Source organism: Macaca nemestrina, chromosome 9 (genome assembly GCF_043159975.1).
Source record: "Macaca nemestrina isolate mMacNem1 chromosome 9, mMacNem.hap1, whole genome shotgun sequence".
Lineage (NCBI taxonomy): Eukaryota > Metazoa > Chordata > Mammalia > Primates > Cercopithecidae > Macaca > Macaca nemestrina.
Window position 1 is genome coordinate 46,184,821 of NC_092133.1, and position 144,179 is coordinate 46,328,999.

Below are 144,179 nucleotides of genomic sequence, written 5' to 3' on the forward strand. Positions count from 1 at the left end.
TGCAGTCTCAGTACCATGTGGAAGCTGCTAAGGCTTGGGGCTTGCACCCATGGCCCGAGCTGTACCTTGGCCCTTTTGAGCCACATGTGGAGCAGCTGGGACACAGGGCACCAAGTCCCTAGGCTGCACACAGCAGAGGGGTCCTGGGCCTGGTCCACGAAACCATTTTTTCCTCCTAGGCCTCTGGACCTGTGATGGGAGGGGCTGCCGCAAAGGTCTCTGACATGCCCTGGAGGCATTTTCCCCATTGTCTTGGTGCTTAACATCTGGCTCCTTGTTACTCATGCAAATTTTTGCTGCTAGCTTTAATTTCTCCTTAGAAAATGGGTTTTTCTTTTCTGTCACATTGTCAGGCTACAAATTTTCTAAACTTTTATGCTCTGTTTCCCTTTTAAAACTGAATGCTTTAAACAGCACCCAGGGCACCTCCTGAATGCTTTGCTGCTGAGAAATTTCTTCTGCCAGATACCCTAAATCATCTTCCTCAAGTTCAAAATTCCACAAATCTCTAGGACAGGGGCAAAATGCTGCCAGTCTCTTTGCTAAAACATAGCAAGAGTGACATTTACTCCAGTTCCCAACAAGTTCCTCATCTCCATCTGAGACCACCTCAGCTTAGATTTCATTGTCCATATCATTATCAGCATTTTGTTTAAAACCATTCAACAAGTTTCTAGAAGTTCCAAACTTTCCCATATTTTCCTGTCTTCTTCTGAGCCCTCCAAAGTGTTCCAACCTCTGCCTGTTACCCAGTTCCAAAGTTACCTCCACATTTTCAGTTATCTTTACAGCAGCACCCCACCTTACTGGTACCAATTTACTGTATTAGTCTGTTTTCATGCTGCTGATAAAGATATACCCAAGACTGGGTAATTTATAAAGAAAAAGAGGTTTAATGGACTCACAGTTCCATGTGGCTGAGGAGGCCTCACAATCATAGCAGAAGACAAAGGAAGAGCTAAGGGACATGTTACGTGGCAGCAGACAGAGAATAAGGATCAAGTGAAAGGGGTTTCCCCTTATAAAACCATCAGATCTTGTGAGACTTTTTCACTACCATGAGAACAGTATGGGGAAAACTGTCCCTATGATTCAATTATCTCCTACAGGGTCCCTCCCATAACATGTGGAAATTATGGGAGCTATAATTCAAGATGAGATTTGGGTGGGTACACAGTCAAACCATATCATATACCAAACTACCTTTTTCTTTTTTAGATGGTGTCTTGCTCTGTCACCCAGGATGGAGTGCAGTGACACGATCTTGGCTCACTGCAACCTCCACCTCCTTGGTTGAAGTGAGCCTACTGCCTCAGCCTCCCAAGTAGCTGGTATTACAGGTGTGCACCACCAGGCCTAATTTTTGTATTTTTAGTAGAGATGGCGTTTTGCCATGTTGGCCAGGCTGCTCTTGAACTACTGACCTCAGGTGATCTGCCTGTCTCTGCCTCCAAAAGTGTTGGGATTACAGGCATGAGCCACTGTGGCCGAGCCAAACTACCTTTTTCATATTACATAAGATACAGTCTCAGATCTGACTATTCATCAGGCATAATGCCTAGAACAGTAGTCCCCAACCTTTTTGGCACCAGGGACTGGTTTCATGGAGGACAATTTTTCCATGGATCAGGGTGGGGGATGGTTTTGGGATGATTAAAGCACATTACATTTATTGTGCACTTTTATTTCTATTACATTGTAATATATAATAAAATTATACAACTCATGATAATGTAGAATCAGTAGGAGCCCTGAGTTTGTCTTCCTGTAACTAGACAGTCCCTTCTGGAGATGATGGGAGATAGTGACAGATCATCAGGCATCAGATTCTCTAAGGAGCACACAACATAGATCCCTCACATGTGCAGTTCACAGTAGGGTTTATGCTCCTATGAGAATCTAATGCCGCCCCTGATCTGACTGGAGGCGGAGCTCAGGTGGTAATGTGAGCGATGGGGAGTGGCTGTAAATACAGACAAAGCTTCGCTCACTCGCCCACCACTCACCTCTTGCTGTGTGACCCAGTTCCTAACAGGCTGATACTGTTCCATGGCCTGGGGGTTAAGGACCCCTGGCCTAGAACTCCACAATACTTTTAGGGGCCCACCAAAATGTTTTAATTTCTTTTAAAATCAAAACTTAAAAGTGAACTTAGGATTAAAGAAAATGTTTTTTTTTTTCTTCACACCAGAAAAAAAAAAAACCATTCAGAGCCAATGAAAATGGATGATGGGGTATGTCAGGTCTCTGAGCCCAAGTTAAGCCATCATATCCCCAGTAACCTGCACATCTACATCCAGATGGCCTGAAGCAACTGAAGATCCACAGAAGTGAAAATAGCTTAACTGATGGCATTCCACCATTGTGATTTGTTTCTGCCCCACCCTAACTGATCAATGTTCTTTGTAATCTCCCCCACCCTTAAGAAGCTTCTTTATAATTCTCTCCACCCTTGAGAATGAACTCTGTAAGATCCATCCCTGCCCACACATTGCTCTTAACTTCACCACCTATCCCAAACCCTATAAGAACCACCGATAATCCCACCACCCTTTGCTGACTCCTTTTTTGGACTCAGCCTGCCTGCACCCAGGTGAAATAAACAGCCATGTTGCTCACACAAAGCCTGTTTGGTGATCTCTTCACACGGACACATGAAACATTTGGTGCCGCAGACCCGGGTCAGCAGGACTCCTTTGGGAGACCAGTCCGCTGTCCTCATTCTCACTCCATGAAGAGATCCACCTACGACCTCGGGTCCTCAGACCAACCAGCCCAAGGAACATCTCACTAATTTTAAATCAGGTAAGCAGTCTCTTTTTTACTCTCTTCTCCAACCTCTCTATCTCTCAACCTCTTTCTCCTTTGTGCCACCCTTCAATCTCTCCCTTCTCTTAATTTCAATTCCTTTCATTTTCTGGTAGAGACAAAGGAGACACGTTTTATCCATGGACCCAAAACTCCGGGGCCGGTCACGGACTAGGGAAGGCAGGCTTCCCTTGGTGTTCAATCATTGTGGGGACGCCTCTCGGATTATTCACCCGTTTTCCATTGGTATCTGATCTCTGCGGGGATGCCTGCCTTGATCATTCACCCACGTTCCCTTGGCGGCAAGTCAATTACGGGGACGCTGGCTTTGGCTGCTCACCCACGCTGCAGTCCAGGACTGCACCCCACCCCCTTCTCCGGGTCCGTGTCTCTACCCTTCTCTTTAAACTTGCCTCCTTCACTATGGGCAACCTTCCACCCTCCATTCCTCTTTCTTCTCCCTTAGCCTGTGTTCCTAAGAACTTCAAACCTCTTCAACTCTCGCCTGACCTAAAATCTAAGCGTCTTATTTTCTTCTGCAACACCGCTTGGCCCCAATACAAACTTGACAGTAGTTTCAAGTGGCCGGAGAATGGCACTTTCAATTTGTCTATACTACAAGATCTAGATAACTTTTGTCGAAAAATGGGCAAATGGTCTGAGGTGCCTGACGTCCTGGCATTCTTTTACACATTGGTCCCTCCCTAGTCTCTGCTCCCAATGAGACTTGTCCCAAATCTTTCTTCTTTCTCTCCTGTCTGTTCCTTCAGTCTCCACCCCAAGCTCTGAGTCCTTTGAATCCTTTTCTATGGACTCATCTGATCTCTCCCCTTCTCCCCAGGCTGCTCCTCACCAGGCCAAGCCAGGTCCCGATTCTTCCTCAGCCTCTGCTGCCCCCACCCTATAATCCTTCTATCAACTCCCCTCCTCACACCCGGTCTGGCTTACAGTTTCATTCTGTGACTAGACTAGCTCTTCCCCACTTGCCCAACAATTTCCTCTTAGAGAGGTGGCTGGAGCTGAAGGCATAGTCAGGGTACATGTGCCTTTTTCTCTATCAGACCTCTCCCAAATCAGCCAGCGTTTAGGCTCTTTCTCATCAGACCCCACTAAATATATACAGGAATTCTGATATCTAACTCTGTCCTAAAATTTAACCTGGAGTGACTTAAATGTCATCCTAACTTCTACCCTCTCTCCAGATGAACGGGAGTTTTTTCTCTAGCCCAATCTCACGCTGATAACCGCTGGCTTCATGAGTCAGACCTCCAGGAAGGCGTTAGAGCAGTTCCCTGAGAAGATCCCCAATGGAACTATGAGGCAGATTCCCCAGGTATAGCTAGGCGAGATTACATGGTTTCCTGCCTAGTTTAAGGGCTTAAAAAGGCAGCTTACAAAGCTGTTAATTACAACTAACTTAAAGAAACTACCCAAGGAAGGTAAAGCCGAAAACCCAGGCCAGTTCATAGCACGCTTAGCAGCAACCCTTAGATGCTTCACCGCCTTAGACCCAGAGGGGCCAGAAGGCCATCTTAATTTTTTTTTTTTTTTTTTTTTTGAGACGGAGTCTGGCTTTGTCGTCCAGGCTGGAGTGCAGTGGTGCGATCTCAGCTTACTGAAAGCTCCGCCTCTCAGGGGTCACACCATTCTCCTGCCTCAGCCTCCGAGTAACTGGGACTACAGGCGCGCACCACCACGCCCAGCTAATTTTTTGTATTTTTAGTAGAGACGGGGTTTCACCGTGTTAGCCAGGATGGTCTCCATCTCCTAACCTCGTGATCCGCCTGCTTCAGCCTCCCAAAGTGCTGGGATTACAGGCATGAGCCCTCGTGCCCGGCCCCGGCCATCTTATTCTTAATATGCATTTTATCACCCAGTCAGCTCCCGACATTAGGAAAAGCTCCAAAAATTACATTCCAGCCCTCAAACCCCACAACAGGACTTAATTAACCTCACCTTCAAGGTGTACAACAACAGAGAAGAGTTGCAATTACTTGCCTCTGCTGTGAGAGAAACCCCAGCCACATCTCCAGTGCACAAAAACTTCAAAATGCCTAAGCCACAGCAGTCAGGTGTTCCTTCAGGACTTCCTCCCCTAGGATCTTGCTTCAAGTGCTGGAAATCTGGCCACTGGGCCAAGGAATGCCCGTAGCCCAGGATTCCTCTTAAGCTGTGTCCCATCTCTGTTGGACCCCGCTGGAAATTGGACTGTCCAACTGGCCCAAGACTCTGATTGACTCCTTCCCAGATCTTCTCAGCTTAGCGGCTGAAGACTGACATTGCCCAATCGCCTGGGAAGCCTACAGGACCATCACAGACGCTTTTGGTAACTCTTACAGTGGAGGGTAAGTCCGTCCCCTTCTTAATCAATATGGAGGCTACCCACTCCACATTACCTTCTTTTCAAGGGCCTGTTTCCCTTGCCTCCACAACTGTTGTGGGTATTGACGGCCAGGCTTCTAAACCTCTTAAAACTCCCCCACTCTGGTGCCAACTTAGACAACATTCTTTTATGCGCTCTTTTTTAGTTATCTCCACTTGCCCAGTTCCCTTATTAGGCTGAGACATTTTAACCAAATTATCTGCTTCCCTAACTATTCCTGGGCTACAGCCACACCTCATTGCCGCCTTTTCCCCAGTTCAAAGCCTCCTTCGCATCCTCCCCTTATATCTCCCCACCTTAATCCACAAGTATAGGATACCTCTACTCCCTCCCTCCTTGGTGACAAATGATGCACCTCTTACCATCCCATTAAAACCTAATCACTCTTACCCCGCTTAACGCCAATATCCCATCCCATAGTACACTTTAAAAGGATTAAAGCCTGTTATCACTTGCCTGTTACAGCATGGCCTTTTTAAAGCCTATAAACTCTCCTTGCACTTCCCCCATTTTACCTGTCCAAAAACTGTACAAGTCTTACAGATTAGTTCAGGATCTGCGCCTTATCAACCAAACTGTTTTGTGTATCCACCCTGTGGTGCCCAACCCATACACTCTTTTGTCCTCAATACCTTCTTCCACAACTCATATTCCATTCTTGATCTTTTGATGCTTTTTTCACTATTTCCCTGCACCCTTCATCCCAGCCTTTCTTTGCTTTCACTTGGACTGACCCTGACACCCATCAGGCTCAGCAAATTACCTGGGCTGTACCGCTGCAAGGCTTCATGGACAGCCCCCATTACTTCAGTCAAGCCCAGATTTCTTCCTCATCTATTACCTATCTTGACATAATTCTCCATGAAAACACACGTGCTCTCCCTGCTGATCGTGTCCGGCTAATCTCCCAAACCTGAACCCCTTCTACAAAACAACAGGATTTAAATCTTAATTACCATACAAGGTTGACCAGACCTAGGAGGAACTCCCTTCAGGACAGGACTACAGATGGTTCCTCCCAGGTGACTGAGAAAAAAGCCCAATGGGTATTCAGTAATTGATACGGAGACTCTTGTGGAAGCAGAGTCAAAAAATTGCCTAATAATTGGTCTCCTCAAACATGCGAGCTGTTTGCACTTAGCCAAGCCTTAAAGTACTTACAGAATCAAAAGACTATCTCAGTCCTGACTCAAAAGGTTGGCTACACCCTCTCTGAAATGAATTTACATAAGAAGTGTTTATAGGAATGCATCTTGATGGGGCAGCTGGGTTGTTATGAAATACGAACCCAGTCCAGCTCTAGGACCCACCCCTGAGCGCACAGGCAATATTGGGCATGCTGGTAAAGGACCACTAGAATCCAGCAGCCAGGACCCCTTTCTTTGTGGTCAAGAAAGGCGGGAAAACAGGTGCAGGACTGCTACATAGGTGAGCATAACTAATCTGATAAGCAGAGGTCCGTGGGTGGTTATGCACCCTGGAAAGGAACTCACCCCTGAGCACAAAGGCAATGTTGGGCATGCTGGTAAAGGACCACTAGAATCCAGCAGCCTGGACCCCTTTCTCTGTGGTCAAGAGAGGTGGGAAAACAGGTGCAGGACTGCTACATCGGTGAGTATAACTAATCCGATAAGCAGAGGTCCATCGGTGGTTACGCACCCTGGAAAGGAATAAGCATTATGACCATAGAGGACGCTCTAGGACTAATGCTCATCGGAAAATGACTAGGGGTGCTGGCATCCCTGTGTTCTTTTTTCAGATGAGAAATGTTCTCCCAAGACAAAAATGCCCCTAAGAGGCATTCTGGAGAATTAGGACCAATTCAACCCTCAGACACTGAGAAAGAAATGACTTATATTCTTCTGCAGTACCGCCTGGCCACGATATCCTCTTCAAGGGGGAGAAACCTGGCCTCCTGAGGGAAGTACAAATTACAACACCATCTTACAGCTAGACCTCTTTTGCAGAAAAGAAGCCAAATGGAGTGAAGTGCCATAAGTACAAACTTTCTTTTCATTAAGAGACAACTCACAATTATGTAAAAAGTGTGATTTATGCCCTACAGGAAGCCCTCAGAGTCTTCCTCCCTACCCCAGTGCCCCCCTGACTCCTTCCCCAACTAATAAGGACCCCCCTTCAACCCATTCGGTCCAAAAGAAGACAGACAAAGGGGTAAACAATGAACCAAAGAGTGCCAATATTCCCCAATTATGCCCCCTCCAAGCAGTGGAAGGAGGAGAATTCGGCCCAGCCAGAGTGCATGTACCATTTTCTCTCTCAGACTTAAAACAAATTAAAATAGACCTAGGTAAATTCTCATATAACCCTGATGGACTCCTTTCCTTCCTAGGCGTGGTTAGGTACTTCTGCCTTTGGATACCTAGTTTTCCATCCTGACTAAACCATGATGTAAACTCACAAAAGCAAACCTAGCTGACCCCATAGATTCTAAATCCTTTCCCCAGTCCTCTTTCCATTCCTTAAAAACAGCCCTAGAAGCTGCCCCCACACTAGTTCTCCCTAACTCATCCCAACCCTTTTCATTACACACAGCCAAAGTGCAGGGCTGTGCGGTTGGAGTTCTTACACAAGAGCCAGGACTGCGCCCTGTAGCCTTTCTGTCCAAACAACTTGACTTTACTGTTTTAGCCTAGCCCTCATGTCTGCGTGTGGTGGCTGCTGCTGCCCTAATACTTTTAGAGGCCCTCAAGATCACAAACTATGCTCAACTCACTCTCTACAGTTTTCATAACTTCCAAAATCTATTTTCTTCCTCACACCTGACACATACACTTTCTGCTCCCCGGCTCCTTCGGCTATACTCACTCTTTGTTGAGTCTCCCACAATTACCATTGTTCCTGGCCCAGACTTCAATCCGGCCTCCCACATTATTCCTGATACCACACCTGACCCCCGTGACTGTATCTCTCTGATCCACCTGACGTTCACTCCATTTCCCCATATTTCCTTCTTTCCTGTTCCTCACCCTTTTCACACTTGGTTTATTGATGGCAGTTCTACCAGGCCTAATCGCCACACACCAGCAAAGGCAGGCTATGCTATAGTATCTTCCACATCTATCATTCAGGTTACTGCTCTGCCCCCCTCCACTACCTCTCAGCAAGCTGAACTCATTGCCTTAATTTGGGCCCTCACTCTTGTAAAGGGACTGCATGTCAATATTTATACTGACCCCATATCCTGCCCCACCATAAGCTGAAAGGTTTCCTCACTACACAAGGGTCCTCCATCATTAATGCCTCATTAATAAAAACTCTTCGCAAGGCCACTTTACTTCCAAAGGAAGCTGGAGTCATTCACTGCAAGGGCCATCAAAAAAGGCATCAGATCCCATCACTCAGGGCAACGCTTATGCTGATAAGGTAGCTAAAAAAGCAGCTAGCTTCCAACCTCTGTCCCTCATGGCAGTTTTTCTCCTTCTCATCTGGTCACTCCCACCTACTCACCCGCTGAAACTTCCACCTATCTCTTCTCACACAAGGCAAATGGTTATTGGACCAAAGAAAATATCTCCTTCCATTCTATTCTATTGTCATTTCATAACCTCTTCCATGTAGGTTACAAGCCGTTAGCCTGCCTCTTAGAACCTCTCATTTCCTTTCCATCGTGGAAATCTATCCTTAAGAAAATAACTTCTCAGTGTTCCATCTGCTATTCTACTACTCCTCAGGGATTATTCAGGCCCCCTCCTTTCCCTACACATCAAGCTCAGGGATTTGCCCCGGCCCAGGATTGGCAAATTGACTTTACTTACATGCCTCAAGTCAGGAAACATGTCTGGGTAGACACTTTCACTGGATGGGTAGAGGCCTTTCCCACAGGGTCTGAAAAGGCCACCGTGGTCATTTCTTCCCTTTTGTCAGACATAATTCCTCAGTTTGGCCTCCCGCCTCTACACAGTCCAATAATGGACCAGCCTTTATTAGCCAAATCACCCAAGCAGTTTCTCAGGCTCTTGGTATTTAGTGGCTCCTGGTTTTACCTCAAACTGCCACCCTTAAGTCTCTCTTTAAGTGGATAGAAGATCTTCAGTGACAAAGTACACTCCAATACTTTCACCCTGATGAAGTCTTATTCTTTACTTTTATACTCTTGTTCTCGTTCCCATTCTTATGCCGCCTACTACCTCTCCCCAGCTATCTCCTCCACACTATCAATCTCACTCTCTCCTAGCCGTTTCTAATCCTTCTTCAACAAACAATTGCTGGCTTTGCATTTCTCTTTCCTCCAAATTCCATGAGGCCCTGACATACTCACTGCTAAAAAAATGGGGGGAGGGTGGACTCTGTATTTTTTTAAATGAAGAATGTTGTTTTTACCTAAATCAATCTGGCCTGGTATATGACAACATAAAAAAACCTCAAGGATAGAGTCCAAAAACTCGCCAACCAAGCAAATAATTACACTGAACTCCCTTTGACACTCTGTAATTGGATGTCCTGGGTACTCCCAATTCTTAGTCCTTTAATACCTGTTTTTCTCCCTCTCTTATTCAGACCTTGTGTCTTTCGTTTAGTTTCTCAATTCATACAAAACCGCATCCAGGCCATCACCAATAATTCTATATGACAAATGCTCCTTATAACAACCCCACAATATCACCCCTTACCCCAAAATCTGTCTTTAGTTTCATCCCTCCCACTCTAGGTTCCCACGCCACCCCTAATCCAGCTTGAAGCATCCCTGAGAAACATCGCCCATTATCTCTCCATACCACCCCCAAAATTGTTCACCTCCCCAACACTTTACCACTATTTTATTTTATTTTTTTAATTAATGTAATAAGACAGGAATGTCAAGGCTCTGAGCCCAAGCTAAGCCATCATATCCCCAGTAACCTGCACGTATACATCCAGATGGCATGAAGCAACTGAAGATCCACAGAAGTGAAAATAGCCTTAACTGATCACATTCCACCATAGAGATCTGTTTCTGCCCCACCCTAACTGACAAATGTTCTTTGTAATCTCCCCCACCCTTAAGAAGGGTTTTTATAATTCTCTCCACTCTTGAATGTACTTTGTGAGATCCACCCCTGCCCCCAAAACATTGCTCTTAACTTCACCGCCTATCCCAAAACCTATAAGAACCAACGATAATCCCACCATCCTTTGCTGACTCCTTTTTTGGACTCAGCCCGCCTGCACCCAGGTGAAATAAACAGCCATGTTGCTGACATAAAGCCTGTTTGGTGATCCCTTCACGCGGACGCGTGAAACAGGGTGCAGGGGCCTACAAAGGCAAAGTACATAAGGCCCATGAAACTCAGTATGTGGCCCTGACAGTTTTACCTGCAGTGAATTTTGAAACACATTTCTTGGAGTGTTTTAAGCCGGACTTGCCATCAAGCTGGTGCTCTCATCTGTGGTGGTGACACGGGGGAAAGGGAGTGCTGAAGAGGGTAACTCCGGTGCAGGCAAGGACATTATGAAAGGTATGGAGGCTGGCAACCCAGCGTGCATGTGGGGAGCAGATGAGTGTGGCAGGTCAGAAATGATTTACTCAGCTTCCTCACTGGAAGCATTGGACCTCTAGAGAATCGTTGGGGAAAGGCAGTTTGAGTTAGGGCAAAAGAGTACAAAATCCATTTTGTACTGGAGAAAACAATCTTGTCTGGAAAGGGAAATAATTTCCATAGAGTCTGGTAAACAGAGCCTGAGGGGTTGGAAGCTATCCAAATTGTTTGTCAGGAAAATCACATTCACGCTGGGCTGGTAGGTGAGAAGCGGTGGCTGCTATTTTGCAATGCAGATGTAAAACACTTCCTGGAAATGGAAATAAAGCAAGCAAGGAAGCATATCTTCTAGGGAAATTTGATCTGTTTCATGTGTAAAAGACTCTAGAAAAAGGATTTGCAGACGTGGAAGGCCCTAGAGCATACAAATGTGAGTTTGAAAGTTGTCTAGAGGTTAACAACTCAAAGGATCAGGGTACATGAAGATTTTATAGCCCAGATTTAAAATCGCTTTCTATTTCTGCTCTATTCCGTTTCCCAGTTCAATAAGTGTGCATTTATAGACATTCCACAGGAGAGGAATGACATCATTAGAGTTCAATTAACACTAACGGCAAGCATTTTGGAAAGAAACATTTTATTTGTAGTGATACCTGCCCTTACAGCAGGGCATGAGGGGCCTGTGTCCCAGCCTTTCCTCTCCAGCCTCCCCACCCTCTCCACTTTGAAGCACCTTCCTTGAAATTTTCTTTTTCTTTTTTTTTTTCCTAACATATTCAATTTATCCAACTGATCCTTGAAATTTTCTAAGTCCCCTTCAGTCTGTAATTCAGACTGGAACCCACTTGGCCACATCTCCATTTTCTCTGCTGTGGAATCTCACAAAGTACATTCAAGAGTGGGGAGAATTATAAAAACCCTTCTTAAGGGTGGGGGAGATTACAAAGAACACTTATCAGTTAGGGTGGGGCAGAAACAAATCTCTATGGTGGAATGTCCTGATGCCCCAGGAGCTCTGGGGCTTAACAACTATGAAGCTTTCCTAGGGCCCTGTGGCCTGGGCCCCAATTTCAGAGAGGCGGCCTGAATCACTCCTGCCTGGGTTCTTTCATGAAATCATGCCAGAAGGGACCCAGAATTGCCAGAATAGTACTGGGGAACTAAAAAGACAACCAAAAACCCACAAGTGTTTTTAACAGTCTCATTGGAATATAATTCAGATAGCATACAATTCATCCATTTAAAGTGTACATCAAATAGTTTATATCAAAAATATTTGCTGGGCCTTGCATCTTCCAGAGGTGTCCTTGCTTATAGATGAGAAATGTTGAAATGAGATGAGAAATGTTGAAATGAGTGCATGAGTCAAGGCAAAACTACTTTTTCCAGAAGGAGTAAGAAAGAGAAGTTGGGTGAGAGGAAGGAGAAGATTTTAAAACTACCTATCAGATACTATGCTTATTACCTGGGTGATAAAATAATCACACCAAACCGAAAATAAAAGTTGGAAAGAAAAAAATAAAGAGAAGTCAACTGAACCTCTACCAGACAAGACAGAATCTGTATCTACAGACAGGAATTACATTACATTGTTATCAATCATCTACAAATTACAAAGTTGTTAAAATTGCTCCCATACATTCCAAATCAGACAACCTAGAGGGGTTACCCTTTAGATGGTAGAACACTTTCAGCACACTTTGATTCTTTGTCAGTCTTTGCTTGCCATATTGATGATAGTAATTACAACTGAGTGGCTGCTATGTACAGGCAATGTACTAAATGCTTCAAAACATTTTTTCATGTAATTCTTACAAGGGCTTTATGAAGTAATTATAATCATCCTCATTTTACAGATGATAAAACTATGTTCTCACATGTGACAATGATGGGAGTGTTGCCTTCTCTCTTTGAGAACATAAGGCCCAGATGAGAGCACCAGCTTGATGGCAAGGCCAGCTTAAAACACCCCAAGAAATGTGTTTCAAAGTTCACTGCAGGTAAAACTGTCAGGGCCACATATTGAGTTTCATGGGCCTTATGTTCTCAAAGAGAGAAGGCAACACTCCCATCATTGTCAATCCAGCAAGTGGCACAGAATTCATAGCCAGGTCGAATGCCAAAGCCCTTGCTCTTATCCTCGGATCTTCTTCTCCTTGGGCTACTTTGTCCCTCTAAGTAAGTCTGCTATTGGGGGGTTCAGCTTTACTCAAAATCATGACTACAGGCCGGGCATGGTGGCTCATGCCTATAATCCCAGCACTTTGGGAGGCCAAAGCAGGAAGATCGCTTGAACCCAGAAGATCAAGACCAGCCCGAACAACATAGGAAGACCTTGTCTCTACAAAATATTTAAAAATTGGCTGGGTATGGTGATATGTGCCTGTAGTCCCAGTTACTCAGGAGGCTGAGGTGGGAGAATCACTTGAGCCCAGGAGGTCCAGGTTGCAATGAACTGTGATAACCACTGTACTCTAGCCTGAGTAACAGAGCAAGACTCTGTCTCAAAAAAAAAAAAAAAAAAAAAAAAAAAAAAAAAAAAAGTTAGTGACTACAGGATATTCTAGAGCCCTAAGCCAGTCCCACCATCTCCAGCCATTCATGCCTGTCTTGGTAACTGGGCTCCTGGCTTATTGCCTATGATCATATCATGGCCTTGTGCCCACTTTTAGGCAAGGCACCCTATGTAGTTCCCCACTCACTCCTGTTGTTGTCCCACCCATACCTCTGTTCCTGCTTCAGGGACATCAGCTGGTATATCAGCCCTTTTAGAACTTAGGGGGCTCATTCTTTCTATCTTCAATTTTTCAGGGGATCAAGTTTTGTCCATTTGCCTTCTCCTGCACTTGCCTGCTGGCCTGAGCTTCCTCCTTACATGTAGTATGGGATTGTGCTCTAGGCATGTGCTTGTTCCAGGCCTGGCCACTCCTTCCAAAAAAGCCCTTCTTCTCAGACTCTCTAGTATTAAAATTCAAATGTAGATATTTCTTAGTTATTATCCTTCTCTCTTCAAAAGCACAGTAATCTCAGGTATCTGCTTCTACCGTCTCTCCTATTGCTGCCAGCCAAGACTTGTAGGCAGAGGAAAGGGAAGGGGCAGGAAGTAACAATGCCCTTTATCCTCTGTTCTGCTGACTTGTTCTCCTCAGCAGGAGGCCCCGGTGGTAACACATGGTTAGATCCATTGCCTTGAGTGATATTGTATTACAGGAAGGAATGGTTATCTGTGTACAAAACATGGGCAGGTATGTGATTTCATGTCCTGTGAAACAATAGGAACAGAGCTTAAGAGTAACTCTTGGAATTTACTCAGTTCTGGAAACTTCCATTTAGCCAAATGAATCCAGCCAAAGCTTTCCTGGCTCAGGTCCCACTCACCCAGTGGGTGAAAAGTCTTTTGAATTCCTAACTACTTCTCAGCTCACAGGCAGAACTCTTTTGTAGGCCTGATCCATAGGGAAACCACATCTTTGTCAGGAAAGCCAGCCCCTGTCAAATTCTTCTTAGCTTTCTAGCTGGGTGAGAAACGATCCTTTCCAGGACCCTCAGTATGAATGGTTCCTCCTCCTTTTATGCTTCATACAACTTTGTTGCTGGGCTATAACACTGTTAAAGTCTGTTTTCCTTCACGGTTGTTTATTTACTCTTCACTAGATTGTGAGCTCCTGCCTTACTCATTTTTATATTTCTGGGAAGCCTAATCCAGCGTAAGAACTAGGGTCATGAATGAACTGGAGCTCTGAAATGTGGAATGCTGGCAAGAATACGAAAAAGGCAAGGTCAATACAGACCACCATTTAGACCTAGTCACTGGCGTTTCTATAAGAATTATGGATTCTGAGATAACACAGGAAATCTGTGATACAGTTTAAAGAATTGTTTTGGAAGAGGCAGAAAACAGTTCAAATTCTTGGAGCTCAACGCATGATTTCCGCAATCCATGTCTTTTTTTAAAAGTAATTTTACAATTAGGGAAGAATATGGAGTCACTTAGATTTGCTTTCTGTATGCAAAAGAAGGACAATAAATACTATAGTGTTTGTTAAAACATTTTTTCTTATATCTGAATCACCTATTTCATATTAAGGGTATTTTTTTAAAGTTCCCATTTAGGAATTCAGAAGGATCTAATAGTCAATGTCTATCTACATACTCAGTTGGAACCCATCATTATTAATACACATGGTCACCAGGCCATGACAAAAGATCTCACTTGCATGCGGTGTCCTCCAAAGGGTAGTAGATGCACATTTTACAATGTAGATTAAAAAAACTCCCAAGGAAAACTTCATCTAAAGTAACTTTTCATGCCCGCAGGTGCCCAGGAGAAGCAAATGCAAATTTTTCCTAGACAGTGTGCCCTCAGGTGAGGCCTCAGGCAACTCCCAAAGAAAGCATGACAAATCTGGGCTCACAATTTTGAAAAAAGTAATCAAAGAACATTCAAGAAAAATCAGCTACCATAATGAAAGACTGCAGAAAGAACAAGTGATAAAAACACCCCCATAAGGACAACACATATTAGAATCATTGGGGAAAATATTTAATATCCTAGCATAAATAGAAGTGACGACAAAAGAACAAGAAGTGATACAAATGATCAGTTTTGAAAAAGAATCAAATGGAACTTCTAAAACTGAAAAATACAGAGGTTGAGCTAAAAAACGGAGTAGAAGCATCAAAGAGCAGAATAGCCCTAACTGGTGCTGAAACAGACCACCCAAATGAAAACAGAGCCCGTGTATGTATTTGGAGCTTGCTATAGAACAAAGGAGTCAGCCACCACCACTTGAGTTTGATAAGCAAAGTCTAAGGCTGGCAGGGGAGTGGAAATGCTTTCCACTGACAAAAAGTGAAGGCTGCGGGCGTCCTCTGATTGGAGGTTTTGGTGTTGGGGCAGTTAGAGGTGGGCTAACTAGAAGTGAGCATTTCATGTCATGGGTTTGGAGTAGATATCTGGACTTCTCTGGTTGGTGATCATTTGGAGACCAGAGCAAAAAAATAGGAAAATTCGGTCTGATCATGGTAGCTCAAACCTGTAATCCCAGCACTTTGGGAGTCCGAGGCAAGAGGATTGCTTGAACCCAGGGGTTCATGACCAGCCCAGGCAACATTGCAAGACCGTCTTAAAAAACAAAACACTAAAAAATAAAAAATAAAAAAGGAAAGTTGGCTGTTGCTGATTAAGTCTTTCTTGTTCTGAACAGATTGCTATAGAGGTTGTGGTTTGGCTGCTGGGGCTTCTCGTGTGGATCAGTATCCTATTTTGTGTGGTCTGGCCATTGGCCTTTGTACATTCAGTCTCTTCCTGGCGAAGAAATGCTGAGCTAGAAGACTGATCTGAAAAAAATACTCAGAACGCAGCTAAGAGAGAAAACGTGATAACATAGAAAAGAAACAGTGAGATGGGGAGGGTAGCAAGCGAAGGGCCAAGTTATATTTTATCAGATTTCTAGAATGAAATAAAGGAGAGAATGAATGACACGAAATATTCAAAGAGATAAAGGCTGAAAGTTCATCAGGATTAATGAATGATTCAGGTTTAGAAGGCCCAATAAATCCCAAGCAGCAGTAATACATGTAGATAAATATAAACATTGCCCATGGTAAATATAAATTAATGTTTCATTTTAGGGGTAAAAAGAGTAAGAAAGAAATAAAGGCTGAAAGTTCATCAGGATTAATGAATGATTCAGGTTTAGAAGGCCCAATAAATCCCAAGCAGCAGTAATACATGTAGATAAATATAAACATTGCCCATGGTAAATATAAATTAATGTTTCATTTTAGGGGTAAAAAGAGTAAGAAAGAAATAAAAGGCTGGACAGTAATAGTATGTATCCTAGAGGTGGCTGTTTTGAGAGTCAGGCATTCTAAGGGGTTTTTTTTTGTTGTTTTTCGTGTTTTGAGTCAGGGTCTTGCTATGTACCCCAGGCTGGAGTGCAGTGTCATGAACATGGCTCACTGTAGCCTTGAATTCCTGGGTTCAAGTGATCCTCTCAGTTCATCCTCCAGAGTAGCTGTGACTACAGGTGCATGCTACCACACCCAGTGAATTTTTAAACATTTTGTAGAGATGGGTCTTGCCTTCTTGCCCAGGCTGTTCTCAAACTGCTGGGCTCAAGCCATCCTCCCAACTGGTCCTCCCAAAGTGCTGGGATTACAGGTATGAACCACTGCACCAGGCAAAGTACTTTTAAAAAGAGAAATGTATTCACCAAATTTATACTTTAAGTATATACGTTAAATTCCGAGAATAACCACCAAAATGATAAAGGGGAGTTTATTAAGTATTAACTCACATGATCACAAAGTCCCACAACAGGACATCTGCAAGCTGAGGAACAAGGAGAGCCAGTCCAGGTTCCAAAACTGAAGACTTTGGAGTCCAATGCTCAAGGGCAGGTAGCATCCAGCAGGAAAGAAAGATGTAGGCTGGGAAGGTAGGCCAGTCTAGTCTTTTCATGTTTTTCTGTCTGCTTTATATTCTAGCTGCCCTGGCAGCTGATTAGATGATGCCCACCCAGATTAAGGGTGGATCTGCCTTTCCCAGCCCACTGACTCAGATGTTAATCTCCTTTGACAGCACCCTCACAGACACACCTAGAATCAACACTTTGCATCCTTCAATCCAATCAAGTTGACATTATTTACCATCACAACCAATAAAACTGAAGAGCTGACATTTCTAATACTTTCTAGTATAAGCTTTTCAGAAAAAAAATTAAGTCCTCTTGAAACAAACAAACTTAAGCTATGAGAAGATTATTTTCTAAATTTGTGTTTAGAAATGTTTTCATTGTCCTGTAGTCTTTATTGTTAAAATTACAAACGTGTAACACCTTTTAAAAACTCTCATAGTTGCACTTTTGAAAACTTGACAAAAAAGAATTTGCTGATTTGTTTCAAAAATCTTCTAAAGGAAAAGCTTTAGTGGGTTTTGTATATGTGTTACGAAGAAAAAAATGCAATACCTTATACTATTGGTTTGCAAGAACAATTCACAGACAACATAGAAGATGGAAACTCACCAGCCAGATATTTCCAGAATTGATGGATGTGACAGAAAATGATTAGTAAAGCTAGGCAATGATTCACTTTTGTATTTGATCTATGAATCTTTGTAAGTTATCTTTTCAGCTGTGACATATATTAAAAACCAAGTATTAGGACATATAGACCCATGGAATTGAAGTGAAAGTCCAAAAATAAACGTGTATTTATTGTCAGTTGATTTTTGACAAGGGTAATATAAAAATTCAATGGGGGAAAGAATAGTATTTTCAACAAATGTGCTAGGACAACTGCCTATCCACACTCAAAGAATAAATTTGAACCCCTGCTACATATCACATACAAAAATTAATTCAAAATAGATAGGGATCTAAATGTAAGAGCTAAAGCTATAAAACTCTTAAGAGAAAGTATAGATATGAATCTTCCTGACCTTGAATTAGGCACTGTTTTTTTAGATACGATACGAGTAGCACAAGCAACCAAAGAAACATAGATAAATTGGACTTCATCAAAATGAAAGCTTTTGTGCTTCAAAGGCCACTGTCAAGAAAGTGAAAATAACCCATAGAATGGGAAAAATGTTTACAAATCATATATCTGACAAGGTCTAGAAGCCAGAATACATAAAGAACTCATATTACTCAATAATTTAAAGACAAATAACAATTTAAAAATAGACAATTTGAATAGACGTTTCTTTCAAGAAGATATATGAATGTTCAATAAGCCTATGAAAAGATGCGCAACATCATTAGTGATTAGGGAAACATAAATCAAGCCACAATGAGATACTACTCATATCCACTAAGATAGCTATAATCAAACAGACCGACAATGACAAGCCATGGCAAGGATATGGAGAAATTAGAACCCTCGTCTATTGCTGTTGGAATTGTAAAATGGTGCAGCCACTTTCTAAAACAGTCTGGCAGTTCCTAGAGTTAGCATATGACCCAGTAATTCCCCTCCTAGGTATATTCTCAAGAGAAATCAAAACAAATGCCCACACAAGAATTGTACATAAATGTTCACAGCAGCATTATTCACAATAGCCAAAAAGTAGAAACAACCTAAATGTCTATTAACTGAAAGTACTGATATATGCCACAACAGGGATGAATCTCAAAAACTTTGTTACATGAAAGAAGTCAGGCACAAAAAGCCACATATTGTATGATTTATGAGAAATCTCCACCATAGGACAACCCACAGATACAGAAAATAGATTAGTAGTTGCCAGGGGTTAGGGGTAGAGAGGAATAGCAGTGACCATTAATGAATATGTGTTTCTTTTGGGGGTAATGAAAATATTATAAAATCAGATAGTGTGATATTTACATAACTTTGTGAATATGCTAAAAACACTGAAATGAAGCCTCAATTAAAAAACGCTTTAAGAGTATTGTAATAAAATGAACTGGTCCAAAATTTTGAATCAATGTATCACAGAGTGATGAATCATGGTTTGTTTTTTTTTTAAAGAGAGAAGTGTATTTAATCAAATTACTCATTAGCAAAAGCAGGGGCTTTTGCACTGTTACTAGTTTGTATGTAATTTTAAGATAGTTTAATCTTTATCTTACCCTTTGAAATTTAATTCTGGCTTTTTATTGTGCATAAATATTAATGTAGCAGTACAGAGAGACAACTTGTAAATATATAAATATATATTGGAGATTCATGCACAAAGTTTTCATTGATGGGGGATGCAACCAACAAAGGTTTCAGACCATTTCTTGTTAGGTATCTTTACATGACAGTCAGGGAAATTAATGTAAGAAAATCAGCAAGAGGTGGGGATATCCCAGATTTTATCTTATATTAAGAATACTGAGGCCAGGTGTGGTGCACCATGCCTATAATCCCAGCACCTTGGGAGGCTGAGGCAGGAAGATCACTTGAGCCCAGGAATTCGAGAGCAGTCTGGGCAACATAGCAAGATCTCCCCGCTACAAAAAATAAGAAATTAGCTGGATTTGGTGGTGCACACCTTATAGTCCCAGCTACTCAGGAGGCTGAGGCAAAAGGATTGCTTGAGCCCAGGAGGTCAAGGCTGCAGTGAGCATAATCAAACCATTGCTCTCCAGCTTGGGCAACAGAGTGAGCCCCTGCTAAAAAAAAAAAAAAGAATACTGACACCAGGCATGGAGTCCAGGCATGGTGGCTCATGCCTGTAATCTTAGCACTTAGGGAGGCCAAGGCAAGCAGATTGCTTGGGTCCATGAGTTTGAGACCAGCCTGGGAAACACGGTGAAACCCTGTGTCTGCAAAAAATACAGAAAACTAGCCATGCATGGTGGCATGTGTCTGTAGGCCCAGCTACTCAGGAGGCTCAGGTGGGGAAAATCATCTGAGCCTAGGAAGTTGAGGCTGCAGTGAGCCGTGATTGCACCACTGCACTCCAACCCTGGGAAATAGGAGTGAGACTCTATCTCAAAAAAAAAAAAATGAAGGTAATTTGTGTACATGATTAAAATAAAGAAGAGCTGGGTGTGGTGGTATATGCCTGTAGTCCCAGCTACTCAGGAGGCTGAGGTGGAAGGATCACTTCAGCCCAGGAGTTGGAGGCTGCAGTGAGCCATGATCACATCCTTGTACTCCAGCGTGGGTGACAGACCTAAGACTTTCTCTCTAAAAAAGAAAAAAATAAATCTGAGGGCACTTACTGGAAGATTCTCTAAAGTTATATATATAATTTACAGATTTTTAACTCACTTTAATTTTTCATCGTGTGGTGGCAACTTGGTACCAAGCACACTTCCGTTCTGTGTTGCTCCACAGAAGAGGGTTATACTTTATTATATACTACGTGCCAGAAACACCACCTTTTGAGAATAATATTACAGTTCTTTCTTCAGTCATGTCCCCGACTGCCAGCTAGGCATTGGCACCCTTTCCCAATTCTGCTAATACTACAACGTCGTCTGGACTAGTGTCCAATTTCTTTTCCCAGCTTGCCCTGGAAAAAAACAGTAGTGTCCCTGTAGTCTGCGATCTGTTTCTTCAAATGTTTGCCTGACCTCATTATCCAGAACACTCTGTAAATGCAGTCTGCTACACAGCCCCGAGTCTGTGAAGGGGCAGGATACTCCCTGGAATGCAACAAAGCAGAATAGAATGATCTGTCTCGCCAGGCTTGGAAAATAGAGTTGCCAGGTTGCTACTAGTTTAAAGAAAACACATGAGAACTGTGCTAGCCACAACCCTCCGCTCCTGAAACCCTGCTGTGAAAACTGCAATACAGGGACCAAAAAAGCCTAGAGGAAAGTTTTGCTGGCATACCTGCCTGATCTCTAGCTGTTCTTTTTTGAGACAGGGTCTCACTGTATTGCCCAGGCTGTAGCGTAATGGCACAATCATGGCTCACTGCAGCCTCAACTTTGTAAGTGATCCTCCTACCTGAGCCTCCCAAGTAGCTGGGACTAGAGGCACATGGCCAACACAACTGGCTAATTTTGCTATTTTTTTGTAGAGATGGGGTTTCACCATGATGTTGCCCAGACTGGTCTCAAACTCACGGACTCAAGCCATCTGCCCGCCTTGGCCTCCCAAAATGCTGGTGTTACAAGCATGAGCCCCCAGTCTGTTTTTTCTGCTTAGGAAGTGCTTTATATTTTTTGAAAAGCCACAAAGCCCAAAGCCAAGCTGCACCCACTTCCCCAAAGGGCCAGCTAGTTGGCCTATAGGCCAAATGTATTTCCTTTTAGAAGGGTGATGGTGTGGGAAGAATACCCAAATAACTGTTTAAATTCCTAGTCTTCTACTTCCTGGCTTTGGGGAAGTCACCAACTTCTCTGATCCCTGGTATTCTCATCAGTAACATGGAGATAATAATAACTACTGCAAGTGGCTGTTGTACAGGTGAAATAAGAAAATATACCTGGAAATAACCACTGTGTCTGGTACACAGTATGTATGTTAGAGTTCTATTTTGGGAGTCAGGGAAACAGGATCTGGGATGGCTTCTTTATGAACCCACAAGCACTATGGCTGACACTGTTGATGTGGCTTATCCAATCGGCAAATAACCATGCACCTTTCTTCTTGGAAGAAACACTGATTTCATTTGGATGGTGTTTGAACCTGGCTTCGCCTGAAGGCAAAGCCTGAGACAAGGCAAGTATATGGGTGTTTATTTGGAAGATGATCCAGGGATGAAGAATGAGGGACCAGGGAGACAGGTCAGAGAAGGAAGAAAAGCCAACAGAAGGGTGTGTTATCAAGGTCACGGCTGTGGACAATGGAGCTCAATACCACCAGGACCTTCCAAGAATCATGTGGCATGCCCTTAAAGGATGGGCCCCAGTAGCACTCCTCCATCAGTTCCCAGGTTGACTGGTCAAAGTTTCCCTTCCAAACTGTCCATGTCTACCAGCTGATTGACTGCTCAGTGGTGCCTGTAGCTTCTGGGAAGCCCAGGAGAGAAAGCAAGAGGTTACCAGGGAGAAGCGAGACAAAGCCCACATGAGACTGTCTTCTCAAACCAGGACTGGCTAGATAATTTGCAGGACCCAGTGTACAATGAAAAGGTAGGGCTCTTTGTTAAAAAAAAAAAAAAAAAATTTCTAAGCAGCACGAGCAGAGTATTAAACCAAGCCCAGAGCCCTTCTAAATGAGAGGCCCTGTGAAACCTCACAGGCCCCATTCCCCAAGAAGCCAACCCTGACTCCAGCTGGGGCTGGAATCAGAGACAAGGCCAAGAAAACGTGAGTGAAGGTGCCAGGGACGTAGACACAAGTAGCAATGTGCCTAGCATGAGAAGATGAACTAAAATCGGAATAAGCCCAAATGGCAGTCTCATTTCCCTTCTACAGTGATTGGGTTAAGATGCTCATGTTCTGGCTAATAAGATATCATGGAAAGTCTACTGAAGGGTAGTAGCCATAGAAAGGCAAGAAAAGCAAACACTTTTTTTGCTCCCTTTTCTCTCCTTCCTGCTAGAAATGCCGTTCTGTGCGGACATAATGCTGGGAGCAGCAGCAGCCATCTTGTAGCCATGAGGAGAGACGCTCCTGCCACACTGAGATAGTAGAGTGGACAGAAAGGAGAAACTGAGGTCCTTGAGGACTTTGGTTAGCTGCTGGGCTCACCCTGGGATCACTACTTAGGGAATTCCTGCTTAGTAACACCAACTGTTCTATGAGTAAAGCCACCAGCAGCCAGAAGCGCTTTTAACTTATATAACTCTTAAGAAACATATCCACTGTCTTTGGCATTACAATTACATTGATCTTTGAAGCAAAGCAAGGACTGCTGTCTATAAGCATGCTTTGACTAGGTCAGGGCAAACAAAGAATTAAATTAAGGAAGTAAATGGTCTCTGCTACTGACTGGTAGAGGAAAACCCCATCTAATTTACCTTCCTTCTCTGCATAATCCGTATCCTTTGCCTCTAGTTACTTTCCAACTGGGAGACGTGTAAGGAGGGAAATGGCAGTTGGGGCCTCCATGCCCACACCACTAGGGGACTTGAGCCACTGATTGACTGATCTTATTTTCTAAGATTAAGCTGTTTAAATTCTGTAGAGGACATTGTTGTATTTGACTGTCCTGAATTGTCTTCATCTGGCAGTGCCTTTCATTTTACTTTCAAAAACTGTTCAGCTGCTTTGCAGGTAGTCTTAGTGAGACTTTAGAGTCAAGGTGCCTAGTCCTCCCTTGCCAAAATCAGAGTACCTAACTCAGAGGCCAACTGGACTCTCTCTCCAGGAAATTTGAATCTCAGTGGCACTGCCTTAAGTGGACTATGAGTTCCTGCTGTCTAGATTCTGGATGGTTCAGAGTTCCTGTCCTTGCAGAAGCTAATTCTTAGGTTCTCTGAGCTATCTCACATCCCTGTTTTATACATATATGTGATATTTGCCTGTTAGCCACAATTTCTACTGCATGCCATTGAATAAAAGAACAAACTTTAAGCCTAAAATTTAAAGGAAATAGAAACTTCAAATAAAATAATTATTTAGCTGCTTATAAATCAACTCTCTTACTTTCACATATCCTGTCATATTAATTGAAGACATAGTAGTAGATTGTAAAGCTGGCCCCAACCATACAAACTTCCCTGTATGCAAGCACTTTGTGACTTTGTAGCTCCTCCCATGAAGAGGTGGAGTCTGTTTCCCCACTCTCTTGAATATAGGTTGGCCTCATGATTTGCTCTGGATAAGATGTTGTAGAAGCAACCATGTATATTTCCAAGCTTAGGCTTTGGGAGGCTTTGTCTGCTTCTGGTCTATCTATTGGAACCCTGAGACTGCCATGTGAATAACCCCAGACTGGTCAAGAGACCACATGGAGCAGAGCTGATTCATTCTATCCATGGCCATCCTAGAATAGCCATCTTGCTGACTCCCAAACCTGTGAGGGAGCCCACCCCAAAATCAGAAGAACTGCCTACAAATATACTACAGTTGACTGCACTTATATGAGTGAGTCCAGCCACAATTAGAACCATTTGTTTAATTAATAGACTCTTGAGCCACCATAAATGATTGTTTTAATGCTTAGTTTTGAGATAGTTTTTATTATACAGCAATAGCTAATGACTAGCCTCTAAAGCATAAAAGGCACTGAACTAGTATTCAATCATTATTATTATATGCTTATTATATGCCTTACACTATGTTCATATACAATTGCTCATTGAAATTCTCATGGAAACCCATAGGGTATGCATTTGTTTTTAAAGTAATGCAGTTCCTCTCTACTTGCACGTAGTTGGGAAATTTATGTAATACAAGAATATTTGTTTTTGCCTGCAATTAGCCCAGTCTTTCATGTTGCCAAAACCAGGGGAAGACTATTTTAAACAGAGTGTTGAGAGAGGTTATTGTGGACTTTGGGCAAGGACTGTTCCTACCATCTCTCTTACTTAGCACAGTGTCTGGGGCATGTTTGATACATTGAATGGAATATTTAAGTCTTCTAGTGCAAGCCTGGTGGTTCTATTCAAGACCAGACTAATCCTAGGTTTGTGAGTCAAATCAAAAGACATCCAAAGTACTCAGAAAGCTTGAGGCACTTCTATGATCACTTGGAAAATTCTAAAACTGACTAACCATTTAGAACAAATGTGTAATAAGGGGATCTGTTCAAAACATTCAGGTTTCAAGGAAGCAGTTTACTTCACAGACTAGAAGGGGAAAGTTGGCTAATGGGTATGTTTGATTCACCCAGGCTTTAAAATAAACCTTTGCAAAGCTGTGTTCTAAGCTGGTGCCTAAGTCCAGTGGTTTGGATAGTACAGTTGTTCACTTAAATAGATGAAAAGTATAAATACATTGAACATATATCCATCATTTTTACTGCACAAGAAATTTTCTAACAAAATGTATTTTTGAAATATCACTAGAAACTTCAATTGTGGTTTCAACAGGATTTAGAAAATATTTTTGCATATTCATTTGACATAAAAAAATTTCCCCCAAACACAATGAAAATCTACTCGTAACACAGGTTTTCCAGTGAACAAACATATTCTGATGGTGCCTCTGGTTACCATGTGAAGCAGGCTCCCTATTTCTTAAGTTTGTTTTCTCTGGAAATCTTGACAGAGCAATTCTTCCAAAAGATCCATAAGGAGGAAAACAAAACAAAAAACAACTACTTAAGCTCGTCAGTTAACACTGCCAATTTATCACTAGCAAAACTCATTACTCTTACAGTAATTCAGGACATAGGTTACTCAAACAGCCAAAAGCTAAGAAAGTCCTGGGAATTAAACAGTTCTGTGGTTTCCCCTCCATGCTATTTCAACAGTGTCAGATTAAAGTCTCATTTATCGATGATTATTCCAAAATGTTCCATCTCTGAAAGAACAAAGCAAATCATAAGAAAAACTTTATGGAGTAAAATACCATGTCAGGGGGCATAAGGAGAAATGGGAAATAGAGTTAGCAAGGATGAAATTATCAAAGCAACAGTACATCTGCTTTTCTCTGAAATTGGCCTGTAATGGAATGTTACCACATTAGCAGGACTCACTGTTCATTCCACCTAATCAGAACCAGTTGTTTCATGTTATGTTTTATTCCATATTGAGCAACAACAAAGCAAAACTTGAGGCTCCTCAGTGCAGCCTTGAGAAACTGTCCCAGTGAGGCTTGGGTAGCAAACTAGAACTATTAAAAGGAAAATGCTAATTAAATCTCTTCCACATTCAAAGTAAAATTCTCTGATTACTGACCTCAGATTTCAGCTGTTAAAGACAGTCTTCTCTTATGTATAGTAATTGGTTTTGCATCACAGATTTAAGCTTCAGATTAAACTACTGGATGTAGTTTTGTATGTTTCTGTAAGTTTTTGTGTCAGTCTGCTTTGTTATAATATTTCATCTATAAACTTTTGAGCACAACAAACAGTTCTTCGTTTATGTGTCCTTTGGGCTTTTAAATCACAGTTTGAAGGGAGAAAAAGGAAAATAACTTCCTAGTTCTTCTCTAGAGGAATATAATTTCTCACAACTATTTTCTGAGTAAAATGCATTTTAGAAACTGCTCTGTGTCACCCCCATGTGCTATCCTTTGAAAAGATGGAAACAGAAAAAGAGCAGGCTGGATGGTGGCTCACGGTTGTAATCCCAGCACTTTGGGAGGCCAAGGTAGGTGGATCACATGAGACCAGGAGCTAGAGACTCAAGACGGTGAAACCCCATCTCTACCAAAAATACAATAATTAGTCGGGTGTGGTGGTACATGCCTGTTAATCCCAGCTACTTGGGAGGCTGAGGCAGGAGGATCGCTGGAACCTGGGAGGTGGAGGTTGCAGTGAGCTGAGATCGCACCACTACTCTGGCCTGGGCCACACAGCAAGACCATGTCTCAAAAAAATAAAAGAAAAAGAGGAGAGCATTTTTGCTTCTCCCTCCCCTAGAAGCATCTAGCTCTTAGGATATTTATTTTGATTTAATCCATTCATAAACTTTTATTTTTTGGTAGCTATGAATACTGGGCTGGAGGGCAAGCTCCCCAGTAAGGATGTTTTAAAAATCCTAACAGAAATAAATTTAGGTGAGAATAAAAGCATGAAACAAGAGGAGGAAGTTTGAAAGCAGAACATGCATTATGACACTAGCACCAACTAGAAATGTTAAAATGAAAAAAAGTTATTAAAATTAACAAATGCGCTCTTAATAGCAGCTCTTAATAGTTCTTAATAGCAGTTTCTTTACTGCCACAGAGTGGATGAGTAAATTAGAAGGTCAAACAGTTTATCAACCAGAATGTAGCTCAAAGACAAAGAGAATGAAAATACTAATGAAAAGTTCAAAGAGAAAAGGACACATCCAGACACTTCAATATGTACTTAATAGAGTGCCCGAAGCAGAGAACAGAAAAACTAGTGAAGAGGTAACGTTGAAGAGATACTAGCAGATAATGCTTTCAAGGTTGATGATAACGCTTTCAAGGTTGATCTACATTGTAGAGCATGTATGAGTACTTATTCCTTTTATTGCTGAATAATACTCCATTGTATGAATTTACTGCATTATATTTGTCCATTCACCAGCAGATAAACATTTCGGTTTTTTCCACTTTGGGGCTATTATGAGTAATGCTACTGTGAAACACTCATGTACAAGTTTTAAATATCCATGTTTCCAATTTGCATGGGTACACACACACACACACACACACACACCCATGAGTGGAGTTGCTGTGTCATACAGTAACTCTGTGCTTAACTTTGAGGAATTTCCAAACTGTTTTCCAAAGTGGCTGCAACCATCCTACAACCTCACAAGCAATGTGGGTTCTGATTTCTCCATACTCTCATCTCTTTAAAAAAAGACAATAGTCTTTTTTTAAAATAAATTATAGCCACCTGAATGTTTGTGAATTGTATCCCATTGTGGTTTTGATTCGTATTTCATTAATGACTAAGATATTGAGCATCTTTTCCTAAACAACCACACCAAAGTTAGGGCAGGGATACAGCAAGGCCTTGGAAATAACCATTCTACTAGCTGCAGGTGAGTTAAGCTTTTTTTCTTTCATTGCAGACTAATTTCTTGCACATAGCTGCTGCCAGGTCCTACCACCAGAGAGGGACTGCCTCCCTTTCCCAAGGAGTTCTGTTTTGTGTGCCTTGGGTCAGGCACCAAGGACCAGACCAGCCAATAGTGAACAGGAAATCAAGGTAAAGTAAAAACCTGGCAGCTCCCAATGGAATTATATGAATGGAGAGAAGGAAGAGTAATTCCCTAAAACAAAGAGGTGTTATTTCTCATAGAAAGAGGATACTGGTAATATGTAATTACGTATGTGTCCATATCATTTAACTGACTTTGAGGATCAGACAGCATTAGATTTTTGGTCTCTAAATGTTTTATAACGGCCTTTAGTTTAAAGCCTTAAGGTTTTTTGCTGACCTGGACAATTGGTAAATATAAAGAAATACATGGTTATGATCCTTATAATGCATATTGAGGATATTCTTGGTGTTGGCTATTTAAACAATCCACTGTTGCAATAAACGTCAGCATCATTCTGTTTATACATTAACTCTGATGAACTTTGCCAAAAAGGTTTCTGATGAAACCTTGACTCAGAGGTCACAATCTGGTAACCCATAGGCCTGATATTACCTTAAGAAATTTATTGTTTGGTTCATATAGTGTTGTCATTTTCTGAAATCTGAACTGGTTTCCTGTACTAAAAAAAATCTGTGAATTTCATATAGAAATCTGGATTCCCAGCTTTTCTTAAAAAAATGATTTATGCTATCAAGACACATATGCACACATGTTTATTGCAGCACTATTCACAATAGCAAAGGCATAGAACCAACCCAAATACCCATCAACGATAGACTGGATAAAAAAAATGTGGCACATATACACCATGGAATACTATACAGTCATAAAAACGAATGAGTTCACGTCCTTTGCAGGGACATGGATGAAACTGGAAATCATCATCCTCAGCAAATTAACACAGGAACAGAAAACCAAACACCACATGTTCTCACTCGTAAGTGGGAGTTGAACAATGAGAACATATGGGCACAGGGAGGGGGACATCACACACTAGGGTCTGTTTGGGATGTGGGGGTCTGGGGGAGGGATAGCATTGGGAGCAATACCTAATATAGATGAAGAGTTGATGGGTGCAGCAAACCAGCATGGCCCATGTATACTGATGTAACACACCTGCACATTCTGCACACGTATCCCAGAACTTAAAGTATAATAAAAAAATTTTTTTAATGATTTGGTGGCATGTCCTCAAAACCAATGATCAGGCAGGTGTTCCCACATCAACACAGTGGGGAACTGATGCTGGGGAGGGACCACACCTTAATGAGAGTGTTCATGTTGTAGTTCACCACAGACTCTGGCTGTTCTGCTCCGTACGTGGCTCCTTGACCTCTGCAGGTGTATGAGTTTGTAACCCCTGATTTGAATTGTTTCAGTCACTAGTCATTAATTGTCCTATTAATGACTATTATCAAGCACTAAATCACAGTTTCCCTTTGTTGTGGCCTTGCTGATCATAGAGTGACAGTACATAAATGGAGGATTCACTCACAGCTGAATGAAATACAAATCTAGTTCATAGGCACTTAGAGTTTGTGATCATTTCACTTTCAGACCCTGAAAGTGTAACAGGTCGGGAGATTACTGAGACAACACAAATTCTCCCTGCAAATCCAGGAGACTGTATTAGTTCTTACTGTCTCAAAACAGGTGACTTCTAATTAGCCTTAACCACTTCCTGCTGGAGGATATTTATCTAGTGGTAAACTATAATTCCTTCACCAATTGTCATCAAAAATGTTTTTAGCCTAAAGTACTCTAAACAGTTCCGGTTCTAATGTAAGTCCACAGGGTTATTATGTTACTCTAATCTATTGTGAGAAGTTTAGAATATTGCCCTTGTACCTTCATGAGGGGTTATTCATGAAATAACCTCCGTGTTATTTCAACTCAGTTCCTGAAGACCCCAGAGGCCAAAGTATTGGGCTGTCTTAGCCAGTGACTGCCTTATGTAAACATTGTGCTATATCACCCCATCCCCCTTCAGGAATCAAGGATTTATTCCCTCAGCTGCTGGGAGTGCTGCTGGAGGACAATCCTTAGCCCAGTTTAAACTGCCTCACCCAAGGTCATGCCGCCTCCAAGGCAACCCACATCCAAAGAAGGATCCCTTGAGGATATAAAGTCCTGGCTCCTCTTCCAGGTCCAGTTTAGGACATTTAAATGGCCATCCCAGCCCCAGAGGTCCTTATGGGGTTGCCTGAGGCCTTCCTTGGGACTGTATCTCAGTTGACTTCTGCCTAATCTTGCTTCCTGTCTTCCCTTCCACAGGTGTTGAGTCTAAGCACTCCCTAGCAACCCTAGTCTCCATCTCACAGTCAGCTTTGCAGGAGCCCAAACTGTGAAACTTCTACGAAGAACGTGCTATGGAATGAGGGTGCCACTTCAAAGGGAAAAGGAAGAAACCAGGATCACTGGGCAGAAGGTTCACTATTTTGGAGTTGAGGCAAGTAAGAAAGTAGGGGAACTTTCTAAAAGCCCAGCAGAAAAGCAACTGTTGATTCTCAGCCAAAGCTTTGACAGGGCAGAAGCCAAGCAATATTGATTTCCCTTCCTCCCCTTGTGATTAAAATACTCAAGGACCCAAATAAAAGAGATGAAAAAGTTATAATGGCATTAGAAACTAGAAATACTGCTCAGGTCATCTGCTAGATAGCAGGAAGAATGTCCATGTACCAAAGCCTGGATTGAGAAGCCCAGAGACATAACCAAGGGGCTCTAAGTGAGGGAGAGGTGAAAATGGGTTGAACCGCAGATTGCCAGCAATTAGTCTCCCCTAGGGAGTGGGGGGAAGTTCATTTTGAAGCTCAGAAGCCCAGTCTCCAAAGTTCCAGGGATTGATCTCTTCCAGTGAAAAGACGAATACGCAAAAAGCAACAAGTTATCAGAATGATGGGCTTGCTGCTTTGCATCTCCAGTAGTCCTCTCTAGTATGGAAATGGAAGGCTCAAACACTGACCATTTCCCCAAGATCACAGGCATGGACCAGAGCTGAATACAGCTCTCCCTTTTCAAAGATACTATTTAAAAAGTGGTGAGGGAAGCCTATGAAACATTACAAAATACAAATAGAAAATCTGGTACCCAAGAACACATGTCTGGAAAATACTTCTACAGGAAACCTAATTAATTTTAAAGAACAACATGTCTACACTCTCAAAGGTTTAGGAAGATGTGGATCTTTTGAAATAAAAGAAGAAATATGGAGAAGACTACAAACAAGAAAAAGGAGCTAAGATGGCATCAGAAATCAAAAGAACTGTATGAGATAACGGAGCTGTTGCAAGACCACTATAAATACAATCACACAATTAAGTCATCACACTGATGGAAGAAAACTGAAGCAGTGATTCACAGACTACCTTGAGAAGACCTCCCAATAAGCATTCACAAAGCTGGAAGGCAAAAATATAAATATGTAGGGCAGACACTAGAGAGTCAACAAAAAGACAATAGTTATTCCTAAAACACAGATCAGAACAAAAGCAATAAATTAACAATAAGAGAAAACTTTCCTGGTATGAAGATGTACCACAGAGTGCAGAATTCAAGAGCCCATCATATACCCAGCAAATTAAAAGTCATAGGAAAACTATCAACACCTAGACATATCTTGTTGAACCTTTTTTTTAAAGTTCATTTTTTAAAGTGTTCTATATAAAGAACATTTGACCCACAAAAGAAAAAAATGTAACATTCTTCACCTTTCATTTAGGGGCTGGGATCATGGATTGGAAGGAGGATTATAGAAATAACATGAGTGTCAGTTTGGTCTACTATAGTAACTCTTTGTCAAAGCATGTCCTGGTTTTAGGACTCAGGAGTTGCACCCGATGTCCCCAGTAACTTTTTAGACTTCTCTGACCTGCTCATCCCTTCCCTTTATGCCCTGTAAAGGATGGCTTCCCACCAAGCCATCCTTGTCAGTTGTCAGTCCCATTAAATCTTTACATCGTTTTGGGTTCAGTACAATGGGCCACCATTGAATTGAACTCCACTGTCCACACCTGTGAGGCATCAAATTTACTGGATCATCTGTGGAGTATTTTTCTTTCAATTTGTAGCCGTACCCAGAGGCACTAATTTTCTATTACTAGTCTAACAAATTAGCACAAACTTGCTGGCTTAAAACGATTTACATTTACTCTCTTACAGTTTTGGAGGCCAGAAGTCTGAAACGGGTCTCACTAGATTAACATGAAGGTGTCGGCAGGGCTGTACCTCTTATGGGAGCTCTAGAGAGGAATCTGTTTTCTTCTTTCTTGCTTCCAGAAGCCATGCACATCCCTGGAACGTGGCCCTCTGCCATCTTCAAAGCTGGCGACTGCTGGTAGAGTTTTTATCCCAACACATCACGCTGGCCTTTCCTTCTACCTCCCCTTCCACATTTAAGGACTTTTGTGATTACATCAGGCCCACCTGGATAATCCAGGCTAATCTACCCCTCTCAAAGTCAGTTGATTGGCAAGCTTAATTCCATTTGCTACCTTAATTCTCCTGTGCCAAGTAACCTTTCAGGGCCGTAGACGTTGCTGGGGATCCACAACAGCCTTCTCCAATGTGGCTTCTGGCTACTTTACTTTTCATTAGCACTTCCAGAGAAGGGTGGTGATTGGAAAAAAAAAAAAAAAAAAAAGGCAAAATGAATGGTAATCCCAGCACTCTGGGTGGCTGAGGTGGGAGAATTGCTTGAGCCCAGGAGTTTAAGACCAGCCTGGGCAACATAGTGTCATTAGAGACCCCATCTCTAATGACAACAATAAAAAAGGTAAAATGTCAACATCTCATTTATAATTAATAAAAGTTTGATGAAGGAAGGAAAAACACATGGCAAAAAATAGAGACCTGAGATCAAATCAGTGGTGATTAAATCAGAAAATGTATGGGAAATCCTTTAGACCATCCTTGACTAAGTATTAGTTGATTATGAATCTGAAGTTGATACCCCTGTTCTTTTTATACCATGGCTACGAGAGTGTGGACTTTCATCCATTTTTGCTCAAATGTCACTATTTCACAAAATTCCCATCATCTTCCTCTTTTCCTCCCCACCATCCTTAAAATATTGTTTATATCTTTCAATATGGGAAGGCTGCCATGGAAAACTGTACTTAATTCTTGTGAACCAGGAATCTGCCTTCTGAGCTGAAATTATGAGACCCTGATTCATAATTATTATTTCAATAAGGGGGATTGAAAGAAGGCAAGAAACTACACAGTGAGCAAAGGGTGAAGGGATTCTAGCTATTTGGGAAAATAACCTATATGTAGCATTTGGCAGGCTGCCAAATTAACTACCTCAGGAAGGTCTTAAGACTCATGGCTACATTCTGTCTTTCACTAAAGAATCTTATTGTAAGTTACTCAGATCTTATCATGAGTTCCTCAAAGTGTTGACTTACTGATTAATACATAACCTGCTGATATTGTAAAGACATTGATTTGTTTCTGAATCATTCAGTTTTACTGGTAACCTTGTGCATAAAACACTCTAGCCTATGATGCTGTCACCTGTAGCCAACGGTTGTAATGTCTGCATTGTACCCCCCAGTGAAAAGGACAACTCCAAAATGAGGAGTCTTCCTTTAACAGTTTCTGATAAAAGCATTCTAACTTGTAATGGACTTCGGAACACACCCAACTTCGTTGGTGTGTCTTCCCAGGTCAATCATCAAATTTGGCTTCCAATAAATCTTTATCAAGTTATTTCTGTCTCAACAGCCTTCATTTCAATTGGCAGTGAAGAAAGCAACCTAATTTCTTAAGAAAATAGAGAGTTCCATTTCTACATGTTGCATCAGTTACAATTAGGTTCCGTTGTATATAACAGAAACCCCAATAAAGAGACTTGAACACCTAGTGTTTCTCTTGCATGTAAAATATTTTTAAAATTGGGCAGTTCCAGATTTGTGTGGCAGCTCCACAAATAAAACTATAGTGGTGCCAAGCAAGGTAAATGTTTAATTATTTCCTTTTAATGGTCAATTTTCAAAGTAGGCTGTTAGAGCACTAGCTACCTCTGATGGTGAATAGTTTGTTTTAAATATGTATATTTTCAGTATTATTTTGAACTCACAAATAGTATTACTCAGTATTCAGTATTATTTTGAACTCATAGATTTTTCTATGTTCAATGAGTTTCCACCAATTTTGATGCTTAATTTGTCACATCTATGGCCAGTTAGAAGTCCCTCCAGATTGGCTCCAGTCCTTTTGACATGACCCCATCAGACTGTGAGCATTTTCTTGCTTTCAGCACAAAAATGTGCCAGGGTCATCTTGTACACTCCTGCCCCATACCAGGAGTCAGCCATTTCTTCAAGGTGTCTTGGTTCCTTCTAGTGGGAATGGTATTTAGAGAACATCATCCGGAAACTGCTACTGGGTTATCATTGTTCTTAAACCTTTTCAGTGGGCAGAGCTATGAAATATGTATTTTTTAGAGAGGAAAAAAAATCACAAGTTTATACTAGTATTTCCAATTTAAGTTTAAGATTATAAAGGTTTTACTTAATATCTTTGATTTCAAGTTTCCAGCTAAAAAAAATTGGATACTAACAACATATTTTATGTAAATAGTACCAAAATATAAAACAGTATAACCACCAATAATAAGACTACTGATTTTGCTATGTTTGGAGGTTCAGAAAAAATAAGACTATTAAATATGTTTCACTTCTTTTTGCTTAGTATATACCCTAACCTCCGGTGCTTTAATGTGAAATAATTCTTTTCAGTGTAGTTATGTCATCAACCTGATATACAGGTTATTTTGTTTGTGTTTGCTTTTTTCATCTTAGTGGTTACTTCTTTTCTTTTTGACTTATTTTTGTTTTTTAATTATATAAAGCATTTTCCTAGTCACCAAATGAAAATTTTAAAATGAAGTATATTTAGGAAAGATGGCCAGGCATGGTGGCTCATGCTTATAATCCTAGCACTCTGGGAGGCCGAGGTGAGTGGATCACTTGAGCCCGGGAGTCCAAGACCAGCCTGTGCAACATAGTGAGACCCTGTCTCTACAAAAATTAGAAAAAAATACCCAGCGTTGGCAGTGTGACTTGTAGTCCCAGCTACCAAGGTAGGCTGGGGTGGGAGGATCACCAGAGCCAGGGAGGTTGAGGCTGCAGTGAGTTATGATGGCACCACTGTACCCAAGCCTGGGCAACAGAGTGAGACTCTGTTTCAAAAAATAAATAAACTACTGGGTATATACCCAAAGGAATATAAATAATTGTATTACAAATATTCATGCATGCATATGTTCATTGCAGCACTATTCACAATAGTAAAGACATGGAATCAACACAAATGCCCATCAATGATAGACTGGATAAATAAAATGTGTTACATATACACCACTGAATACTATGCAGCCATAAAAAGAAACGAGATCATGTCTTTTGTAGGGAGATGGATAGAGTTGGAAGCCGTTATCCTCAGCAAACTAATGCAGTAACAGAAAACCAAACACCACATGTCCTGACTTATAAGTGGGAGCTACATCATGAGAACACATGGACACATGGAGGGGAGCAATACACACTGGGGCCTGCTGGGGGTGATGGGGGGAGGCAGAGCATTGGAAAGAATAGCTGATGGATGCTGGGATTAATACCTGGGTGCTGGGTTAATCTGCGCAGCAAACCACCATGACATGCACACCTTCACCTGTGTAATAAACCTGCACATTCTGCACATGAACCCTGGAACTTAAAAGTTGAAGAAAAATAATTAATTAAATAAAAAATAATTTTTAAACAGTCTAATTTTTTCCTTTTGCTCCCTTATATATTTTATTTTTTACTTATCCTTTTATTATTTTTAAAAACATAGACAAATGTTTATATATATATTCAGATTTCCCTCCATTTTTGACACAAAGAATAGCATGTTCTAAATACTGTTCTGCACCTTGCTTTCTTCACTTAAAAATATATTCTAGAGATTACTCCATACCAGTAGATAGAAGTCTTCCTCATTTTTGTGTAAGAGGGGGGTGCTGCCTAGACCATCATATGTTTGTACCATAGTTTATTCAACCAATTCCTTACTTATAGACATTTGTGTTTTTCTTTTGTTATTATAAATAATACTATAATGAAAATCTTGAGTGTATGCTATTATGTCAGTGCACCTTTGGGATAGATTTCTAGAAGTAGGATTGCCGGGACAAAAGATATATACATATATAATATTGCCAGAAATGAACAAATTTCCCTCCATTTGGTTTATTTTTGCATTCTCACCAGCAATGTAGTAGAGAAGCTGTTTTCCTGTAGTACTGCAAATAAAATATGTTGTCATCCTTTTGCATTTTTGCCATTTGACAGATAAGAAGTGATATCTCAGTATAGTTATAGTTTCCATGTCTCTTATTTTGAATGAGGTTGAGCATCTCTTCATATGTTTAAAGGTCACAGGCAACAAATTTTAATTCAAGTGTTTGCTGCTGATGCTGGTATTTTCTTACTTTTAAAGTTAGAGAGAACAGGATGAGTATGATTAGGTACGAAACAAGTTTACATTGAGGCAAAGGTCATGGCCAATGTGTTTCTTAGAGAAAGTTCTATGAAGCTTTCTTTGAAAGATTGCATAGACAAAAAATTTATCCATCAGATTTTAATGTGTATCCATATAGTTTCCTTACAGTGGCATCCACTCATTGAAATTCTTGTCTTTGGCTATGGATTAGATTTACTTGCAGAATTTTAAAAGAAAAAAAGAAAAAAGATGCCTGGGCTTCAAATATCTACCTTTGAATATCTCTGGGATAAGAGCTTGATGGTTATATTTTTTGGTTTTCCATTTTTTTTGTTTAAGCTGAGATGATTCTGTGCAGACAGGCCTGAAAACCAAAAGCATTTGTTCAATAAATATTTATAGGATGCCTACTAAGTGTCAGGGAATGAGCTGGCAGATGGGTGCTGAAGACACAGTAGTAATAAGGCAGACATACTCCTTGCCCTCATGGACTATAGAGACAGCCAAAAAACACTGAATAAACTCACACTAAGTTGTCCTAAATACTATGAAAGCACAGTGGGTTGAGATAGAGAATAGCAAGAAGAAATGCTTTTTGATAGGATGGTCAGAGAATGTTTCCCTGAGATGATATTAAAGCTGATTTGCAGAAGCAAAATAGGCTTTGGGCCAGATAGACCTAAATGTTTAAGGGCTATTAGAACATGTATAGAATTATTATAAAGTACTGTGCTCAGAACCTGGTTCACAGTAAATAGCAGCTACAATGATGATAATGATAATGATGATACTTTCTGTTCATCCAGATCTTTAAGTCCCATTTCAGTCCAAACTGCTTTATTAAGCCTGCCTTGGTGAATGCAGCCGACACTGATTTATTCATTCATCAAACGTTTATGGGGCACTCACTGTTTGCAAGGTACTCTTCTATGCACTGGGGATACAGTGGTGAAACCAACCAAGACTTCATAGAACATATATTCCATGAAGTGACTCAATTTGACAATTATCTATCATCTTTTCTCCAGACTTTTCCAATAGGATTACAAACTCTTGAAGGTCAGACATGTTTGCTTTTGAACACCTCCCCATAGTTTCAGGCATAGACTGTGTTCTGTAGAGTGGTAGACTCAGCGACCTTTCAGCTGGTCCAGTATGTACCATTCACCCACCAGCAAAAGAATCTTAGACCTGGCAGTGCTATTAGGAGAGAAGAGAATAGATTCAGAGTCTGACATATTAAGGGCCTGAAAGCAAGATTTATACTTTGAAAAGAGGCCAAGAACCATACCATTTCAGTCTGCTGAAAAGTTGTAACATGCCTGCTATGGTCTGAATGTCCCTTCCAAAACTCATGTTGAAATTTCATTCCCAATGGGGCAGTATTGACAGGTGAAGCCTTTAAGAGGTGATTGGGGCTAGGTGAGGTGGCTCATGCCTATAATCCCAGCACTCTGGGAGGCTGAGGTGGGCAGATCACTTGAGCCCAGGAGTTTGAGACCAGTGTGGGCAACATGGTAAAACCCCATCTCTACAAAAAATATAAAAATTAGCTGGGCATGGTGGTACACACCTGTGGTTCCAGCTATTTGGGAGGCTGAGGTGGGAGGATCACCTGAGGCCAAGGAGGTCAGAGCTGCAGTGAGCTGTGATCGTGCCACTGCACTTTAGCTGACAGAATGAGACACTGTCTCAAAAAAAAAAAAAAAAAAAAAAAAGAGGTGATTGGGTCATGAGGCTCTGCCCTCATGAATGGATTAATCCGTAATAACCCATTAATCCACGAATCCATTCATCTATTCATGCTTAATGAGTTGATGGGTTAATGGGTTATCATGAGCATGAGACTAGTGGCCTTATAAGCAGAGAAAGAGAAACCTGAGCTAGCAAGCTCAGCCCCTAGCCATGTGATGTCCTGTGCCTCCTCTGGATTCTGCAGAGGATCCCTACCAGCAAGAAAAGAAAGCTCTCATTGGTTGCACCCTCTTGACCTTGGACTTCCCAGCCTCCAGAACTGTAAGAAATAAATTTCATTTCTTATGAACTGCTCCATTTCAGGTATTCTGATATAAACAGAAAATGGACTAAGACAGTACCAAACTCAGATCCTGTTGGTACAGGCTTCAAGCAATTGGTTCTTACAAACTTGTTGATTTTGTTTTTGTTAACCAACCTCATGAAAATTCTTTTTAAGAGAATATATTAATCAATCCTGGATAAGCTTCTGGATTTCTAAAATTAACTAATTTTCTTCGCCTTTCCTACCATTCCCCCCTGCCCCCACATATGTACATCCACAGCCACATACTTTGTAGAGTTTATTCTTTTGTTTCAAAACTCCAATTTCTTCCAAGCCAGTGCTTCTCCAGCATAAAAATCACTGATCATACCAATAATTTATCGAGTTACAGTTCACCCAACTTATTAAGTATGTCCTATGTAATATTTGGGACATACTTAGACTTAAAAAGTAAAAAGTTATTTGTTATGCAAAGTCAAACCACAGTGAGATACCATCTCATACCAATCAGAATGGCTATTGTGAAAAAGTCAAAAACAACAGATGCTGAAAAGGCTGCAGTGAAAAGGGAATGCGTTATACACTGTTGGTGGGAGTGTAAATTACTTCAGCCACTGTGAAAAACAGTTTGGACATTTCTCAAAGAAATTAAAACAGAACTACCATTTGATCCAGCAATCCCATTACTGGGTATGTATTCCAAGGAAAAGAAATCATTCTACCAAAAAGACATGTGTACTCATATGTTTATTGCAGTACTATTCACAATAGCAAAGACATGGAACCAACCTAGGTGCCCATCAATGGTGGAGCATAAAGAAACTGTTGTATGTGTATACCATGGAATACTACACTGCCATAAAAAAAAAATTATGTCTTTTGCAGCGACATGGATGCAGCCAGAAGTCATTATTTAATTTGTAAACACCCTACCAATTATTTTCTTTATGATCCCAGTTTGCTGTGACCTTTGACATAGTTGTAGCTCGTATTATTGCCCAATTATCTTGAATGGAGCATCTGAGAACGAATCAGTTTCAGAAAACATTCATAAATGTCTGGAAGGCAAGGAGGGAGATGTGAAGAAAATCTGAGCCTCCCTTTTCTAGTTCAACAAAGTTAAAACCAGTTCTTTTGAGAAGCCAAATTTGTGTGAAAAATAAAGTCATTTTATTTGCTAAAGATGTGTTTGGCATATAAGGTTGTTATTCCTTAAAATGTTTCCTTAAATATACTCTAGAGACTTTTTTTAAAAATCATCTAAAAGTTCATTACAATTCTGACAAATACAGAGCTTCTCTCTGTCTTTTCCTCCTTCACAGACAGACACTAGTGATTTCCAAGGGCACCCAATTAGATTACTGAAAAGAAATATGGTATTCTTGTCCTTTGGCTGACCCACTCATTATTTTGGCTGGAAACTTGTTTTTAGTGCCAGCAAACCATGATTTCACTGAGAACAAATATACTATTCCCTCTGGCTATGAGTTGTCCCACCACGTTCACTTTCTTCAGCTCTCTTGCTGAAACTTTCTAGATTAAAATAATTATTGGGTCAATAGGTTGTTTCCAAAATTATCCATAAATGCTACAAAAGGTTGCTATTTACACTGGTCAGTAAATGTTTTAGAAACAACTGGCAAACTGGGAAACTCAGATATGGATAAATCTATGAAGACAAATAACAATTAAACCCAAATGGCAACTCTCTAGGCAGAAGTACTAAAATATAAACACTCCACCCAGGAAAATATCGAATTTATTCTTTCATGCTGAAGAAATGACTGATGTGATTTGGTGTGTGACTTGATGACAACGTGAACAAGCTTTAAGTCAAAAGGAAAGCTGATGGTGGCATCCTAGCCCTGCTGTGTGGGTGTGTTCTTCAAGGTTGATGAACTTCCTTCCACCCTCAGGAGCAAATTCCTTGTACGTAGCAGTCAGGTTGAACCGCAGTAAGCAGCTGTTGGCTTTTCCTTAGTATGCATGTGAGGAGGAGAGAGACAAACATGATGGGTAGGAACACTGGCTCCAGAGTCAGACTGCTGAACTTGTCTCCTAGAATTTGGGCAGATTCGGACTTTGGACAAGGTACTTCTTGATGAGCCTCATTTCCTCATCTGTAAATAGAAATCATAATAGTATGGACCTTGGGGGTTACTGCGAGAATCTGAGACTGTAAGTGAAAGACGTAGACCAGGGCCAAGCACAGAGTAAGCACATGATCTGTTAGCTTCTCCTGCTGTTCTTTCTTGCCTGTCAGCGCAACTGAAATGAATGGGACAGTAAGCCGGCATGCGGATGGACTATCTTCCAGTTTCTGACCACAGCCTTCCCTCAGACAGATTTTCATGAATAAGTAAGTCATAGTGTAAAGGAGCAGAGATTTACATAGAGAGGGAGGGATGGCAAGGACTCAGGATTTCAAACACCTCTCTCCTTTTCCTTCCCTTCCCTGGGACCCCTTCCCTCCTTAGGTTCTTGAGAGAAACAAAAACAACAGCACAAAGGCCAAAGCCAAGAAAATACATGTGATAAGACTTTGACCTGAACTCCCGTGCAGACCATGGTGAGCTGAACAGGACCATGTGGAAGATCCCTTTCACATGGCTGAAGGCAGGGCTAGGACCTAGGAAAAAAGCAGTTCTTCCAGCCCCTTCCTCCCAAAGCCCAAATCCTGGTTCCCTGGATCTGACTACTCTCACAGTAAGAAAAAAGGGACTCTAGAAATAACTGGCACGTTAGCAAAGGGGTGACATGTTCTAGAGAGCAGGCGTGCCTCACCTACAGCCCCACTGGTCTAGGCATTCTCAGGAGGTGAGTGAGAGCCTTGGGACTCCTGGCCTGGATACACCCACCATAGGGAGAGGAAAAGCCAGAAGACAGAGTTGGGAGCAGCCATCTTACCAGGCTCAGAACTTTACCTCCTTCAATTCATTCAACACATATGTTGTCCCTTCATATCCATGGGGGATTGCTTCCAGGACCTCCCATGGCTAACAAAATCCAGATGCTCAAGTCTCTGATATAAGATGCTGCCATATTTGCATATAACCTATGTACATCCTCCCATATCCTCTAAATCATCTCTAGATTACTTATACCTAATAAAATGTAACTGCTATGTAAATATTGTTACACTGTATTGTTTAGGGAATAATGACAAGAAAACAAAGTCTGTACATATTCAGTATAAATGCACTTTTTTTTTTTTTTGAGACAGGGTCACACCCCATCGCCCAGGATGGAGTGCAGCGACATGATTGCAGCTCACTGCAGTCTCATTCTCCCCAGCTCAAGCAATTCTCCTGCCTCAGCCTTCTGAGTAGCTGGGCTATAAGCATGCACCACCATGTCTGGCTGATTTTTTAAATTTAATTTTTAGTAGAGACAGGGTCTTGCGATGTTGCCCAGGCTGGACTCAAACTCCTGAGCTCAAGCTATCCTCCTGCCTCAGCATCTCGAAGTGTTGAGATTACAGGTGTGAGCCACCGTGCCCAGTCCCGACTATATTTTATTGAGCCCCTATTATGTGCTAGGCACTGGTTGTAAATGCTGAAACCCCAAGGGTGACCCCAATTGAAGTAAATTCACTACAACCACAAAGAGGATTCAAGTCCTTGACTCCTTGCACCTCAAACCTGCCCCCTACTCAGTCAGAGCTTAACTCCATCTGTCTTCATGTTAATGCCTTTGTCTTTGACCCTGACCCACCCCCAGGCAGGGTATCAAAGAGAGGAGAAGAGGAAGCAAAAGGGAAGTTTAAGCATCCACGGCCAGCAAATAAAAGAGGGCACCAACAGAGGATGTGTTCTCCATGGTTTCAGTTTTGTCACAGCTAGGGTCAGGAGGCTCTGACCCAAGTGAGTATTGCTCTCACAAGGCCACTCTAGATTTTGACTCAAGGAATAAAATCCTCAGCCCCTGCCCCTCAGTTCCAAGTCATTATAAAGCAGGAAATTTCCCCTGACCCCTTCGTGGGTGGAAACTGGAGTGTGGGTGGAAACTGGAGTGTGGGTGCTGGGGATAGCTGGCTATTTAGGTGCCAGTTGGGGCAAACTCCACTCACTCGAATCCACTGCACTGAACCCCTCACAGGAGGGAGCATGCAGGTGAGTAGGTACAGGAGCTGGGTGAGTGCTTTTGGGCAACAGCAGGAGCAAAACTCCACGCAGGCCCTGTGGCAGCATCTAGAGGGAGGGACCCATGACCCCCGAAGTCCCAGAGAGCATGTGTTACATTGCTCTTTTAGTTTTGCTGTTTTTGGACAGCTTACGTGTTAAATAGCTCAGTGGACCCTCTGTCTTTTTGCATGTGGTGGTTGCTCTCCACCAGTGAGGGCAGAGGGTCAGTGTGACGGCCTTTAGCATCCACACCTGTGGCACCCAAGCTCTTGTTTGGCATCCAGGAAAAATCAGGTCACATGCATGAATTCAAGGGTGGTAAATATGGAGGATTTTATTGCTGATGAAAGTGGCTCTCAGTGGAAAGGGAATGGAGCAGGAAGGTGATCTTCCCCCAGAGTCTGGATGGCCAGACTCCTCTCCGAAGCAACGTGGTCAAGCCATCCCTCTGAAGTCAAGCTGCCTCTCTCCAACATCCAACTGTAGTCTCTTACATCCAGCTGCTTCTCCTCTTCTCTGCTTTGTCAGTGGAGCCTGGAGTTTTTATGGGCATAGCATGGGGGGTGGGGTGGGCCATAAGTGGTTTTGGAAAAGGTAACATTCACAAGAGAAAACAGGAATGCATGTTCTCACTTTGGGCTACAGTTCCAGGCTTGAGGGTGGGACCCTCACCGGGGACCTGCCCTCTTCTGCCTAGAATTTCCTTGCCTTCTGTCCCTATCAATTACAAACTCTACACTCTGACACTGGGCTGTCATCTGGTCCAAGATAGAAAATTAGCAGCTGATCTCAATTGGGGGAAAAGTGATTGATACAAGACAGAAGAAATTCAGGTATATAGCCTGCATTTGTTTGCTTTAGGAAATGATTTGCATGATTTACAGCACAAGCAGGAAAATTTTAACATAGGATTAGACAGAAGCAGTAATAATCAACTCAGTGCCTCAAGGCACAGTACAGGGCAAGTGCGAGGGACAAAAGATGTCCCACTGGAAGCTGCTGAGACAAATTCAAAAATCATCTCTTTGATGATCTCAATAGATGCAGAAGTGGTCTTCAATAAAATTCAACACCCCTTCCTACTAAAAACACTCAATATACTAGGTATTGATGGAACATATCTCAAAATAGTAAGAGCTATTTATGACAGACCCACAGCCAGTATCATACTGAATGGGCAAAAGCTGGAAGCATTCCCTTTGAAAACTGGCACAAGACACGGATGCCCTCTCTCACCACTCCTATTCAACACAGTATTGGAAGTTCTGGCCAAAGGAATCAGACAAGATAAATAAATAAAGTGTATTCAAATAGGAAGAGAGGAAGTCAAATTATCTCTGTTTGCAGATGACATGATTATATATTTAGAAAACCCCATCATCTCAGCCCAAAAACTCCTTCAGCTGATAAGCAACTCCAGCAAAGTCTCAGGATACAAAATCAATGTGCAAAAATTGCAAGCATTCCTATACATCAATAATAGAGAGCCAAATCATAAGTGAACTCCCATTCACAATTACTACAAAGAGAAGAAAATACCTAGGAATACAACTTATAAGGGGTGTGAAGGACCTCTTCAAGGAGAAAGAACTACAAACCACTGCTCAACGAAATAAAAGAGGACACAAACAAATGGAAGAACATCCCATGCTCATGGATACAAAGAATCAATATTGTGAAAATGGCCAAACTGCCCAAAGTAATTTATATATTCTATGCTATTCCCATCAAGCTACCATTGACTTTCTTCACAGAATTAGAAAAAACTACTTTAAATTTCATATGGAACCAAAAAAGAGCCCATATAGCCAAGAAAATCCTAAGCAAAAAGAACAAAGCTGGAGGCATCACACTGCCTGACTTCAAACTATACTACAAGGTTACAGTAATCAAAACAGCATGGTACTAGTACCAAAACAGAGATATAGACCAATGGAATAGAACAGAGGCCTCAGAAATAACACCACACATCTACAACCATCTGATCTTTGACAAACCTGACAAAAACAAGCAACAGGGAAAGGATTCCCTATTTAATAAATGGTGTCCAGAAAACTGGGTAGCCATATGCCAAAAACTGAAACTGGATCCCTTCTTTATACTTTATACAAAAATTAATTCAAGATGGATTAAAGAGTTAAATGTAAGACCTAAAACCATAAAAACCCTACAAGAAAACCTAGGCAATACCATTCAGGACCTAGGCATAGGCAAAGACTTCATGAATAAAACACCAAAAGCAATGGCAACAAAAGCCTAAGTTGACAAATGGCATCTAATTAAACTAAAGAGTTTCTGCACAGCAAAAGAAACTATCATCAGAGTGAACAGGCAACCTACAGAATGGAAGAAAATTTTTGCAATCTATCCATCTGACAAAGGGCTAATATCCAGAATCCACAAGAAACTTAAATAAATTTACAAGAAAAAAACAAACAACCCCATCAAAAAGTGGGCAAAGGATATGAACAGATACTTTTCAAAAGTGCGGTCAACAAACAAGAAAAAAAGCTCATCATCACTGGCCATTAGAGAAATGCAAATCAAAACCTCAATGAGATACCATCTCAGGCCAGTTAGAATGGTAATCATTCAAAAGTCAGGAAACAACAGATAGTGGAGGGGATGTGAAGAAATAGGAAGGCTTTTACACTGTTGGTGGGAGTGCAAATTAGTTCAACCATTGTGGAAGACAGTGTGGAGATTCCTCAAGGATCTAGAATTAGAAATACCATTTGACCCAGCAATCCCATTACTGGGTATATACCCAAAGAATTATATATCATTCTACTATAAAGAACATGCATACTTACATTTTTTGCAGTACTATTGACAATAGTAAAGACTTGGAATCAACCGAAATGCCCATCAATGATAGACTGGAGAAAGAAAACACAGCACACATACACCACAGAATACTATGCAGTCATAAAAAAGAATGAGTTCCTGTCCTTTGCAGGGACATGGATGAAGCTGGACACCATCATTCTCAGCAAACTAACACAGAAACAGAAAACCAAACACCGTATATTCTCACTTATAAGTAGGAGTTGAACAATGAGAACATATGGGCACAGGCAGGGGAACATCACATACCTCCCTGTCAGGGGGTGGGGAGCAAGGGGAGGGATAGCATTAGGAGAAATACCTAATGTAGATGATGGGTTGATGGGTGCAGCAAACCACCATGGCACATGTATACGTATGTAACAAAGGTGCATGTTCTGCATACGTGTATCCCAGAACTTAAAGTATAATAAAAAATAATAATAATCTCTCTGGTTTAATTAGTAAATAGCATACAACAGATTTTCTTTCCCCCAAGTCCTTCTTTGATGATGTGGTAATGTTACAGGTAGTTAGGCATGAGCGGGTCAGGAGAGGACTCTCCCCACCACCCACTGAAATGTTGGGTGATGGTTCGGCAATTATTGCATTGACTCTCTAAATGTGATAAATTGGCCGCCAGTACTAGGAAGAGGCTAGTTCCTGACAGTCCACACCTATTAACATTAAAGTGTTAATTAAAGGCAGACTCCAGGGAGAAGAAATTTCCTGGGCATGCACATTAAGAGACAAAAATGGCAAAGTATGATCTTCTGGGTACACTCCACCAGAAAAAGGAAGAAGGCCTCAGATGGGCATGTGTACAACTTCCTAAACACATTGTGTGTTCCCACTTCCCTAGGGTAAGGAGAGCTCTGCACATGCGGGCGGGCAGCCCACCCTAAAAGGAGAATCACCGGAAAGAGGCGATCCTGTAAAAGTCCTAGGATCATGGTTAAAGGGGGGGCACTTGACCTCTCTCTCTTTAACCTTCACGTGCCCTCTTGGATCTCTTCCAAGTGAACTTTCCTTTTTTTTTCCTGTTCTAAGACCTTTTAAATAAACTTCCATTCCTGTTCTGAAACTTGCCGAGGTCTCTTTTTCTGCTTTATGCCCCTCAGTCGAATTCTTTCTTCTGAAGAGGCAAGAATTGAAGTTGCTGCAGATGCATACAGATTTCCCACCAGTAACTCAGGGTAATTCTGATCTCTGCCACTGCTCACGGTAATTGTAATTGTTTTTCTGATCCAAGACCCATCCCCTAATGCTCATCTTTTCCAGTTCTACATCAGGCATGTTGTTTGCATTGATTATTTATTGTCCGTTTTCAGAGATAATCTGTGCTAAAAAGCTTTCTGCCCTTTGTTGTTTGCATAAGAACTAATTTTTCTGTCCAAGGGGTTCTATTTTCAAAACCTTATCCAATCTTGTGTTTGGAATTCCAGAAAGTAGTATAAGAGCTAGCTCTGCCTGCAAGAAACATTAGCGAAATCCCCAACTTTCTAGTTAGAGGAATAAAATAGGCAGATATGGCATGCCATGGATTGGGTTTCTTGATTCTGCGCTGTGTTCGCGATGAGGATAGTTATGACATATGGCAGAACCAGCCCTTGTGTCAGAAAACAGAAAACGTGGGTTCCTGAAGGAGTGGCCTGCCCCTCCACACCTGTGGGCATTTTTCGTCAGGTGGAACGAGAGACTTGAGAAAAGAAAGAGACACAGAGACAAAGTATAGAGAAAGAAAAGTGGGCCCAGGGGACCAGCGCTCAGCATAGGGAGGACCTGCACCGGAACTGTGTCTCTGAGTTCCCTCAGTATTTATTGATCATTATTTTTACCGTCTCAGAGAGGGGGATGTGGCAGGACAATAGGGTAATAGTGGGGAGAGGGTCAGCAGGAAAACATGTGAACAAAGATCTCTGTGTCATAAATAAGTTTAAGGAAAGGTGCTGTGCCTTGATGTGCATGTATACAAACATCACAAACATTTTAGTGCATTAAAGAGCAGCACTGCCGCTAGCACATCTCACCTCCAGTCTCACCTCCAGTCTCACCTCCAGCCCTACCGTTTTCTCCTGTCTCAGTAAATACAACATACAATCAGGTTTTACACCGAGACATTCCATTGCCCAGGGAGGAGCAGGAGACAGATGCCTTCCTCTAACTCAACTGCAAACAGGCCTTCCTCTTTTACTAATCCTTCTCAGCCCAGACCCTTTACGGATGTCGGGCTATGGGACGGTCAGGTCTTTCCCTTCCCACGAAGCCATATTTCAGACTATCACATAGGGAGAAACCTTGGACAATACCTGGCTTTCCTGGGCAGAGGTCCCTGCGGCCTTCACGCAGTGTTTGTGTCCCTGGGTACTTGAGATTAGAGAATGGTGATGACTTTCAACAAGCATACTGCCTGCAAGCACTTGTTTAACAAAGCACATCCTGCACAGCCCTGAATCCATTAAACCTTGAATAAACACAGCACATGTCTCTGCAAGCACAGGGTTGGGGCTAGGGTTACAAATTAACAGCATCTCAAGGCAGAAGAATCTTTCTTAGTACAGAACAAAATGGAGTCTCTATGTCTACTTCTTCCTACATAGACACAGTAACAGTCTGATCTCTCTTTCTTTTCCCCACAGGTTCCAAGTCCCCTATACTACAAATTATCTGAGTAAACCTGAATATAGTCATAGGTTGTAGGCTACATAAACCTATGGAATTTACAGTTGGAATGGACCTTAATGAACTTGGTCAAATAGCCTTGTTTTAGATGTATTTAGGCTCAGAGAAATTATATAACTTGACCCAAATGTGTAAGTAGGTACAAAAGTTTAAGATGCAAATTGGATTTCTAGTCAAGATGACTCAGTAAGTCCACAATTTGACATACCCTCTCTGCTCAAATAGTAGTAATAAAATATTAAAATCAAAATTTAAAGACATAGAGGACATAAAAAATGGGCCGTACACTCCACACACCAGAAACAAAGAGTAACATAAAGCAGCAAGAGGGGCTAGCTTTGCTGGCCATGATGCAGGCAGAGGAGGCTGGACTCATAACTTCTGAAATTTAATGGGGACTAAGAATTTCTCGAATTAAATGGGAAACGAATGACTTACTCCTTGAAACCATAGTCTGGTGACTCAAAGGATGAAAAAGAACTGATTCCTGACCACCCCCAGGAACTTTGGCTTAAGAGAAAGCAGAAGGCATCGGGAGGCAGGGGAAGAAGAAGCAATCGGCCTCAGCAATTAGGAGGACAAAGCCAGTGACTAGGAATGGCCTGATGATACAGGAGACCCTCAAATGTCCTGATAAGACATTTTAGAATAGGCATCTAGGTTGTGGCAACTGTAAAACCACTAGACAGGTAGAGGGTGCGGACAGAAAGATTGAAAAGAGGAGAAAGAAGAAAGTGAGAAAAAGAAGACATAAATAAACACAACTTCTATGCTAAGAAAGCATACCAAAGACATTCCAAATAAAAATAAATCACAAGCTGAGAAAAACATAAAACAGTGAGATCATGAATTCATTCAGGACGAAATTAAAATTAATTTTATGGATTACCAGGAGGAGGCAGAGCAAGATGGGAGAATAGAAGACTCCACCAATTGCACTCTGCCCCCCACTAAGGAGACCAATTTAACAACTACACACAAAAAAGCACCTTCAGAAGAACCAAATATTAGGTGAGCACTCACAGTACCTGGTTTTCACTTTGTATTGCTGCTGAAAGAGGCATTGAACAGGTAGAAAAAAACATTCTTGAGTCACCAGTGTAACCCCTCCCGCAACCCCCTGCAGTGGCTGCATGGTACTGCAAGTTCTTATGTGTTGGGGGAAGGAAAGCACAGCAATTGTGAGTTACTGAACTCAGTGCTGTCCTGTTAGAGCAGAAAGGAAAACTGGACCAAACTCAACTGACGCCTGCCCACAGAGGGTACATTGAAACCAGCCCTAGTCAGAGAGGAATTGTTGATCTCATTAGGCACATGACCTACTGAGACATCACCTGGGGCTGCTAAGGGAGTGCTAGCATTGTCCCTTCACTAACCCCAGGCTGCACGGCTCACAGCTCCAAAAGAGACCCCTTCGTTCTATTTGAGGCAAGGAGAAAGAAGAGTGGAGAGGACTTTGTCTTGCATCATAGATACCAGCTCAGCCACAAGAGGATAGGGCATGGGTCAGAGATATGAGGCCCCTTTCCTTCGGGCCTGGGGTATGTCTAGAAATGTCAACTGGAGCTAGACACAACCTGGGCCAAAAGAGAACCTGCTGCTTTGAAGGGAAGGACCCAGTCCTGGCATTCATCACTGCTAATTGAAGAGCCCCTGGGCCCTGAATAACCAGCAGTGATACCTAGGTACTATGTTGAGGTCCTTGGGTGAGACCCTGAGACTTGCTGGCTTCAGGAACCAGCTCAGTCACAGAAGGGTAGAGCATCAAGTGGGCTCTTGGGGTCCCTGATTCCAGGAGTTGGCTCTTGGACAGCATTTCTGGACCTGTCCTGGGCCGGAGGAGAGCCCACTGTCCTGAAGGGTCAGTTGCAGGCCAGGCAGTATTCACCACAAACTGACTGAAGAGACTTCAAGCCTTAAGGGAACATTGGGGGTAGTCCAATGAAGGATTTCATCAACATCAGACCTGTCCTGCTAGAAATGCTAAAGGGAGTACTTCAATCAGAAAGAAAAGGATATTAATGAGCAACAAGTAATCACCTGAAGGTATAAAACTCACTGGTAATAGTAAGTACACAGAAAAACACAGAATATTATGACACTGTAACTGTGGTGTGTAAACTACTCTTAAGTAGGAAAACTAAACAATGAAGCAATCAATAATAATAACAACAACTTTTCAAGATATAGGCAGTACAATAAGATATAAATAGAAACAAGAGAAAATTAAAAAGCAAGGGGATGAAGTTAAGGCATAGCATAGAGTTTTTATTAGTTTTCTTATAGCTTGTTTGTTTATGCAAACAGAACTAAGTTGTTATCAGTTTAAAATAATGGGTTATAAGATAGTATCTGCAAGCCTCATGGTAACCTCAAACCAAAAAATATGCAATGGATACACAAAAAGTAAGAAACTAAATCATATCACCAGAGAAAATCACTTTCACTAAAAGGAAGACAGAAAGGAAAGGAGGAAGGAAGAAAAGACCTTAAAACAACCAGAAAACAAATAACAAAATGGCAAGAGTAAGTCTTTACTTATCAATAATAACATTGAATGTAAATAGACTAAACTCTCCAGTTAAAAGACATAAGAGTGACTGAATGGATAAAAATACAAGATCCACTGATCTGTCGTCTGCAGGAAACACCCTTAACCTATAAAGACACACACAGTCTGAAAATAAAGGGATAGAAAAAGATATTACATGCCAACGGAAACCAAAGAAGAGCAGGAGTAGCCATACTTACACAAGACAAAATAGATTTCAAGACAAAAACTATAAGAAGAGACAAAGAGATCAGTATATCGTGATATAGGATCAATCCAGGAAGAAGAATTTTTTGAAGAATATTTGCATCTATATTCATCAGGAATTTTAATCTATAGTTTTCTTTTTTGTTGTTGCATCCTTTTCTGGTTTGGGTGTCAGGATAATGCTGGCCTCATGGAATGAGTTAGGGAGAACTCCCTCCTCTTCAAGCCTCAGTAACAGTTTTAGTATAATTGATATTAGTCCTTCTTTGAAAGTTTGGTAGAATTCATCAGTGAACCCAGCTAGTCTTGGAGTTTTCTTTGTTGGGGAACTTCTTATTACTGCTTTAATTTCATTGTTTGTTATTGATCTGTTTAGGTTTTTTATTTCTTCCTAATTCAATTGTGGGACATTATATAAATACAGGAATATATCCACTTCAGTTTGTTGGTGTATAGTTGTTCATAATAGTCTCTAATGATCTATTAGACCTCTATTTCTTGCTAGTCTTGAGAAGTTTTTCGCTATTATTTTGTTAAATAGGTTTTCTAACATTTTTGTTTTCTCTTTTCCTTCTGGAACTCCAAAAGTTTAAATATTTGGTTGCTTTATAGTGTCCCATATGTCATACAGGCTTTTCTCTCTCTCTTTTTTTTTTTTTTTTTGGCTTTATTTTTGTCTGACTGGGTTATTTCAAAAGACTTGTATCTTCAAATTCTGAGGTTCTTTCTTCTGCTTAACCTAGGCTATTATTGAAGCTTTTGAATGCATTTTGTATTTCATTCACTGAATTCCTCAGTTCCAGATTTTATTAGGTTCTTTTTTATGGCATGTCTCTTTGTTGAATTTTTCATTCATATCCTGAAATTTTTCTGATTTCTTTGTTTTTCAGTATTCTCTTGTATCTCACTGAGTTTCTTTAAAATCAATATTTTGAATTCTTTTTCCAGGATTGTGTAAATTTGTTTTTGATTGGGATCTGTTCCTGGAGAACTATTGTTTCTTTGAAGATGTAATATTTTCTTGCATTTTCAATGTTTCCTGTGTTCTTACATTGGTAACTGTACATGTTGTATAACAGTCATTTCTTTCAATTTTATGAGTTTGCTTTGGTATGGGAGGACTTTTTCCTGAAGATGTGTCTATGGTTTTGGTTGGGTAGTGCACATTGACTTTAATTCTAGGTGCATGGAGTAGAATAGTCTCTGTATGATTTCTTTGGCAACAAGCAGCATCAGTGGTATCTATGATTTCCTTGATGGCTTAGGGTACAGTTATTAGTGGAGACTGTGGTGAAGTTTTGCTGGGGACTGAGAACCCTCATGGTCCAGTCTTCAGACCCCAGTGGGCTGAGCCTGCTTGTCCTTGGGTCCCAAGGTGGCATATGCTGGCACCAGTGTCAGCAAGTCCAGGCAGGCCAGTTCTTGAGCCTCCAGGTGGCTTGTCTGAATGCCAGTAGTGGCAGCAATGGTAGCTGTGAGGGTGAGCATGTTCTCAGGCCTCTGGGCAGTTGGCATGTTCTAGGCAATGGCAATAGCAGTACTGAGATGACTATCTGGGTCCCAAGAGGTATGTGCCACTATTGGTGGTGGCTGTGATAGCCTGGGTGGGCTAGTCTCCAGCCCCCCAGGTAGCATGTGCAGGTAGATGCCAGCTGTGGTGGTAGCAGCAGGTTGGGTAGGCTCAATCTCAGGACCCCTAGAGGAGTGCTCAGGTGCCAATGGTGGTGGGCTGGGCTTGGCAATCCCTAAGCCCCTAGATTACATGCGCTGACATGAGGTGGGGGCCAAGCCAGTTTGAGCAGACTTGTTCTCAGGCCACCTGATGGTGTGTGCAAGTGCCTGCCAGGGTGGACAGTGGTGGGGCAATCTCAAGGTCCCTGGTAGAATGCTTGGGTGAGGTGGCAGCAGTCATGCTGTGGCCCTGTCACTGGGGAGGGGAGGGCACAATCACCCTGCTTGTGCTTCAGCCCTGAGGACAGCAGTCCATGCTTCATTTGTGCGCTAGCCCTGGAGCTGCTGAGCCCCAGGGCAATGTGTAGCCTGTTGGGGGCTGGGCTCTCAAAATGGTGCCTTGCTGTAGCTGCTTATGGTTTGGTGGAGGGGGTATGTGGGACCCAATGCAACCTCCATCCTTGCAGCTGTGCCATTGCATGGTCTCCAGGTAGCTCCCTCTGTTAGTTACAGGGCCTGGGAGGGCTCAAGAGCCCTCCTGTGGCTAAGATAGCAGAATACCATGGAGGGAATGTGCTCTACTGGGGGTTTCTCACTTACCCTTTCTCCACATTGGAGAGTGTCTCCTGGTTCCCAGCTGATCCCAGCCAAGCAGCTTGCCTTACTTTCCTCTCCTTCCTTGCCTTAAGTGTTTCCTGTCACTTTTCTGTTGACTTCCAGTGTTCTCTCAGATGATCTATTTAAAGTGTGATTTATTTACTCACTATTTTGGTTTCTCATAGTGGAGAAGGCAAGTACAAAATGCATCTAGTCAGCCATCCTTCCTTATACAACACACTTTTAAAATGGGCAAAATATTTGAACAGGCACTTTACCGAAGAAGATATATGAATGATGAATAAGTACATATAAGTACATTAAAATATATTCAATATGCAATTCTCTAAAAGACGTAGGAAAATTCTCATATGATGGTAATCACATGATTTTAAAAATCTTTCCAATCCATCACCTCCATCCCACATAAAAACAGCAACAAAAGTGGCAAATGGGTACAGCAATATATGCCTGTAATCACAGCTCCTGGGGAGGCTGAGGCAGGAAGATCACTTGAACCCAGGAGTTTGAGATGAGTGGGAGCGACACAGAGGGACTCCATCTCAAAAAATAATAATAATAATAAAAATAAAATAAAAAAGAGAAAATAGAAAAAAAAGGCTGGTATGAAGGGAGCTGTTTGAATTGATCATTCAGTCACAGATCAAACTCCTTGTTTCTACTTCTTCCCTTTTCTCACTACTACACTTGACTAGTCTTAAATAAAATGAAAAAAACAAAAACCCACAGACAACATCTACAACAAAACCATGTGATAAATTATCCCCAATGTTAGTAACAAGTGCTTGGTGCCGCAGTGAGAAACCAGCACTTAGACAGAAAATTTTTTAACAAGGCAAATTTACTTTTGCAGAAGGGTGCTGCCTGCATCTGTCTGATTGCAAGAGCACACTGAACAAAGGAGAGAAGGGTTTTTATTCCTAACGCAGCTTGTCTCTACTACTGTGTCCTGTCTCCGTTGGCTGAAGTTGGACTGCACAATCGAAACTGAACACGATTGGCTAACTTGAAAGACAGCTTTGGGGGGAAAAGCCGTCACAGTGGGAGGGGTAAATTAGAATAGTAGATGTGGGCTCTGTAGATTAAGGACTGGCAGGAGAGTTGTTTACTGGAACTAGGAGCAGGGAGGCACAAAGGATAAGGAAGTTGGACCTTGAAAGCAGAGAACAAAGAAACTAAACAAACTAAACTTTTGAAGAGGAAGTTCTCTTGGATCTGACACCCAAGAATTTCCAAATCTGAGAGTGTGTGATAAGCCACTGATGGCTATAAGACTCCCACCGCATAAACATCATCTTTGTAGGAAGCAGCAGAAGGAAGCTTTGGGTAGCTAATAGGCCTAAGAACTGAGGAACTCCCAAGTCACCCAAAGGTACTCACTGAAAATGCAGAGGACCACAGACAACAGCAGACAAACTGCTGTTGTACAAAAAGTTTACCTTAAGTGATGAAGGGATTTCAGCAGGTGGGCCCTATGAGTTCTCAAACTTCACCAGCTGAAGTTCCCTTCCAGGATACATCTCTGCTTTGAGGAGACTCCCTTGGGAATAAAAATCCATATTAAACAGGACAGGGACAAAAAGGGTAAAGGAAAGGGAAGATCCAGATACAAATGGGGTGGGAACTGAATCAGATCATAGAAAGGACAAGAAACAGCCCTCCTGACCAACTCCCTACTGCCACACCCCCCAAACCAAGGTTCAGAAAAATCAATTAGAAGTAGATACATAGGCAAAGCTCACATATCGGCTCCCAAGTCCCCAGGTGATGCCACATTTGTGGCAAGGTCATCACTGGGAGATCAAATTTTATAGTCAGTCCTCAGATTGGGAAATATTTTCTAGCAATGTCTGTACGTAATAATATTTTACTGATATAAAACACCTGGTGGTCATGTGGTGTTTGCTGTCACACAAATTGTTGTGATGACAGTCAAAGTGGTATACTCAGTTTCTAAGATGCAGTAGGACAGAGATCATTGTCATGGGCAATGTATGCAACTTGCCTCTGACAAGTCTGCAGCAAATTCTTGACTTCTTCATCCCCCATAAAATTCTGCATCATAGATATCTGGTAAACACCTGTCAGCTGCCACTGCTGTGTTTGCAATGAGCCTGGTTTTATGGACTCTACAGTTGAGTTACAGGAGTGAGGCTATGAGGGCTGGCATACGTAGATTACAACTACTTCACTAAATAGAGATGGGGTGGAGGGTAGATAGGGCATAAAATTGTAATTCAAGAACAGAAACCATCCTTCTTTTGGGAATCCTCCTAAGATGGAGGACTTCCTAAGGGGCATTGTTTCTAAAACAGGACTAACAATTAACACATACACTCTATGTATGTACATAAAATATTTGAGGGCACAGAATATTTTATCTTCAGTGCCTAATCCCATGCCTGTTAGGTAGTTATTGCTTAAAAGGGTTACAAAAGCAATGAAAGAGAAAATAAACAATGTAACTATAGTTCCCATTATTCTGAAATCCAAACAACTTTGAATTTCCAACAAGGTCTGAGATGTGCTTTGCTTTAAAATTCTACAAATACATTTCTAAGGGACAGCAGAAGAATCAATTAACTCGTCCCACCCTCCTGGTTAACTCAGAAAGCGTTCTAGACCAGGTGCATAATATAGTCAGCAGAGCCTGGAGAAATAGAAACAATTGATTTGTCTTAGAAAAGGTCATAGAAGAGGCTGACACTTTCTTTTCCTTTCCATTTCCTGCTAAGCATGCAACTTCTCAGCCTCAGCAATTATGGAGGCCAATAATTATAGAGGCCAATGGCTACAGAAAAGGCCAAAGGGTAGCATCATATTCAAAACATTTTTATTGCAGTGGTGTGCATAATCAAGAATTAGTTGCAATCATTGTGTTACTGAAACAATCTGCAAATCAAAACACCCCAAATAAACTAGGTCCAAATTCCACTTCAACCACTGATATTGCTGTAACAAATTTGAATAGTGCTTATCATGCGGAAAAAAAAAAAAGGTACCTTCTTCTTTTCTTCTTTCATATATCCTATCCTTGTATAAACAGGTCAAAGATGGAAGATCAGTCAAACTCAACATTGTCATAATATGTACCTGCTGACACCAGTTCTCTGCACTTTGGGCTCTTCCCTTATGAGGTTTAAATATATGCCCAGGCTAGGCGTGGTGTGTCTCATGCCTGTAATACCACGCTTTGGGAGACTGAGGCAGCAGGTGGATCACTGGAGGTCAGGAGTTCAAGACCAGCCTGGCCAACATGGTGAAATCCCATCTCTACCTAAAAATACAAAAATTCGCCAGGTATAGTGGCACATGCCTGTAATCCCAGCTACACGGGAGGCTGAGGCAGGAGAATCGCTTAAACCCGGGAGGTGGAGGTTGCAGTGAGCTGAGATTGCCCCACTGCACTCCAGCCTGACAGACAGAGCTAGCCTCCATCTAAAAAAAAAAAAAAAAAAAAAAAAAAGGGCCAGAGGCAGCAGCTACCAAGGGTCTTCTGGCGTTTTCTGGCATTTCTTGGATTCATCAATTATTCTGTTTACTACAGGATCTTCAACACAAAGTTGAAATGCCTCAATTTCCTCATCTGCAAAATGGGTTTTATACTAGCAACTTCACAGTGCTATAAAGAGGATTATGTAGAATAACAAAGTACCATTTATAGTGCTTGCTAAGTGTAGATATTTCTCTTACCTAATGGCAACTATTATTAATACATGATTTATTTTACAGATTAATTAACATCAGGTACGCTGCTGAGTACTGAGAATTACAAAGTACTTTGATGCATTATGCTCTGTAACATGAGATGATTTTCTCTTAAGACTGGACTTTACTCACCTGTGTTTGCACAAATACCAACAAATACATGTACCTAGGTCTATAATGGGGCTTACAAAATAGTTTGTAATTCAAACCAAAAAGTACCTGAGACAGAAGTCAATCGATTTAGGCTTATTTTGCCAAGGTTAAGGACCCCGCCCATAACACAGCCTCAAGAGGTCTTGAGAACATGCGGCCAACGTGTTTGGGTTATAGCTCTTGGTTTTATACATTTTAGGAAGACAGAAGTTACAAGCAAAGGCATAAATTGATACATGTAAGGTATACATTGGTTCAGCCCAGAAAGGCAGGACATCTTGATGTGGGAGGGCTTCCAGGTCATAGGTAGATTCCAAGACTTCCCTTGGTTGAAAGAGTTGAGCTTTGCCTGAAGAGCTGAAGTCAGCATAAAGAAATGTTAAAGCTGGGGAAGGTTGTGGAAGCCAAGATTCTTATGTAGATGAAGCCTCCACGTAGTAGGCTTCAGACAGAATAGATGGTAAATATCTTGTGTCGAAACTTAAAAGGTATCAGACTCTGGAAAAGACCTAGGAAGGGAAGGAGGTTCTCTACAGAATGCAGATTTCATCCACAAAAGACAGCTTTGCAGGGCCATTTCAAAATACGTCAAAGAAATTTGTTTTGGGGTAAAATACTTTGATTTACTTCAGAGCCTGCTGTTATGTGATCCTGTACCAGAGTCACGTTGGAATTTGGTATCTTATTGCTAAAGTCTGTTTTGTCATTGTTACCATCTCTATTTTCACATTAATGCTGGTGAGTTGTTCCTGAACTTCAAAGGGAGGATGTAACAAGGTACGTCCAACCCCTTCTTTCTTTGATGGCTTGAACTAGTTGTTCAGGTTTCTTGGAATTCCTTAGCCAAGAAGGGGTCCATTCAGTCAGTTGGGGGGCTTAGAATTTTATTTTTCGTTTACATCATCAGTTTTTAGACCTGTTAAAGAAAACAGTCCTTTGAAACATCATGTAGGCCACAGGGCTGCAGGAAAGTCTTCTAGCCATGCTTCCAGCTATTTTTCAAGAGCTAGGCTGATAGCAACTAGACTTGAAAAGCGAGTATTACTGACTTTCCTACCTCCAGCAGGTGACTGAGGCAAAAATTAGCAGTCTATTTGAAAAGTTCCACAGTGTTGGCTGGTCTACCCTTATTTTCCTAACTAGAAAAACCTCAAGTCTTGCAACCAGAGTAATAGGGATGTATTAATAGAATCCTAGCTGCTTCTGGAACCTATGTCTAAATCTGGGAGTTTTGTGTATTACCTCTCAGCAAGGAAAATGCAGAGAAGGCTGTGGTTTCTATTTTATTTTTTTTATGTCCTGCCCCAAGGATCTCAATTTCTCTGAGAAGAGTCTTTTCAGTCTCATAGCACTGAAGTAGGAAGAAAAGCTGAGACAGTTGTTTTTTCCCACTATAAATGGCACTTGCATGGTATGACTATCTAAAAGAGACTAATTAGAAAACCAGGCCCTTAACCTAATTTTCATAATGCAAATACTGACAGAAAGCTTCAGGGAGCAAAGCTGCACAGACAGAAGAGAAAAAAACACTATCCTGTCTCCCCAAAACTAGGCTTCTCATCTCATGAAGGCAAAAGACAGAAAAATATCTAAGAGAAAGAATCCGACAGGCATGGTGGCTCACACTTGCAATCCCAGCACTTTGGGAGGTTGTGGTGAGAGGATTGCTTGAGTCTAGGAGTTCAAGACCAGCCTGGGCAACATATTGAGACCCTGTCTCTACAAAAGATAAAAATAAAAATAAAAAAAAAACATTAGCAGGGCATGGTGTGACACATCTGTAGTCCCAGCTACTTGGGAGGCTGATGTGGGAGGATCACTTGAGACCAGGAAGTCAAGATTGCAGTAAGCCATGATTGTGCCATTGCACTCCAGCCTGGGTGACAAAGTGAGACTGTATCTCGAAAAACAGTAATTAAAAAAAAAAAAACATAAAAAATAGGAAAAAGAGGGCCGGGCGCGGTGGCTCAGGCCTGTAATCCCAGCACTTTGGGAGGCCGAGGCAGGCGGATCACGAGGTCAGGAGATCGAGACCATCCTGGCCAACATGGTGAAACCCCGTCTCTACTAAAAAAAAAAAAAAAAAAAAAAAAAAATTAGCCAGGCGTGGTGGCGGGTGCCTGTAGTCTCAGCTTCTAGGGAGGCTGAGGCAGGAGAATGGCATGAACTCGGGAGGCGGTGGAGCTTGCAGTGAGCGGAGATTGCACCACTGCACTCCAGCCTGGGCGACAGAGACTCCGTCTCAAAAAAAGAAAAAAAAATATATATATATATATATAGGAAAAAGAAAAAGAAACTAATGGTCTCTCGAAGAGCAACTATGGCTGGAGCAAAATTAGCGTTTCCAATTAAGAACCTTTTTTATCAATGAAACAGATTTTCTTATCTGTATGTATCCAAGGATATATTTCACCAGCATATACTTAAGTAATTTATATCAAAATTGTATTTTTTTCCATAATATTTGTTGAAAAAGTTTCCCAAAGCACCCAAATTGTTAATGCAGAGAAAAATCTACAGACTTTCATTCCAACTTAATTTTCCACATTAGCCATCTTAGAAATAATGTAAAATAAATATCTGAATTCAACTTTATTTTACCAGTAGTATTACCCAATTCTGAAGGCTGTCATTTTAATGAACAAATATTTATTCTCCCAGTACAACAAACAAAAGTGTGAACATGGATTGCTTGGGTCTAAATGGTATTTAAAATCTGGGAATGGGCCAGATGCAGTGACTCATGCTTGTAATCCCAGCACTTTGGGAGACCGACGTGGGAGGACTACTTGAGCCCAGGAGTTCAAAATCAGCCTGGGTAACACAGTGAGATCCCATCTTTACAATAAACTTAAAAATTAGCCGGGCATGGTAGAGTGTGTCTGTAGTCCCAGACACTTGGGAGGTTGAGGTAGGAGGAACACTTGAGCTGAGTTTGAGGCTGCAGTGAGCTATGATGGCACTACTGCACTCCAGGCTAGGCCACAGAGTGAGAATCTGTCTCTAAAAATAAGAATAAAATAAAATCTGAGAATGTAGCACACGGAAGATGTTGAATTGAGGCTAGTTTAAAGAATAATAAAATTAAGAATCCTTCTATCGTAAAAAAATTTCAGTAATGACAAAATAGTTTTTAAAATTAACCTCTTCCCAAGGTGTCCAGTATGGGACTCAAACTATAAATCTTTAACTGGAAGAATATGACATCTCTTTTCCTGATGTGGAGTTCTGTCAAAAATACTATTATTCTCACACATACACAGAACAAAGCATAGCTAAATACACTGAAAAGAGGCTGCCACGTGAATGGAAAGAAACAAATGAATATGAAAAAAGAACAGTTAACAGAGAGTTGGGTGATCTTTGATCTAAGTTCAGGGTAATAGTTAGATATAAGCAAACTGTACATGCAAGTAATGCAAATATTTTCAGCTTACATTTGGCAAAAGACAGTCCAAATTCCCACTATCATCAATGAACCACATGAAATACCATCTCAGAAAACTGTGTTCCAAAACTGTACAGTTTATATTCTGGTCAGGCTGTATGTAACCCTTACATCTCTAAGAGCATGCATTGGTAGTTCTGCAGTTTACAAAAGGAAGGTATTCCAATAAAGGTATCATAACAGTGGAATATGCCTGGAAAAAATGAACTACTTTTTCCCTTACACATTGAGTTTTGATTTCAGTGTTAAAATTAAGATCAAGATCATCCACAAAAGCAGTATCAAGTAAGTGTGTGTTGGATAGCAGGAACTTCAAAATGACGACATGACCACAAGAAAACAGTAAGTACAGTACAATGCACATGTAGCTGTAGATGAGACAGAAAAAATAGCTAATGTCCATAGAAATTAATCAACCAAAATGTCAAACCAATAAAGATTAAACTTTGGCATAACTGAGTAATTTGGTCACCTATTACGAATGAACTCTTGTTAGCCAAAGATTATTTTTTTCAATGTTCAACTCTTCACATATCCTATCCTAGATAATACCTTTAGTTTTTATCTAGAGATTCTCATTTTAGACATTTCTTAAATGAGAATAACACCAGAATAGTATCACAACTTCTGTAACACTAGCAAAAATGGACCACGCTTAACCTCCATCCAGTATTTTCATATGAAATATTTAAAATATATCTTTATAGATTCAAAGATGACTATATAGTCATGTCCTATTGAACAATGAAATTTAATTCCTATGAAACTTTCATAGTCTTTGATACTTTGAAAAGTATTCAAAGGATACAAAATATTAAGTTAATGTGTCAGACAATAAATGCTTTCAGATCTTTTAAGATAAACTTCTTGACTAATAATAAAAAAAAAAAACCCTAAGTTCATTCATCTTTATATGCCCAGACTAAAAGTATAGTGTTTGTATATAAAAGTACTCAACCAGCATTGATAAATTGAAGGTATTAATTTGCAACAAATGATCAGGATTTTTATAAGTCTTGAAAAACAAATAGAGCAGTTAAAACAAATTACTAATTCAAGAATGATACAGAGAATGTAAGTCTTTTTATAGAAAAATGTAAAACTCCCACAATACTGCAAGCTTCCAGAATCAAGCATGCAGTGCAATGATGAAAACTGAATTTTACGTTGATGATTACCTCTAGACAGGGTATAGGGCTAATAGAATCATGGAGGTATACAAAAGTCCTCAAAACAGCGCTTATTTAAATCTAAAACAAATGTTATAATGTTAATTTTGATAAAATAGGATGGATATGGTACTCATCATTTTTTCTTGTTTGCATATTTACATTTTTTTTTAAAGAAATGAGAACACCAGAACTTTGCAGAATCAGCAGTGTGTATTAATGCACCAGCAGCATTTACCAGCTAATCATCTATTTTATAAAACATCATTCCTTTGAAGATCTCTAATCAAAAAATCAGGGATCTCTGCATCTCATAATTTCAATACACAGTTGTGACACTTAGATTTACAATTGAGTACAATTTTTCCTCCACTTATATTTAATTCCATGACTCACCACCCTATAGCCTGAAAGGAACCCAAATGGAATGTGTTAGTTTAATCCAAAAATTTTCAAAGTACATTCTCATTTACAATTGTCATAGATTGTAAATTGTCATAGATTATAAATTAGAAACTTTGAAAAATTTTGGATGAAACACATGCTATTGGGTTCCTTTAGGCTATAGGGTGGTGAGTCACAGAATATAGTACATGGAGTATTGAATTGAGGCTAGTTTAAAGAATGAAATTAAGAATCCTTTCATCTTAAAATACATTATTTCAGTAATGACAAAATAGCTCAAGTTTTTAAAGTTAACCTCCTCCCAAGTTTTCCAGTACGGAACTCAAACTATAAATCTTTAATCGGAAGAATATGATATCTCTTTTCCTGATGTGGAGTTACAATCTATGATGACTGTAAATGAGAATGTACTCAGGTCAAGCAAGATAGAAAAAAATGCAACCTACTATAATGCCTCCTTTATTCACAATAAACAATAGAACATTAAAAGCCAGAGACATTCCATAGGATAACCCCATGTTTCCCAAGGTCACTTCAACCCAGGATCCTTTCTTTCTAACCTTTATATCTTCTTTCTAGAAGTTGTGTTCTGAGAATATTTTATATATCATGTCCATTCGGGAATAATTCAGTTTCTGAAAATCCCATGTTGAAATGGTCCTTCTTCATCTTTTCATAGCATGCATACTATATTTACAGCTCCCAGTGTTTTTCAGCTTGTTTCTTTTACCTACTCATTAGTGCTACTTTTTTTTAACCTTAGAAGATCTATTCAAAAAAGTATTGTCAAGGTCACATAACCCAACAGTTAATATGACATCATTTTAAAGGTGTCCCTGGGTCATATTTTGTAAACCAAAAGCAACACAAGGTTTTCTTACTAATAGAGAAAGCATTAAAAATATTTTTATCTTTTCTCTAAATTAGCATATGATAACTTCATTGGCTAAAAAACTCAAATGACTAAGCATTAACTAGAAAATATTTCAACTATCGGTGATAAAAAAGATCTTATTGCCTTTTTTTTTTAAGCCTCAAACTGATTTTTCCAATTTTATCAACTGAAGTTTGGCTTGAAAATGTCCTAATCCAAGTCACATATGACAATCTGTATGCAGACACATGGATATCCTTAACATGTGTTGGTTTTCCTATGGTCTGTCTCCTTGAAAGCAAAGTACCATAAAACTAGTAAGAGGAGACTCTGGTAGGGGATTTTGCTGCATGTTGTTTAATAAGAATAAACACATATTTTAAAGAAAAATATCAGATTTTCCTTTGAAATATCTTACCTTTAACGTGTATATGAATTAAAATAAAATGCATTAACAAATCCATTATTTGAGGAAATTTCTATTTAAAGAAAATTGCTTTAAATTGCCAGGTCAGTCAAAGCTGCTTGGATTTCCAAACTTTTACCATCAATTATTGATTGTATTTTGACACGGAAAGGAGAAAAGACCTGGTAGTAAAGTCACAAGAATTTTATTATAGCAAATACTTTCATGGTATTTGACAGAACTCAGAACTATTTATAAAGAAAGAAAGAAAAATCAAACAACTAAAAGATACATTTCATATAATAGGAAAATATAAAAATAGAAGCCAAGTGACAGAATGAAAAAGTTAGCTAAGCAATGGATTTGAAAAACTTTGATTCTAACTATCTGACTTGTTGCTAATTGTCCAAACAGATAATAATTTAAGATGGTCTTGTGAGACTTCCTAGAAGTAAAAAGGAATTATTGAAAAAATGTTCAAATATTTTATAAATACCAAATACCAAAAATATTTATTTTCATTGTACTTTCTGACTTGCTTCAGTGAAGGTGTCCTTTTACAACACTCTGTTTCTTGTTTCAAATTCTCATCTAGAGATGTTACTTTCTTCCAAAGTGATACTCCCGACTTACCACAATATTCCTGATTAAGAAAACGCTAGCTGTCCCACCTGAGGAAAAGAGAGAACTGCAGAACAATCTGTAAAGTTCCTAGACAGTTCAATCAAGTTAAGAATGGTCCAGCTGAGATATTTTGTTACTCCAGCACTTTTCAAGTATCATTATGAAATCATAATTCTATCTCAGTGTGAGATTTCTTATATAAATAGGAAGAATTTCATTTCTGTAAACATTTGCAGGGCCAGCTGTTTCTCTGAATAGATTTGTTTCCCTTTAAGAGAGCCGCTCCAGTGAAAAATCTTTTCTAACATCTCATGTCCAGACCCAAAGAGAAACCCAATGTTTTTCTGTGAAACGACAGAAATACTCAAGTAATATAAAAGCTTCCTGTAATCAAGGAATTGTCTAACTATTACAAGCATGTAATCACTCCTTACAGATTCCTAAAGAATTAAAAATGTTCTTCAGTTACTCATAGTTCATCAGATGTACTGTTGGCCTTTGCTAATTCACATTCTTCACTGGTTTGACAACTCTGAAGGATGTCCTTGTAGTGGTTCTTCAGATCTTCATAAAATGAAACAGTTTCTGGTGAGTAAGCCAAGGGTAACACCTTTTCATTTAATAACATCTGCACTCGGAATTGTTCTTTAGGAGTCTTAGCATTTTCACAGTGGTAAAGCACAAATATCAGGTTCGAGGCATAAGGTACAATGTGACCGCTTCGGAACTTCCGATGCATTTGTTCCTTGTAATTGTAAGCTGTAAGGGGTTCCTTGTCTTTGAAGTAGCCCATGAGAGAAAGCAGTGGAAGAAGGGTCTCCGCATGACCAAACTGGAGGATGACTGGAGAAGAAATTGGCTGAGACCTTCAAACAGAAATGAAGGGAAAATAAGGTATATATATTCTTGTCATAGAACACAGTATTTACGCTTAGGAGTAACTTTCCCATCTTTTTTTAGTTTAAATAATCCCATCTATTTTTTAAATCTTTATATACATTACTCAAGCATACGGCTGAAATTCCGTGTGGCAGAGAACCAAACTTTTTATACCGAAAGTTAAGTTCCGAAATTCAGGATCACCGTACTGTTGCAAATCCATATAAAACAGTGTGCATACACATTTTCCTTTAAGTTTAAAGAGAGACAAGTGTCTTATAGATACAGGAACTTGAAACAGATGTGTATTTCAACACTGTATTGCCTTTCTGTGCATAAAACTGAGCAAACTGGCCCTTAGTAAATATTACTCCATGGAGCTCAATCCTTCAATGGTTTACAAAACCCACAAAAGGTTAGTGATGTAACCTATTGTGGCTGAAACGTGTCTCTGGTTGGGAGTGGGAGTATAAAGTGCCAGGAATACAAACCACTTTCAACACTGAGCTAAATCAATTCTTTTTCTTGAAGTTTTCTATGATTTTTTTTTTTTCTGGTAAAGAATTTTTATAAGAAGCAGTGAATGACTGCTTAGCCTTTTCCCTACTTTTATAGAAAAAATACTGTTTTTCTTAAATATAATTTGTAAACCTATTCAAACATGACTGTCTGACTTTTTGCCACCACTCATCAGGTTACCAATTTAGTGCATGTGGATTTTCTGGGAGGACAGAAGCAGCAGTTCTAGACCTTCCTGATTCCCTCTGCCCTCAATACACATAAACAGAGCAAGTAGAGAGCAAATCCAAAACCCATGGGAAACATTTACAACATAACTAGGTGGAAAAGTATTCTCTATGAACCACTCCAAGTAGCATCCAGTCCCAAGCACTAGATATTATCAATATCTGTTGAAGAAAGCAGAGAGAAGCCACAGAGCATCTGAGCAATCTGAGAACAGGAGAATCCCCAACAGCCAATAGGTATTCACTGGAAGCGCTGTGGGTGAATTGGAGATAGCAGCTCAAATTGGGAAGTATTTAGTCCTCTCCAGGACTTGGTGAGTGCAAGGCAGGCCTGCAGTGATGCCTGGGGCTGGAGAAACCTGGAGCTCCTGTGAACTCTCCAAACACAGGGCTCACACTAGAGAAACTGCTGGGAGTGAAATTTCGGCCAAGCAGGAGAGGGACAGAAGAGATAAAGGAAAAAGTAAGTCCACATGAAAGTAGGGGGAGGGGAACAGAGCCAGGAAATCTCAGAAAATAACCCATCATACTTCTGAACAGCACACACACCAGAACGGGGTGGGGGTTGGGGGGGGGGCTCTGTGAGATGAGACAAGCAATCTGACACAAACCTTTTTCTAAATGTTCAGGAAAACAATTCATACTAAAATAACTACAGAAAAGCATGTAAGAAAAAATGAGCAGAATAACTTCCATATATAAGAATACGCTAGAAATATATACTCAAAAAGTACACTGAAACTGTTAACAGTATTTCAAAGCAAACTAAAAGACAATTATTCACTACTTTGAGATTAATATTCTCTAAAAGGTGTAAAACTTAAAAGCCATTCATCAACAGGAGCTTCCCAAGCCTCTGTTCATAACTGGTATACTTTAATTAGGTCATTTAAAATACCTAAAACTTATATTTATTTCCAAGAAGCAGCCTCTTAGGGCTGAAGTACCAAGCAGTAGCATTCAGAACACAGCTATATTTAGTTTGGCCAGCATAAGTATTTTTAAATTTTGCATTACTTATCAGTATTTAAAAATTGAGAGGTTTAAGATTCTTAAAAATCCAGATTTTTGGCTCTTCTTAGAAATCTGAAAGATCTGGCAGCACAAGTCCATATATACCCATAAGACCATAATCAGCTAAACAGGAATAATGTTACCCAACCTCTAGACAGGGCACATACTTGTTGCACAGCACACGTATCATTCCACATTATCTAACGTAGGATGAATTCATTCCTTTGTTACTTGCCTGGCTCCTTTATACATCTCAGTATATTCAAGTCTAAGCTAACACCACTGTCATCATCTAAATAATGAAATTTAATAAGGATACAAGTTAAAAGAAAAACAAGTAATATAAATATACTGGTTTACATTTTAAATCCTTTAGCCATTAGGTAGAAACCTAAAAACCTCAAAGCCAGAAGCAATCCTAAATTCAACTTTCAGTTATTGCTCACCACGGAATCTATTAGGACACAAAACAGGTCAGGGAGGATAGCAGCAACAGCAGCAACACCTCCACCATCTAACCAGAAGAATCTATTGTCAGTAACTCTTTCCCCCACGCCAAGAACTCTAATAAACTGGGGACAACATATGACAATATATCCAAACTACTGTCATTTCAGCAAGTAATTTATATGCCATTTGGGAACTTTACATTCTTTTTTCTACCAAGTGTGTGAGATCAAGTGCATAATTTACACTATGGACAGCTTCACTCAGACCAGCCCCTTTTTAGGCACCCAATAGCCACATGTTGCTGGTGGCTACTATGCTGGAGAGCACAGGACAGACAGTGGTATGGACAGTCTTACATACTTAGATTCAAAAGTTAATCAAATAAATAGCAAATAGGAGAAAAGATACAAGAAAAACAAAAACACACACATGAAAACTATAAATTGGGGGAAGGAAAGAGACCAAAAGGGCTAGCACAAATTATGAGTTCAAAGTTCATTAATTGCATCCAAGCTATAGAAGAAATGAAATCCAGACTGTGACTCAGATTTAAGTTGTAAATTTCAAGGTTCCTTGGGTTTATACAAAAGGCAGGAAACACCTTCCCCTTCCCTTTTTTTTTTTTACTGCCTTACTGTCAGTGATATGTTAAAATCAGTGAATTCTTCAGCAGAAATTTGAGGAAAATTATACTTAAAAATGCTTATCGGAAGTTTTATGGGAAATCAAGGAAGTTTATATATTAGATTCTCACAGTAAAACATCCCATCAAAAACAAATTACTGTCTTCTACCATTTGATGAATCCAATTTGTTTTAAAATTGTATTTTAGAATTCCAAATAATTTTCAATAGGAAGCAAAAGTGCTAACTTTTTATAAAGTCCATAAGTATTGATTATTTTCTTACATAGAGCAATGTCTATTATACAAATTTGAAATACACCAAAAAAACCCCAGTATCTTGAGGGTCTAGTTAAATGCACTAGTAAAATAATAATAAGACAAGGATAATAGTTTACAAAAACTAGAGCCCATTAAAAGCAAGAACAAGATTTTGCTTAGAAATTGAAATGTGCCTGTAGGGAATAATAAACTTATAATTTTATTTTTATAATTTATATATTTTTACAATAACCAAGTATAAATATTTTAAGTTTGTTGATAATGAAAAGTATTTTAAAAGAGCACAATTTCATTCATAATCATTATTTTTCTACTTTTACCCTTTGTGATTTAACGTAGCTTGTTACTCAAGAAAAAGCCACTAGCTGATGATGCTCGTATTCACACAAAAGGCCCTGGGCAAATTAGCTGCACTCAATTTTCCAAAACGTAATAAAGAAGAGACTTTTCAAAAGATCCATTTGGTTAATTTGTTAGATGTGACATGCCCTGTCATTTCATGCCAAGTGCCAGGCACCATGCTAGTTTCTTCTTGGAGGAGGAGGGGAGGGGAGAAGAATAGTGGCACAAAAGAACAAAAACACAAATGAAACATTTCTGGCTCTTGCAGATTTGCATGTGTCTGTTAGAGAAACCTAGAGAAGAACAAATCCTTCTGTCTAAGGAAGAATTGAATACACTTTGCTGGGGAGGTGGTGTTTGAGCTGGGTCATGAATACATTCCTACTAAGTCTTAAAACAGAAATGCTGCTCATTGTAGCCTTAGCAAAGTAATTGCTTACCCTATGATACAGGTACTATCATACCCTTTTAGAGAGGGAAAAACTAAGCAGCTTGAAAACTAGAGGGCATAACCTAGTTATGAGCAAATTTTAGGGCAGATTACTCAATCTCTCTCAGGCTTCCTGCCAAATGAAGATAAGCTACTTCCCTTGCAAAGCTGTTGGATTTGAGCTACAGAAAAATACTCGCGTATTTGCCATCAGATTGATCGATGGCTCTATGGCAAACACTACCACAGTGATAGCAAACAGCCACAGTGGCAGCAAGAGCCACAGCAGTTCTAGCAGTGAAGTGACCCAGCACACAAATTAGTGGTGTGCTGAGTTTAGAATCCAGGAGATGAGTTCAAGTCAGTTCTCCTAAAATATCATCAGTACCTAACACTTTATTCTAAAGGTAAACACAGTATCAAGTAACAAACTCATTTCGTTGAATAGCATATTTTAAAATTCATCAGACATCCAAAAGTGCTAAAGATCCAAATGCAAAAGCAAAACCACAGGTATACCATAAATTAAATTGTATGGAAACAGTTTATACCAAAAAATTTTACTTGGAAAAACCTTAATGCCTTTGATAAGAAAATACTTGCTTATGAAGAGTAAATAATTTAGGAACTTAGTAACTTCTTAGTCACTTAAATTTACTTTCAAATCATTGTTGATTAAAATCATTTAAAATCAAGTAATCCCAGCACTCAGGGAGGCCGTGGGCAGATCACTTGAAGTCAAGAGTTTGAGAACAGGTGGGCCAACCTAGTAAAACCCCATCTCTATCAAATATACAAAAAAATTAGCTGGGTGTGGTGACACACGACTGTAGTCCAAGCTACTCAGGAGGTTAAGGTACAAGAATCACTTGAACCAGGGAGGCGGTGGTCGCAGTGAGCCGAGATCGCGTCACTGCACTCTAGCCCAGGTGACAGAGTGAGAATCTGTCTCGGAAAAAAAAAAAAGAAAAACAAATCATTTAAAATCAAATCAGTTCTTATTTGTGGGAAGAAACGTAGTATTTCAACATACTGACTGAGGAAGACTCCATTGTCAGTGCTTAGTAACACTCTTCAGCAACATGCAATTTGGCAAAAGTACATGTAAAAAAAAAAATCCCGCAAAATTTTTAAAAAATGATATTATTTTCCTTGTTTTTGTTTAAAGATACAGGAGCTCACTCTGTCACCCAGGCTGGATTACAGTGGCGTGATCATGGCTCACTGCAGCCTCGACCTCCTGGGATCAAGTGCTCTTCCCACGTAGGAATCCCATGTAACTAGGACCACAGGAGCGTACCACCACGCCCCACTTATTTATTTATTTATTTATTTAATTATTTATTTTTGTAGAAATGGGGTCTTACGTTGTTGCCCAAGCTGGTCTTGAACTCCTGGCCCCAAGTGATGCTCTCGCTTCGGCCTCCCAAAGTGCTGGGATCATAGGTGTAAGCCACCATGCCCAGCTGATTGTTTCTTAAATAAGGCATCAATTCTTTTCTAAGAATGTAAAGGCAAAGACCACATTTCTCGGGTGTTCCATCTGAAATGCACATGCAATAACAAAAAAAAAAAAATATTCAATGAAAAGCACAGTTCTAAAAAAGCTGATTAAGATAGTTTGGCAGAACATGTTTCTCAAGACACAGGTCACAAGGACCCTGCTGATAAAACCAGTTGTGGTAAAGAAGCCAGCCACAACCAGCCAGAATCAAGAGGGCAATGACAGTGACCTCTGCTCATCCTCACTGATCCTCACTGCTCATTATGTGCTAATTATAATACATTAGCATGCTAAAAGACACTCCCATCTGTGCCGTGACAGTTTACAGATGCCATGGCAACTCCTGGAAGTTACCCTATATGGTCTAAAAAGGAAGGAACCCTTGATCCCGAGAATTCCCTACCCCTTTCCCAGAAAACTCATGAATAATCCACTCCTTGTTTAGCCTATGATTAATAAATAACCATAAAAAATAGCCAACCAGCAGCCCTCAGGGCTACTCTGCCTATGTGGCAGCCTCCCTTTTATTCCTTTACTTTTTAATAAACTTGCTTTCGCTCTACTCTTTTGGCTAACTTTTGAATTCTTGCCTCCCTGAAGCCAAGAACCATGTGACCTCTGGCGCTGAACCCCAATTTTGCCCTATGACATGATCACTAATGATGTAAGCCTCTAAGCAGATGAATAAAGACAAGGGTGTAAGCATCTAAATTTTTACTCTTGCTTGGAAGAAAGAGAATATGTCAATAAATGACAATTTTTAGTCATAAAACCAGTATCTAGGCCAAATCTCCAATCAGTAATTAATAGCTACTTGGAACACTGCACTGAGAAGGATTCTGATGTTGTATCCAGACTCGATGTGATCTATTTCATATTTCCTACACATTCTACTCTCAATTCATGAACCTCCTCTCCTTGCCAGTCAATCTCTCCATCTTTACCTTTGATTTCCTAGATGTAACTAAAATGAGTTGGGTCATTTCTAAGACACTGGACTATAAGACATATTAAAAGAAGATGTTTTAAGTTAGTATTATGTCCAGGTAAGGTTTCTTAAGAACACGTTTTTTAAAAAGAAAATAAAATTAGTTTTATGTTGCTGCATAATTTTTCTGCTTGACAATATCACTACTGGTAAAGTATAACACAAATATATATAAAACATATAATCACCTAAAACAAATTATCACTTCAAGAAATATGTATAAATCACTCCTAAATGTATGTACACAAATCTTTACTGGATACAGGTAAGAATATACTTGGTTTGGTTTATGTCTTTTTTAAAAAAAAGTCAAGGAAGCTTGACTATTAAAAATCCCCCTTGGAGAAATTTTATCTCAGAGAAAAACAGCTTATAAAATAGAAAAAGCTGCCATAATATTTCATATAATATGCTATCAACATGAAACCCTAAGGACTTAGGGTTCATTAAACTGAAACCCTAAGGAGGACTTAAAATTACGTTTTAGCAACTACACGTTTTATACAATTTTTAAAAACCTGACTTTATTCTTGATTTTCCCATTTCAAAAACAGAATTCACTAAATGTCTGGGTTGAGGTTTCAAGGGTAAGAATTACACACACTCTTAAATAAGTTGCAACAACTAAAAGAATGTTAAGTATTTTTTGCTTTATCTCAAAAGTATTTCCATTACATAACATCTCAGAATATAAATCACTAAAATCTCAAACATAAATGTTTTTCTTTGCTACTTTTTCTTAGCCTGAATTCAACTTAGTAATCTTTAATGGTTCAAGGGCAAACTAGAATAAAGATAATAAAGATTACTTTGTAAAGTATTACTATTCATAAATAAAGCAATCTTTATTATTATCTTTATTCCTCCAGGTGCCGTAAGAAAGGAGAGAGGCTTCTTTCTTAAGGTTCCAATGATATTGTGAAATATAATATATATTTGGTCTTTGTTCCTGTTTCCTGGTAGAAACTCCTAAAATCCTTGAAATCTCCCAAGTGCTGTCTTTTTGTGTGCTCACATTGATTGATAGCTTCAGGATGGGGCTGGTCAGCAAAAAGGCAAAGGCATGATTACAGGGTTAGGATTTTCAGGCCCACCCCTCAACCTCAGGGAAGAGGGAGAGGGGCTGAAGGTCAAGTTGATCACCAACGGCCAATAGTTTAATCATGTCTAAGTAATGAGGCCTCCATAAGAACCCAAGAGGACAGGGTTTGGAGAGCTTACGGACAGCTGAAAATGTGGAGGTTCCTGGAGGGTGGTGTGGCCTTGGGAGGGCATGGAAGCTCCACATCCCTTCCCTCATACCTTGTTTTATGTGTCATTTGTATCCTCTGTTAATATCTTTTATACTAAACCAGTAAACCTGTTTCCCTGAGCTCTGTGAGCCACTCCTGCAAATTAAGTGAACCCAAAGAGGGGGTTGTGAAAACCCCAACTTGAAGCTAGTCAGTCAGGAGTTCCAGAGGCCCAGACTTATAACTGGTGTCTGAAAAGGGCAGGAGGCAATCTTGGGGATTGAGTCCTCAACCTGTGAGACCTGATGCTACGTCCAGGGAGATAGTGTCAAAATTAGAGGATACCTAGCTAGTGTCTGCTGCTTATTGGTGGGAACCCCCATCCCCCAACACTGGGTCACAGAAGTTAATAGAGTTTGGATGTTTGTCTCCTCCGAATCTCATGCTGAAAAGTGATCCCCAATGTTGAAGGTGGGACCTAGTGGGAGGTATTGAATCATGGGGATGGATCCCTCTTGAATGGCTTAGTGCCATCCTCTTGGTGATGAGTGACTTCTCAGTTAGTTCACATGAAATCTGGTTGTTTAAGAGTCTGGGGCCTCCCCCTTCTCTCTCTTGCTCCTTTCTTGCCATGTGATACCTGCTTCCCCTTTGCCTTCCGTCAGGATTGTAAATCTCCTGAGGCCCTCCCCAGAAGCAGATGCTAGAGCCAAGCTTCCTGTACAGCCTGCAGAACCGTGAGCCAAAATACACTTGTTTTCTTTATAAATTACCCAGTCTCAGGAATTTCTTTATAGTATTGCAGAAATGGACCAACACAGAAAATTGGTACCAAGGTGTGGGGCATTGCTATGAAGACACCTGAAGATGTGGAAGTGCCTTTGGAACTGGGTAACAGGCAAAGGCTGGAAGAGTTTGGAGGGCTAAGGAGACAGGAAGATGAGGAAAAATTTGGAACTTCTGAGAGACTGGTTAAATGGTTGTGAAAATGCTGATAGGGATATGAACAGTAAGTCCAGGCTGATGAGGTTCCAGATGGAAGTGAGGATGTTATTGGGAACTAGAGCAAATGTTACCCCTGTCACATCTAAGCAAAGAACCTGCTGTATTGTGTCCCCTAGGGATACCCTCATCAATTTTTCCTCATCTTCCTATCTTCTTCTGAGCCCTCCAAACTCTTTCAGCCTCTGCCTGTTACCCTGTATTGTGTGCCCTAGAAATACCCTAGGGCACACAATACAGGGATCTGTGGAAGTTTGAACTTAAGAGTGATGGTCTAGGATATCTGGCAGAAGAAACTGCTTAGTAGCAAAGCATTCAAGATGTGGCCTGGCTGCGTCCAACAGCCAATGATCAAATATGGGAGCACATAAATGACTTAAAGTTAGAACTTATATACAAAAGGGAAGTGGAGTGTAAAAGTTTGGAAAATTTTCAGTCGAGCCATGTGATAGAGAAAGAAAAAGTATTTTCAGGAGAAGAATCCAAGCAGGTTGTGGAGCAACCACCTGATAAAGAGGTTATCATGGCCAGGGCATGTTAGCTCATGCCTGTAATACCAGAACTTTGGGAGGTCAAGGCAGGAGGATCACTTGGGCCCAGGAGTTCAAGACCACCCTGGGCAACAACGTGAGACCCCCCATCTCTACAAAAAATAAAATAATTAGCTGGGTGTGATGGTGCATGCCTGTAGTCCCAGCTACGATCATGCCACTGTACTCCAGCCTGTGTAACTGAGAAAAACTCTATTTCCAAAAGAAAAAAAAAAGAGAGAGATTATCATGACTAAAAGGGAACCAGGTGCTAATATCCAAGACAATGGGAAAAAGGCCTTGAAAGCATTTCAAAAATCTTTGAGGAATCCCTTCTCATCACAGGCCCAAGAAGCCTAGGAGGACTGAATGATTTCAGGGGCCAGGCACGGAGCATTGCTGCCCTGGCCAGCCTCAGGACACTGCTCCCCACATCCCAGTAGCTCTGGCTTCAGCTGTGGCTCAAAGGGCCCCAGGTACAGCTCAGGTCACAGTTTTAGAGAACACAAGCCACCATAAGTCTTGGCGACTTCCATGTGGTATTAAGCCTGTAGGTGCACAGTATAAGAGTAAAGAAGGCTTGGCAGCTCCCATCTAAATTCCAGAGAATTTATGGGAAAGACTGGGTACCCACATAGAAGCCTGCCACAAGGGCAGAGGCTCTCCATAGAGAAACTCTTCTAGGGCAGTGCCAGGGGGAAACATCACAATGGAGTCCCGCCACAGAGTCCCCACCAGGGAACTGTACAGTGGAGCTGTGAGAAGGGGACTGCTGTCCTTCAGATCCAAGAATGGTAGAGCCATCAGAAGCTTGTAACCTCGGTGTGGAAAAGCCACAGGCATTCAACTCTAACCCATGAGGGCAGCCATAGGGGCTGCACCCTGCAAAGTCACAGACACAGAGCTGCCCAAGGCCTTGGGAGCCCACCTTTGTACCAGTTTGCCCTGGATGTGGGATGGGGAATCAAAGGAAATTGTTTTGGAGCTTTAAGATTTAATGACTGGCTTGGCACAGTGGGTCACACCTACAATCCTAGCACTTTGGGAGGCCGAGGTGGGCAGATCACTTGAGCTCAGAAGGTCAAGACCAGCCTGGGCAACATGGCGAAACCCTGTTTCTGCTAAAAATAGAAAAATTAGCCAGGCATGGTGGTGCACTCCTGAGGTCCTAGCTACTTGGGAGGCTGAGGTGGAAGAATCGCTTGTGCCAGAGAGGTCAAGGTTGCAGTGAGCTGTGATCATGTCACTACACTCCAGCCTGGACCAACAGAGTGAGACTCTGTTTAAAAAAAGAGAGAAAAATAAAAAATAAAAAAAAAAAGAAAAAGAAAAAAAAAGATTTAACAACAGCCCTGCTGGGTTTCAGATTTGCATGAAGCCTACTGCCCCTTTCTTTTGGCCAATTTCTCCCTTTTGGAATGGGAGGTATACCAAATGTCTGTACTACCATTGTATCTTGGGAGTAAATAACTCATTTCTGATCTCACAGGCTCATAGATGGAAGAAACTCATCTCCAGATGAGACTCCGCAGACTTCAGACTTGCGACTTTTGAGTTAATGCTGGAATGAGTTAAGACTTGTGAAACTCTTGTGAAGTCATAATTGTATTTTGAAATGTGGGGATATGAGATTTGGGGGGCCAGGGTTGGAATGATATGGTTTGGATGTTTGTCCCCTTCCAATCTCATGTTGAAATGTGATTCCCCATGTTGGAGCTAGGGCCTGGTGGGAAGTGACCGGGTCATGGGAGAGGATCTCTCTCAAATGGTTTAGCATCATTCCCTTGGTGATAAGTGAATTCTTGCTCAGTTAGTTCATATGAGATTTGGTTGTGTAAAGGAGCCTGGGACCTCTTCCTTCTCTCACTTTTGCTCCTGCTCTCACCATGTGGTACACCGGCTCCCTTTCCCTTCCACCATGAGTGGAAGCCTTCTGAGGCCCACACCAGAAGCAGATGCTGGAGCCATGCTTTTATAACCTGCACAACTGTGAGCCAATTCAACGTCTCTTCCCCAGCCTCAGGTATTTCTTCACAGCAACGCAAGAATGGACTAACGCAGAAGTTGTGTTGACTATTGTTGTGTTGTTGTGAAGTCAGAGGAAAAACAGAGTTTTTTCCCAAACAACTCTCAAAGAAGGAATAAGTGAAACATCTAACTCATAACGATGAGGTATAAAATTCAAGAGGACTTAGCCAATAATTTTTCAGACATTTTAAACTATATGGTTCAAATCAAGGGCCCATTCATAGTTAAGAATTTCAGAATGCTCTTCTTATAAACAAGAATGACTAAGCAATATATAAACGAATTTCTATTTCATTGTTTGAAACTCAACTGGCAAAATATCAAACTCAGGTATATAAAAAACCAACTGCCTCCAGGGAATTATCTATTATCAAAAGAGCTTCCAAAGAGCTAATATACAATCCTTCTTCAACAGTTGTTTATGCTTATCCCTGTTTGCCCATATAAAAGGCTAACTCACATTTCTGTTTTATTCGACAAAGTTAAGTAGCACAGTGTCAAATAAAAAAACATATTATGTTTCTATGCCAAATATGTGGACTCCAAACATGGAGACTTGGATACCTTCAACTGGTAGAAGCTGAGACAGTTGCGGAGTTTGTGTGTGTGCACACATACAGTAGGGTTTGTTTGTTTTCATAACTTTTAAACACCAAAAACAAATTCATAAAAGTATTTATTTATGATCCAATTTTTACCAGAAGCCATTAAAGGTATGTGCCAGGACTGTATAAAGTAAATCAGTAATTTCTGTGAAGAAGTGATTTGGTCCCAAGTCTATGAACACACTGCTCTTTGCCGTATGTCACAATTTAATCTTAAAAGAGTCCAATCTGGTTCTTAAGCCATCTCCTAGCTAACTGGAGTTCTTAAGCCTAACTCCAGTTAGTATATGCCCAATCACTATTTGAAGGAACCAAATCTCCAGTTTCTCCTTGAATATACCAAAGTCCCAAAGATGGTATGAGAACTTTTCTGGTTTCACTTCCAATCTTCTCCAACAAACCAAAGCTGGTCTATGAATAAGCCCAAAATACTAGCAACAATAAATGGGTATGAGTATGTGTATATGTCTGAATGAGGGAGTAAGAAAGAGTGTGTGTGTGTGTGTGTGTGTGTGTGTGTGTGTGTGTGAGAGAGAGAGAGACAGAGAGACAGAGAGACAGAGAGACAGAGAGAGGAGAGAGAGACACACACAGAGAGAAACACAGGTATGTAGGTATAGGAGGGCAAAAAAGAGAACAAATGTGAAAGGAATTCCTTCTCGGTTGACACTCATAATTATGCTTTTCTTATATAAAACCCCTGCATATATTTTGTCATAAGACTGCTGAGAGCATAAAGATTGCTATATTTTATTTTATCTACGGTATCATGTGGCTTTGTCACTACCATTCAATAAACAGAGTTGTGAGGTTCAGGATACCATGACAGAAAGAACCAAGTTTTTCCTTTAACAGAAGAATAAGCTGAGAGAGGTGGCTCACACCTGTAATCCCAGCACTTTGGGAGGCCCAGATGGAAGAACTGCTCGAGCCAAGGAGTTTGAGACTAGTCTGGGAAACATGGAGAGACCTTGTGTCTACAAAAAAACCCCACAAAATTAGCCAGGTGTGGTGGCGCATGTCTGTAGTTCCAGCTACTTGGGAGGCTGAGGTGTGAGGATCACTTGAGCCCAGGAAGTTGAGGGTGCAATGAGCCACGATCATGCCACTGCACTCCAGGATGTCAGAGTAAGACCCTGTCTCAAAACAAACAAACAAACAAGCAAAAAATACAGGAAGATGTAAATGTTTTTTAAGGGAGGGCTGCCAAGGCAATCACTCAATGCTCACTGCATCTGTGATTCTTAACTTTCACAAAGGACATGAAACCATCTGAGAATCTAAGAAAATGGAACTTCGTACTAGAGAAACGCATGTGGCCCATAAAAACTTGAATATAGTTTCGGGATTTCAGACTCTATACCGCAAGAATCCCTGTGCTACATATTACAATGTGACATCTTGAGGAATAATATGTCTATAACTCTGTCCCATATTGGTTTGTGTCCCTAGAGTCATATATATTCCACAAAAGTCTGATAATTTTGTCCTAATACTATATTTAAAATGTCTAAGCAGAATGAATAATTAACACCAAATTAAGAATAATTCAGATGTTCTGCATTCTGATCCAATTAGTCATAGTTCTCAAATTAACTTACATCTCCCATTACATTGTAATGACTATAATAGTCATTACAATTACTATTCTTTCTTTGAGACTCTTGGCAGAAGTATCCCAAAGAACAGGAATTATACCTTTAACTCTGCTCTCTCCCTGATAAAAATGCATTAAACTTGGAATGTTGCATTTTCCAAAAAGTGACAAAACCACTTGAAAAGATACATATTTTGCCTGAAAATGTAAACTATTAATACAAATATAAGAAAGCAAATGAGTAATCTATATAAATGTCTGGATAGAAATATACAGAATCATAATGTTTTAGGTTTGAGATCTGGTCAACCCTTCTTATTTTAGGAATAATAGTGCGAAATGATTAAGTGGATTACTGCAGTTCTCCAAATTACACCCCTCCTTTTACTTACAGAAATTGGTGAGGAGATTTTACTATGTCTTCAACCAAAAACAAAGTTTAAGTCTAAAATCCTGTCTTTTAATGAGGGTTAATAACTATGTGTGTGTTCAAAGTAGATAAAGGATACAAAGCAACTACTTCAAGTCATTCAAAAAGCTCAACCATTAAAAGAACTAATAATTGCATGTTTTCCCCCTAAATGTACTCAGCTAGATCCTTCTAAGCTCTTAATTCACATTTCACACTTAATTGATGTTATGCAAAGTATGTTTTTAAACATGATTCAGGAATATCAAATACAGCTTTACACAACTCATGTAATTCCCATATTTATGTAAGTATACAAATAAGCAACATGAACTGCCAGATGCTTTGGGAAGAAAATTACCAGAAAAAAAATTTTTGTTAAGTCTTCCACATCTAATTGAAACATCAGTTCCAGGGAGTATTTGGAGAAGCATCAATCCAACAGCTTAACATAAATCAGGAACAAAAATGACTCAAGTATGACATTTTTATTCCTGAAGCAAAAATACACTGAAACAGTTTCCACTTCCGGTCAAGACAGAGTAACAGGGACCAGATTTACTGTCCTACCTTAAACTACCAGAAAGCTGAACAAAACACACAAAGTTTCAGACACTCAACAATAGTCATAGTATGAGAAAAAGAAGGCAAAGGAGGTGACTCCAACGACTGCCCCTGCTTACTGCCAAGTTTCCAGACTATAGCACAGGGAGGGGACACCCAAACAGCTCGGAAGTCACCCTGAGCAGCTGAGATGGGAGTGAGAATTTAGGGAGGCCACACTGGCTGAATTCACAGGAAAAGTACCTGAGAAGAGAGTGCTGCAGACCAGCACGGGCTCCCTCAAGTTTTCAGCTGGCACTGAACAGCACATGCATATGAGAAAACTATCCAAATCCCAGAGAAAAAACATTGAAAAGGAATAGGTAAAAATTAGCAGAGTTAATTACAGATTACTCCTATCTATAATCCCAGTGACTCAGGAAGCAGAAAGGAAGGATTGCTTGAGCCCACCAGGAGACCAACCTGGGCAACACAGCAAGAAAAATAAATAAAAATAAATAAGTTCCATGTATTAAACATTTTTTAAGGATTAGCCAGGCATGGTGGTATATGCATGTGGTCGCAGCTACTTGGGAGGCTGAGGTGGGAGGACTGCCTGAGCCTGGGAGGTTGAGGCTGTAGTGAGCTATGATCACACCACTGTCCTCTGGCCTGGGTAACAGACCCCGTCTGAAAAAAGAAAAAAACAATTCCCAAAGCTAACACACAAAAAAGAATAGTTTTCACACAAGCCAGAGTAGGAAAACCTCAAAATACACAGGGTACATATAAATACTCAGGGTGAAATGCCTCAATAATGGGGCAAAATCAGTCCATTAATATATATTATTATTTTTTTTAAAAAGGCAAACCATAGACTAAGATAACATATTTCTAGGCATAAATCTGACAAAGGACTGTACCTAGACAACACACACGCACGCGCACACACACACACACACAGAACAGTAATAAAGATAACCCAATTAAAAAGCAGACAAAATATTTAAAGACTTCACTAAAGTAGATATATAGATGTAAACAAGCACATGAAAAGATGCTCAGTATCACTGATCATTATGAAAATGCAAACTAAAACCACAACAAAGTACTACTACACACCCATTAGAATGGTTAAAATTAAAAAGGCCTGCCATATCAAGTGTTGGCAGGATGTGGAACAACTGAAACTCTCATATATTGGTGGGAAAAGCTTGGCAGTTTCTTAAAAAGTGAAAACTACGGTCGGGCACAGTGGCTCATGCCTGTAATCCCAGCACTTTGGGAGGCCAAGGCGGGAGGATTATCTGAAGTCAGGAGTTCGAGACCAGTCTGGCCAACATGATGAAACCCAGTCTCTACTAAAAGTACAAAAATTAGCTGGGCGTGGTGGCACATGCCTGTAATCCCAGCTTCTTGGGAGGCTGAGCCGGGAGAACTGCTTGAGCCCACGAGACAGAGGTTGCAGTGAGCCAAGATCGTGCCACTGCACTCCAGCATGGCCAACAGAGTGAGAGTCTCAAGGGAAAAAAAAAAAAAGTGAAAAATACACCTACGTAAGACTCAGTCATTCCATCTAATTAGACAGGTTCCCAAAAAATCAAAACATAACATACGAAGATCACATATATTCAGAAGCATTATTTGCAATAGCCTTTCAACTGTGAATAACCAAATGTCCATCAAAAGGTGAACAAATGGTGGTGGATCTGTATAACAGAATACTACTTGGTCTTGAAAAGGAATGAACTATTAGATTCATCAACAGCACAGGTGAATCTTACAATCACTATGCTGAGTGAAAGAAGCCCAACAAAAAAAATATTCACTATGATTTCATTATATAAAATCCTAGAAAATACAACGTAATGTATAGTGACAGAAAGCCTATCAGTGGTTACCTGAAAATGGGGATAGAAAGTGAATTAGAAAGGGTCACAAAGAAACTTGGATGTGATGGATATTTTATCTTGACTATGGTGATGGTTTCACGGGTGTATATATATGTAAAAACTGACCAAACTGTACACTTTAATATGTATAGTTGACATGAATTATACCTCAATCGGGTTATTAAAAAACACATCAAAACAATTACTAAGGGCTGATATGCTGATATTAGTGAAAGAAAAGTCTTTGGTAGCCTACTTCAAACACTCCTTATAAAGCCTTTACCAAACCCCAAAGAGTTCAAATTAATTCTCTCTCAGTAATTTTGTTTTTATCTGTTTTAGTGCTATTATACTCGTTCTCCAAACTGTGTTTGGAGACAATTTCAATGCATTCATCTTTGTATACCCTCTGTTGCCAGTCAAATAACCTGAACATAGCAGGTACTCAAAAATAACCTGGAAAAAGCTGTGTATTTATTTCAGTAGATTTGTCTAAATATTCCTGAAAAATAACAATAGATTTTACTTGTCTATGTTCTAATTAAGGAGAGAGATGTTTAAGTGTAAACCTCAGAATACGTGGAACTTATTTAAAATTAACACAAATAACTAAAGCAGAAATAGGAACAATCTTATTTTATTTATTTATTTAGAGACAGGGTCTTGCTCTGCTGCCCAAGCTGGAGTACAGTGGCATGATCATGGCTCACTGTAGCCTCGAGCTCCCAGGCTCAGGTGATCCTCCCAACTCAGCCTCCTGAGTAGCTGGGACTACAGGCACATGCCACCACGCCTGGCTAATTTTTTTTTTTTTCTTTTGTAGAGGTAGGGATTCCCCCTGTTACCCAGGCTGGTCTCAAACTCCTGGGTTCAAGTGATCCTCCTGCCTTGGCCTCCCGAAGTGCTGGGATTACAGGTCTGAGCCACCACGCCCAGCCACGAAAAATTTTAAATCAGCATCTAGATGACAGGTAAAGTATACTGTTTTTCTCTGGCATAGATAACACCCTATTTAATAGCTTATTTCCCAACACTGTCTAACTCAAACCATCAAATTAACTTTGGTATTTTACATTTTCATTCCCATGTAGGCCTTTGCTCAATACTCTTCTTCCTTGATGTCTTCCTTATTCTTTCCTAGCCAAATTTTGCCTGGAATGATTGTCATGATGGTATTAATAACAATTAATAAAATACTTAATAATTGTGTAAAGCATAGTGGTAAAAGATAAGTGTGTCTTTACATGTATTTGTGTGGTACACATAAATACATGAACACAGAACTCCAGTCAACCTTCTCAACATCTTGAAACATGAGTATTACCTGAATTTTAAAGATGACCAAGTTTTGGTTAGGAAATGCTGAACGAGGATTTGAATTTTAATAATCCTATACCAATGTAAATTCCATCCCACTACAATGTCAATGATTAAGGCTCACATTACATCTTACCTCCACACAGAAGTCATTTCCAACTACCATGAACTGCAGAGATTGACTTACTTTCCCAAGCATCCTTTTGCTTTTGACTAAATTGCTTTCTTAAGGCATCTTCCTTACTAGACTGAGAGCCCCTTGGATGTAGGGGGTATAACTTCTTACCCTGTTTATGTATTCCCAATGCCTAGCACTATGACCACACACTGTATGTGCTCAAAAACTGCTTGCTGAATTGAAATGAACTGAGCCTTCAGTTATGGAATAATGAAATCATTTCCTAACCTCTTATGTGGTAGAAGCATTTCGTCTATAGAATCTCTGACACAGTCATCCAGATTCGACTAACATACTTCTAAAACAGGAAACTTACTACTTCACAAAACAGCCTATTCTACTGATTTAACAGGTATTAAAAAGTTGTGGGGTTTTGTGTGTTTGAGGTTTCTTTTTTAAAAATAATAACTGAAACAAGATTTGCCTCCCCGTTCTACTGTTGGGGTCAGCACAGAGTAGGTATACTTTCCAACTATGGCGAGAACAGATATGACAATAGATTTAAGAGTAATCCTTTAAAAACTGGATACAATTCAACAAGAATAGTTTTAAAAAATGTACAAAGGTAAAATAATTGTGCAGATATAATGAATAACGACTTAGTAGACCTACAATCTAGTGATAGTCAAAAAGTGTCTATTCAAAAGGCAGCTGGACATTTGAATATAAATTCAGAGAACAGCCAGGCTAGTTATATAAACTTTTACTTATTAATATTTAGCCAGTATGTGGCCGGGCACTGTGGCTCACACCTATAATCCTGTAATCCCAGCACTGTGGGAGGCCAAGGCAGGCAGATCACCTGAGGTTAGGAGTTCAAGACCAGCCTGGCCAACATGGTGAACCCCTGTCTCTACTAAAAATACAAAAATTAGCTGGGCATGGTGGCAGGTGCCTGTAATCCCAGTTACTTGGGAGGCTGAGGCATGAGAATCACTTGAACCTGGGAGGTGGAGGGTGCAGTGAGCCGAGATGATATCACTGCATTCCAGCCTGGGGGATACATCAAGACTCTGTCTCCAAAAAAAAAAAAAAAAAGAAAGAAAATATTTAGTCAGGCCGGGCGCGGTGGCTCAAGCCTGTAATCCCAGCACTTTGGGAGGCCGAGACGGGCGGATCACGAGGTCAGGAGATCGAAACCATTCTGGCTAACACGGTGAAACCCCGTCTCTATTAAGAAATACAAAAAACTAGCCGGGCGAGGTGGCGGGCGCCTGTAGTCCCAGCTACTCGGGAGGCTGAGGCCAGAGAATGGCGTGAACCCGGGAAGCGGAGCTTGCAGTGAGCTGAGATCCGGCCACTGCACTCCAGCCTGGGCGACAGAGCGAGACTCCGTCTCAAAAAAAAAAAAAAAAAACAAAAACAAAACGAAAAGAAAATATTTAGTCAGTATCTTTCAATACTAAAGAGATTCCTAGCACTGAAAAGATTCCTGATACCCCTGGCTGAACTCCATGGAACTGTGACTTCAAAAAGTTGGCAAAAAGACCTAGAATTGGCATACATTTCTAAGAACTTTAAAGAAGCAAGTTTCCCCTGTTACAATGGGCTAATTGACTAAATAACTAAAATCACTTGGTGTCACTACACATTTATCTCAATACTGCCATCTTACGTTAACATATGGGACTACACAGCTTCAAAATATAGACTATGAAATCTGAAAATATCAATGATTTCAAACCCAACAAAAAGGTAGAAAAAAAGGTTAACACTGAGAGTTGAGGTATTTAGTAACAGTAAAAAATATTTTTATAGTAATTAATTTAAAATGGAAGATCTCATGAGGCAAGTAATTATAGACCCAAAATAAATCTTACTTCGAGAAAACATGAAGTAACTTGTTGAATTCCCCAAATCCAAAAAGATTAAATTAACAGATATATGGGGAAGGAGACAGTAGAACAAAATCTAGAGGTAACTCATTTCTTCAGTAAATTAGATCTGCTTTTCTAATCACAGCTGCTTAAATAGAAATATCTGCTTGAATTTGCTAGTTTTAACTTTAATCCCATTACTATAGTGATGGTGCAAAACAGAAAATAAAAGTCAAGTTCCTAATAAAATCAAGGAGTTGAATTTCAAGGGCCGGTTATATTTAACTGAAAATTTAACAATTTGCAATCTTCCATTTTTTCCATGAAGTAAAACCATGCTATTAAAATTATGTCAAAAAAAAAAATTCAGTGGCACTGAAGAATGTCTCTGATTTAATGTTTATATATATATATAAATATATATAATGTTTATATATATTGTTTATATATAATGTTTATATATAATGTTTATATATATTTATATATATATATAAAATATATATATAAAATCTGTATACATACTAACATTCCAACAAGGGGGTAGGGGTGGGATGGAGAAAGCAAAAAGTAGCCTGGGAACTTGGGAATTATGTGAAAGTCTTTTTGTCAGAAAATATGAATGTCAAAATACTCATTTATAAACTCTCAAATTTAACAAAAGGATTTAAGTCATGTACAAAAAAAAAAAAAAAAAAAGGCTAATGTTCTGATAGAAGAGATCAGGAAAAATACAAAGATAAATAATCTATTACAATCTTATTATTCTACCACACTGGAGAAAAGCAGTTAAGTGGGAACTCTGTACTTTCTACTCAATTTTCCTGTGAACCTAAAATTACTTTTAAAAGTCCACTAATTAAAAACAAACAAACAAAAAACAACTTACTTGCTCCTTGCTGAGCATATATTGATTTTCTTCACCAGCACTGCTCACAGCATTGGTCAATCTGTTTTTAGGAGAGAAATCTGACAGAAGTCTCAAACGATACTTTCTTCTCCTTTCCTATTTTAAGATTTAATTTTAATTCAGCAAAATAAGTATCTTTTAAAAGCCTCATCAGTCTTTTAGTACAGAGATACCCAGTCCCAGGAAACCATCTGCCAGTTTCTTCATCATCACTCGCTGCTGAACAATGTTTGTTGATTCCTTCTTCAGTTACAAGAGGCAATGGTCAAAACAATTTCCTGTCTTAAAGGGTCAAACTCCGTCTTTCAACTTCTCACATTGTTTCACAATCTTACACTTTTATTTTCTCTAGACTGTAAAAGACACAGTGCAATGACTTTGACTCACTCATTACTGCCTGACATACAAACATAGTAGTTGCTTTGTTGAATGAATATTCTTTTCAATCCACAAGAAAAGGCACACTCATTCAAAAGAAGTAAAAATGTTTTCCATCTTGCAATGTAGTTTAATAAATGAGGCCATAAAGTTTGAAAAGAATAAGTCTCACAAAGTACTCATTTTCATTATTTGAACAATTGCCAAGGGGTTTGGGGGTGGTGGAGGGGAAGGGTGTGTGAATATCTGAAAAAGACACTAAGGACATGTTTGGGCCAGAGAACTATCACATATAATACTAATACCATGTCAGCATATCATATTATATTAAGTGCTTTAATAAATATTATCTCAAATTCTATGAGTCAGGTGAGGTACAGGTTGAGTATTCCTTACCCAAAATGTTCAGGACCATAAATCTTTTGGATTTCAAATTTTCTGAGATTTTGAAATATTTACATATATATAATCTTGAGGATGGGACCCAAGTCTAAACATGAAATTCATTTATGTTCCATATACACCTTTCACACATAGCATGAAGGTTATTTTATACACATTTTAAAGAATTTTGTGCATGAAACAAAATTTCAACTACAACCCATCACATGAGGTCAGATGTGGAATTTTCAACTTGCCACATCATGTCTGCACTCAGAAAGTTTTGGATTTTGGAGCATTTCGAATTTCAAATGAAGGCTAGGCATCATTCTTCATTCCTCTTTTCCAAAGTGAGGAATCTGCAGCATCCATAAAGCTGGACCAGGAGTCAAAACAAATCCAAGCATCTGCCTACTACATCATATTGCCTCTACACCACAGAACTGCACCTACTGCCACAAGCCATGCATGAAAATTCGCCTCATTATCTTCTCAGTTTATTAAAATACCATCAGCTACTAGCTAACAGAAATGGAGTGCTCAATTAGTTGCATTTTTCCCTCTGTAATTTATTTGTAGGTGAGATAAGCAAATTTTTTTAAAAAAGCAAGATGAACAAAAACATGGTATAGTCATATAAAGGAATATTATTCAGCCATGAAAAAGAATGATACGTGCTACTGCTACATGTACAACATGGAAGAACCTTAAAAACATGATGCTAAATCAAAAAAGCCTGTCACAAAGAACCACATATTGTACCATTCCATTTATATGAAATGTCCAGAATACACCAATCCATACAGACAGAAAATATATTAGTGGTTGCAGGGGATGGCGGAGTGAGGGTGAATGGAGAGTGACTTCTAAGGCGCAGCATATAGAATTTCTTTTTGAGGTGATGAAAATGTTCTCAAGTTGCAGTAGTGATGGCTGTGCAACTCTGTGAATATACTAAAACACTGAATTGTGCACTTTAAGTAGGTAAACTGTATATGATCCAGGCATCACCTCTTGTTGTGCTTTGATTTATTATGCTTCGTAGATTCTGCATTTTGCCACAAATGGAAGGTTTGTGGCAATCCTGAGTAAAGTAAGGCCATCCGTGTAATTTTTCCAACAGCATGTGCTCACTTTGTGTATCACATTTTAGTAATGTAGCACATTTTAGTAATTACCACAATATTTCAAAGTTTTTTATTATTATTACTATTATTATAATATCTGTTATGGTGATCTGTGATCAGTGATCTTTGGTGTTACTTTTGTAGTTGTTTTGGGGTGCCATGAACCCCACCCATACAAGATGGTAAATTTAACTGATAAATGTTGTGTATGTTTTGACCGCTCCACCGACCAGCCATTCTCCATCCTCCTCCCTCTCCTCTAGCTTCCCTATTCCCGGAGATACAATACTGAAATTAGGCCAATTAATAATCCTACAATGGCGTCTAAGGGTTCAAATAAAGCAAGACTCACACATCTCTCACTTTAACTCAAAAGCTAGATATGATTAAGCTTAGTGAGGAAGGCATGTCCTAAGCTGAAATAGGCCAAAAGCTAGGTCTCTTGGGTCAGTTAGCCAAGTTGTGAATGCAAAGCAAACGTTCTTGGAGGAAATTAAAAGTGCTACTCCAGTGAACACATGGATAAGACAGTGGAAGAATGTTATTGCTGATAGGAAGAAAGTTTCAGTAGTCCGGTAGAAGATCCACACAGCTGCAACATTCCCCTTAGCCAAAGCCTAATCCAGAGCAAGGCCCTAACTCTCCTCAATTCTGTAAAAGCTAAGAGGTGACAAAGATGCAAAAGAAAAGTTAGAAGCTGGCAGAGGTTGACTCATGAGGTTTAAGGAAAAAAGTTATCTTCATAACACAAAAATATAAGGTGAAGCAGCAAGTCCTGATGTAGAAACTGCAAGTGATCCAGAAGATCTAGCTAAGATCATCGAAGGTCACTATACTAAGCAGATTTTCAATGTAGACAAAACAGCCTTCTTTCGGAAGACACCATCTAGAACATCAATGTCTTGCCTCAAAGCATACGATGATTCTCTTGTTAGGGGATAATGCAGCTCCTGACTTTAAGTTGAAGCCAATGCTCATTGGTCATTCCAAAAATTCTAGGGCCCATAAGAATTACACTAACTCTACTCTGCCTGTGCTCTATAATTGGAACAACAAAGCCTGGATGACAGCACATCTGTTTTTACATAGCATGGTTTACTGGCTGTTTGAAGCCTACTGAGACCGCCTGCTCAGAAAGAAAGAGTCCTTTCAAAATATTACTGCTCATTGACAATACACTTGGTCATTCAAGAGCTCTGATGGAGATGTACAAGGAAATTAATGTTGTTCTCATGTCTGCTAACACAAAATCTATTCTGCATCCCATAGATCAAGTAGTAATTTTTACTTCATTTAAGAAATAAATTTTAAGAAATTTATTATTAAGAAATAAATTTGAGAAATATTTAAGAAGTAAATTTCGTATAAAAGAGAAATATTATTTATTTAAGAAATAATTATGTCATAAGGCTATAGCTGTCACAGACAGTGATTCCTTTAATGGATCTGGGGAATGTAAACTGGAAACCTCCCAGAAAGGTTTCACCACTCTAGATGCCATTAAGAATATTTGTAATTCATGGGAGGAGGTCAAAACATCAACATTAACAGGAGTTTGGAAGACGCTGATTCCAACCCTCATGGATGATAGGAAGTAGCTGTAGATGTGGTGGAAATAGCAAGAAAATTACAAATGGTGCCCAAAGACATGACTGAATTACTGCAATATTATGATAAAACTTGAATACATGAGGAGTTGCTTCTTAGGGATGAACAAAGTGGTTTCTTGAGATGAAATCTACCCGTGGTGTAGATATTATGAATATTGTTGAAATGACAACAAAGGATTGAGAAAGTTGACAAAGCACTGACAGGCTTTGAGAGGACTGACCCCAATTCTGAAATGTGTTCTACTGTGGGTAAAATGCTATTAACGAATGCATGAAAGAGTCAACTGATGCAGCAAACCTCATTGATACTTTCTTTTATAATAAATTGCCACAGCCACCCCAGCCTTCAGCAACCACCACTCTCATCAGTCAGCAGCCATCAACACCTGAGGCAAGACCCTTTACCCGCAAAAAGATTACAACTCTCTGAAGGCTCAGATGATCATTAGCATTTCCTAGTAATAAAGCATTTTTAAATTAAGGTATGTATGTACTGTTTTTTAAGACAAAATGCTGTTGCATGCTTATTATAGTATAAACATAACTTTTATATGTACCAGGAAACCAAAAAAATTGTGTGACCCCCTTCATTGTGATATTCACTTTTTTGCAGTGGTCTGGAATTGAACTTGCAGTATCTTTGAGACATGCCTGCATATGAATTATTTCTCAAACTGTTTTAAAAAATAATGACCCTATGACACTGTAAAATCCTTAATTTAAAAAATTCGATTATTTTCTAATATATTGCACATCAACTCAGTGAAGTGATCTAATAATTTTAAAACCTTTTCAGTAATTATGTCATAAGCATTTTGGTGTTGCCTTGTAAAAAAAAAATTTACTAATTCAGAAAAATGGAGTCTTCTTTAAAAAAATTTTTTCCACTTTTACCAAAAAATTATTTCATTCCATTTTTTAAATACTTTTGTTAAATACTCAGATTAAGTTTTACTGAAGCATAACTACCAATTTTAATTAGAGAGTGAGATATCTTAACAAATGTATACAGCTGTGTGCGTAATCCAGTTTGGGAAAACTTGGACCACCTAAAAAGTTCTCTGTGCTCAGCTGGGTGCAGCGGCTCATGCCTGTAATCCCAACACTTTGGGAGACCAAAGGGAGAAGACTGCTTGATCCCAGAAGTTTGAAACTAGCCTGGCAACACAGCAACACCCCGTCTCAAAAAAATTTTTGTTTTTTAATTTAAAAGGTTCCCTGTGCCCATCTCTGCTCCTACCTCCAGACCCAGGCCACCAACGATTTGCTTTTGTCTTCAAAGTTTTGTGCTTTTTAGAAATTTCAAACCAACAGAATCATTCAATATATAGTCTTATGTATCTGGCCTCTCTCATTTGGCATGTTTCTGAAGTCATCCATTTGGCTGACTATCAGTAGTTCATTCTTTTTTAATTGTTGAGTGGTATTCCATCATATGTATGTACCACGTGTTTATCCATCTATCAGTTGATGGGCACTTGAGCTGTTTATAGCTATCATGTTTTTAGCTATCACGAATAACACTGCTGTAACCATTGACATGAGTCTATGTATAGACACATACATTCATTTCTATTTGGTAGATACTTAGGAATAAATTTGCTTAGTCGTATAGATACATGTTTGACTTTATATATATATATATATATATCTTGTATTTATGATTTAAGAATGAGTATTTAAAAACTATGACCTGTATTTATGTAACTATAAGGGAGATTAGAAACCAAACAGATGGATATTTATAAAAACTGGTATTTCAGGAAAAGATTTAAAGAAGCTCATTCCAACTCCTTTGTATAAACTAGGGAACACACAATTACTTTAAGCAGAATTAAGTTTTTTCTTAATTGCTCTCCAGATTACATCAAAGGTAAAACATTTAGTGATCTTAAGGCTTTAACTTCCTCAAATTTTCAATGGATTGCCTTTCAGAATGATTTTTCTAATTAACGTGAGAGGAAATCTAGCTAATAAAAGGCCAAACTCTTAGATTCTTTTCAAGAGTTGAATGAATTTTTATGTATCAACACAGATGGATTTCAGTATTCACTCACTAAGCAGAAAGGAATAATTAATTTTTATCATCCATGTACCATACAAATATGAAGTTAAAATATAATTTTCATTGATGGCCAATACTGTAGATTCCATGTTATAATGAATTCCAAGATCATCAATTTCTGCATCTTTAGTAGAAAGTATAATTTTCAGTGTTACAATGTCTTCAAAGAGTCTTCAGTTTGTCTTTATCTTGCTCTTTTTGACTGCAAAGTGCAAAAGATTCCTGAACAAACTGCCTACATATTGGGCACTGCTGAAAATACTTCATGCAGCCATCACACAGGCAGGTGTGTCTGCATGGTAAGAGCACCCAGTTCACAGTCCCATTCTGGCAAACAACACAGTCCTTGCTGTTCTCCGATGGCTCAACTTCACTTTTAGAGAGTCTCACCTTTTCCAACAAACTTCTGCCTGTGTTTTTTTCTTCTGAAGAGGAACAGTTGGAGGGAGTGAAATTATTATTTGCAGACATGAAAAGTTGCTTAAGATCATGAAATTGACCTTGAGCCAAGAGTAAATATTGATACAATATTCTGCAGGATAGCTTTTAAGTCCTATCAGGAATATGAATCACTGACACCACGGAAATAATATCATAAATTTCCCGGTCATCCTCATCAGCTAAGGTCAATAGCGCTACCAATGGATAGCGAGATGTGGGCACTGTGCCAAAGTCTTCAATTTTATTATCTCTTGGTAACGGGCAATATATTTCTTCTTTGCTATCCTTTTTAATACTTTTTGAAAATGTAAAGGTAAATTGCCACTACAACCATAAGAACAAAAATATACCAAAAATGATCAATAAGTTAGCAACACTTTATCCATAAGAAGTCTAATTTTCAGTGCTAATGGGTATATCAGATAACAGGATACAAATACTGTTCCTGATAGAGATATTCACTATACAAAGCATCTTCTAATGCTTGGGGAGTGCTTATTCTGAAGCAATAAACATGCTTCTGCAGAGCGTCATAATATTTTTGAACACTGCACCCCCAGTAGCATGTAAGGAGACTATCTTCAAGGCAATCTGTTGTCAAGGTTATGCCAGTTGTAACTGAAGCTGAAGATGGATTAGTGATCTCTAAGCCAAAAGGATTCTTGACTTGTCTCATTTGCTTTTTGAAAACTCTTGTGCTGACCTGGGTCTCTTCTGAATTTCTCAGAATTACTGGAACATCCCAACCAAACCATCCCAATACTAGACCGGTGGTCACGACGAAGCAGGTGAAGACCACCGCAATGTAGAAAAGCGGCGAGTATTCATAAAGCATTACCAGAAACACCGCAGCCATCAGGGTCTCGCTCTGGATAGAGCCAGGCTCAAGCCGCGTAGCCCAGCCCAGCCCAGCCCGACATGTTTGACTTTTTAAGAAACTGCAAAACTTTTCCCAAGGGGCTATACAATTTTATATTCCTAGCAGCAATGTATGAGGTTTCTAGTTACTTCACATCTCACCAACACTTAAGACAATCTTTTTTATTTTAGCTAATTTAGAGGATTCATTAGTGGTATTTCACTGTGGCTTCAATATCTTAACGACAGTGAACAACCCTTCATGTGCTTGTTTGCCATCCATACATCTTCTTTAGTGAAATCTGTTCAAATCTTCTGCCCTTCTAAAAACTGGTTGTTTTGGTACAAGTTGTAATTGTCTGCATATTCTGAATTCAATCCTTAATCATGTATGTTTTGCAAACACTTTCTTCAAATATTTGGCTTGGTCTTCTCATTTTCTGAATAGTGTCTTTTGAAGTAAAAGGTTTTAAATTCTAGCCGGGCACGGTGGCTCAAGCCTGTAATCCCAGCACTTTGGGAGGCTGAGACGGGCGGATCACAAGGTCAGGAGATCGAGACCATCCTGGCTAACACGGTGAAACCCCGTCTCTACTAAAAAATACAAAAAACTAGCCGGGCGAGGTGGCGGGCGCTTGTGGTCCCAGCTACTCCGGAGGCTGAGGCAGGAGAATGGCGTAAACCCGGGAGGCGGAGCTTGCAGTGAGCTGAGATCCGGCCACTGCACTCCAGCCTGGGCGACAGAGCCAGACTCAGTCTCAAAAAAAAAAAAAAAAGGTTTTAAATTCTGACGTTCATTTTAATCAACTTTCTTTTTCTTTTTTTTTTTTTTTTTTTTGAGTTTTGCTCTGTTACCCAGGCTGGAGTGCAGTGGTGCGATCTTGGCTCACTGTAACGTCCGCCTCCAGGGTTCAAGCAATTCTCCTGCCTCAGCCTCCAGAGTAGCTGGGACTACAGGCATGCAACACCATGCCTGGCTAATTTTTATATATTTTGTAGAGACGGGGTTTCGCCACGTTGGCTAGGCTGGTCTCGATCTCCTGGCCTCAGGTGATCTGCCGGCCCAGCCTCAGCCTCCCAAAGGCCGATTACAGGCGTGAGGCACCACGCCCAGACCATTTTATGAACTTCTGTTAGCAGATCACACTTTTGGTGTTACATCTAAGAAATTCTTGCCTAATCCAAGGTCATGAAGATTTACCCCTAGGTTTTCCTGAGAGATTTATAGTTTTAGTTCTTATATTTAGGTCATTGCCCCTGTATTTTCTTTAAGAAATTTTACAGTTTTATATATTACTTTAAATAATCTGTTTTTGTGTACAGTGTGAAGGGTCTAGGTGCCATTTTTTGACAAGATGTATATCCAATTGTTTCAGTACCATTTGTTGAAAATACTACCCTTTTCCCCAATGTATTAGCTTGGCATCTTTGTCAAAAATCAATTTACCATATATATCTGAGTTTATTTCTTGATTCTATTTTGTCCTATTGATCTATTAATATTTGACTATTAATATAGCTTTATATAAGTTCTGAAGTCTGGTGCTTTAAGTCCCTATGTTACTTCGCAAAATTATTTTAGCTCTTCTAGGTCCTTTAAATTTCTGCATATATTTTAGAATTAGTTTCTCAATTTCTATTAAAAAAAGTACTGAGATTTTTTTTTTTTTTTTTTTTTTTTTTTTTTTTGAGACGGAGTCTCGCTCTGCCGCCCAGGCTGGAGTGCAGTGGCCGGATCTCAGCTCACTGCAAGCTCCGCTTCCCGGGTTCACGCCATTCTCCTGCCTCAGCCTCCGGAGTAGCTGGGACTACAGGCGCCTGCCACCTCGCCCGGCTAAGTTTTTGTATTTTTAGTAGAGACGGGGTTTCACTGTGTTAGCCAGGATGGTCTCGATCTCCTGACCTCATGATCCGCCCGTCTCGGCCTCCCAAAGTGCTGGGATTACAGGCTTGAGCCACCGCGCCCGGCCAGTACTGAGATTTTTGATAGAGAATCTACAGGTTACTAATTTGGGTTTTCCAATCCATAAAAATTATATATATTTCCTTTATTTGGGTCATTTTTCTGAAATGTTTTGTAGTTTTCAGTATACAGAAATACTTATTTTAAAACACCAATGATAAACTTCTTAAAGCGCTAAATTGAAGATAAAATAAAATAGCAAACATTATTTAAAATCTTCCAAACACAGTTTTAAGTTTATCATACCTCATATCCAAAAGCAAGACAAGCAATGAACAAATAATAAAGATATATTATCTCATAAAGTCTAAGGGTTATAAACCATTCATAAAATTGAGCAGGAAAAAAGTTAACTCCTATTTCAAAGGTACTTGCCTTGAATGAAATCGCCACACAACTTTTTGGTAGCAGAAACTAAATACTCAATTTGGTTTTTCTTCCTGAACTCCCAACAAACTCAAGAAATTTCCACAAACTAGAGTCATATCCACAAACAAAACATATTTTTGTAAATAAAATGTAGTCCTGGAAACACAATGAAACACACCATCTCTAGTTTTTTTCTATCTCAATTTTTAGAGCATGATTTTTGTCTCCAATTTTAAGTGTATAAGCCTTCACTGAAGCAAATCTGACAAAAAAAATGGAATTGAGGTTCTATCAAAGGTTAAAGTCTTGAAAAATTATTTTTAATTGATTATAAATATTAACAAAAGTTTTCTCTTTCAAACTAAAAACATTTCGCACATTCATAGCAGGAGCCACATAGAGTTCACAATTACACTATTTATAATAGCTAAAGATAGGAACTATCTAAATGCCCACCGACAAGAGTACATGGCATAAATTATGGTGTATTCACATTATTGAATATTGTATTATAGTGAAAATGAACTACAGCTATATGCAATAATATGTTGAATATTAAAAACATAAAGTTGAGAGGGGGAAACAAAGCAATGTCCAAAAGACAATAAGCAGTATGATTCCAAGAAAAACTAAATATATTATTTGGGCAGCAATACATTAATAATATAAACCATTTTAAAGAGGCGAAGGAATGACAAATACAAAATTCCAAACAGTAGTTTCTGGAGAAAGGAAGAGCAAGAGGAGGCAGGAAAACGGAACAGTTGAGGAACACATAAGTAAACAAATCCAAGTTATTATTAATATTGTAGTTCTTGGGCAGAGTGGAAGGTTTCATATGTTTTATAACTTACATATGTTATCTAATTCTTTTGTATCACATTACATTAAAAAATATTTTTTAAAACACAAGCAAAAACTATTTTTTAAAATTACTCATTATAAAAAATTTTCCAGAAGTTTAATAGTAAACTCAAAATGTACTTCAAAGTTTTTAGAAAGTTCTTACCTTTGTTTCTGTTCAACTGCTTTGTCCAAATGCTGAAAGATATCCTGAAACAAGGTGCAGCTGGATCGACTGTTAATAGTATACCCATATCCTCTTTTCCAATATTGTTTCAGATCATTTAAATACTCTAATACCTAAAAAAAATTCAAAAATCATTTCTAATATATTTTCAAAAACATAACAGATTCCCTGATTTAATAATGATTCTCTAAGAAATAGTTACAGTGTTTAATTACCATTCTGCACAAAATATAGTATTTATGTCATATGTCAAGGATACATTTAGAAGAAAGAATAAAGAAGAAGAATATTCATTAAAACAGAGAAGATAACAACAGTGGATGAGAAATGTTTAAGAATTTTGAGAAGGCAGAAGTCAAATAGAAAATGAGTTACTTTGGTTCATGTATCATTGGTGAAAAAAATAATAATAAAAGTGTACCAAGGATACGGGGAAATGGGTACTGTTGGGAGGAATGTATATTGGTATAGACATTCAAGAGGGCAAACTGGCAAAATCCATGAAAACACACATACTCTATGACCCATTTAATTCCATTTCTTATAAAGTGATATTCACAGAGGAACACCAGCGAGAATATACAAGAATGACTTACAGTAGCACTGCTTATAGATGCCAAAAAATCCCCAAAAACAACTAAATTCCAACAGTCGGTAGATGGTTAAATAAACTATGGTATACACATACTACAGAATACTTTGCAGTTATCAAAAAGTTCTGTATTATAGATCTCCATGTACTGACATGGAAGAGCTCCAAGACACAATGTTGAATAAGAGTCCGTTAAAAATAATCCATAGCCTATAATACCATTTATTACCCCCCCACACACACATATACATTATACCCTTTATATTTCTAAGAATGATACATATTATACAAGTATAGAGAACAGTTTGAAACTTACCTATCACTGATTACAGTGATTAATCTCTGCTGCAAGGTCTGGAATGGAGAGCTGGTAATTAAGTAGCCTTTATCTGAGGGTTAAATTTTGCACTTATGTATCATTTGATCATTTGCTCATGTAGAAGTGGAGAACTAAAACCTCTATCTAGAACTAAAACCTGTAGCTAAAACCACAACTAGAGGACTAAAATATGTAACCCAAAAGAGGTTCAATAGTCACGAACCTTTCTTCCCAAAAGAGCTCCTAGAGAAACAAAGTTCAAGTCATAGTAAGTTTTAAGAGCAGGGGTGGGTCAGTGCCATATGTAAAAACAAAATAAAAAATACATTAAAGGGGTGAGGAGGAGCTGCTTGCTACACTATCATTGCTGCCTGCAATCTAGACTAGCATAGCACAATGGCAACTTATGTCCCTTCCAAAGGCAGAAGTGTAGATATTTATTAATGAAGAAAAGGAGAATAGCTGAGGGTAAAACGATGAATAAGTGGGTTATAAAGGAAATGAAATATTACATGAACGCCTTGAACGAGGCTCCGAGCAAAAGGTGACACTGTCTCTTAGCTCAACTGACAGATGCATGAGACGGTGAAGCTATATATTTGCCAAAACCACTCCTGGTTTTGGAACCTGACCGGATTGAAAGGAAGCTGGCAAACCTTAGTGGCCTCGCCCTGGAAGACATTCATATAAGATGATGGACTGGACTAATTATTAATGACTGTGTATACTCTTTTGATGTAAGGTATCCCTCTTTGAAAACCAGGGGCTGACCTGTGGTGTTATGATATGTATATATTGGCTTTCGTCCACACTTTCTGGTTTGTAACTCCCATATCCCTTGTTGAAGTCTTTTGGTATAATACTGGGTGTGTGAGGCCTCAGGGGCAGGCCTCAGGAAACAGAATCTCTCTCCTGCCTCCCTTTCCACAGTGCAGAGGCAGAACTCTCATCTTTCTGCCTTTCTGGGGGTCTTAAGATCCTGCCCTGAAAGGGTCCTGCCTCATATCCTGGGGGGAAGGAATACTTCCATAAAAACCCAAGAGGACTGGATTTGGAGAGCTTACAGAAAGCTGAACATGTGGAACTTCCTGGAGGGTGGCATGCCCAGGGAGGACATGGAAGCTCCACACCCCTTCCCCCACAACTCACCCTACTCATCTCTTCATCTGTATCCTTTGTAACAACCTTTATAATAAATCAGCAAACATGTTTCCTTGAGTTCTGTGAGCTGCTACAGCATATTAACTGAACCCAAAGAAGAGGTCATGGGAACGCCAACTTGAAGCCAGTTGAGCAGAAGAGTACCAATGGGGCACCTGGGGACTGAGCCCTCAACCTGTGGGATCTAACACTACCTCCAGGTAGACAGTGTCAGAACCGAACTGGAGGACACCCAGCTGGTGTCTCCTGCTTGGTGTGCAGGGGAAAGGCTCCCACACATTTGGTTACAGAAGTCTTCTGTGTTGATGATTGTGGTGGTGGTGTGAGAGCGGAGGAAAAACACAGCTTTGGAGAGTCTGTCCTTACCCAAAGGCAATTAAATCAAGAAGTTAGCAAAGAGACATAAACACTTAAGAAATTTAAAAAGGAATTAAAAGGAATTAGATAAAAGTCTGTTCAATCTATTCAAGAAATAAAATCTACTATTAGAAATAAAAAGGAGGCAACTGAGATTTTTAAAACTCTCACGTGCTTACTATTAAAACTTTATATTAAAAAAAAAAAAAAAAAAGGCCCAGTGCGGTGGCTCACACCTGTAATCCCAGCACTTTGGGAGGCCAAGGCAAGTGGATCCCTTGAGGTCAGGAGTTAGAGACCAGCCTGGCCAACGTGGCAAAACCCCTTCTATACTAAAAATACAAAAATTAGCCAGGTGTGGTGGCGGGTGCCTGTGGTCCCAGCTACTCAGGAGGCTGAAACACGAGAATCGACAATTCTACCACAGACATACACCTTCAGAAACAGGTATACCTGTACCCCAACAAACATATACATAATATTCATAGCAACAAGGTTCATAACAGCCCCAAACTAAAAACAATGTCTACCAAAAAGATAATAAATTAACGGTAAAATATTCATATAATGGAATACTATATAGTAATGAAAATTAAAAACTGTAGCTATATGCAATCTCATAAATATTTTCCAACTTAAAAACTTTATTAAATTGTAATTTACATACACGTGATTTAAATATACAGGTTGATTTTTGACAAATATAAACACGTGTATAACCCACCCCCGCCGTGTTAATACAATGACTTAATCACCCCCAAGAAGTTACCTCATGCCCCTTTGCTTCAATCTCCTCTAATACTCTGCTACAAGTATATGTTTTACAGAATCCTGAGAAATGTCTGTGACCTCATAATTCACAATCCATTTGAGAAGAGGTACATTTTCCTGAAATTTGTGAACCTTTTCATAACACAACAGGTCAAGATCATTTTAAATTCCTCCCAGTTCAAATTCCTGCCTTCTAAGTAGCAATCTATAAATGGGAAGCTTTTTTTTTTTAAACTTGTGTCATGGGGGTATGTCGTATGGATTATTTCATTACCCAGGTATTAATCCTAGTGCCCATTAGTTATTTTTCCTGATCCTCTCCCTCCTCCCATCCTCTGCCCTCTGAAAGGCCCCAGTGTATATTGTTCCCCTCTATCTGTCCATGCGTTCTCACCATTTAGCTCCCAAATAAATCTTAAAAACTTAATGTTGAACAAGAGCTAGATACCAAAAGAAAAAAACATACACAGAGTAATTCCATAATATAAAGTTCAAAAACAGATAAAGCTAAACTGTTTCTTGGGGAAAAAATAAATTAGTAAACAATAAACTACTGTCATAAAGAAAAAATTGAAAGCAAAAATGCACAAGTAATTATGGGGAAATAATTTCAGAGAAGGAAAACACTTTTTAAAATCAAAAGATATATTGGCTTAATTCAGCAAATAATGGATAACATGAATGACTGACTTTTATAGGTACATTAAATACCAAAACTAATCCCAAGAGAGAGAAAATCTAGACATACTTATTAAAGACACAAATTGCAAAAAGGCTATCCTACAAATTAATTTTCTCCTTTGTGCATCACTACACCTTTTACGGGTAGTCCCCAACATATGATGGTTTGACTTACAATTTTTCAACTTTACAATGGTTCAAAAGCAATACACATTCAGTGCGCTCCTTGACTTACAACGAGGCTATGTCTGGATAAACGCACTGTAAATCAGAAATGCACTTCCAACTTAAGATATTCATCCTGCCATGGGTCTATCTGGATGCAACCCCACAATAAGTCAAGGAGCATCTGCGTATGTTTCTATTACTGTATAAACATTCTATTATCTTGCAATGGTTTAGTTACATGTGTTTCATTCCTTGCAGCATTCTTTGAGGACAGTATCTATCTAATGTTAGTGTCTTCAGTTCCAAGCAAGTGCTTGTCACAGAACAGAAACTCAAAAAATGCTTGCTGAAGGTACTCAAGGTCCAGGATATCTAATTATCTCAGAATTTCATAAATGTCTATTCATTTTTAATTGTAAAAAACATTCTTGGCCAGGCGCAGTGGCTCACACCTGTAATCCCAGCACTTTCAGAGGGTGAGGCAGGAAGATTACTTGAGGTCAGGAGTTCAAGACCAGCCTGGCCAACATGGTGAAATCCCGTCTCTACTAAAAATACAAACATTAGTTGGGCGTGAAGGCACACGCCTGTAATCCCAGCTACTTGGGAAGCTGAGGCAGGAGAATTGCTTGAACACAATAGGCAGAGGTTGCAGTGAGCTGAGATCGGTCCACTGCACTCCAGCCTGGGTGACAGAGGGAGACTCTGCCTCAAAAAAAAAAAAAAAAAGAAAAAAAAAATCTTAAAGAAGAACTTTAAACACATAAAAAATATAAGACAGTAGTATAAAGAACCTCTGTGTACTCATCCAGTTTCAACAATAATCAGCATTCCATCTCAGCTTTGCTCCTACCACTACCACTGAATTATTTTGAAGCAAATCCCAGGTATCATTTTATTTCACCTGTAAATACTTCAGTATATAAACCTATTTCACAGTGAAAGTCCAAAGCAGGGATAAATTATTTTCTATCAAATCACTGAAGAAGAAAATACCCAAAGTGCTGGGATTACAGGCATGAGCCACCATGCCCGGTCAAGAAGTTCTTTATTTACAAGAAAAAAGGTACCTCTACAATAAAGAGATCAGGCAGACACCATTGTAATCAAATGATCAAATGGTCAAGAATCACTTGAATCTGGGGAGCGGAGGCTTCAGTGAGCCAAGATTGTGTCACTGCACTCCAGCCTGGGCAACAGAGAGAGACACTGTCTCAAAAATAATAATAATAATAATAATCAATGATGTGACAAATGGACATCAGTCCTTCTGACATGATGCACTGAGAAGGATATATCACTTATGTAGGGCTCTTGTCAAAAATGTTTAATCTGAATCTAATCCTAAGTAAAAAATATCAGACACATCCAAAAGCATTCTGCAAAAAACCTGGCCTAGACTCCTCCAAAACACCAATGTACGAAGGGCAAAAGGCAGGCTGGAGCACTCTTTCAGGTTAAATGAGACTAAAAGAAATGCAACCAAATGCGATGAATGATCCCTTATCAGATCCTGAATCTTACAAAACAAAACAAAACAAACAAAAAACAGCTATAAAAGACTTAGGATGTGAAAGTTTGAAAGTTGACTGTATATTAGAAAATACTGTGGTATACATTATACACATAAATATAACTATGGTATACTGTATTGTGGTTATACAAAAGAATGTTCTTGTCCTAGATGCATGCCCAAGTATTTAAGAGTGAAGCATCCTGATGGTGGGGGGTACAAGAAGATTATATATACATGGTGGACAGAAAAAACTGCTCCCATATGTCCACATTCTAATCCTTGACATCCTATGAATATGTTACCTTACCTGATAAAAGGGAATCTGCCAACGTGATTAATCTCGAGATGGAGAGATAAATCCTGGACTATCTAGGTGGGCCCAGTGTAATCAACAGTGTAATCAACAGGTATCCTTACAAGAGGCAGGCAGGAAGGACAGTTAAGAGTTGGAGATATACCCATCAGAAGTTTGAGTGACAGGAAATGCAAGCAGCTTCTGGAGATCAGAAAAAGCAGGATATGGATGTTCTCCTAAAGCCCCCTAAAAGAATACGGCTCTATTGATACCTTGATTTCAGCCCTGTAAGATTCAATTTGAACTTCTGACCTCCAGAACCATAAGATAATAAACTTATATTGTTTTAAGCCACTAAGTTTGTGATAACTTGTTAGAGCAACAATAGGAAACTCATATAGTAGAGAGACTCATAAAGGAAATGTGGCAAAAAAGGTTAACAACTGGTAAATATAGGCGAAGGACATACGAGTGTTCACTGTAAAACACAGAACACAATTTCCCATGAAAAAGGTTATAAAACAGTCGCTAGGACTTTCGAAAACCATTTATTCTCTCTGAGCTTTGGCTTCCTATAAGAATAATCTGGGATTATATCAGCTCTACAATCCCTTCCGAGCAGTAAAATTTGATGATGGGTTGGTTAAAGGTAGGTCTGTAGATGGGTTGATTTAGAAATCAAATCACCACGGAAAAAATGTTTCCAGAGTTTTTTGAACCTGAACTATTTACAAGTAGGTGGGACCAATGTGAACCTTTAGTCTCTCTTTATTCAAGGAAAATTAGGAGTTAGTCACAAAACAGCTTATGTTCCCTAACTGCTCATTTTCTGAAAAGCTGCTTCAAGTAACCAAATGCAGACAAGCAAGCCAAAAAAAATTTTTTTAGAAAAGCAAAGGAACTGCAAAAATAATACTTACCTTTGCATCATCTATGTCAAAAACATCACACCAAGGAGATTTAACACCTTTAATTGCCAGGTCAAATGAACAGGTGAAAAAGGCTACTTGAATTAAATCTGGGGGGGGAAAAAAAGGTAAAATTTTGTGGGTCATTATTTTCTGCAATTTTTCAAAGGTTAAATATCTTTGTGTGGTACAGTTCAATAAAATGGAAATCTTTGGTTTGGGGAAGAAATTATTTAGTTTCTTCCTGGCTATCAAAGCATTAAGAGACTTGCTCTGTATAATCTAAGGGGGCAGAACTGAACTATCAGGAAGAAACCATGAGAAGTATAAATTTCAGTCCAAAAAAACTAAGAAATTTTCTGTAATTGGTAACTTTTTTCTGCCTCCCCCGCCTTTTTTTTTTTTTTTTTTTTTTTTGACAGGGTCTTGCTCTGTTGTCCAGGCTGGAGTGCAGTGGTGATCACAGCTCACTGCAACCTCGGATTCCTGGGCTCAAGCAATCCTCCTGTATCAGGTAATTACTTGTTAAGAACATATTTGCCTAGCAATATCAACAAAAAGTGTAATCCAAGGACTTGCTATATAAAACTTAACATGATTTTGTTAATTTTAGAGGGTTCAAGGAGGGGGGGGCTAAGGTTATAAAGGTTTTAGTACCCGACTTGAAAAATTACAAATAACAAAGTACATTTATTGAACAGTTTAAATTATACAATTCATTTTATAACTAAGAAGTAGCAGTAAGTACAGAAAAGATACAAAAGGAGAGAGAAGACTACAGAGACAGAGAGGGAAGAGGTGCAAGGTAAGTGAGGGGGAAGGAGAGACAGCCAAAGAACAGAAGCACAAAGGGGAAAATCACACACTAGAGCGAAACATTGGTACCAACATCAGTTTTTCAAACTTAGCTGCTTAAATGATTTCAGAAGTGGATTTCAGAATAAGTTATCTAGGATTTTTACACTGCTAATTTGCTGATTACATTACTTTGAGATACATATGGGTATTGAAGAGAAGGGATAAGGGAATGAATGCTTGGGCTATAAAAAGTAGCCTTTGTTAGTAAATAAAACACTGCTGCTTGCTAGTCCATGCGAAGTGGATGATATTTAACGCTAGAGAGAAAAAAAGTCAACTGCAGTGGTTGCCTCCACTGCTTCGATTTTTCTTTAATTTTACTGCGTTTCCTGTTTTCCTAAAGGCAAATGGGACCAAAAATCAACTGATGTTACATACATTTTGTGCTAGTTCTGAGTTTACAGAATTCCCCTGAAGCAGTATACAACACACAAAAATATATTTCATTGGGAATATACAGAAAAGCCATTCAAAACTTTGCTCATGTAAAGAAAAGGTTTTATAATCTCAATACCTGATACAATATAGTGGCTTGTAAGTACCAGGTACATTTGATGAAACGACCTGGCTTATTTACACTCAAAGCTCTAATTCCGAAACTATGAAGTCAGTCCAAATGGTATATTCTTTAACTGGAAGAGAGTTTACTGGAAAAAAAAAAAAAAAATCACCAAACAACTCTTCAGAGTACAGGGAGAAAAAGCATCAGATCAAGACAGGCTGAGACCTGACTTTGCCACTAATTATCCTGGGTAAGCTCTCTTAAGTGTCAATTTCCCCACTTACAAAGTAAAGAAGTTAGATACATGATCTTATTTAAGTTGCAGCTCTGACTTATCCGATACGACCCTTCTGATTTCTTGGTCAATCTTTCAGAACCTCAAAAACATTTCAGGTGGGTAAGAAATTTAAATATTTAAGAAACGAAACAGACCCTTTCCCTCCGCTCCCCTGAGAAAAAAATAAAACAACAAAAAAGGAAGACAATAGAAAAATATAATAATCTTGGAGTGGGAGGATTCCTGGACAAAATACAACACTCAGAAGCCATAATGAAGGACAGATATGGCTATTTAAAAGATGTAAACTTCTGTGCAATCAAAGGCACCATCAACAAACCTAAGAAATAAGGAAAAAATTAAAATATTAGCAACATACAACAAGCAAAGGGAGAATCTTTTGTCAGGCAGAATTAAAAGATATAATTAATATACCTATAACACATAAAAGGTATTTGTGATTCATAAGAAAACAAAAATAACCCAACAGAATATGAACAAAGTTATGAAGGGGCAATTCTCAGAAGAAATGCAAATGGCTACTAAACATGAAAAGATGTTCACTTTCAGAAGTAATCAAAGACCTGCAAATTAAAGCTAGGTACTATTTTTCATTAATCAAATTGGCAAAAATTAAAATGACTAATAATATCTACTGTTGGAAGATATGGGAAAATGAACATTCTCATATACTGTGGATATAAATTTTTACTACACCTTCAGAGAATAATTTCAAAGTATATGTCAAGATATAAAATATTCATGTGTGTTCACCCAGCAATTTCACCTATTTACCTATAAAAAACGTTTTTTAAAATCTATTTATTTATTTGGAGACCAGGTTATGAGACTGGCTAATTTTTGTATCTTTGATAGAGGAAGGGTTTCACCATGTAGCCAAGGCTAGTCTCGGACTCCTGGGCTCAAGTGATCCAACCACCTTGGCCTCCCAAAGTGCTGGGATTATAGGTTATGCCACGGCACCCAGCCTCACCTATTTTATCTTACAAATAAACTCTCAAGTATAAAAAACAGACTACAAGAGTGTTCACTGTAGCATTACCTGAAAGAGTTAAAAACTAAGAAAAACTTCAGTAGGAAAACGGTTTATATAAAAAGAATCTGGACTGCATTAGCAACAGCCTCTTACAGCAGTAAAATTCGATGATGGGTTAAATAATTTAACTAGCATTGACTTACAAATTGAGTCATTCATATGTCCCATGAAATAACACAGGATTTAAAAGAACGAGACAGTTCTGTATTTGTCTAGAGACAAATATGCTGTTAAGTAAAAATAGTAAAGTTACTGAAAATACATATAGCATCACCCCTCTATGTAAACAAAAGGGTATTTAAATAGCAAAAGTATTTATTGCGCAATTACTGTACCAGGTACTAAATGCTTTGTATGAATTAATCTTATATAATCTTTGCAATAATCCTACAAGACAAGAATAATTCCCACATTCATTTTACAAAGAAGGAAACTGTGGCATAAAGATATTAAGAAACTTGTGAAAAATCACAGTTATTCAATAGGATAGTAGAGTCAAGATTCAAATGCAAATAGTCCAATTCCAGAATACATTATTTTAACCACTATATTAATATTGCCTCCGAAAAGAAGTAGCTGTTACTCCATCAGTAAAATACATAATTCTTGCCCATTCAGAGACTAAAAATAGGTTAAATAAAATCTTTTTCAACAACCTAAATGCCTACTAACAGAATAATGGCTTGATATTGGTATACTTATAGAATGGAATACATACATTTAAAATGTAGGACTAGAATTACAAACATTACCTCAAAAACAAAAAGCTGCATAAAAATCAAATTTCAGACTGGTATAAACTTTGATATCATTCTTAAAAGTTTTAAAATCTGCAAAACAATATCCTATTTATGTATAAAACATGGGATAATATAAATGCTCAATTCATGACAACAATTACCACTGGTGAGAAGGGAAGAAGAATGGGATCCAGGAAAGGGACCAATGGACCTCAATTTATTTAAGGCAAGTAACTGAAGCACAAAGTTAAAATTGAGTAAAAACAAGTGATGGGTATAGGGATGTTCACTACATTAGCCTTTTTTGTTATCTTTATGTTTGAATTATTTCCCAATAAAGTAAATAAGTTTTAAAGCTCCATGGGTGATGCCAATGTACTGCCAGTTTGGAGAGACAGAAAACATTCAACTTCAAATGCTAGTCTAGACATCTTCTTTTTGATCCTTATAAAGCATCCAGGCCCTGTGACTGACAAATTCTAATCTATTTTTTTTCCCCAACATCTACTTCCAGTCTTTTGGAAATTAATTCAGAGTATAATGTAATCTACAATCTTTGCACGTATCTTTGTCAACATCTGCCCTACGGCATATAAATTCCTAGAAAACAGAAAAAAATCTTATTTTCTTAATCTCCCATTGCTGGGTGACCATGTGCCCTGGTTTCCCACCTGCTTTCCTGGCAAAATTATTAATAGTGTTCCCTTTCACTTTCAAAAGTGTCCCACCAGTTTGGATGCTAAGCTGCATGGTCAGCCCATCCACTGCAATAACTTATAATAGACATGACTGCTCATCTTCTCAGCATGGCTACATATAAAAGACTCAAAAAACATCATAGTACTTTGCTTTCCACTTTCTAAAACTTACCTCTCTTACACATTAAAAGGTACATTTGAACTGCTTCAAAAGCTAAAGAAATTATATGATTTTTTCATTTGTATCACTTTGTGAGGGGGAAATTCAGAAAAGATAATTTGTTTTAAAAATAATGCCTACAGTTGAGGCTTTATATACTCTGCCCTCAAAAAAATTCCAGAATATAGCTAGAATCTTGTGCATTAATTTAAATAACACTCAAAGAAGAATATCAATCTAAAAACGGTAAATAGTAAGCACAAGGTATACAATTTTTTTGACCTAGAACATATTATTTTCTTAACCTAAATCAATTGGGGCCTTTAAAAAAAATTCTGGTTCCTTGCTTTTCATTTTCACAGTTCAAAATTATTGAAACCATAAGTTTAAAGACAATAGGCATATTACCTGCATTTAAATCATTTACTGGCACTTGCAAAGTAGCTGCAACTTTTTTTAAAATGTTCTGCATTTCTGGTCCAGTTTTGAAGGCTTCCACGTGATAAAGAGCTGTAGCATTTTTTTCCACTTCAGTTAAAAACTTCTCACAGTGATCAAAAAATCTCATTAGCTTATCATTAACCCTTGGAGGTCCACACTCCATATCTGAAAGAGAGAAAAATTTATATATATATATATTTGTAAATCACTGACATAAACGAGTTTCAAATTATTGAAAATGTTAAGTGTGAAAAAGGAACACTAACATCTTACTAATCCGCATAGCTGAAATAAGCACATATTGATCAGGAAAGTCATAGGGTAAAATTATTCCCGATTTATAATGTCTGTAATGCATGAGAATAGCTAGAAAAGACTAAAGAAACAGAGATTGAAGATTAAATGTGTTGTAGTGATGCTATGCAATGAACCTGCTTTACACATTTATAAGTACTGCTTCTGTCAGGCACGGAAAACTTGAGAAACCAAACTAAAAATCAGCAAAGTTTCCACTTACAAGGTGAGAGAGAATTCAACATATGGAATCTATTTTTTCACTCTAAGCCAAAGTCTAAACAGAGTATTTTATTTTCTCAATTGACTTTCACAACTCTGTGTTACTTTACAAAAGATTCTGCTTTGGACAAAAACGACTGACAAAAGCACAAAACGCACTGATGTTCCGGGTCTCCTATGCTTCACTGTGCTGGTGCCTGTGACTTAGTTTATCTTCTAACTGAAGCCCCAGATAACTTTCTATTTAGTCTTTAATAAATTACATTATTCCCCCAATTTGGCAACAAATATGTATTGGAGAAGCATGCATAATCATTCTTCAACTACTGGCATGCCCTTATTTTCAGTCATATTCAAAACACGCTTTTTTTTCAATCACTTATCCAACAATTTGCCATGAAAAGAACACCAAGTATATCATTTCTGTACATAAAATATGAGAAAACTGAATATAGTTTCATCTGGGCTTTGGATGTGTATGCAAAAAAATATCAATATGTATGTTTAAGTGTCTCTCTTGAAATGGATAATTCTGCCCACTTTGTCAATTGGATTGCAATTCTTAAGAAAATATCTTGACAAGGAAAATAAGCTAACTTTATCACCTTTTTTCTGTGGCTGCTAAAATGTAATTTCCCAAGTGGATCTGGGTATTTTATCCTTGTTACTATCTAATTATTGCTAGTCTTTAAACAAAAACAAAGGCATTGTTCTGTTTCTATAAAACTACAAATCTAATTCAGCAGACTCCCTCAAAAGACCAGATGTACATAATAGGCAAAACTATTGTCTATAGAGAATAACAAAGTGGCTAGGCAAAGGGTTTACCATCTGAGACTGAAAACAGTCAGGAGTGGGCTTATTCCGAACTGTAATATTTTCATCCCTGGCTCTGTACTGAGAGACAAATGCCAGTCTTCACAATGCCATCTGAGAACAAAAATTCACTTGTTCCAGAAAGTCACTATAGATATTGCGTTATATTAAAATATGCTCTGCTTTCAACATTCTGTTAATTTAACAGATTTATGAGGAATTTTCACTCATGTTAATGGAAAAAGTATATCTTTAAAAAAACACAATTCAACAAATAATTAGACACAGGTCAGCTAACTGAATTACCCACAATAACATGACACAGAATCAGTGGAGAAATCCCTTACAGATGGTTTCACTGTTTAACAGCTACAGAAGAAATTACAAACCAGCCTACTTCTAATTTTTCACTTGGGCTTTGAAGCTAAACAATAATCCTCACTTCAATTCTGGCCTTAAAAGTGAACAAGAAACGATTAACGCTTGTTCATCTCTGTGGTACAAAAGTGTTACCTGTTTTTTCTTATCAGGTATGCTATTGGACAAACGGAAGCTATATAGCAAAGTGGTAAAGACAGCAAGCTCTCAATCAGATTTCCTGGGTCCACAGCTAGCTGTACGAAAATGGACAAATTATTTAATGTGTTTGTGTATCAATTTCCTCATCTTTTGAGACGGGGGAAAATACTATCAACTCTGGATTGTGGTTGTAAGGATTTTGTAAAATAAATGTGAGGCATACCTGGCACACAATAAGCATGAGGTGTATGCTATCATTATTATTTGTAACTATTACAACATTTTCTAAGAGAAAAAGACCCATTCTAGGAAAACAGAAGACTTGGATTCTAGACCTTAAAAAAGACAATTAAGAAGGCATACTCTTGGGCTCGGTTTCTTCACCTGTGAAACAATGGGGCCTTACTAGATGATTTCTCAAATTTCGAAAAAGTATAATTAATGGAATAAATGAGTTAAGTTACTGCATGTGACCATGGACCACAGCTACAATGATGGGAACGCTAGAGTAAAAACATGAACAAAACAGAAGAAAAAAGAAGGGCACAAAGGCTTGAGATCAGGTTCCTAAAACAGGCTGTAGGTCTAAAACTGCCATCTGAAGATGATGATGAGTTTAAAAAAAAAAGGAGGAGGAAAAACTAGTATCGGAAGCAAAGCCTGAGGAAGAAAATTCTAGATTCTGTTTTTTAAAAAGTGCGCCCAATTGTGAAACTGGACGCCAGGGAAGGGGGAAGGGATGGGTTGGCGCTCGAAGGGGCAATTCAATTTGGGAATGGGAGCGCAAAAATTGCGGGAGACCTGTCTGTCCCCTTTCCTGTTGGATCCCCAACTCTACTAAAGCAGGGAGCGTGTAGAAGATGCTGAATTTACACCTGATGAATACATGAACATACGTGTAAGGGGAAAAAGAGATAGCCAAGTCTGTAATATCCCGCGACAGGGAGGACGTAGCCCGAGGGATGACGGCTTGGGAAAAAGGGAAAGAGAGCTGTGGGCATCGGAAAAGCCCAGGGTCTGGGGAAGGCAGGAGAGGATCCAAGGCGGGTGGGAGGACCGAGACAGCACACGGGCCGCCCGAGGGATCACCTGCGACGTCGGGCGGCGGCAAGCCAGGGTGGTAATGCTGCCACAGCCCCTGCAGGAAGGCGGCGCCGCTATCCACGCAGCGGTGCTTGGAACTGGTGATGAGCCGCAGGCGGCCGTAGTTCTCACGGCTGAAAAGGGCCGGGAAGAGCGAGGCCAGACGCAGCGCCAGCTGTCGCATATCCTGCCGTCCCTTCTCTACTAGCTGCCCGTCCATCCAGTCAGCGTACCACAAAGGCCAGTCGGCCAGCGCTGCACCCAGGTCAGGGCCGCCGGTACTACTGCCCCCGCCATCCCTGGACCCGCGGGCCTGCAGCAGCCCGTGCAGCTGCCTCAGCTTGCGGATCTGTTTGGCCGTGGGGTAGCGGGTGCCGTGGCGAATGAGGGCGACCAGCTGCACCGGGGTGCAAGTTCCCTCCAGCAGCTCAGGGTCCCACCACGGAGCTTCGGGGCCCGACAGCAGCCCGGGGTTGACATCCTCGTAGCGAGTCTTGGTGCCGAAATAGGGGCTTAGCGACGAGTCCACCGGGTCCCTCGGCTCTAGAAAAGAGCAGCGCCCAAGCGACGAGAGCAGCGCCGCAGCCAGGGCCGCGGCAGGCGCTACGGAGATCCTGAGGAAGCAGCGGGGCGCGCGGATCATTGTCGGCGCAGACCGTGGAGGGCGCCGAGCCGGCTGCCGCTGCCAAGCTTCCGCCTCCGGAGGGCAGGGGGCGGGTCTGGAGGGCGCTTCCGGCCGACGGCCGTCGGGATGCGCTTTGCTGTCGTCGAGGAGGTACCGGCAGCTGGCGGTGGGTCCTGCGTCCCGGCGGAAAGCTCCGAGGAGCCCTGTAGTAGACTTGTGGCTCGGGTGGAGCCGGCGGAAAACCCGGAGAAGCTGGAGACAGCCGTGGCTGAGGTGGAGCCGGCGTCGCTCCCCTGGAGCGTGGGCGAGTTTCCTCTTAGCCAGAGCTTCAGGGATTGACTCGAAGACTCCTCCGCTTTTTTAGTTGTTTTGGGTGTGAATAAAGCCCAGACTAAACCTTAGCCTCCCAGGCTGCCAAAACAGGACAGCTGTGATACTGTGTTTTTCAAAGTATCGTGCCTGAACCATCAGCATGAAATCTGCCTGAGACGGTTGTTGAAAATTCACATCGTTGGGCCTTGCCGCAGGGTGCCTCTTGAAGCCCAAGGTGTTTGTCTTTTTTTGTTTGTTTGTTTTTCCATTTGAGTTTGAAAATAAACAGGATACAATAAAGCAGAGAACTTGGAAAGGGGCTTACATTCTGCAGGAATTTGAGTCCTGAATCTTTGATATAATCTTGACCTGGACTACCAGAGCTCATACGGACATCAGTGAGACAGCACCCTCAAAGTTTTGTGCTTGTTGATCCCGAAGGCTTAGCGAGTAGAGACATAGCAATCTGGAAAATTTGGGTGCATTGAGTCATGGCCCAGCAGATTTACTCTATTATTAAGTATGAGCTAATCTGCTTTGTGAAGCAAACATGCTCTGTATTTACCACCACTCCAGATACATGTGTTCCTCATACGTTCCTCCCATATACTTACATACTCAAATCAGCAGCTGGGTTTTTTAATAGGTTATTGCTCAGAATCTTTGCCTGATCCAAAAAATCATAAATCTGAACAATACGTTGTTTTTTCCCACTTAAACTCCAGTTTATATGCCAGCTGGGGAAATAATAAGTATTACAAAAGTCGTATGGTGATCCAGATTTAAGGAACTTGGGACCGCGTTTTCATAAGTTAGCTTTTCCTTCAAAGAAACTGTTACATTTCTCTTTGTAAGCCCATCACCATCTTTACTCCTTTTCTCTTTAAGTGTCTCCTTGGTTTAGAGAGGTGTGCCTCTAAGTTTAGGCGTGCCTGTAAATGTTAACCAAGAAGAAAAGGGGCCAACCTATGAATGCTGAAATTTTGGAGACGTTCTGTGCAGGAAACCATCTTTAGGGCAACAGATGTTCTTTTTGATATGCTATTTTGTAGCATGTCAATGCCTGAATATTCATGGCCAGTGATATTTTTGTAGAACTTTGCTTAAATTAGTACTTAGTAAATATCCGCTGCTTCTTAAAATAGACATTCTAACCTGTATGCTCTATAGGATGAGTTGCCTGATATTTCTAAGTGCATTCAGCGAGCATTTGTGCCAGGTTCATCTCACTGTATTTTGCCTAATACATATGCTTATTAATGATCACTTCTCATACCCAATGTTTTGAGTCCTAGGGGTTACCAAGTGTTCCCAAAGTCATTATTCACTTCTTATGAAGCAATCTTTAGAGACTCTTACTTACAAAATGTATGGCACAGCACATATTTTTATACATGAAACTTGCCCGTAGTTTGATTTTACTTTCCTTATCCTAATTCCTCATCAGTTGATTTTATCCTGTTTTATACACTTAGGTACATCTGCTCCTAATTATTTTGATGTTATGCCAAGATAACAATGATAAAGTAAAAGTAAGCAATACCTCCTTGTTTTTGGCTAGGAAAAAGCCAAATATAGTATAAAGAAGACAAAGAGTACTTAAGCTTTGGACCCAGACTCTAATTACCTCTGTTGCTTATTCATTGAGTGATCTTGGGAAGTTACCATGTTCTCTGGGCCTTAGTTTTTTTGTGTGTTTTTTTTTTAAACTGAAAATTGGTAATATTAGAACCTATATCATGGGATTATCATGATAATCAGAGATGATGTATTTAAAATGCATATAATAGGCTGCTATAAATATTTTTATCGTTACTAATGTTATTACTATGTTCAGAGTAGAAACTATGATTTCAGAGTGAGAACTATGTTTTCAGAGTGGAAAAGAGAAGAAGTTTAACTTGATGTTCTTACATTAATGGGTCTTGAGTAGAACTTCATTTCTAATCAATCCACTATATTAGTCATCATTACTAATGTTCAGACATTGACATGCTACAAAATAGTATATCAAAAAGAACATCTGTTGCCCTGAAGATGGTTTCCTGCACAGAACGTCTCCAAATTTTCAGCATTCATAGGTTCGCCCCTTTTCTTCTTGGTTAATATTTACAGGCACGCCTAAACTTAGAGGCACACCTCTCTAAACCGAAGAGACACTTAAAGAGAAAAGGAGTAAAGATGGTGATGGGCTTATAAAGAGGAATGTAACAGTGTCTTTAAAGGAAAAGCTAACTTATGAAAATGTGGTCCCAATAATAGAACTGATGCCTAGCTTTCTAGCAATTATATGGATTATACTTACTCCCACTGAACAATAAGGTGAATGACTTTCACAGGCACCACATGCATGAAAGATTATTTCATAACTTTTCTAATGATAAAAATCCACTCATCTCACTTAAAATGGATATCTCATTCTTAGAGCACTAAGCAGCCTTTGAAAAAATTTAGAAGTCACTGGCCGTGCTCATCGTTTCATACCAGACCATGTCTGAATTATCTGGGCAGTCTGTAAATTGGCTGCCCTTTGACATAGGTGACCACTTGGTCCAATCATGTAGTACAGAGAAGTTTGCAGTGTGCGAAACATGGCTATCCCTTTGCAGAGATCATGGGAAAATCGCCTCCCCTCATAAGAAATTGGTAGTATGGGAGCAATATATTTGGCAAATCTAACAGAATACAAGAGGCAGAAAGGAAAATTAATGGTTCAAGGTCCTTGCAGAGATGGGAGAGGATGGAACCAAAAACACAGGTAGAGATTTTGATTTGGGCCAGAAGGAGATGAGACCTTATCTTCTGAGGGAATGTTAGAAGGATGGGTGAACATGAGGATAAATTTGTAGATCTGGCAGGAGGGAGTTCACGGAATTCAAGCCTGATGGCCTCAGTTTCCACAGTAACATAGGAGACAAGTTTGAAAGATGGGGGAATAGGAATTAAGTCTTGGAATGTGGAAGTGGTTTGTATTTGTAATTGAGAGAAATGGGAAAATAATGGGAAAGGATTGACAACTAAGAGGAATGGGAGAAACAAGTAGAAGTTTGTATGGTGAGCTCTGGAGATCCAACTGAGAATGAATTGCTAGTGGTTGTGCAATTTTATTTAGAAGCAAACATTATCTGTTGTATTTTTTCAGAGTGGAAAAGAAAAAAAGTTTAACTTGATGTTCCTACATTAATGGGTCTTTAGTAGAACTTCATTTCTAATCAATCTACTATACTAAAGGATAAGCTCAATTATTTTTGCTAGATTATCCATAGGACTTCAAAAATAGTCATTCCACTTTTAAGATTGCATGGTGTCGACCAGGTACAGCGGCTCATGCCTGTAATCCCAGCACTTTGGGAAGCTGAGGTGGGCGGGTCACCTGAGGTCAGGAGTTCGAGACCAACCTGGCCAACATGGTGAAACCCCGTCTCTAGTAAAAATACAAAAAAGAAGCTGGGCATGGTGGCAGATGCCTGTAATACCAGCTACTTGGGAGGCCAAGGCAGGAGAATCACTTGAACTTGGGAGGTGGAGGTTGCAGTAAGCCGAGATCATGCTGTTGCACTCCAGCCTGGGCAACAAGAGCAAAACTCCATCTAAAAAAAAAAAAAAAAAATAGATTACATGGTATCATATATAGTATTTTAACTTACAGCCATCTACTTTTAAAGAGGTTACTAAGATAGTTTTCTGGGGATGAAACAATAAAGGAAAGGAAACAGCTAAATTCTGTAGGGAAATAGGAAGGCTCTCTATGTAAGCATATACAATACTGGACTAAGAACATAGTCTCAGAAGTTAGACTTTCTGGTTTTCAGATTCCAGCTTCATCTCTTACTACCTGTAAATATTAAACAAATTAAATTATTTTGCCTCAATTCTTTTTAATTGTAAAGTGGGGATAATAACACCTAGTCATGAGACTGTTGAGAGGATTAAACAGTTTACATAAAGACTTTATATAGTTCCTGCCCCAAAATAAATATCAGTTGCTTTTATTAAGCAGAATTAAAGGGTTTCTTATTATCACTTCTCTCTTAATCAAATAAACTGACAAATAGTTTTTCATAGTTATTTATTATCTCATAACTACATTGAGCAACGAACTTTGTGCCTATGCCAAGAAAGTTTGAGCTTTCTTATCTTTCTGCCCTACTGTTGCATCATTCCTTTTAACAGTTGCCAGATGTTGATTTAGTGTTTATTTGCTTTTTGTTGCAGTGGAAGCCAACAGAAGAGGGGTCCATGTGTACAGATAGGGCTGGAGTGATCCATGTTCCAACAGCAGGCCATTTAACCTCACTTGAATATGGAGGCTGCATAGGTCACAAGTCTGAAGACTATAAGCTACCTTTGCTTAAAAGGAACCACACCATCACTGATAGCTAACTGCTAGACTGTTCTCCAGCATATCAGGGCTACACTGAATTGCTTGAGTTGCGCTTCAATTAATGTAGAGAACTTCACCGAACCACACATAACCATTGAAGTAACCTGCTGTTTACAGTCTATCATGCTCTGCCAAGGGAGTTATTTTATAGTGACAAAACTTCTCTTCTGGTGCCCTGACACATCCTAGGACTTTGATGTTGGTAATTCTTTCCCCCCAGCAAATGTTGGTTCTAAATCCACAGAACTACTTGAGAAACCAGATGCAAAATTATGGTAGGTTTAAATTATCAATATTCTTTATATGTTTTGCTATTCCCATTTCAAAGAGGGAAACTAGCTATACATTTTCTAGTCCTGTTCTATGGTGATTTTCCTGCACAAACCAAAATTATTGTTCAGAAATATAATTTCCCCCAGAAGTACCCTCCATCCAAAACATAATGTTATTCTATCACAAAGATAAATAATGGCTTTCCAAATCCTGGTTTAAAAAAACCAAACACTCTCTTCTTCTCTATATTTTTCCAGAACAGGCATAGATGATAGCAGTTATGTTTTACCATCTTATTTTTTTTTTCTGAAATGTTAGTTTTCTAGGATATGGAAATCTTAGGATTCATAAAAAAAGAAAAGAACTTTTTGAAATGTTAGTTTTCCAAAATTGGAAAATCTTTTTGAGCCATTCTATCTTTAGGACTATTGGTTAGCTGACTTTAGAGCATTTAATGTTTCCTTATTATTTCAAACAATAGAGAACTTTCTGCCCCCCACCCCCCCTTCTTTTTGAGACAGGGTCTGGCTCTGTCACGCAGGAGACTGTCTGTAGTGCAGCGGCAGAGTCTCAGCTCACTGCAACCTCCACCTGGGCTGAAGTGATCCTTCCACCTCAGCCTCCTGAGTAGCTGGGACTATAGGTGCAGGCCACCACATCTGGCTAATTTTAAACAATAGAGAACTTCCAAAACAAAAGTTATTTATTAATTCTTCAAGAAATCTGTTTTTTACTTAGTCGATTAATGTCCATTTCATGTTGCCTCAGTAGCCCATGTAGGAATCACTCTTTTTTCAGATTTTGTTCAGTTTTGTTGTATATAGACCCATCGTTCTTTGATTGAGTTGCTTTGTATTATATATCAGTCAGTATTAAAACCCAAACAGTATCTAAGCCAGAAAAGCAACGTAGGCACCTGTGAACTCACACACTTGGTTGCAATTGCTTCAGTAAAAAGGACAGTTTACACTCAAATTGAAGCAACCTTTATGGTTCCACAAACATTCCTTATTATCCCACCTCACCTTTTCATTCTTACTTCCTATGCTGTCTAATCTGATTCGGTACAAGAGATACGGCAGGTACTGCTAAATGATAACTTAGATGCAGGGGCCATCATGAAAATATTCATCCCATATCTTACATTAAGCAAACTACCAACAACTGTTTGTTGAAAAGTATAAATGAATAAATGAAAATAAGATAGGCAATGTGGGAAGCTAAAATATGGAAGTGTTGTTGCTTCGCTTTACGTGGTATAACGATCTCATTTTATCTTCCCAGCTCTCCCAGGAGGTATGCAGAACAATATTTATCTCATATTGTGGATGTGGCAATCAAGACAGAGAGGCTAAATGCTTTACCTAAAGTCATCCAACAAATATTTGGTAGAACCAGGGCTAGAATGCAATAAATGGAAATAGAGTTATTTCGGTGTTTCTTTTCCTGATACTTGCCTTATTCATGACAAATGTATAATGGCTTCAGAAGGTGTCACTTGTTGCTAAGGATAAACTTTACCTGTAATACTGTAGCACTTACTATTAGTTAACGACCCACTATTTATTCTCTTTTTGTCTTTGGAATCTTTGGAATGTGTAAGTATTTGCCTCCCAGGAAGCTCTCTTTATCCTCTCCTCAGGAGAAAATCCTAATTTGGTCTAAACCAATCTTGGTAACTATCTTTCTTGCCAGTTTTGTTTTAGGAATGGGCGTGCAACTCAGTTCTAGCCAATGAGATATGAGGAGCAGTCTACTGGGGAGTTTCTGGGAAAGTTTGTTTTTCTTGTCCTAAGAAATAAACAAATAATGGGGTAATAAAGCTTCAACACTTTGTGAGATCACTGGATTGGAGATCCTGTTGAGTCAAAGGAATATTGAATTTGACACAGTAAAATAGCCTGTAAGGAAAGGAAATGATATTCAGTAAATGAAATGCTGAAAATTGATATTTTGAAGGTGGTGCAGTAGTTGTTACTGATTAAATGAAACAGTTGAGATTAAGAAAGTTTAGCCAGGACAAGTTATATAGCACAAATCATTTGAGATAAGGAGGTTAAAAAAAACCCTGAGAGGCCGGGAAGTCCTGATTCCAAACTTCTGCTCTTGCTGGACTTGAGCCCCACTAGCTTCTTGTCTTCCACTAATCTATGCACCCCTCCTTTCCCACTGCTAAAAAGCCAAGCTCACTCAACAACTTTAATTTTATTCAAATAAATTATTTTATACAGACATTTTGTTTTTAGTAGATGTTATTAGTGATTAGGAAAAATGAAAGAGATTGACATCTTTCAATTGACAGAGATGCCAGTAATTTTAAGTATAATTTTTTAAACACTTTTTTCTTAAAATGAGAAAGAAATGCAAGGACGGGATTACTGCCCTGCTCATTGGCATGTCCAAATATGATAGCTAGACCTGCTGCAATTATCTTGCAACTAGGAAGGAGCTAGCTTGAAAATAAAGCCAACACAGTGAGATGACAGAGCAGAAAGTGGAAAGAACCTAAGTCCTTGATGATGCTATTGAGCTGATGAATTAAACCTGGAGTGTATCTACCATGGGCGTCTATAAGGAATTAAAATATCTTTACTGTTTAAACCAGTGTTTCATTGTTTTCCGCAGAAATCCTAATTGGCATAAACTATTGACCAATTAACCCCATTGCAACCTCACCTGACCCCTTAGGATGTCCTTTCATGCTTTTCTTGATTTTATTGAAGTTATGTATTGAGAATAATAGAAAATCACAGAAGGTGATTTTCTGATCCTATCTCCTTAGCTATGACCTTGTGTCTCTGGCTCATGATCATGGTTTATGAAGCATGGGAAGCACTGGGAGAAGTAGGAAGTAGGTAGTTAAGATGAGATGTCTGATGATGGAGGTTATTGGGGTCAGGACAGGTGGGTAGGCAAGGTGAAGTGTGTAAGCTAAGCAGGAAATGCAAATGAAAATCAGAGAGAAGGTACCTCTTCAGAACAGATTCTTAGAAAGCCATTATTAGGAACATATGGGCCACATCTTTGAGAAGCGTTGTGGAATTCACATTACAGTAATGGCATCACTTAGATTCATGCTCTTCTCTCACAGAGAGAAATCAATGTTTATAGGATGTCGAAGGGTCTTCATCATATGTCTTAGTCTGTATTCATTGCTATAAACGAATACCTAAGGCTGGATAATATATAAGGAAAAGAGGTTTATTTGGCTCACACAATTCTGCAAGCTGTAGAAGAAGCATGGCACCAGCATCTGCTTCTGTTGAGGGCCTCAGGAAGCCTCCATCATGGTGGAAGGCAAAGGGAAACCTGTGTATCACATGGTCAGGGAGGAAGAGAGCAAGAGAGGGGAGGAAGGTATCAGATTCTTTCTAACAATAAGATCTCATGGGAGGTAGGAGTGAGAACTCAATCCCATGAAGACAGCACCAAGCCATTCATGAGGGATCTGCCCGCATAACCAAAACACCTCCCAGTGGGCCCCATCTCCAACATTGGGGATCAAATTTCAACATGAGATTTGGAGGAGACAAACATTCAAACTGTATCATTGTGCTTGTTTTCTTCAGAAATAGACAAGATTGATATGTTTCATGATGACATTATGATCTAAAAATGAGAGTTTATTTCAGTTTGTCCTGTATACACCCAAGAGGTCCAGGATATTATTCTCTCTGTCTGCCACAAGTCCTGCAAACTATAAGATGGCCTTAACATTCAATCTAGGGTGGTTCTGCCCAATGACCTTTTGTCTTTCCTAAGTGTCTTCCAAAGATCATAGTAATAGTCTATCATGAATTATATGAAAGCTGTTTACATGGATTAAACAGCAAATCTGACAAAGAGGCTGCTCTTTGATGACTCTAGACATATTTATGCTTAATATTTTAGACATTTGAGAAAAAAGTCAATTTATTAATACTTTATGTTCAATTGAGTTTGAAGCCATAAAGAGGAAAGGAATAATAAGGATTAGAGCAAAACTAAATGAAATAGAGAATAGAAAAACAATAGAGTCAATGAAACAAAAAATTATTTCTTTGAAGAGATCAGCAAAGTTGACAAAACTTTAACTAGATTAAGAAAAAAGAATATTCAACAAATAAAATCAGAAATGAAAGACAGTACTACTGATTTATAGGAATAAAAAGGATTGTAAGAGAATACGTATAATAGCTACATGTCAAAAAATTGGATAGTCTAGATGAAATAGACAAATTCCTAGAAACACACAAACCAACAAAACTGACTCAGGAAGAAAGAGTAAATCTGAATAGATCTATAAAAAGTAATGATATTCAATTTTGGTTGAATCAGCAACCAAAACTCTCCTAACAAAGAAAAGCCCAGGAACTGATGACTTCACTGGTGAATTCTACCAAACGTTTAAAAACGAATTAACACTAATCCTTCTCGAACTCCTCCAAAAAATTGAGAAACAGAATCCTTACTGAGTCATTCTATGAAGTCAACATTACCCTGATACCAAGGCTAGACAGGAAATACAAGAAAACTATGGCCAAATGTCCCCTATAAATGCATTATAGATACAAAAATCCCCAGCAAAATGCTAGGAAATTAAATTCAGCAGCCCTTAAAAGAATTATACACCATGACCAACTGAGATTTATCCCAGAAATGTAAGAGTGGTTTAACATATGAAAATCAGTCAATGTAATACACCAAGTAATAGAATGAAGAAGCGAAAAATTCATGATCATCTCAATTGATATAGAAGAACGTTTGACAAAATCCATTACTCCTTTATGATAGGAATGTTCAATAAACCAGGAATAGAAAGGAACTGTCTCAACATGATAAAGACCATGCATTAAAAACTCACAGCTAACATCATTGTCAATGGAGAATAATGTCAAGCTTTTCCACTAAAATCAGAAGACATGGATGCCTGTGTTTGCCACTTCTATTCAACATAGTATTGGCAGTTCTAGTCAGACCCATTAGGCAAGAAAAAGAAACAAAATAAATCCAAATTAGAAAGGAAGAAGTAAAACTATCTCTGTTTGCAAGTGATATGAGTGTAGAAAGCCCTAAAGAATGCGAAAAATAGCCTCTTAAAGCTAATAAACAAATTTAGTAAAGCTTCAGAATACAAAATCACACAAAAATCAGTCATGTTTCTACACACTAGCAGTAAAAAATCTGAAAAGGAAATTAAGAAAGTTTCATTTACAGTAGTACCCAAAAGAATAAAATATTTAGAAATCAATTTAACGAAGAAGGCAGAAGACTTGTACACTGAAAACTACAAAACATTCTGGAAAGAAATTAAAGTAGACTTAAATAAATAGGAAGAGATCCTGTGTTCATAAGTTGGAAGACGATATTGTTAAAATGACAACGTTACTCAAAATGATATGTAGAGTCAATGCAATCACGCTATTAAAATCCCAACAGTGCTTTTGGCAGAAACGGAAAAACCTATTCTAAAATTCATATAGAATTTCAAGGAACCCAAAATACTCCAAAATAGGCAAAATAATCTGAAAAGGAACAAAGTTGTAGGACTCACACTTTCTGATATTAAAATTTACTACATAGCTATAGTAATTGAAATAGCATGGACTTGGCCCAGAAATAGACAATATAGACCAATATAGACCAATGGAACAGAATCGAGAGGCCAGAACTAACACTCACATCTATGGTTAATTAATTTTTAGCAAGGGTTCCAGGACCACTCAATGGGGAAAAGGACAATCTCTTCAACAAATGGTGTTGGGGAAACTAGATATCCACAAGCAAAAGAATGAAGTTGGACCTATACCTTCACATAATGTACAAAAATTAACTCAAAATGGATCAAAGACCTAAATTTAAAGCTATGAAACACTTAAATATTAAATGCTATAAAACTCTTAGAGGAAAACATATTGAAAAATCTTCATGACCTTGGGTTTGACAATGGTTTCTTAAATATAACATCAAAAGTACAAGTGATGAAACAACTGATAAATTGGACTTCATCAAAATTGTGCATCAAGTGACACTATAAAGAGAGTGAAAAGATAACACAAAAAATTGGAAAAAATGTTTGCAAATCATATATCTGACAAAAAACTAATATACAGAATGCATAAAGAATCCTACAACTCAACAAATAAAAGATAAATAACTCAATTTTTTTAATGAACAAAAGACTTAGACACTTCTCAAAAAAAAGACATGCAAATAGTCAATAAGCAACTCAAAAGATGCTAAAACCACAATGAGATACCACTTTATACCTACTAGAATGGCTATAATTAGAAGAAAAAATAACTAGTGTTGTTGAACATGTGGAGAAATTGGAAACCTAGTATATAGCTGGTAAGAATGTAAATGGTTCAGCTGCTGTGGAAGATAGTTTGGCAGTTCTTCAAAATGTAAAACAGAATTATCACCCAGTAATTCTACTCTTAAGTATATACCTGATATAGTTTGACTGTTTGTCCCTACGCAAATCTTATGTTGAAATGTAATCCCCAATGTTAGAGTGGGGCCTGGTGGGAGGTGATTGGATCATGGGAGTGGTTTCTCATGAATGGCTTAACACCATCTCCAGCTGTCATCAAGATTGTGAGTTCTCACAAGATCTGGTTGTTTAAAAGTGTGCAGCACCTCCCCACTTCCTCTCTTGCTCGGGCTTTTGCCATGTGACATGTCTGCTTCCACTTTGCCTTCCATCACTATTGGAAGCTTCCTGAAGCCTCCCCAGAAGCAGATGCTGCTATGCTTCCTGTGCAGCCTGCAGAACTGTGAGCCAACTAAACCTTTTTTTCTTTGGAACTTACCCAGTCTCAGGTATTTCTTTATGGCAATGCAAGAATGGCCTAATACAATACCCCCAAAAATTGAAAACAACAACTTAAACAGTGACTTGTACACTAATGTTCATAGCAACATTATTCACAATAAACAAAAGGTAGAAACAAACAAAATGTCTATCAAAAGAAAAACGGATAGGCTGGGCACGATGGCTCACACCTGTAATCCCAGCACTTTGCCAAGGTGGGCGGATCACCTAAGGTCAAGAGTTCAAGAACAGCCTGGCCAACATGGTAAAACCCCATCTTTAAAAAAACAAACAAACAGACAAAAAGATAAATGGATAAACAAGATGCAGTATATACATACAATGGAATATTATTCAGCCATAGAAAAGAAGAATGGAGTACTGATACGTGCTACAAGATGGATGAACCTTGAAAACATTATGCTAAGTGAAATAAGCCAGACACAAAAGGATAGTGTATGATACCATTATGTGAAATATTTACAGTAGGCAAATTCATAGAGACAGGAGGTAGATTAGAAGTTACCAGAGGTTACCAGAGGTTGGAAGGAGAGGGAAGTGGGAGATTTTGCTGAATAAGCACAGTTTCTATTTGGGGTGACAAAAGGGTTTTGGTAATAGATGGTGGTAATGGTTGCACAACATTGTAAATATAATTAATACCACCAAATTGTACAGTTAAAAATGATTAAAATGGCAAATTGCATACATCTTTGTCTGTTTGTGTTGCTATAAAGGAATACCTGAGGCTGGGAAATTTATAAAGAAAAGAGGTGTATTTGGCTTATGATTCTGCAGATTGTACAAGAAGCATGGCACTGGCATCCACATCTGGTGAGGGCCTCAGGCTGCTTCCGCTCATATCAGAAAGGGAAGGCAAGCCAGTGTATGTGGAGATCACATGGTGAGAGAGGAAACAAGAAAGAGGGGGTAAGTGCTAGCCTCTTTTAACAACTAGCTCTTGGCCAGGTGAGGTAGTTCATGCTTGTAATCTCAACACCTTGGGAGGCTGAGGTGGGAGGGTCTCTTCAGCCCAAGAGTTCGAGACTAGCCTAAAAAAAAATAATAATAATGATAATAATAATTCCATAAAACCTAGCTCTCAGGGGAACTAAGAGACCAAAAACTCACTCACCTGCAACCCAGGGAGGACATTAATCTATTCATGAGGGATCTGCCCCATGACCCAGATACCTCCCATTAGGCCCCACCTCCAACATTGGGTATCCAATTTCAACATCAGATTTGGAGGGTCAAATACCTGGGCTATATATCCTTATCTCTACAAAAAATATATAAAATTTAGCTGGGTGTGGTGACATATATCTGTAGTCTCAGCTACTTTGAAGGCTGATGCAGGAGGATCACTTCAGCCCAGAAGTTCAAGGCTACAGTGAGCTATAATCACGCCACTGCACAACAGCCTGCAAGACAGAATGAGCCCTGTCTCCAAAAAAAATAAAAATAAAAATAAATTAATGACTTTTAAAAAGACCTTGTATTGTAAGTTGGTAAACATAAGTACATTTGTTGGAACTATGAAATAATTCACCCACAGGATCAATGTTATAAATGGTTATTTGCATCTCAATTTAGTTTGTTTAACCCAGAATTCACATTTGCCATAAAACTGTGGTCAATGATTCAATTAAAATACTGATATCCAAATGGGAAAGCAACATATTGAATCAGAAATAGTTTTATTTTTATCAACTGGTGTCACTGAAGAAAAGCAGGTTTCATTAGTGTGGAACATGAGAAAATAGAAAGTTTTCTATTGATTATGGAGAAATTTCAGTTCAGTTTCTAGAAGGTTAAATGCCCCAATTTCTTTTTTTTAAAATGCCTGTGTTAAACTAAATAATGGCCTCCATTATTTCCATACGCAAATCCTCAGAACCTATCACTGTTACATTATATGGCAAAAGGGAATTTGCAAATGTGATTAAGTTAAGGATCTTGAGATTGGGAGATTATCCTGGGTTATCTGATGTCCCCAATGTAATCACAAGGATCCTTATAAAAAAGGAAATGTGAGACAAAGGGAGAGAAGGTGATGTGATGAAGTAGAGGTCAGAGTGATGTGGGGGCTAGATCCAAGGAATGTGGGCAGCCTCTAGAAGCTGAGACAGGCAGGGAAATGGATTCTCCTCCTAGGGCCTCCAGAAGGAAAGCAGCCTTGCCAACCCATTTGAAACTTCTGATCTCCAGATCTATACAATAATACATCTGTGTTTTTTTTTTTGTTTTTTTTTTTTTTAGAGATAGGGTCTTGCTCTGTTGCCCTGGCTAGAGTGCAGTGGCATGATCTGGGCTCACTACAGCCTCAACCTTCCAGGCTCAAATGATCCTCCTGCCTCAGCCTCCTGAGTACGTGGAGCTACAGACATGTGCCACCATGCCTGGCTAATTTTGTTTTTTATTTTTTTGTAGAGACGGGGTCTCCCTATGTTGCCTACCCTAGTCTCCAACTCCTGGGCTCAAGCAATCCTCCTGCCTCAGCCTCCCAAAGTGCTGGACTTATAAGTGTGAGAGCCACAGCTCCTGGCCCATCTGTGTTATTTTAATGTTTAAGTTTGTCATAATCTGTTACAGCAGCAATAAAAAACTAACAAAACGACTAATTTTATTTCCAAACCCATTGTCTCCCTCCCTTAAAATAATTTCATCACAATAACTATTTTTATATTACAGTTACACACCACATAACGACCTTTTGGTCAATGACAAACTTCATATACAATGGTGGTTCCTTAAGATTACAGTGGAGCTGAAAAATTTTTATTGCCCGGATACGTCAGAGCTGATTGTGAGACAACACATTACTCACATGTTTGTGATGATGCCGGTGTAAACAAACCTACTGTGCTGCCAGTCCTATAAAAGTATAATACATACAATATGTACAGTACATGGTACTTGATAATGATAATAAACAACTGCATTACTGGTTTGTGTACTTGCTGTATTATACTTGATTATTATTTTGGAATGCCTTTTTTATACTTAAAAAAAAGTTAACTGCAAAACAGTCCTTCAGGAGGTATTCCAGAGAAGGCATAGTTACCATAGGAGATGGCAGCTCCATGCATGTTACTGCTCCTGAAGACCTTCCAATGGGAGAAGATAAGGAGGTGAAAGACAGTGATATTGAAACCCCTGACCCTATTAGGCCTAGTCTCATGTGTAATGTGTGTTTATGTCTTTTTTTTTTTTTCTTTTTCGAGACTAGGCCTCACTATGTCAGCCCGGGCTGGAGTGCAGTGGCTGTTCACAGGTGCAATCATATTGCACTGCAGCCTCAAACTCCTGGCCTTGGACAATCCTCCCACCTCAGCCGTCTGAGTAGCTAGGATTATAGGCTTGCACTGTAGCACCTGGCTGTGTCTTCATTTTTAAACAAAAAGTCTGAAAGCGAAAAAATAAAAATAAAAATTTTTAAACAGAAGAAAGGTTATGGGCTGGGCGTGGTGGCTCATACCTGTAATCCCAGCACTTAGGGAAGCTGAGGCAGGCAGATCACTTGAGGCTAGGAGTTTGAGACCAGCCTGGCCAACACGGTGAAACCCTGTCTCTATTAAAAATGCAAAAATTAGCCACGCATGGTGGTGCACTCCTGTGTTCTAAGCTGCTTGAGAGGCAGAGACATAAGAACTGCTTGAACCTGGGAGGTGGAGGTTGCAGTGAGCCAAGATTGCGTCATTGCACTCTAGCCTGGGCGACAGAGCAAGACTCCACCTCAAAAAAAAAAAAAAAAAAAAAAGAAAAAGAAAAAGAAAAAAACTCACCATAGTCTCTACCTTCTGGGCTCAAGCGATCCTTGCACCTCAGCCTCCTGACTAGCTGGGACCACAGGCACGCACCGCCACATCCAGCAACATGGTGAGACAGGGTTTCACCATGTTGGCCAGGCTGGGCTTGAATTCCTGGGCTCAAGAGATCCTCCCACCTCTGCCTCCCAAAGTGCTGGGATTACAGGAGTGAGCCACTGCGCCTGGCCTAAGTGTACCACTTTATATCTTCCATAGTTTACTTTTACTGTACCTTTTCTACATTTAGATACAGAAATACTGACCATTATGTTACAATTGCTTACAGTATTCGGTACAATAACAGGCTGTACAGGTTTGCAGCCTAGGAACAATAGACAATGCCATATATAGCCTAGATGTGTTGCAGACTATACCATCTATGTTTGTGTAAGTACCTTGTATGATGTTTGCACTGTGATGAAATCACCTAATGATGAATTTTTCAGACTACATCCTTGTTAAGTAATGCATGACCTTAATCAGTTAGGAATGAGTCAGAGCAGTATTGTAACCTTGGTAAAGATGTTGATGTAGATAATACTCCCATTTACAATGTACTTGACAAATACAAGGCATTGCACTGAAAGTTTTACATACTTTATTTTAAAAAATTTTACGACCTTTTAGGTAAGTACCATTAACCACTTTTACAGATGAGAAAACAGGGTCTATGAGGTGAAATAATTTGTCATACAGTGGTGATGTAAATATGCATGTAATGAAAGAGAATAGGCAAGTCAGAAGTGGTTTTCGTATTTCTTTTAATAGATTAAGGGTACTTATTATCAGCAAAAGAGTGAAAGTCTGACAGAAAAGAAAAAAGATGGAAAGAAATGTTGGGATGTGCAATTCCTTATGTTGCGCTGGTTCAGTAGAGCTTCTCCATTGTTCAGATGGAGTTTAGGCAAGCAAAAGACAACCAGCCATTGCTGGGTATTTGAACATCAGATGTTCATAAGCCTTTGGTATTCTAAAAAGAAAAATTCATTCTCTTAAAAATTCTGAAAAAAGTTCTCCATATTAAAACTTCATAATGAACATTGCCACATTGTATATTAGGCACAGATATTATCCGTTGAAGCTTTTGGTAATTGTTATTTTTGTAACTGTAATATTTAATATATGTTTTATATATATATATATATATATATATATATGTTTTATTTATTTATTTTTTGAGATGGAGTCTCACTCTGTCACCCAGGCTGAAGTGAAGTGGCAAGATCTTGGCTCACTGCAACCTCCGCCTCCCGGATTCATGCCATTCTCCTGTCTCAGCTTCCCAAGTAGCTGGGACTACAGGCACATGCCACCACGCCCGGCTAATTTTTTGTATTTTTTGTAGAGACGGGGTTTCACCGTGTTAGCCAGGATGACCTCGATCTCCTGACCTCGGGATCCGCCCACCGCGGCCTCCCAATGTGCTGGGATTACAGGCATGAGCCACGGCTATATATTTTGCAAACAATAACAAATCTAGAGGAAATTCTTTGAAGCAGCAGTGGTACTTAAAATTGGCTACTTGTATTTATCGTCTCTGTTTCACTTTTGAATACAATAAAATATTTTTTAAGATATTCAAATTTTTTACAGAGAGTTGCTAAAAACATTTGATGATTTGGGGTGCAGATGAAGGATGGCTGGTATTTGAAAATTAAATAAATAAAGGCCTTCCTTGATTCTTAATGTTTAGACGGATGGCTTCAGTGGAGTTTCTTCCCTCAAACCAAATTCCAGTGATAATGTATCTGTTCTTCACACGAGCAATAACTGGAGTACTTAGGATTAAACAAAATATCAGATGTGCCGGGCCAGAGGAGGTGAGGAAAGCCTAAAGTGATAAGGTGCTAGTCAGCTCAGAGCGGCTGTTTTAGAGAGTGTAATACAGCAGACTAGAAACTTGTCAGAAAGGAAAGGTACCAGGCAGGAGATAAATGTACAGCCACCTTAGCCAATGTCAGGAGCTGAAAACTCTATTTTGAATTTTTGTGGAAATAACATCCTTATGAGAAACTGAACACTAAATAGATATAGTAAACCGATTTTGCTTATTGAGACATCTGTTCATTCATTTATTCAACAGCTATTTACTGAGTGGATACTTGGTAGTTTTTAGGCCTTAGAATTAACCCAAGACAAAGTTGTGAGGTAGGAAGTTACATTTCAGTCATCTCACTACTTAGCTCTTTCTTGAGACTTCAGCCTTCCCTTTCCTCCCTCAGGCTTTGGAGCTTAGAAACTAAACATATTAAAGCTTCAGTGACAGGGTGACAAGGCTGTTTAAAATGACAAATGGTTGTGTTCAGAGGGAGATAATGTGTTGAGGAAGGAAAGGTGTTAAGTTCTACTACTTGTAGCTAGGTGGAATTATTGTGTCCTTTATATCATTTTTTGCTTTCCTGTCATAAGATATTCCTTGCTTTAATATCATAATAAATAAATAAAAATACACATAAGGAAATAAACAATAAAAAGAATGTGTTAAACATTTTTTTTTAATCATTTCAGGTTTTTTCTTTCTAATTCAACTTCAGTTAATCAGGCCTGCTTTGCTTGTTTGTCAAGGTTCTTCAACTTGCTTAAAAACCTTTGCATTATTGGTCAAAACTTAATCTTTCAAATTACTACAGGCTTACAAAACTTTTATGCATCATGCAAACATCATGAGATGTAGTATGGGAGGTAAGGAATATTTAACCTGCTTCAAACTTTAAGTATTGGACATTTAGATTGCTTTCAACGTGATCCAATTACCAACAAAGCACAGCAGATATAACTGGTTAATATTTTTAACCAAATATTTTGACTAAAGTATCGAATTGCTTTGGGGTCTTGAAGGATATAATATACTATGAAAGAAAAGTAAGAGGTGCTGATGATACAATGAATTAGGAGGACCTATTTTGTCCTGGGAACTTTAGAGACGACTTTTTGAAGAAGAGTCCCATGTCCTACCTCAATCAGTCTACAAGCACAAGGAAACAACTTACAGTCCAACAAAGTCAAATTTATAGATTCATTGCAGTGAGGGAGATCACACGCAGAACTGTGAGGCATCTCACTCACCAAACAAGGAAAAGGTAATCATAGGATTTGGGGGAAGAGTAGAGTTTGGGTGAGATTTAAATGAAATCATTTAAGTGGCTTTAGATGAACTCAAAGCAAATCAGGAGTCAACATCAGGTCTGAGCAGGATCCAGGGTTCTGCTTCCTTGGAAACTAGTAAGTTAAGACAGATATGGAGTATTGTGTCCAGAAGCCCTTTTCTTAAGCTCTGTGGCTGGAATGGAAATGGAGGCTGATTCTCTGTGTCAAAGTGTTTTAGAGTCTCCAAGACACTATGATGTTTTATGTTACAATAATATAATTTCAAACGACAAAGTTTCTTTTCTAATAGCATATAATTTTAAAGAACAAAGTTTCTTAGCAAGTAAGAAAACAGTAATCACTCAAAGAATGGGGTTATTATGAAGCTTTATAACATGTCCTTGGGATAAATAGTTTCCCTCAAACTTTGCAGCTAGTTTTATCAATGTTTGTTAATCTAGCCTGATGAGTGATGGAACAGATTTTTACTTTCTAAGTCCCAGCAAAAGCTTCACCTAAAAAGAGAGAACCAACCAAGAGACGGGAAAATAACTTTCTGGAAAGAAAAAAAAAAAAAAAACAAAAACAAGCATGAAGGTTGTGAGCTGGTTCTGGACACATTTGAGAACCTGAAAACCAATAGGACAATAACACAGGCAACAAATGATTTGAAATGATGGAGAGATAGGGGCAGATCTTTCAGGAAGCTGCTAGCCTTATTAAGGATTTTGCATTTGATCAAAGAGTAAAGGGAAGTCACTAAAGGATTCTAATCAGGGGAATTACCTAATCTTCATCTTCTAAGGTAGAGAATGCATTGTCATGGGCAACAGCGGAAGCTAGATGACCATTTGGAAAGTTGTTGCAAGAGAGGATGGTAGTTTATACTAGGGTGGCAGCAGTAAAGAAGGCAGAAATGGAGAGATTCAAGATAACATTTTAGGTAGAACCAAATGGTCTTAGTGAGAGTTTGAATACATAACATGAGGGAGACAGAGTCAGGGATAATATTCAGGTTCTGGCTTGAACATCCGAGTAGAAGGTGGCATCATTAAGATGTGGAAGACTGGAGGTGAGGCAGGATTGATGAAAAAGAACAAGTACAGCTGTAGACATCCTACATTTTCGCGGCATTTCAGTAAGAATGCCTTGAAAGCATTTACGTATTTGGATCTGAGGTTGAGAAGAGAGGTTTGAGTTGGTGCTAAATACGGAGTCATAAGTATATATTCAAAGCCATGAAAAACAAAAGCAACATGAGAAGAGTAAAAGAATCAGGACCAAGCCTAAAGGAACTACCAAATCCAGAGGTGAACAGGAGGACAGGAGCCAGCAAGGAAGCCCAGGCACCATGAAAATGGCTGAATTCACTTATGAAAAGCTTGGTTTGATGCTTTGATGCTAAATTAGTTGTACCTGTCATCCATTTCTTAGAGAATCAAGAGCTGAAACATATCCTGAACTGCCTTCTATTTTTATTCACTGCTTTGTATTATCTGTAGTCATCTAGTTAGACAATTCCTTTTCTGAAATGCCTGTGATAGAAGCCAGGATGCATTTATTTCTTTGTGAAGCATTTGAAAAATATAAACATGGCCGGGCGCCGTGGCTCACGCCTGTAATCCTAGAACTTTGGGAGGCCGAGGTGGGCGGATCACGAGGTCAGGAGATGGAGACCATCCTGGCTAACATGGTGAAACTCCGTCTCTACTAAAAAAAAGACCAAAAAAAAAAAAATTAGCTGGGCGTGGTGGCGGGGGCCTGCAGTCCCAGCTACTCGGGAGGCTGAGGTTGGAGAATGAGTGAACCCTGGGAATCAGTGAACCCGGGAGGCGGAGCTTGCAGTGAGCCGAGATCGCGCCACTGCACTCCAGCCTGGGCAACAGAGTGAGACTCCGACTCAAAAAAAAAAAAAAAAAAAGAAAAGAAAAGAAAAGAAAAATGTAAACATACAAATGACATCTTATCACAGCACAAAACAGATGTTTTAAATAGTATTTATTTTATTTTATTTTATTTTTTAGACGAAGTCTCGCTCTGTCGCCCAGGCTGGAGTGCAGTGGCATGATCTTGGCTCACTGCAAGCTCCACTTTCTGGGTTCGTTCACTCATTCCCCAGGTTCACCCATTCCCCGGCCTCAGCCTCCCTAGTAGCTGGGACTACAGGCACGGGCCACCATGCCCGGCTAATTTTTGTATTTTTAGTAGAGACAGGGTTTCACCGTATTGGCCAGGCCGGTCTCGAACTCCTGACTTTGTGATCCGCCCACCTCAGCCTCCCAAAGTTATAGGATTACAGGCGTGAGCCACTGCACCAGGCAGTTTTTAATTTTATTTTAAGCCTATGTTCTAACCATATCATTTACCTGCAGGTCCTTGGATATAATATGTACTTTTGAGTCTGAGTCTGTGCTCACATTGTTCCTTCTACTTAGAATGCCCTCTCTTTCCCCCTTCTCTACCTAATCAAGTCTTACTTAACTTTTAAAACCCAGCATGCTCCTCTCTGAGCCTTTTGTTGTTCTAATAAGGCATAACTAATCACTCCTCCTAAATACGCCCACAGTATCCAGCTTATTCCATTAGTACAGCTCTTGCCATGTTTTACTTTGCTAAGGTATAGACAAATATATCTGTCTCTACCATTGGACTATAAGGTTCTTAGGTGACCATGCGTTATTCAACTTTATGTCCCTGATACAGAGAACAAGTCTTGTTGAATTTACTTGCATGTTATTGGAGATGACATGGCAAAGAACAATGTGGATATACCCTTACCAGCTTCAGATAAACGCTATGACATATGTAAACAAAATATTCAGCTGACTTTTAAACTTTACATCCAATTTTGACTTATATAGATTGTAAAATACATGTACATATATTTCAGACCTTTGAACATGCTGCTTTCTGCTTGCCATATGCCCCCATCTTCTCTCTCCCACAAGTCCACCTGTCTCTCAATTTTAGTTTTTAGGCTTTTTTTTTTTTTTGAGACAGATTCTCACTCTGTCACCCAGGCCGGAGTGCAGTGGCACAATCTTGGCTCACTGCAACAATCACCTCCCAGATTCAAGTGATTCTTGTGCCTCAGTCTTCCGAATAGTTGGGATTACAGGCGTGCACTGCCACGCCCATCTAATTTTTTCTATTCTTAGTAGAGATGGAGTTTCACTGTGCTGGTCAGGCTGATCTTGAATTCCTGGCCTCAACTGATCCGCCTGCCTTGGCCTCCCAAAGTGAGCCCGGCCTTTTTTTTTTTTTTTTTTAAAAGAGATAATATCTCACTCTGTCACAGATTGGAGTACAATGGCGCTATTAATTTTAGTTTTAACTAAACTTTGTCGACGAAATCTTTGACTACCTTCTCTCTCTATCTCAAGATAGCTTGCTCAATTGCAATGTCACCCTGCACTCTCATTTTACAACACACATCATCTTTTAATTTCTCAGCAAGTGTTGTTTTCTCTCCAAAACTGAAAGCTCCAGGAGGCAGGGACACAACCTGTAATTTTTCTTTTCTTTTTTCAGCAAAGGGAGGGCTGTTTTTTTAACTTTTTGAAAATAGATGAAAGTAAACAATAAAATAATAAACCGTCACATGCCATCACTCAGCCTCAGTAACCATCAACCCATGGCCAATCTGCCCCTACTGCAACCCTGCCCATTCCCTACACTCACACATTATTTTGAAGTAAGTCCCAGACAACATATGATTTTATTTGTAAATATTTCAGTCTGTTTCTGAAATGATTCCTTTTTATAACATAACCACAATGTCATTGTTACACCTAAGAATGAATAATACCTCTTTAATATCATCAACCATCCAGGCAGAATTCAAATTTGAAATTACCTCATTCAAATCATCTTTTTAATGTCTTTTCTTGAATCAGGATCTAAACAAGTTTCACACATTGAGATTGGCTGGTAGTCTGTTGTCTCTTTTTATCTACATATTCACCTTCTATTTTTTCTTTTTGTTTCATAATTTATAAATATACTTTTTTTTAAATAGCTATGTCTCCAGTTCCTCACCCCGTCCTGGTCATAACAGGTTTTAGATAAATATTGTATTTCATGAAGAAATGAATTAATAAAAGTAATGCATAATTGAGAAATCTCAGGAGATACAAAAGAAATGTAATTTAATAATAACCTTTGATTTCTCTGATCTCATATTTCTTCAATGTTCCCTACATTTTAAATTTTATTTGAGGCCGGGCGCGGTGGCTCAAGCCTGTAATCCCAGCACTTTGGGAGGCCGAGACGGGCGGATCACGAGGTCAGGAGATCGAGACCATCCTGGCTAACACGGTGAAACCCCGTCTCTACTAAAAAAAAAATACAAAAAACTAGCCGGGCGAGGTGGCGGGCGCCTGTAGTCCCAGCTACTCGGGAGGCTGAGGCAGGAGAATGGCGTGAACCCAGGAGGCGGAGCTTGCAGTGAGCTGAGATCCGGCCACTGCACTCCAGCCTGGGCGACAGAGCGAGACTCCGTCTCAAAAAAAAAAAAAAACAAAACAACAAAAAAAAATTTTATTTGATACATAATAAATGCATACTTTTGAGGCAGAAAGTATTATTCTCTGAAAAATTTCTAAGAATTTAATTTACCCTGGAATTGTCATAATTAGTTGATTTTAACTACTTCCCCTATATAAAATTGGTGACTTGGGCAGCAAGACGAAAGAGGTTTCTATTGTTAAGTAAGACTTTTCTTCTTCAAGAAATCATCACTAGTAAGCATTGCAACCTTTACTTTGCTGTTGTTAGATGTGGCAACAACTCGTGCTGGACTTGAGAAAATTGTGCAAGCTTGAATTAAATAATTGCTTCTAAATTTGCTTATAAGGAAGTTTATCGTCTTACCAAGGATGTCATGATACTACAAATACGGAAATGGAGTCAAGCAATGACTCAATGTAGAGAACATGATTGGAAACTGCGAGAAAGAATGTTCACTCAACAATAGAGAAAAACTAAAATAAAAGTTAAACTTAACTTCATCAGTGCTGGGTCCAAATTAATTAATGAATACAGAAATAAAACTATTTTTCCTAGGATAATATTGACAGTATTTTCAAAAGTTTATTATTTTTTAAAAAGATTATATGAAGAGTAAAAGTCTTTCTATCTCTCTAGCCTCCCTTATTTATTTATTTATTTATTTATTTATTTATTTATTTTATTTTATTTTTTTTTGAGACGGAGTCTCACACCGTTGCCCAGGCTGGAGTGCAGTGGCGCGATCTCGGCTCACTGCAAGCTCCGCCTCCCGGGTTCCCGCCATTCTCCTGCCTCAGCCTCCTGAGTACCTGGGACTACAGGCGCCCGCCACCGCGCCCGGCTAATTTTTTGTATTTTTTAGTAGAGACGGGGTTTCACTGTGGTCTCGATCTCCTGACCTTGTGATCCGCCCGCCTCGGCCTCCCAAAGTGCTGGGATTACAGACTTGAGCCACCACGCCCGGCCTAGCCTCCCTTATTTAGATCTTCAGAGGTAAAAGCATTTTTTCTCATATATCCAGGCATTTTCCTATCAGAATGTCCTACATATGTCTATTTATATATAGTCATGCACCTCATAATTACATTTTGGTCAATGGCAGGACACATATATGATAGTAGGTGGTCCCATAAGATTATAATTGAACTGAAAATTTCCTATCATGTAGTGACATGGTAGCTTTCGTAACCTGGTAACACAGCATATTGCTCACAGGATTATAGTGATGCTAATGTAAACAAACCTACCGCACTGTCAGCCATGGAAAAGTACAGCACATACAATTATGTACAGTACATAATACTTAATAATGATAATAAGTAACTATGTTACTGGTTTATGTATTTACTGTACTATACTTTTTATCATTATTCTAGAGTATACTCCTTCTACTTATTAAAAAAAGTTAACTGTAAAACAACCCCATCAAGAGTAATATATTCTAGATACACTTCTGTACTTGCTTTTCATACAATTGATTGTGTTGTTCAAATTGTCCAAATTTGGGCATTAGTAGCTCCTTTAAGTTGGCTGCTATGTCTTATAGACTTCGCCCCCATTATTTTGTGAACATGTCTTTACTTTCTGGCACATTAAATAGTCTAAGCTTATCTTGCATTCCTCCTGCTCTAGGTCTGGACTTAGTCATTTCCCCAAGGAGCTCTGGTTCCTTTCATTGAGAATGGTATTTAGAAACCAAGATCTGGAAACTAGTTGTGCTCATTGCTAGTTGGATCTCACTGCATGTATACCCATGAGTTCACACTGATATTCGTGCTCTGATTTCAATCTGGAGTTTGTGCTACTTCACAATTTCCCTATTTTTAACTCTTTTGTCTGAGAGAAAACTGGCTGTCAATATCCACAGTGTATTTTTTAATTACTCAATCCTAGTATATACATAAAGTAGTTTCAGAAATACTAACCCATACCCTAAGAAAAACAAATTTACTGAAGTACAGTATTTTCATACAGTTCTTTTTGTTTTCAGCCTTCTAGTATATGGTAAAAATAATGTTCTCCAGGTTATGTTAGATTATTCTTTTATTTTTTATCCCATTTAGTATAATTATGTCATTTATTTATAATACAGTTGGGCTTATTTGTTACTGCTTATATTCCATTTTGGGTCTTCCCTTTCTCAACATCCTCGTTAATTTTAATTATTTATTTTTTGGGGGGGTGAGACATGACCATATTTATAGGAATTAGAGCTATGCGTATAGGAATACTCTGAGTGTGTCACATCTCTCTAATCATTTCTACCCATTTTCTTTTTTCTTTTTTTTTTTTTTTTGAGACGGAGTCTCACGCTGTTGCCCAGGCTGGAGTGCAGTGGCGCGATTTCGGCTCACTGCAAGCTCCGCCTCCCGGGTTCACGCCATTCTCCTGCCTCAGCCTCCTGAGTAGCTAGGACTACAGGCGCCCGCCACCGCGCCCGGCTAATTTTTTGTATTTTTAGTAGAGACGGGGTTTCACTGTGGTCTCGATCTCCTGACCTTGTGATCCGCCCGCCTCGGCCTCCCAAAGTGCTGGGATTACAGGCTTGAGCCACCGCGCCCGGCCATTTCTACCCATTTTCATTCCCCAACTTTTCCACACTGATCCTACTTAACTTCTGTAGGTAACTAATCTCATTTGTTTCTAGTTTAACTTTCCAGTGTGTTTTTCCTCATATATGTGGATATATGTATATTTTCTTATATATACTTCTTTTTTACATGAAGAGTAGTATACTCTAGATATTCTTCTGTAGTTTGCTTTCCACATAAAAATATACCTTGGAAATCTCTGCATATGAATCCGTAGAGCTCTTCCTCATTTATTTTATAGCTGCATAGTACTGTCTTGGGTGGATTATTAGAGTTTATTAAAAACCACTGTTCTATATATGAGTATTTAATTTGTTTCTTATATTTAGCAATTATACACAATCTTACAATGAATAAACTTGTACATATGCTTTTCATATTGTTGGATATGTATCTTCAGGGTAGATTTCATAAGTGAGATTACAGGGCTCCTTATGTAGTTATATTAGGTATTGTCAAATTTCCCTTGAGAAGGGTTGTAGCAGTTTGTGTTCCTTAGCATTGATGAAAAGAGTGATTATTTTCCTAAGATCTGGCTAAGAAAATGTGTTGTCATATTTTAATTTATTATTAAATTTTATTAGTTAAAATTTTATTTTAATTTTTACCCATCTGAGAGGTGAGAAATAATAGCTCAGCATTTTTTTAATCTGCATTTTTCTAGTTATGAATTTGAACTTTATAGGTATATATATGTATTTTTCTTTTTAAAAAATTTTATTTTAAGTTCTGGTGTACATATGCAGTACATGCAGGTTTATTACATAAGTAAATATGTGCCATGGTGGTTTGCTGCACCTATTAACCCATCACCCAGGTATTAAGCCCTGCATGCATTAGCTATTTATCCTGATGCTCTCCCTCTTCCCACCCCGATGACAGGTGCTGGGTGTGTGTTATTTCCCTCCCTATGTCCATCTGTTCTCAATGTTCAGCTCCCACTTATAAGTGAGAACATAGGGTGTTTGGTTTTCTGTTACTGTGTTAGTGTGCTGAGGATGATGGCTTCCAGCTTAATCCGTGTCCCTGCAAAGGACATGATCTCATTCCTTTTTATGGTTGCATAATATTCCATGGTGTATATGTACCACATTTTCTTTATCCAGTCTATCATTGATGGACATTTGGTTCGATTCCATGTCTTTGCTCCTGTGAATAGTGCTGCAATAAACATACACATGCATGTATCTTTTTAACAGAATGATTTATATTCCTTTTGGTATATACACAGTAATGGGATTGCTGGGTCAAATGGTATTTCTGGTTCTAGATCCTTGAGTAATCACCACATTGTCTTCCACAATGGTTGTACTAATTTACATTTCCACCAACAATGTAAAAGCATTCCTTTTGCTCCACAGCCTCGCCAGCATCTATTGTTTCTTGACTTTGAAAAGTGATTATATGTATATTTAAGGACACTTTTTCAACAGCCTTGTTAAGGTTGTGGAGACAAAACTTACCCCATCTTGGATGCTAATCCACCATGTTGACTTCTGATTAGACCCAGTCCCATGTATACCTTCTGGTTTCTACTTTATTTACTGTCCCTAGTATGAGAACAAAACAACCCTGATGTTATCGCACAAATTATAGGTTAGGACACATGTAGCATTTTCGCCTGTTCTGAAGGGTTGCCTTTAATTGTTTTGCTGGAGCGTGTGTACCCTTTCCATATGGTATATAAACCTTGGGTCTGGGAAATAACAGTGTGGAGATCTACCTATCTTGCAGTCATCCAAGATCACCCTTCTGTCCATTAATTCCTCAATAAATCACGCATCACTGATGAACTGGATTTGTTCACTTCCTTCTTTGGTTTCTTGGCTTTTTCAGCATTTAGGAATAGCTTTGTGTGCACAGCCTTTTCACAGAACAAAGTTATGACCTACTTTCTGTTTCTATACAGCTGTTAAAGCCATTTATGTGTCTCTTTCTCTGTGTGTGAATTGTCTATTGATGTCCTTATCCTATTTTTCTAATGGATGCTTGGTGCTTGATCTCTTAATTTCTAAGAATTATTTACATATTCGGAATATTAGCCCTTTTCCTGTAATACACGTTGAAAGCATGTTTTTAACCTGGTTGTCAGTTGTCTTTTGACTTTGTTTATGGTATTTATCATGCAGTTTATTTTTTTGTTGCCAGATTCATCAGTCTTGTATAAATTGCTTTTAGATTTAGATTTATAACCATTGCTAACTGCTGGCTCCTCCAAAAACCACCAAAATGGTTTACTGATGAACAAAAACCAAGTTTATTGCTCACTGTGGTAACGAAGATGACTGTCTTCACATAATCTTAGTAGCCTCAGAAAAGGGTGTCAAGGGTGGGATATGTGTAAGGTTTGGGGAGTCTGGTTCTAAGGTATGTCTTTCAATATGAGGTGTGGGGTCCTAACCGGGATTGAGTAAAGTTTGAATTGCTGGATACAGTGAGGCAAGACCTATAAAGCCAGCCTCAAAAGGTAAACAGTCACTTGAAAAACCCAGTTGTGATCTACTGTTCTGAAAAGAAGGCTGTTTAGCCCGATGAGTCTGTATGAGTAGTTTTTTGTTCAGATACATAGATCGGAAAGTTTCCAAAACAAAAAAATATTTTGCAACTTTACCTTCTTAGGCAAGGATTTCTTGGAATAGTAAAGTCATCTTGGTGCAGATAGTTTCTAATCTTTTTTATTTTTATTTTTAGAGACATAGTCTCTCTCCATCCGTTAGGTTGGAATTCAGTGCTGTGATCATAACTCACTGAAACCATAAGCTCGAATGCCTGGGCCCAAGTGATCCTTCCACCTCAGCCTCCAAAGTAGCTAGGGCTACAAGCACATGCCACCATGCCCAGCTAATTTTTAGTTTTTTATATAGAGACAGATTCTCGTAATGTTGGCAAGGCTGGTTTTGAACTCCTGGTCTCAAGTAGTCTTCTTGTCTTGGCCTCCCAAAGTGCTAGGATTACAGGTGTGAGCCACCATGCCCAACCAAACAGTTCCTAAACTTATTAAGCTGTGTGGCTTCAGATTGCTTTTGTTCTCAACATATCCTCTATAAGATCGCTACCATTGGCTGGGCGTGGAGGCTCATGCCTGTAATCCCAGCACTTTGGGAGGCCAAGGCAGGTGGATCACCTGAGGCCAGGAGTTCAAGATCAGCCTGGCCAACATGGTGAAACTCCATCTCTACTAAAAATACAAAAAATTGGCCAGGCATGGTGGCGGGCGCCTGTAATCCCAGCTACTTGGGAGGCTGAGGCAGGAGAATTGCTTGAACCCGGGAGGCAGAGGTTGCAGTGAGCCATGAGTCAAGACCCCACCATTGCATTCAATCCTGGGTGACAGAGTGAGACTCTGCCAAAAAAAAAAAAAACAAAAAAAAACCCAAAAAAAAAACCCTATCATCTCTTTTATCTTCAGGTCATCTTTTTCTATTTTGATGTGTAAATTCTAGTTCTATGTTCTTTTAGTTTCCTGCAAAAGAGTACATGGAGATATATTTATAAATGCATGCATATTCAAAAATTTTCTTCTGCCTTTACATGTAAATGATAATGTGAATTTCATTTAGGATTTTTGAATCATAGATCTTTTCTCTCAAAGCTCTATAGGTATTGTTGCACTATCTCTTAGCATTCGATATTACAGATTGGAAGTCTTATGCTAATGCAATTTTTTTTCTCTTTTAAAACGTGGCCACAAATTACCTGCCCATGCTAATTATAACTTATCTGTGGAATCCCTTCCATTAATTCTCTACACAAATTTTAATTTTTCCCCATGTTCTTCTGGGCAGCCTCTGAGGACAGTTTTTAGATCTTTAACTATTGCTGTGCAAAGTTCCTGGTAAAAGTATTAACAGAGGACATAATCCACTAACAAGGACTTTGAATCAACTCTATAGTAATTGATTCTGAACAGCTGAAGCTTATAAGATATACTTCTTATCTTTGTAATTCAGAAATCTCACAAGCTATAGCTGCCTGGCTTATAGAGTACACTTTCATTTCAAAACTTGAAATCTTTCTTCAGTTCAGGAAAGTTTTATTACCCTTTATAATCAAAGCTCTCCCTCTGTGTCTTTCTCTCTTCATGAAATCCAAGTGCATAAGGTCTCCTGAATCTATCCCTCATTTTTGTTAACTTTTCATGCATTATTTTTATTTCTTTATATTTAAATATTAAACCATATAAAAACCATATATAAAAAATATAAATATATATGTTTATATTTAAATATATATTTATATTATATATTATTTACAGTATTGTAAAATGTTTCCTTAATCAATCTTCCAGATAACTGTTTTTTCCCCACAGATTTTCTATTGAATTTTGACATTTGAAATTGTGTTTTAAGTTTCAGGGATTGTTTTATGCTCTCAAATTCTCTCTGCTGGAGAGTTTTCATTACGTTTCAATTAAAGTGCTCTTCTGTTTCTTGTTATTCTTGTATCAGCATGAGCCATCTGTCATTGTTCAATTGATATCCCTTTTCAAATTGTTATGTTCTCTTAAATGGACATGAGTTCCTTTAACATGACAGCCATCAATGAAAGATAATGTAGGGGTATTTTTTTTGCCCCCAAACTGGCAGCAAAATGATTCATAAGCTGAGAGCTCTCAGGTGAGGTGTGATAAGGAGGGATGCTCTAATCTTGAACTTCTTCAGGGCAAGCGGGGTGGGGAAACATTAGTGGGATTGAAACCAAATTTGCAAAATTATGACCGTAAGAAAAATCTAACATAGCTGACCATCTTGCTTCTAATCCCCAAGCTGTTCTTCTTTATTCCTAGGCAAAGGCCAAGCTAACTTCGGGAGGAATTTACTTAATAGTTTGACCTTAGAGCAAGGATGACAATAGCCTTTCCCGGCTCCCTCCTTGCTTGGGGACTGAAATCAACTTTGTGAAACTGACAAGATTGAAAATTATGACTCAGGAGTCACATAGCCAGAGGTCACAAGATTCGTAATCTCCCCAATTGCTCCTGTAGACAATATCACTGTTGTAAAACCTCAGATTGATGTTCGAGGTATTTTTCAGATGCTCATTCTGATGGACCAGCTGGTGTCACCCAGACTGATAAACTGGCTTAACTGGTTTTGTGACCCCACCCAGAAACTGATTCAGCACAAGAAGACAACTTTGACTCCCTTTGATTTCATCCCCAACCCAACCAATCAGCACTTCCCATTCTCTAGCCCCTGTTCACCAAATAATCCCTATAAAAACCCTGGTCTTTGAATTTTGGGGGAGGCTAATTTGAGTCATAAACACTCATCTTCCACATGGCTAGCCCTGCATTAATTAAATTCTTTCTCTGCAATACTCTGTCTCAGTAAATCTATAATACTCTACATGTATCTCAGGTGTCTCTACTATACTGCCATCTCAGTAAACTGGCTCTATCTGTGCAGTGGACAAGAGAAGCTCTCAGGTGATTACAGGAAACTACCTACTACATGTGAAGCATGTTAAGTATAGATCCTGAGTGAAAAATAAGAGGCCCAAGAGACACCTCTTATCCCTTCTACCATGTGACATTAGAGTGAGAAGACAGCTGTCTATGAGGAAGAAAGCCATTATCAAACATTGAATCTTCTAGCACCTTGCTCTTAGACTTTCCAGCTCCCAGAACTGTGAGAAATAAAATTCTGTGGTTTATAAACCACCCAGTCTATTGTATGTTGTTATAGCAGCCCAAATGGACTAAGACAGGTCGGGATATTTTTTATTTAAAAAGCTCTCTTTAACTTCCCTCAAATCATCCACCAAGGTAGCTATATATTCCATGCAGAGCAAGTCTGTTCATGCTCTCAGATAAAACTTTATCGTGAAAAGAATGACCTTAGCAGAACTTTATAGTGAAAAGAAAGACCTTGACCCTATTTAATGATCCTTATAGTGTATGGCCATAGGATGTAATGCCTAAACTAGAAAGTGTTTTAAAGTTCTCTCATAATTTCTGTTATCACCTTTAAAATAGTATGCGAAAGCTGCATGATACATCATTTGTTCAATCTAACTTATGGCATACAACCACTAAATTGATTGATTTTATTTTGTGTATTTACATTTTTTTTAAGACTAGGTCTTGGCCGGGCGCGGTGGCTCAAGCCTGTAATCCCAGCACTTTGGGAGGCCGAGACGGGCGAATCACAAGGTCAGGAGATCGAGACCATCCTGGCTAACACGGTGAAACCCCGTCTCTACTAAAAAATACAAAAACCTAGCTGGGCGAGGTGGCGGGTATCTGTAGTCCCAGCTACTCAGGAGGCTGAGGCAGGAGAATGGCGTGAACCCGGGAGGCGGAGCTTGCAGTGAGCTGAGATCCGGCCACTGCACTCCAGTCTGGGCGACAAAGCGAGACTCTGTCTCAACAAAAAAAAAAAAAAAAAAAGAAAGAAAGAAAAAAAAAGACTGGGTCTTGCTCTGTTGCCCAGGCTGGAATGCAGTGGTATGATCACAGCTCACTGCAGACTCGACTTCCTGGGCTCAAACGATTTTCCCACCTCAGCCTCCCAGGTACCTAGGACCACAGGCATGCACCACCATGCCTGGCTAAATGTTTTTATTTTTATTTTTTGTAGAGACAAGGTCTCACTATGTTGCTTAGGCTGATCTTGAATTCTGGGCTCAAGCAATGCTCCTACCTTGGCCTCTGAAAGTGCTGGGATTACAGGTATGAGCCACTTGTGCCTGGTCCAAATGGACAGATTTTCATAGCAAGTTTAGATGGATGGAAAGATCAGATGCAGATACCACTTGGAAAAATAAAAGAATTTAATTATCTGAAGGACACAGAAGAAAGTCAGCACAATCAAGATACATGGGCAAAATTTTCTAAAATGGACCAAGGTGTGTGACTTCCTGGTCTTAAAAACCTTTCCCAAAAATGCATGCTTGTAGATGATAATTTAATGATGAGAGTCTTATCAGGTACTTTGAAAGCAGAGAAGTTTCTCCAGGTCTATTCATACATACATATATACAATGCAGGCACATGTAGCCCAGTCCAGGTATGTCACAGAGACACCTTTAAGTGACCAGGTGCTGTTCATCAGTCTGGTGGTTACACATTGCACACAAAACAAGTGCATGGTACAGGGATCTTCAGGCATAAATGAAGTGCTCCTCCATCACTCTCACGCTCTCCAGTCTAGTCCAGCCTCATCTCATCTGAAGGAAACACAGTTTCCCAGCCCTCTTGAGGAGGCTTTTGAGTGAATGGTTAGACCAGCTATGGGGCTTATGTTGAAGGGGTTCCTGTAGCAGCCTGCATTTTCTTCTGCAGTACTTACCACAATCAGAAGTTACACTCCATGAAGGCAGGGATTATCAGGTTTATACACTGCTATATTCCCAATGCCTAGAAAAGTGCCTGACGTATGATAATACCTCAGTAAATATTTGTCAATAAAAAAGTGAATAAGGGGCAGGTGCAGTGGTTCACACTTGTAATCGGCACTTTGGGAGGCCGAGGCAGGAGGATTGCTTTAACCCAGGAGTTCAAGACCAGCCTGGACAACATAGTGAGATTCCCATCTCCACAAAAAATAAAATAATTGGCCATGTATGGTGGTGCATGACTGTGGTTCCAGCTACTCAGGAGGCTGAAGTGGGCAGAGCGTTTGAGCCCAGGAGTTGAGGCTGCAGTGAGCCATGATTGCACCACTGTACTCCAGCCTGGGTAACAGAGCGAGTCTCTGTCTCAAGAAATTGAAAAGAAAAGAAAAGAATAAATGAATGAATTAGAGGTTATATAATGTATTTCTTCTCCTCTGGACCATAAACTTCACAGAAAGAGGAATCGTCTACATTGTTTGTCTCTTGTGTCTCCTAACACAGTATCTGCCTCATAAAGATGTTGCATACATTTTTGTAAGCTAGTACATGTTTGCATAAGTGAAATTCAGTAAAATGCATTCAAGTAAGATTCAAGTAGAAACTAATTATATATTCTTCTTCCTTTTCCCTCCCCTCCCCTCCCCTCCCCTCCCCTCCCCTCCCCTCCCCTCCCCTCTCCTCCCCTCTCCTCCCCTCCCCTCTCCTCTCCTCTCCTCTCCTCTCCTCTCCTCTCCTTTCCTTTCCTTTCCTTTCTTTTCCTTTCCTTTCCTTTCCTTTCCTTTCCTTTCCT

The 144,179-nt window shown here is 39.4% G+C and overlaps 2 protein-coding genes, 1 long non-coding RNA gene and 1 pseudogene across 8 annotated transcripts in view; 1 reads left to right on the top strand and 3 right to left on the bottom strand.

Moving 5' to 3' along the window:
- The window catches only part of LOC105480926 (3'-phosphoadenosine 5'-phosphosulfate synthase 2), a 186,361-nt gene extending 138,712 nt beyond the window's left edge, over positions 1 to 47,649 (bottom strand). For both annotated transcript variants that reach the window (XM_071069539.1, XM_071069538.1), the window contains exon 1: positions 47,485 to 47,649. In XM_071069539.1, the coding sequence (XP_070925640.1) occupies positions 47,485 to 47,634 (150 nt within the window). In that variant the 5' untranslated portion in view covers positions 47,635 to 47,649. The remainder of the gene's footprint in view (positions 1 to 47,484) is intronic.
- Positions 47,650 to 57,976: 10,327 nt separating this feature from the next.
- Positions 57,977 to 110,460, bottom strand: LOC105480955 (multiple inositol-polyphosphate phosphatase 1). Of its 5 annotated transcripts, XM_011740184.2 has the most exons (7): positions 109,669 to 110,355; positions 106,696 to 106,893; positions 102,008 to 102,105; positions 95,207 to 95,340; positions 84,985 to 85,045; positions 82,058 to 82,110; positions 57,977 to 64,557 (listed from the first exon to the last, which is right to left on the bottom strand). In XM_011740184.2, exons 1-7 carry the CDS (start codon positions 110,303 to 110,305, stop codon positions 64,161 to 64,163), a joined length of 1,578 nt encoding a protein of 525 aa, XP_011738486.2. In that variant the 5' UTR covers positions 110,306 to 110,355; the 3' UTR covers positions 57,977 to 64,160. The 5 variants fall into 5 exon arrangements, with proteins under 5 accessions (XP_011738486.2, XP_011738473.2, XP_011738480.2 ...); XM_011740178.2 differs by lacking the exon at positions 82,058 to 82,110 and having other exon boundaries at positions 64,219 to 64,557; positions 109,669 to 110,356; XM_071069540.1 differs by lacking the exons at positions 57,977 to 64,557; positions 82,058 to 82,110 and adding an exon at positions 69,828 to 69,999 and having other exon boundaries at positions 109,669 to 110,361.
- Positions 85,052 to 92,505, bottom strand: LOC105480945 (cell growth regulator with RING finger domain protein 1-like; annotated as a pseudogene).
- A 31-nt stretch (positions 110,461 to 110,491) lies between the features above and the next one.
- Positions 110,492 to 117,836, top strand: LOC105480942 (uncharacterized). Its single transcript, XR_986683.2, has 3 exons — positions 110,492 to 110,834; positions 114,815 to 115,258; positions 116,541 to 117,836. It is a non-coding gene; the product is annotated as an uncharacterized lncRNA (long non-coding RNA).
- Positions 117,837 to 144,179: the final 26,343 nt, after the last annotated feature.

Coding starts and splice junctions, on each gene's coding strand:
- LOC105480955 (XM_011740184.2), bottom strand. CDS start 110,305: ATGATCCGCGCGCCCCGCTGCTTCCTCAGGATCTCCGTAGCGCCTGCC. Junction 82,111..84,984: donor ATATGCTCAGCAAGGAGCAA/GTAAGTTGTTTT, acceptor TTTAAAATTCAG/GTAATACTCATGTTTCAAGA. Junction 64,558..82,057: donor GACTGGAGTTCTGTGTTCAT/GTATTTATGTGT, acceptor TTCTGTTTGAAG/GTCTCAGCCAATTTCTTCTC.